This window comes from Taudactylus pleione, unplaced genomic scaffold, assembly GCF_031769625.1.
Source record: "Taudactylus pleione unplaced genomic scaffold, aTauple2 ptg000429l, whole genome shotgun sequence".
In the NCBI taxonomy this organism is placed as follows: Eukaryota; Metazoa; Chordata; class Amphibia; order Anura; family Myobatrachidae; genus Taudactylus; species Taudactylus pleione.
In genome coordinates this window covers 815,010-959,188 of record NW_028284831.1, presented here as the reverse complement: position 1 = coordinate 959,188, position 144,179 = coordinate 815,010, and positions in this window count along the sequence as shown.

Here is a 144,179-nt window from a genome sequence, read left to right as displayed (position 1 = left end):
ATGTCAGTGTAATGAATGGGGTTAACAAACATTACCCCAAGGCTTTGCTAAAATGTCAGTACTATTAGTGGGTATTACATACATTACCCCACGGCTATGCCACAATGTCAGTGCTGTGAGTAGGGATTACATACATTACCCCTAGGCTGTGCCATAATGTCAGTGCTATGAGTGGAGATTACATACATTACCCCAAGGCTATGCCACAATGTCAGTGCTATGAGCAAGGATTACATAAATTACCCAAAGGCTGTGTCATAATGTCAGTGCTATGAGTGGAGATTACATAAATTACCCAGGTTTGTGCCATAATGTTAGTGCTATGAGTGGGGATTACAAACTTTACAACAAAGCTGTGCCATAATGTTAGTGCTATGAGTGGGGATTATAAACATTACCCCAAGGCTGTGCCATTATGTCTGTGCTATTAGTGGGGATTACATACATTACCCCAAGGCTGTGCCATAATGTCAGTGTAATGAATGGGGTTAACAAACATTACCCCAAGGCTTTGCTAAAATGTCAGTACTATTAGTGGGGATTACATAAATTACATCAACGCTGTGCCATAATGTCAGTGCTGTGAGTGGGGATTACATACAATACCCAGGTCTGTGCCATAATGTCAATGCTATGAGTGGGGATTACAAACTTTACAACAAAGCTGTGCCAAAATGTCAGTGCTATCAGTGGGGATTACATACATTACCCCAAGGCTGTGCCATAATGTCAGTGCTATGAGCAGGGATTACATACATTACCCCAAGGCTGTGCCATAATGTAAGTGCTATGAGCGGGAATTACATACATGACCCAAAGGCTGTGCCATAGTGTCAGTGTAATGAGTGGGGATTACATTCAATACCCCAAGGCTGTGCCATAGTGTCACCTGTCTGAGCTGGGATTTCATACATTACCCCAAGGCTGTGCCATAATTTCAGTGCTATGAGCGGAAATTACATTCAAGATCCCAAGGCTGTGCCATAATGTCAGTGCTATGAGTGGGGAATACCTACATTACCCCAAGGCTGTGACATAATGTCAGTGCTATGAGTGGGGATTACATACATGACCCCAAGAATGTTCCATAATGTCAGTGCTATGAGTGAGGATTACATACATTACCCAAAGGCTGTGCCATGATGTCAGTGCTATGAGCGGGGATTTCATACATTACCCCAAGGCTGTGAAATAATGTCAGTGCTATGAGTGGGGATTACAGATATTACCCCAAAACTTTGACATAATGTCAGTGCTATGAGCGGGGATTACATACATTACCCCAAGGCTGTTACATAATGTCAGTGCTATGAGTGGGGATTACATACATTACCCCAAGGCTGTTCCATAATGTGATTGCTATGAGTGGGGATTACATACATTACCCCAAGGCTGTGATATAATGTCAGTGCTATGAGTGGGGATTACATACATTACCCCAAGGCTGTGCTATAATGTCAGTGCTATGAGTGGGGATTACATACATTACAAAATGGCTGTGCCATAATGTCAGTGCTATGAGTGGAGATTACATACATTACCCAAGCCTCTGCCATAATGTCAGTGCTATGAGTGGGGATTACATAAATTACACCAACGATGTGCCATAATGTCTGTTCTGTGAGTGTTGATTACATACATGACCCCAAGGCTGTGTCATAATGTCAGTGCTATGAGTGGGTATTACATACATTACCCCAAGGCTGTTCCATAATGTCAGTGCTATGAGTGGGGATTACATACATTAACCCAAGACTGTTCCATAATGTCAGTGCTATGAGTGGGGATTACATACATTAAACCAAGGCTGTGCCATTATGTCAGTGCTGTGAGTGGGGATTAAATACATTAAACCAAGGCTGTGCCATAATGTCAGTGCTATGAGCGGCGATTACATACCTTAACCCATGGCTGTGTCATAATGTCAGTGCAAATAGTGGGGTTTACATACATTACCCCAATGCTGAGACATAAAGTAAATGCTATGAGTGGGGATTACATACATTACCCTAAGGCTGTGCCATAATGTCATTGCTATAAACTGGGATTACATACTTTACCCCAAGGCTGTGCCATAGTGTCAATACTCTAAGCGGGGATTACATACATTACCCCAAGGCTGTGCCATAATTTCAGTGCTATGAGCGGCAATTACATACATTACCCCAAGGCTGTGCCATAATGTCAGTGCTATGAGTGGGGAGTACGTACATTACCCCAATGCTGAGACATAATGTAAATGCTATGAGTGGGGATTACATACATTACAATAAGGCTGTGCCATAACGTCAGTGCTATTAGTGGGGATTACATATATTACCCCAATGCTGTTCCATAATGTCAGTGTAATGAATGGGGTTAACATACATTACCCCAAGGCTGTGCCAAAATGTCAGTACTATTATTGGGGATTATATACATTACCCCAATGCTGTGTCATAATGTCATTGCTATGAGCAGGCATTACATACATTACCCGAAGGTAGTGCCATAATGTCAGTTCTGTGAGTTGTAATTACATACATTACCCTAAGTCTGTGCCATAATGTCAGTGCTATGAGTGGGAATTACATACATTAACCCAATACAGTGCCATAATGTCAGTGCTATTAGTGGGGATTACATACATTAAACCAAGGCTGTGCCATAATGTCAGTGCTGTGAGTGGGGATTACATACTTTAAACCAAGGCAGTGTCATAATGTCAGTGCTATTAGTGGGAATTACATACCTAAACCCAAGGCTGTGCCATAATGTCAGTGCAATGAGTGCAGTTTACATACATTACCCCAAGGCTGTGCCATAGTGTCAGTGTAATGAGTGTGGATTACATGCACTACCCCTAGGCTGTGCCATAATGTCATTGCTATAAACTGGGATTACACACATTGCCCCAAGGCTGTGCCATAATGTCAGTGCTACGTGTGGAGATTACATACATTACACCAAGGATGTGCCATAATGTCAGTGCTATGAGTGTGCATTACATACATTACCCAAAGCTGAGCCATAAAGTCAGTGCTATGAGTGGGGATAACATACAATACACCAAAGCTGTGCCATAATGTCAGTTCTATGAGTGGGGATTACATACATTACCCCATGGCTGTGCCATAATGTCAGTGCTTTGAGCGGGCATTACATACATTACCCCAAGGTAGTGACATAATGTTAGTTCTATTATTGGGAATTTCATACATTACCCCAAGGCTGTGCCATAGTGTTAGTGCTATGTGTGGGAGTGCATACATTACCCCAAGGCTTTGCCATAATGTCTGTGCTTTGAGTGGGGATTACATACATTATCCAAAGGATGTGCCATAATGTCAGTGCTATGAGTGGGGATTACATACATTACCCCAAGGCTTTGGCATAATGTCAGATCTATGAGTGGGGATTACATACATTACCCCAAGGCAGTGTCATAATTTCAGTGCTATGAGTGGGGATTACATACATTACACCAAGGCTGTTGCAATATTGTCAGTGGTATGAGTGGGGATTACATACATTACCCCAAGGCAGTGTCATAATTTCAGTGCTATGAGTGGGAATTACATTCTTTACCCCAAGGCTGTGCCATAATTTCAGTGCTATGAGTGGGGATTACATACATTACACCAAGGCAGTGTCATAATTTCAGTGCTATGAGTGGGGATTACATACATTACACCAAGGCTGTTGCAATATTGTCAGTGGTATGAGTGGGGATTACATACATTACCCCAAGGCTATGCCACAATGTCAGTGCTGTGAGTAGGGATTACATACATTACCCCAAGGCTGTGCCATAATGTCAGTGCTATGAGCGGGGATTACATAAATTACCCAAAGGCTGTGCAATAATGTTAGTGCTATGAGTGGGGATTACATACATTACCCCAAGGCTGTGCCATAATGTCAGAGCAATGAGTGCAGATTACATACATTACCCCAAGGCTGTGCCATAGTGTCAGTGTAATGAGTGTGGATTACATACACTACCCCAAGGCTGTGCCATAATGTCAGTGTAATGAATGGGGTTAACAAACATTACCCCAAGGCTTTGCTAAAATGTCAGTACTATTAGTGGGTATTACATACATTACCCCAAGGTAGTGCCATAATGTAAGTGCTATGAGCGGGGATTACATACATTAAACCAAGGCTGTGTCATAATGTCAGTGCTGTGAGTGGGGATTGCATACATTAAACAAAGGCTGTGCCTTAATGTCAGTGCTATTAGTGGGGATTACAAATCTTAAACCAAGGCTGTGTCATAATTTCAGTGCTATGAGTGGGGATTACATACATTACACCAAGGCTGTTGCAATAATGTCAGTGGTATGAGTGGGGATTACATGCATGAACTCAAGGCTGTGCCATAATGTCAGTGCTGTGAGTGGGAATTACATTCATTACCCCAAGGCTGTGCCATAATGTTAGTGCAATGAGTGGGGATTACATACATTACCCCAAGGCTGTGTCATAATTTCAGTTTTATGAGTGGGGATTACATACATTACACCAAGTCTGTTGCAATAATGTCAGTGGTATGATTGGGTATTACATACATTACCCCAAGGCTGTGCCACAATGTCAGTGCTATGAGTAGGGATTACATACATTACCCAAAGGCTGTACCATAATGTCACTGCGATGAGTGGGGATTACATCCATTACCCCAAGGCTGTGCCATAATGTCAGTGCTATGAGCGCGGATTACATAAATTACATCAACACTGTGCCATAATGTCAGAGCTGTGAGTGGGGATTACATACATAACCCAAAGTCTGTGTCATAATGTCAGTGCTATGAGTGAAGATTACATACATTACCCAGGTCTGTGCCATAATGTCAATGCTATGAGTGGGGATTACAAACTTTACAACAAAGCTGTGCCATAATGCCAGTGCTATTAGTGGGGATTACATACATTACCCCAAGGCTGTGCCATAATGTCAGTGCTATGAGCAGGGACTACATACATTACCCCAAGGCTGTGCCATAATGTAAGTGCTATGAGCGGGAAATACATACATGACCCCAAGGCTGTGCCATAGTGTCAGTGTAATGAGTGGGGTTTACATACATTACCCCAAGGCTGTGCCATAGTGTCACCTGTCTGAGCTAAGATTACATACATTACCCCAAGGCTGTGCCATAATTTCAGTGCTATGAGCCAGAATTACATTCATGATCCCAAGGCTGTGCCATAATGTCAGTGCTATGATTGGGGATTACATACATTACCCCAAGGCTGTGACATAATGTCAGTGCTATGAGGGGAGATTACATACATTACCCAGGTTTGTGCCATAATTTCAATGCTATGAGTGGGGATAACAAACTTTACAACAAAGCTGTGCCATAATGTCAGTGCTATTAGTGGGGATTACATACATGACCCCAAGGCTGTGCCATAATGTCAGTGGTATGAGTGGGGATTACATACATGACCCCAAGGCTGTGCCATAATGTCAGTGCTATGAGTGGGGAATACATACATTACCCCAATGTTGTGCCATAATGTCAGTGCTATGAGTAGGGATTACATACATGACCCCACGGCTGTGCCATAATGTCAGAGCTATGAGTGGAGATTACATACATTACCCAGGTCTGTGCCATAATGTCAGTGCTATTAGTGGGGATTACATACATTACCCCAATGTTGTGCCATAATTTCAGTACTATGAGCTGGAATTACATTCATGATCCCAAGGCTGTGCCATAATGTCAGTGCTATGAGTGAGGATTACATACATTACCCATGGCTGTGCCATACTGTCAGTGCTATGAGTGGGGAGTACGTACATTACCCCAATGCTGAGACATAATGTAAATGCTATGAGTGGGGATTACATACATTACAATAAGGCTGTGCCATAACGTCAGTGCTATTAGTGGGGATTACATATATTACCCCAATGCTGTTCCATAATGTCAGTGTAATGAATGGGGTTAACATACATTAACCCAAGGCTGTGCCAAAATGTCAGTACTATTATTGGGGATTACATACATTACCCCAAGGCTGTGTCATAATGTCATTGCTATGAGCAGGCATTACATACATTACCCGAAGGTAGTGCCATAATGTCAGTTCTGTGAGTTGTAATTACATACATTACCCTAAGTCTGTGCAATAATGTCAGTGCTATGAGTGGGAATTACATACATTAACCCAATACAGTGCCATAATGTCAGTGCTATTAGTGGGGATTACATACATTAAACCAAGGCTGTGCCATAATGTCAGTGCTGTGAGTGAGGATTACATATTTTAAACCAAGGCTGTGCCATAATGTCAGTGCTATTAGTGGGAATTACATACCTAAACCCAAGGCTGTGCCATAATATCAGTGCAATGAGTGCAGTTTACATACATTACCCCAAGGCTGTGCCATAGTGTCAGTGTAATGAGTGTGGATTACATGCACTACCCCTAGGCTGTGCCATAAAGTCACTACTATGAGCGTGAATTACATACATTACCCAAAGGCTGTGCCATAATGTCATTGCTATAAACTGGGATTACACACATTGCCCCAAGGTTGTGCCATAATGTCAGTGCTACGAGTGGAGATTACATACATTACACCAAGGATGTGACATAATGTTAGTTCTATTAGTGGGAATTTCATACATTACCCCAAGGCTGTGCCATAGTGTTAGTGCTATGTGAGGGAGTACATACATTACCCCAAGGCTTTGCCATAATGTCAGTGCTATGAGTGGGGATTACATACATTATCCAAAGGATGTGCCATAATGTCAGTGCTATGAGTGTGGATTACATACATTACCCCAAGGCTTTGGCATAATGTCAGATCTATGAGTGGGGATTACATACATTATCCCATGGCTGTGCCATAATGTCAGTGCTATGAGGGGAGATTACATACATTACCCAGGTTTGTGCCATAATGTCAATGCTATGAGTGGGGATTACAAACTTTACAACAAAGCTGTGCCATAATGTCAGTGCTATTAGTGGGGATTACATACATGACCCCAAGGCTGTGCCATAATGTCAGTGCTATGAGTAGGGATTACATACATGAACCCACGGCTGTGCCATAATGTCAGTGCTATGAGTGGGCATTACATACATTACCACAAGGCTGTGCCATAATGACAGTGCTATGAGCGGGGATTACATAAATTACATCAAAGCTGTTCCATAATGTCAGTTTTGTGAGAGGGGATTACATACATCACCCGAAGGCTGTGCCATAAAGTCAGTGGTATGAGTTGGGATTACATACATTACCACAAGGTTGTGCCATAATGACAGTGCTATGAGTGGGGATTACATACATGACCCAAAGACTTTCCATAATGTCAGTGCTATGAGTGGGGATTACATACATTTAGCAAAGGTTGTGAAATAATGTCAGTGCTATGAGTGGAGATTACATACATTACCCAGGTCTGTGCCATAATGTCAATGCTATGAGTGGGGATTACAAACTTTACAACAAAGCTGTGCCATAATGCCAGTGCTATTAGTGGGGATTACATACATTACCCCAAGGCTTTGCCATAATGTCAGTGCTATGAGCAGGGATTACATACATGACCCCAAGGCTGTGCCATAATGAAAGTGCTATGAGCGGAAATTACATACATGACCCCAAGGCTGTGCCATAGTGTCAGTGTAATGAGTGGGGATTACATACATTACCCCAAGGCTGTGCCACAGTGTCACCTGTCTGAGCTGGGATTACATACATTACCCCAAGGCTGTGCCATAATGAAAGTGCTATGAGCGGAAATTACATACATCACCCCAAGGCTGTGCCATAGTGTCAGTGTAATGAGTGGGGATTACATACATTACCCAAAGGCTGTGCCACAGTGTCACCTGTCTGAGCTGGGCTTACATACATTACCCCAAGGCCGTGCCATAATTTCAGTGCTATGAGCGGGAATTACATTCATTACCCCAAGGCTGTGCCATAATTTCAGTGCTATGAGTGGGGATTACATACATTATCCCAAGGCTGTGTCATAATTTCAGTGCTATGAGTGGGGATTACATACATTACACCAAGGCTGTTGCAATATTGTCAGTGGTATGAGTGGGGATTACATACATTACCCCAAGGCTATGCCACAATGTCAGTGCTGTGAGTAGGGATTACATACATTACCCCAAGGCTGTGCCATAATGTCAGTGCTATGAGCGGGGATTACATAAATTACCCAAAGGCTGTGTCATAATGTCAGTGCTATGAGCGGGGATTACATAAATTACCCCAAGGCTGTGCCATAATTTCAGTGCTATGAGCCGGAATTACATTCATGATTCCAAGGCTGTGCCATAATGTCAGTGCTATGAGTGGGGATTACATACATTACCCCAAGGCTGTGACATAATGTCAGTGCTATGAGGGGAGATTACATACATTACCCAGGTTTGTGCCATAATGTCAATGCTATGAGTGGGGATTACAAACTTTACAACAAAGCTGTGCCATAATGTCAGTGCTATTAGTGGGGATTTCATACATGACCCCAAGGCTGTGCCATAATGTCAGTGGTATGAGTGGGGATTACATACATGACCCCAAGGCTGTGCCATAATGTCAGTGGTATGAGTGGGGATTACATACATTACCACTAGGTTGTGCAATAATTACAGTGCGATGAGTGGGGATTACATACATGACCCCAAAACTTTTCCATAATGTCAGTGCTATGAGTGGGGATTACATACATTTAGCCAAGGCTGTGAAATAATGTCAGAGCTATGAGTGGAGATTACATACATTACCCAGGTCTGTGCCATAATGTCAGTGCTATGAGTGGGGAATACATACATTACCCCAATGTTGTGCCATAATGTCAGTGCTATGAGTAGGGATTACATACATGACCCCATGGCTGTGCCATAATGTCAGTGCTATGAGAGGGCATTACATACATTACCACAAGGCTGTGCCATAATGACAGTGCTATGAGCGGGGATTACATAAATTAAATCAACGCTGTGCCATAATGTCAGTGTTGTGAGTGGGAATTACATACATCACCCAAAGGCTGTGTCATAATGTCAGTGCTATGAGTGGAGATTACATACATTACCCAGGTCTGTGCCATAATGTCAATACTATGAGTGGGGATTACAAACTTTACAACAAAGCTGTGCCATAATGCCAGTGCTATTAGTGGGGATTACATACATTACCCCAAGGCTGTGCAATAATGTAAGTGCTATGAGCGGGAATTACATACATGACCCCAAGGCTGTGAAATAGTGTCAGTGTAATGAGTGGGGATTACATACATTACCCCAAGGCTGTGCCATAGTGTCACCTGTCTGAGCTGGGATTACATACATTACCCCAAGGCTGTGCCTTAATTTCTGTGCTATGAGCGGGAATTACATTCATTACCCCAAGGCTGTGCCATAATTTCAGTGCTATGAGTGGGGATTACATACATTACCCCAAGGCTGTGTCATAATTTCAGTGCTATGAGTGGGGATTACATACATTACACCAAGGCTGTTGCAATATTGTCAGTGGTATGAGTGGGGATTGCTTACATTACCCCAAGGCTGTGCCACAATGTCAGTGCTGTGAGTAGGGATTACATACATTACCCAAAGGCTGTGTCATAATGTCAGTGCTATGAGTGGAGATTACATAAATTACCCAGGTTTGTGCCATAATGTCAATGCTATGAGTGGGGATTACAAACTTTACAACAAAGCTGTGCCATAATGTTAGTGCTATGAGTGGGGATCACATACATTACCCCAAGGCTGTGCCATAATGTCAGTGCTAAGAGCGGGGATTGCATACATGACCCCAAGGCTGTGACATAATGTCAGTGCTATGAGTGGGGATTTCAAACATTACCCCAAGGCTGTGACATAATGTCAGTGCTATGAGTGGAGATTACATACATTACCCAGGTCTGTGCCATAATGCCAGTGCTATTAGTGGGGATTACATACATTACCCCAAGGCTGTGCCATAATGTCAGTGCTATGAGCAGGGACTACATACATTACCCCAAGGCTGTGCCATAATGTAAGTGCTATGAGCGGGAAATACATACATGACCCCAAGGCTGTGCCATAGTGTCAGTGTAATGAGTGGGGATTACATACATTACCCCAAGGCTGTTCCATAGTGTCACCTGTCTGAGCTAGGATTACATACATTACCCCAAGGCTGTGCCATAATTTCAGTGCTATGAGCCGGAATTACATTCATGATCCCAAGGCTGTGCCATAATGTCAGTGCTATGAGTGGGGATTACATACATTACCCCAAGGCTGTGACGTAATGTCAGTGCTATGAGGGGAGATTACATACATTACCCAGGTTTGTGCCATAATGTCAAAGCTTTGAGTGGGGAATACAAACTTTACAACAAAGCTGTGCCATAATGTCAGTGCTATTAGTGGGGATTACATACATGACCCCAAGGCTGTGCCATAATGTCAGTGGTATGAGTGGGGATTACATACATGACCCCAAGGCTGTGCCATAATGTCAGTGGTATGAGTGGGGATTACATACAATACCACTAGGTTGTGCCATAATGACAGTGCTATGAGTGGGGATTACATACATGACCCCAAAACTTTTCCATAATGTCAGTGCTATGAGTGGGGATTACATACATTTAGCCAAGGCTGTGAAATAATGTCAGAGCTATGAGTGGAGATTACATACATTACCCAGGTCTGTGCCATAATGTCAGTGCTATGAGTGGGGAATACATACATTACCCCAATGTTGTGCCATAATGTCAGTGCTATGAGTAGGGATTACATACATTACCCCATGGCTGTGTCATAATGTCAGTGCTATGAGTGGGCATTACATACATTACCACAAGGCTGTGCCATAATGACAGTGCTATGAGCGGGGATTACATAAATTAAATCAACGCTGTGCCATAATGTCAGTGTTGTGAGTGGGGATTACATACATCACCCAAAGGCTGTGTCATAATGTCAGTGCTATGAGTAGAGATTACATACATTACCCAGGTCTGTGCCATAATGTCAATACTATGAGTGGGGATTACAAACTTTACAACAAAGCTGTGCCATAATGCCAGTACTATTAGTGGGGATTACATACATTACCCCAAGGCTTTGCCATAATGTCAGTGCTATGAGCAGGGATTACATACATTACCCCAAGGCTGTGCAATAATGTAAGTGCTATGAGCGGGAATTACATACATGACCCCAAGGCTGTGAAATAGTGTCAGTGTAATGAGTGGGGATTACATACATTACCCCAAGGCTGTGCCATAGTGTCACCTGTCTGAGCTTGGATTACATACATTACCCCAAGGCTGTGCCATAATTTCAGTGCTATGAGCGGGGATTACATTCATTACCCCAAGGCTGTGCCATAATTTCAGTGCTATGAGTGGGGATTACATACATTACCCCAAGGCTGTGTCATAATTTCAGTGCTATGAGTGGGGATTACATACATTACACCAAGGCTGTTGCAATATTGTCAGTGGTATGACTGGGGATTGCTTACATTACCCCAAGGCTGTGCCACAATGTCAGTGCTGTGAGTAGGGATTGCATACATTACCCAAAGGCTGTGTCATAATGTCAGTGCTATGAGTGGAGATTACATAAATTACCCAGGTTTGTGCCATAATGTCAATGCTATGAGTGGGGATTACAAACTTTACAACAAAGCTGTGCCATATTGTTAGTGCTATGAGTGGGGATTACATACATTACCCCAAGGCTGTGCCATAATGTCAGTGCTAAGAGCGGGGATTGCATACATGACCCCAAGGCTGTGACATAATGTCAGTGCTATGAGTGGGGATTTCAAACATTTCCCCAAGGCTGTGACATAATGTCAGTGCTATGAATGGGGATTACATACATTACCCCAAGGCTGTGATATAATGTAAATGCTATGAGTGGGGATTACATACATTAACCCAAGGCTGTGCCATTATGTCTGTGCTATTAGTAGGGATTACATACATTACCCCAAGGCTGTGCCATAATGTCAGTGTAATGAATGGGGTTAACAAACATTACCCCAAGGCTTTGCTAAAATGTCAGTACTATTAGTGGGTATTACATACATTACCCCAAGGCAATGCAACAATGTCAGTGCTATGAGCGGGCATTACATACATTACCCCAAGGTAGTGCCATAATGTCAGTGCTATGAGCGGGGATTACATACATTAAACCAAGGCTGTGTCATAATGTCAGTGCTGTGAGTGGGGATTACATACATTAAACCAAGGCTGTGCCATAATGTCAGTGCTATGAGCGGGAATTACATTCATTACCCCAAGGCTGTGCCATAATGTTAGTGCAATGAGTGGGGATTACATACATTACCCCAAGGCTGTGTCATAATTTCAGTTCTATGAGTGGGGATTACATACATTACACCAAGTCTGTTGGAATAATGTCAGTGGTATGATTGGGTATTACATACATTACCCCAAGGCTGTACCATAATGTCACTGCGATGAGTGGGGATTACATCCATTACCCCAAGGCTGTGCCATAATGTCAGTGCTATGAGCGGGGATTACATAAATTACATTAACACTGTGCCATAATGTCAGAGCTGTGAGTGGGGATTACATACATTACCCAAAGTCTGTGTCAGAATGTCAGTGCTATGAGTGGAGATTACATACATTACCCAGGTCTGTGCCATAATGTCAATGCTATGAGTGGGGATTACAAACTTTACAACAAAGCTGTGCCATAATGCCAGTGCTATTAGTGGGGATTACATACATTACCCCAAGGCTGTACCATAATGTCAGTGCTATGAGCAGGGACTACATACATTAAACCAAGGCTGTGCCATAATGTAAGTGCTATGAGCGGGAATTACATACATGACCCCAAGGCTGTGCCATAGTGTCAGTGTAATGAGTGGGGATTACATACATTACCCCAAGGCTGTGCCATAGTGTCACCTGTCTGAGCTAGGATTACATACATTACCCCAAGGCTGTGCCATAATTTCAGTGCTATGAGCCAGAATTACATTCATGATCCCAAGGCTGTGCCATAATGTCAGTGCTATGAGTGGGGATTACATACATTACCCCAAGGCTGTGACATAATGTCAGTGCTATGAGGGGAGATTACATACATTACCCAGGTTTGTGCCATAATGTCAATGCTATGAGTGGGGATTACAAACTTTACAACAAAGCTGTGCCATAATGTCAGTGCTATTAGTGGGGATTACATACATGACCCCAAGGCTGTGCCATAATGTCAGTGGTATGAGTGGGGATTACATACATGACCCCAAGGCTGTGCCATAATGTCAGTGCTATGAGTGGGGAATACATACATTACCCCAATGTTGTGCAATAATGTCAATGCTATGAGTAGGGATTACATACATGACCCAGGTCTGTGCAATAATGTCAATGCTATGAGTGGGGATTACAAACTTTACAACAAAGCTGTGCCATAATGCCAGTGCTATGAGTGGAGATTACATACATTACCCAGGTCTGTGCAATAATGTCAATGCTATGAGTGGGGATTACAAACTTTACAACAAAGCTGTGCCATAATGCCAGTGCTATTAGTGGGGATTACATACATTACCCCAAGGCTTTGCCATAATGTCAGTGCTATGAGCAGGGATTACATACATTACCCCAAGGCTGTGCCATAGTGTCACCTGTCTGAGCTGGGATTACATACATTACCCCAAGGCTGTGCCATAATTTCAGTGCTATGAGTGGGGATTACATACATTACCCCAAGGCTGTGTCATAATTTCAGTGCTATGAGTGGGGATTACATACATTACACCAAGGCTGTTGCAATATTGTCAGTGGTATGAGTGGGGATTGCTTACATTACCCCAAGGCTGTGCCACAATGTCAGTGCTGTGAGTAGGGATTGCATACATTACCCAAAGGCTGTGTCATAATGTCAGTGCTATGAGTGGGGATTACAAACTTTACAACAAAGCTGTGCCATATTGTTAGTGCTATGAGTGGGGATTACATATATTACCCCAAGGCTGTGCCATAATGTCAGTGCTAAGAGCGGGGATTGCATACATGACCCCAAGGCTGTGACATAATGTCAATGCTATGAGTGGGGATTTCAAACATTTCCCCAATGCTGTGACATAATGTCAGTGCTATGAATGGGGATTACATACATTACCCCAAGGCTGTGTTATAATGTAAATGCTATGAGTGGGGATTACATACATTAACCCATGGCTGTGCCATTATGTCTGTGCTATTAGTAGGGATTACATACATTACCCCAAGGCTGTGCCATAATGTCAGTGTAATGAATGGGGTTAACAAACATTACCCCAAGGCTTTGCTAAAATGTCAGTACTATTAGTGGGTATTACATACATTACCCCAAGGCAATGCAACAATGTCAGTGCTATGAGCGGGCATTACATACATTACCCCAAGGCTGTGTCATAATGTCAGTGCTATGAGCGGGGATTACATACATTAAACCAAGGCTGTGTCATAATGTCAGTGCTGTGAGTGGGGATTACATACATTAAACAAAGGCTGTGCCATAATGTCAGTGCTATTAGTGGGGATTACAAATCTTAAACCAAGGCTGTGTCATAATTTCAGTGCTATGAGTGGGGATTACATACATTACACCAAAGCTGTTGCAATAATGTCAGTGGTATGAGTGGGGATTACATACATTACCCAAAGACTGTGCCATAAATTCAGTGCTATGAGCGGGAATTACATTCATTACCCCAAGGCTGTGCCATAATGTTAGTGCAATGAGTGGAGATTACATACATTACCCCAAGGCTGTGTCATAATTTCAGTTCTATGAGTGGGGATTACATACATTACACCAAGTCTGTTGGAATAATGTCAGTGGTATGATTGGGTATTACATACATTACCCCAAGGCTGTACCATAATGTCACTGCGATGAGTGGGGATTACATCCATTACCCCAAGGCTGTGCCATAATGTCAGTGCTATGAGCTGGGATTACATAAATTACATCAACACTGTGCCATAATGTCAGAGCTGTGAGTGGGGATTACATACATTACCCAAAGTCTGTGCCATAATGTCAGAGCTATGAGTGGAGATTACATACATTACCCAGGTCTGTGCCATAATGTCAATGCTATGAGTGGGGATTACAAACTTTACATCAAAGCTGTGCCATAATGCCAGTGCTATTAGTGGGGATTACATACATTACCCCAAGGCTGTGCCATAATGTCAATGCTATGAGCAGGGACTACATACATTAAACCAAGGCTGTGCCATAATGTAAGTGCTATGAGCAGGAATTACATACATGACCCCAAGGCTGTGCCATAGTGTCAGTGCTATGAGTGGGGATTACATACATTACCCCAAGGCTGTGACATAATGTCAGTGCTATGAGGGGAGATTACATACATTACCCCAAGGCTGTGCCATAGTGTCACCTGTTTGAGCTAGGATTACATACATTACCCCAAGGCTGTGCCATAATTTCAGTGCTATGAGCCAGAATTACATTCATGATCCCAAGGCTGTGCCATAATGTCAGTGCTATGAGTGGGGATTACATACATTACCCCAAGGCTGTGACATAATGTCAGTGCTATGAGGGGAGATTACATACATTACCCAGGTTTGTGCCATAATGTCAATGCTATGAGTGGGGATTACAAACTTTACAACAAAGCTGTGCCATAATGTCAGTGCTATTAGTGGGGATTACATACATGACCCCAAGGCTGTGCCATAATGTCAGTGCTATGAGTGGGGAATACATACATTACCCCAATGTTGTGCCATAATGTCAGTGCTATGAGTAGGGATTACATACATGACCCCACGGCTGTGCCATAATGTCAGAGCTATGAGTGGAGATTACATACATTACCCAGGTCTGTGCCATAATGTCAGTGCTATTAGTGGGGATTACATACATTACCCCAATGTTGTGCCATAATGTCAGTGCTATGAGTAGGGATTACATGCATGACGCCAAGGCTGTGCAATAATGTCAGAGCTATGAGTGGAGATTACATACATTACCCAGGTCTGTGCCATAATGTCAGTGCTATGAGTGGGGATTACATACATTACCCCAATGTTATGCCATAATGTCAGTGCTATGAGTGGGCATTACATACATTACCACATGGCTGTGCCATAATGTCAGTGCTATGAGTGGGGATTACATACATTACCCCAAGGCTGTGACATAATGTCAGTGCTATGAGGGGAGATTACATACATTACCCAGGTTTGTGCCATAATGTCAATGCTATGAGTGGGGATTACAAACTTTACAACAAAGCTGTGCCATAATGTCAGTGCTATTAGTGGGGATTACATACATGACCCCAAGGCTGTGCCATAATGTCAGTGCTATGAGTGGGGAATACATACATTACCCCAATGTTGTGCCATAATGTCAGTGCTATGAGTAGGGATTACATACATGACCCCACGGCTGTGCCATAATGTCAGAGCTATGAGTGGAGATTACATACATTACCCAGGTCTGTGCCATAATGTCAGTGCTATTAGTGGGGATTACATACATTACCCCAATGTTGTGCCATAATGTCAGTGCTATGAGTAGGGATTACATGCATGACGCCAAGGCTGTGCAATAATGTCAGAGCTATGAGTGGAGATTACATACATTACCCAGGTCTGTGCCATAATGTCAGTGCTATGAGTGGGGATTACATACATTACCCCAATGTTATGCCATAATGTCAGTGCTATGAGTGGGCATTACATACATTACCACATGGCTGTGCCATAATGACAGTGCTATGAGCGGGGATTACATAAATTAAATCAACGCTGTGCCATAATGTCAGTGTTGTGAGTGGGGATTACATACATCACCCAAAGGCTGTGTCATAATGTCAGTGCTATGAGTGGAGATTACATACATTACCCAGGTCTGTGCAATAATGTCAATGCTATGAGTGGGGATTACAAACTTTACAACAAAGCTGTGCCATAATGCCAGTGCTATTAGTGGGGATTACATACATTACCCCAAGGCTTTGCCATAATGTCAGTGCTATGAGCAGGGATTACATACATTACCCCAAGGCTGTGCAATAATGTAAGTGCTATGAGCGGGAATTACATACATGACCCCAAGGCTGTGCCATAGTGTCAGTGTAATGAGTGGGGATTACATACATTACCCCAAGGCTGTGCCATAGTGTCACCTGTCTGAGCTGGGATTACATACATTACCCCAAGGCTGTGCCATAATTTCAGTGCTATGAGCGGAATTACATTCATTACCCCAAGGCTGTGCCATAATTTCAGTGCTATGAGTGGGGATTACATACATTACCCCAAGGCTGTGTCATAATTTCAGTGCTATGAGTGGGGATTACATACATTACACCAAGGCTGTTGCAATATTGTCAGTGGTATGAGTGGGGATTGCTTACATTACCCCAAGGCTGTGCCACAATGTCAGTGCTGTGAGTAGGGATTACATACATTACCCAAACGCTGTGTCATAATGTCAGTGCTATGAGTGGAGATTACATAAATTACCCAGGTTTGTGCCATAATGTCAATGCTATAAGTGGGGATTACAAACTTTACAACAAAGCTGTGCCATAATGTTAGTGCTATGAGTGGGGATTACATACATTACCCCAAGGCTGTGCCATAATGTCAGTGCTAAGAGCGGGGATTGCATACATGACCCCAAGGCTGTGACATAATGTCAGTGCTATGAGTGGGGATTACAAACATTACCCCAAGGCTGTGACATAATGTAAATGCTATGAGTGGGGATTACATACATTAACCCAAGGCTGTGCCATTATGTCTGTGCTATTAGTGGGGATTACATACATTACCCCAAGGCTCTGCCATAATGTCAGTGTAATGAATGGGGTTAACAAACATTACCCCAAGGCTTTGCTAAAATGTCAGTACTATTAGTGGGTATTACATACATTACCCCAAGGCAATGCAATAATGTCAGTGCTATGAGCGGGCATTACATACATTGCCCCAAGGTAGTACCATAATGTCAGTGCTATGAGCGGGGATTACATACATTAAACCAAGGCTGTGTCATAATGTCAGTGCTGTGAGTGGGGATTACATACATTAAACAAAGGCTGTGCCATAATGTCAGTGCTATTAGTGGGGATTACAAATCTTAAACCAAGGCTGTTGCAATAATTTCAGTGGTATGAGTGGGGATTACATGCATGAACCCAAGGCTGTGCCATAATGTCAGTGCTATGAGTGTGGATTACATACATTACCCCAAGGCTGTGCCATAATGTAAGTGCTATGAGCGGGAATTACATACATGACCCCAAGGCTGTGCCATAGTGTCAGTGTAATGAGTGGGGATTACATACATTACCCCAAGGCTGTGCCATAGTGTCACCTGTCTGAGCTAGGATTACATACATTACCCCAAGGCTGTGCCATAATTTCAGTGCTATGAGCCGGAATTACATTCATGATCCCAAGGCTGTGCCATAATGTCAGTGCTATGAGGGTGGATTACATACATTACCCCAAGGCTGTGACATAATGTCAGTGCTATGAGGGGAGATTACATACATTACCCAGGTTTGTGCCATAATGTCAATGCTATGAGTGGGGATTACAAACTTTACAACAAAGCTGTGCCATAATGTCAGTGCTATTAGTGGGGATTACATACATGACCCCAAGGCTGTGCCATAATGTCAGTGGTATGAGTGGGATTACATACATGACCCCAAGGCTGTGCCATAATGTCAGTGGTACGAGTGGGGATTACATACATTACCACAAGGTTGTGCCATAATGACAGTGCTATGAGTGGGGATTACATACATGACCCCAAGACTTTTCCATAATGTCAGTGCTATGAGTGGGGATTACATACATTACCCAGGTCTGTGCCATAATGTCAGTGCTATGAGCGGGAATTACATACCTGACCCCAAGGCTGTGCCATAGTGTCAGTGTAATGAGTGGGGATTACATACATTACCCCAAGGCTGTGCCATAGTGTCACCTGTCTGAGCTGGGATTACATACATTACCCCAAGGCTGTGCCATAATTTCAGTGCTATGAGTGGGGATTACATACATTACCCCAAGGCTGTGTCATAATTTCAGTGCAATGAGTGGGGATTACATACATTACAGCAAGGCTGTTTCAAAATTGTCAGTGGTATGAGTGGGGATTGCGTACATTACCCCAAGGCTGTGCCATAGTGTCAGTGTAATGAGTGTGGATTACATACACTACCCCAAGGCTGTGCCATAATGTCACTACTATGAGCGGAAATTACATACATTACCCCAAGGCTGTGCCATAATGTCAGTGCTATGAGCAAGGATTACATAAATTACCCAAAGGCTGTGTCATAATGTCAGTGCTATGAGTGGAGATTACATAAATTACCCAGGTTTGTGCCATAATGTCAATGCTATGAGTGGGGATTACAAACTTTACAACAAGGCTGTGCCATAATGTTAGTGCTATGAGTGGGGATTACATACATTACCCCAAGGCTGTGCCATAATGTCAGAGCAATGAGTGCAGATTACATACATTACCCCAAGGCTGTGCCATAGTGTCAGTGTAATGAGTGTGGATTACATACACTACCCCAAGGCTGTGCCATAATGTCAGTGCTATGAGCGGGGATTACATACATTACCCCAAGGCTGTGCCATAATGTCAGAGCAATGAGTGCAGATTACATACATTACCCAAGGCTGTGCCATAGTGTCAGTGTAATGAGTGTGGATTAAATACACTACCCCAAGGCTGTGCCATAATCTCACTACTATGAGCGGAAATTACATACATTACCCAAAGGCTGTGCCATAATTTCAGTGCTATGAGTGGGGATTACATACATTACCCCAAGGCTGTGTCATAATTTCAGTGCTATGAGTGGGGATTACATACATTACACCAAGGCTGTTGCAATATTGTCAGTGGTATGAGTGGGGATTGCATACATTACCCCAAGGCTGTGCCACAATGTCAGTGCTGTGAGTAGGGATTACATACATTACCCAAAGGCTGTGTCATAATGTCAGTGCTATGAGTGGAGATTACATAAATTACCCAGGTTTGTGCCATAATGTCAATGCTATGAGTGGGGATTACAAACTTTACAACAAAGCCTTGCCATAATGCCAGTGCTATTAGTGGGGATTACATACATTACCCCAAGGCTTTGCCATAATGTCAGTGCTATGAGCAGGGATTACATACATTACCCCAAGGCTGTGCAATAATGTAAGTGCTATGAGCGGGAATTACATACATGACCCCAAGGCTGTGCCATAGTGTCAGTGTAATGAGTGGGGATTACATACATTACCCCAAGGCTGTGCCATAGTGTCACCTGTCTGAGCTGGGATTACATACATTACCCCAAGGCTGTGCCATAATTTCAGTGCTATGAGCGGAATTACATTCATTACCCCAAGGCTGTGCCATAATTTCAGTGCTATGAGTGGGGATTACATACATTACCCCAAGGCTGTGTCATAATTTCAGTGCTATGAGTGGGGATTACATACATTACACCAAGGCTGTTGCAATATTGTCAGTGGTATGAGTGGGGATTGCTTACATTACCCCAAGGCTGTGCCACAATGTCAGTGCTGTGAGTGGGGATTACAAACTTTACAACAAAGCTGTGCCATAATGTTAGTGCTATGAGTGGGGATTACATACATTACCCCAAGGCTGTGCCATAATGTCAGTGCTAAGAGCGGGGATTGCATACATGACCCCAAGGCTGTGACATAATGTCAGTGCTATGAGTGGGGATTACAAACATTACCCCAAGGCTGTGACATAATGTAAATGCTATGAGTGGGGATTACATACATTAACCCAAGGCTGTGCCATTATGTCTGTGCTATTAGTGGGGATTACATACATTACCCCAAGGCTCTGCCATAATGTCAGTGTAATGAATGGGGTTAACAAACATTACCCCAAGGCTTTGCTAAAATGTCAGTACTATTAGTGGGTATTACATACATTACCCCAAGGCAATGCAATAATGTCAGTGCTATGAGCGGGCATTACATACATTGCCCCAAGGTAGTACCATAATGTCAGTGCTATGAGCGGGGATTACATACATTAAACCAAGGCTGTGTCATAATGTCAGTGCTGTGAGTGGGGATTACATACATTAAACAAAGGCTGTGCCATAATGTCAGTGCTATTAGTGGGGATTACAAATCTTAAACCAAGGCTGTTGCAATAATTTCAGTGGTATGAGTGGGGATTACATGCATGAACCCAAGGCTGTGCCATAATGTCAGTGCTATGAGTGTGGATTACATACATTACCCCAAGGCTGTGCCATAATGTAAGTGCTATGAGCGGGAATTACATACATGACCCCAAGGCTGTGCCATAGTGTCAGTGTAATGAGTGGGGATTACATACATTACCCCAAGGCTGTGCCATAGTGTCACCTGTCTGAGCTAGGATTACATACATTACCCCAAGGCTGTGCCATAATTTCAGTGCTATGAGCCGGAATTACATTCATGATCCCAAGGCTGTGCCATAATGTCAGTGCTATGAGGGTGGATTACATACATTACCCCAAGGCTGTGACATAATGTCAGTGCTATGAGGGGAGATTACATACATTACCCAGGTTTGTGCCATAATGTCAATGCTATGAGTGGGGATTACAAACTTTACAACAAAGCTGTGCCATAATGTCAGTGCTATTAGTGGGGATTACATACATGACCCCAAGGCTGTGCCATAATGTCAGTGGTATGAGTGGGATTACATACATGACCCCAAGGCTGTGCCATAATGTCAGTGGTACGAGTGGGGATTACATACATTACCACAAGGTTGTGCCATAATGACAGTGCTATGAGTGGGGATTACATACATGACCCCAAGACTTTTCCATAATGTCAGTGCTATGAGTGGGGATTACATACATTACCCAGGTCTGTGCCATAATGTCAGTGCTATGAGCGGGAATTACATACCTGACCCCAAGGCTGTGCCATAGTGTCAGTGTAATGAGTGGGGATTACATACATTACCCCAAGGCTGTGCCATAGTGTCACCTGTCTGAGCTGGGATTACATACATTACCCCAAGGCTGTGCCATAATTTCAGTGCTATGAGTGGGGATTACATACATTACCCCAAGGCTGTGTCATAATTTCAGTGCAATGAGTGGGGATTACATACATTACAGCAAGGCTGTTTCAAAATTGTCAGTGGTATGAGTGGGGATTGCGTACATTACCCCAAGGCTGTGCCATAGTGTCAGTGTAATCAGTGTGGATTACATACACTACCCCAAGGCTGTGCCATAATGTCACTACTATGAGCGGAAATTACATACATTACCCCAAGGCTGTGCCATAATGTCAGTGCTATGAGCAAGGATTACATAAATTACCCAAAGGCTGTGTCATAATGTCAGTGCTATGAGTGGAGATTACATAAATTACCCAGGTTTGTGCCATAATGTCAATGCTATGAGTGGGGATTACAAATTTTACAACAAGGCTGTGCCATAATGTTAGTGCTATGAGTGGGGATTACATACATTACCCCAAGGCTGTGCCATAATGTCAGAGCAATGAGTGCAGATTACATACATTACCCCAAGGCTGTGCCATAGTGTCAGTGTAATGAGTGTGGATTACATACACTACCCCAAGGCTGTGCCATAATGTCAGTGCTATGAGCGGGGATTACATACATTACCCCAAGGCTGTGCCATAATGTCAGAGCAATGAGTGCAGATTACATACATTACCCAAGGCTGTGCCATAGTGTCAGTGTAATGAGTGTGGATTAAATACACTACCCCAAGGCTGTGCCATAATCTCACTACTATGAGCGGAAATTACATACATTACCCAAAGGCTGTGCCATAATTTCAGTGCTATGAGTGGGGATTACATACATTACCCCAAGGCTGTGTCATAATTTCAGTGCTATGAGTGGGGATTACATACATTACACCAAGGCTGTTGCAATATTGTCAGTGGTATGAGTGGGGATTGCATACATTACCCCAAGGCTGTGCCACAATGTCAGTGCTGTGAGTAGGGATTACATACATTACCCAAAGGCTGTGTCATAATGTCAGTGCTATGAGTGGAGATTACATAAATTACCCAGGTTTGTGCCATAATGTCAATGCTATGAGTGGGGATTACAAACTTTACAACAAAGCTGTGCCATAATGCCAGTGCTATTAGTGGGGATTACATACATTACCCCAAGGCTTTGCCATAATGTCAGTGCTATGAGCAGGGATTACATACATTACCCCAAGGCTGTGCAATAATGTAAGTGCTATGAGCGGGAATTACATACATGACCCCAAGGCTGTGCCATAGTGTCAGTGTAATGAGTGGGGATTACATACATTACCCCAAGGCTGTGCCATAGTGTCACCTGTCTGAGCTGGGATTACATACATTACCCCAAGGCTGTGCCATAATTTCAGTGCTATGAGCGGAATTACATTCATTACCCCAAGGCTGTGCCATAATTTCAGTGCTATGAGTGGGGATTACATACATTACCCCAAGGCTGTGTCATAATTTCAGTGCTATGAGTGGGGATTACATACATTACACCAAGGCTGTTGCAATATTGTCAGTGGTATGAGTGGGGATTGCTTACATTACCCCAAGGCTGTGCCACAATGTCAGTGCTGTGAGTGGGGATTACAAACTTTACAACAAAGCTGTGCCATAATGTTAGTGCTATGAGTGGGGATTACATACATTACCCCAAGGCTGTGCCATAATGTCAGTGCTAAGAGCGGGGATTGCATACATGACCCCAAGGCTGTGACATAATGTCAGTGCTATGAGTGGGGATTACAAACATTACCCCAAGGCTGTGACATAATGTAAATGCTATGAGTGGGGATTACATACATTAACCCAAGGCTGTGCCATTATGTCTGTGCTATTAGTGGGGATTACATACATTACCCCAAGGCTCTGCCATAATGTCAGTGTAATGAATGGGGTTAACAAACATTACCCCAAGGCTTTGCTAAAATGTCAGTACTATTAGTGGGTATTACATACATTACCCCAAGGCAATGCAATAATGTCAGTGCTATGAGCGGGCATTACATACATTGCCCCAAGGTAGTACCATAATGTCAGTGCTATGAGCGGGGATTACATACATTAAACCAAGGCTGTGTCATAATGTCAGTGCTGTGAGTGGGGATTACATACATTAAACAAAGGCTGTGCCATAATGTCAGTGCTATTAGTGGGGATTACAAATCTTAAACCAAGGCTGTTGCAATAATTTCAGTGGTATGAGTGGGGATTACATGCATGAACCCAAGGCTGTGCCATAATGTCAGTGCTATGAGTGTGGATTACATACATTACCCCAAGGCTGTGCCATAATGTAAGTGCTATGAGCGGGAATTACATACATGACCCCAAGGCTGTGCCATAGTGTCAGTGTAATGAGTGGGGATTACATACATTACCCCAAGGCTGTGCCATAGTGTCACCTGTCTGAGCTAGGATTACATACATTACCCCAAGGCTGTGCCATAATTTCAGTGCTATGAGCCGGAATTACATTCATGATCCCAAGGCTGTGCCATAATGTCAGTGCTATGAGGGTGGATTACATACATTACCCCAAGGCTGTGACATAATGTCAGTGCTATGAGGGGAGATTACATACATTACCCAGGTTTGTGCCATAATGTCAATGCTATGAGTGGGGATTACAAACTTTACAACAAAGCTGTGCCATAATGTCAGTGCTATTAGTGGGGATTACATACATGACCCCAAGGCTGTGCCATAATGTCAGTGGTATGAGTGGGATTACATACATGACCCCAAGGCTGTGCCATAATGTCAGTGGTACGAGTGGGGATTACATACATTACCACAAGGTTGTGCCATAATGACAGTGCTATGAGTGGGGATTACATACATGACCCCAAGACTTTTCCATAATGTCAGTGCTATGAGTGGGGATTACATACATTACCCAGGTCTGTGCCATAATGTCAGTGCTATGAGCGGGAATTACATACCTGACCCCAAGGCTGTGCCATAGTGTCAGTGTAATGAGTGGGGATTACATACATTACCCCAAGGCTGTGCCATAGTGTCACCTGTCTGAGCTGGGATTACATACATTACCCCAAGGCTGTGCCATAATTTCAGTGCTATGAGTGGGGATTACATACATTACCCCAAGGCTGTGTCATAATTTCAGTGCAATGAGTGGGGATTACATACATTACAGCAAGGCTGTTTCAAAATTGTCAGTGGTATGAGTGGGGATTGCGTACATTACCCCAAGGCTGTGCCATAGTGTCAGTGTAATGAGTGTGGATTACATACACTACCCCAAGGCTGTGCCATAATGTCACTACTATGAGCGGAAATTACATACATTACCCCAAGGCTGTGCCATAATGTCAGTGCTATGAGCAAGGATTACATAAATTACCCAAAGGCTGTGTCATAATGTCAGTGCTATGAGTGGAGATTACATAAATTACCCAGGTTTGTGCCATAATGTCAATGCTATGAGTGGGGATTACAAACTTTACAACAAGGCTGTGCCATAATGTTAGTGCTATGAGTGGGGATTACATACATTACCCCAAGGCTGTGCCATAATGTCAGAGCAATGAGTGCAGATTACATACATTACCCCAAGGCTGTGCCATAGTGTCAGTGTAATGAGTGTGGATTACATACACTACCCCAAGGCTGTGCCATAATGTCAGTGCTATGAGCGGGGATTACATACATTACCCCAAGGCTGTGCCATAATGTCAGAGCAATGAGTGCAGATTACATACATTACCCAAGGCTGTGCCATAGTGTCAGTGTAATGAGTGTGGATTAAATACACTACCCCAAGGCTGTGCCATAATCTCACTACTATGAGCGGAAATTACATACATTACCCAAAGGCTGTGCCATAATTTCAGTGCTATGAGTGGGGATTACATACATTACCCCAAGGCTGTGTCATAATTTCAGTGCTATGAGTGGGGATTACATACATTACACCAAGGCTGTTGCAATATTGTCAGTGGTATGAGTGGGGATTGCATACATTACCCCAAGGCTGTGCCACAATGTCAGTGCTGTGAGTAGGGATTACATACATTACCCAAAGGCTGTGTCATAATGTCAGTGCTATGAGTGGAGATTACATAAATTACCCAGGTTTGTGCCATAATGTCAATGCTATGAGTGGGGATTACAAACTTTACAACAAAGCTGTGCCATAATGCCAGTGCTATTAGTGGGGATTACATACATTACCCCAAGGCTTTGCCATAATGTCAGTGCTATGAGCAGGGATTACATACATTACCCCAAGGCTGTGCAATAATGTAAGTGCTATGAGCGGGAATTACATACATGACCCCAAGGCTGTGCCATAGTGTCAGTGTAATGAGTGGGGATTACATACATTACCCCAAGGCTGTGCCATAGTGTCACCTGTCTGAGCTGGGATTACATACATTACCCCAAGGCTGTGCCATAATTTCAGTGCTATGAGCGGAATTACATTCATTACCCCAAGGCTGTGCCATAATTTCAGTGCTATGAGTGGGGATTACATACATTACCCCAAGGCTGTGTCATAATTTCAGTGCTATGAGTGGGGATTACATACATTACACCAAGGCTGTTGCAATATTGTCAGTGGTATGAGTGGGGATTGCTTACATTACCCCAAGGCTGTGCCACAATGTCAGTGCTGTGAGTGGGGATTACAAACTTTACAACAAAGCTGTGCCATAATGTTAGTGCTATGAGTGGGGATTACATACATTACCCCAAGGCTGTGCCATAATGTCAGTGCTAAGAGCGGGGATTGCATACATGACCCCAAGGCTGTGACATAATGTCAGTGCTATGAGTGGGGATTACAAACATTACCCCAAGGCTGTGACATAATGTAAATGCTATGAGTGGGGATTACATACATTAACCCAAGGCTGTGCCATTATGTCTGTGCTATTAGTGGGGATTACATACATTACCCCAAGGCTCTGCCATAATGTCAGTGTAATGAATGGGGTTAACAAACATTACCCCAAGGCTTTGCTAAAATGTCAGTACTATTAGTGGGTATTACATACATTACCCCAAGGCAATGCAATAATGTCAGTGCTATGAGCGGGCATTACATACATTGCCCCAAGGTAGTACCATAATGTCAGTGCTATGAGCGGGGATTACATACATTAAACCAATGCTGTGTCATAATGTCAGTGCTGTGAGTGGGGATTACATACATTAAACAAAGGCTGTGCCATAATGTCAGTGCTATTAGTGGGGATTACAAATCTTAAACCAAGGCTGTTGCAATAATTTCAGTGGTATGAGTGGGGATTACATGCATGAACCCAAGGCTGTGCCATAATGTCAGTGCTATGAGTGTGGATTACATACATTACCCCAAGGCTGTGCCATAATGTAAGTGCTATGAGCGGGAATTACATACATGACCCCAAGGCTGTGCCATAGTGTCAGTGTAATGAGTGGGGATTACATACATTACCCTAAGGCTGTGCCATAGTGTCACCTGTCTGAGCTAGGATTACATACATTACCCCAAGGCTGTGCCATAATTTCAGTGCTATGAGCCGGAATTACATTCATGATCCCAAGGCTGTGCCATAATGTCAGTGCTATGAGGGTGGATTACATACATTACCCCAAGGCTGTGACATAATGTCAGTGCTATGAGGGGAGATTACATACATTACCCAGGTTTGTGCCATAATGTCAATGCTATGAGTGGGGATTACAAACTTTACAACAAAGCTGTGCCATAATGTCAGTGCTATTAGTGGGGATTACATACATGACCCCAAGGCTGTGCCATAATGTCAGTGGTATGAGTGGGATTACATACATGACCCCAAGGCTGTGCCATAATGTCAGTGGTACGAGTGGGGATTACATACATTACCACAAGGTTGTGCCATAATGACAGTGCTATGAGTGGGGATTACATACATGACCCCAAGACTTTTCCATAATGTCAGTGCTATGAGTGGGGATTACATACATTACCCAGGTCTGTGCCATAATGTCAGTGCTATGAGCGGGAATTACATACCTGACCCCAAGGCTGTGCCATAGTGTCAGTGTAATGAGTGGGGATTACATACATTACCCCAAGGCTGTGCCATAGTGTCACCTGTCTGAGCTGGGATTACATACATTACCCCAAGGCTGTGCCATAATTTCAGTGCTATGAGTGGGGATTACATACATTACCCCAAGGCTGTGTCATAATTTCAGTGCAATGAGTGGGGATTACATACATTACAGCAAGGCTGTTTCAAAATTGTCAGTGGTATGAGTGGGGATTGCGTACATTACCCCAAGGCTGTGCCATAGTGTCAGTGTAATGAGTGTGGATTACATACACTACCCCAAGGCTGTGCCATAATGTCACTACTATGAGCGGAAATTACATACATTACCCCAAGGCTGTGCCATAATGTCAGTGCTATGAGCAAGGATTACATAAATTACCCAAAGGCTGTGTCATAATGTCAGTGCTATGAGTGGAGATTACATAAATTACCCAGGTTTGTGCCATAATGTCAATGCTATGAGTGGGGATTACAAACTTTACCCCAAGGCTGTGCCATAATGTCAGAGCAATGAGTGCAGATTACATACATTACCCCAAGGCTGTGCCATAGTGTCAGTGTAATGAGTGTGGATTACATACACTACCCCAAGGCTGTGCCATAATGTCAGTGCTATGAGCGGGGATTACATACATTACCCCAAGGCTGTGCCATAATGTCAGAGCAATGAGTGCAGATTACATACATTACCCAAGGCTGTGCCATAGTGTCAGTGTAATGAGTGTGGATTAAATACACTACCCCAAGGCTGTGCCATAATCTCACTACTATGAGCGGAAATTACATACATTACCCAAAGGCTGTGCCATAATTTCAGTGCTATGAGTGGGGATTACATACATTACCCCAAGGCTGTGTCATAATTTCAGTGCTATGAGTGGGGATTACATACATTACACCAAGGCTGTTGCAATATTGTCAGTGGTATGAGTGGGGATTGCATACATTACCCCAAGGCTGTGCCACAATGTCAGTGCTGTGAGTAGGGATTACATACATTACCCAAAGGCTGTGTCATAATGTCAGTGCTATGAGTGGAGATTACATAAATTACCCAGGTTTGTGCCATAATGTCAATGCTATGAGTGGGGATTACAAACTTTACAACAAAGCTGTGCCATAATGCCAGTGCTATTAGTGGGGATTACATACATTACCCCAAGGCTTTGCCATAATGTCAGTGCTATGAGCAGGGATTACATACATTACCCCAAGGCTGTGCAATAATGTAAGTGCTATGAGCGGGAATTACATACATGACCCCAAGGCTGTGCCATAGTGTCAGTGTAATGAGTGGGGATTACATACATTACCCCAAGGCTGTGCCATAGTGTCACCTGTCTGAGCTGGGATTACATACATTACCCCAAGGCTGTGCCATAATTTCAGTGCTATGAGCGGAATTACATTCATTACCCCAAGGCTGTGCCATAATTTCAGTGCTATGAGTGGGGATTACATACATTACCCCAAGGCTGTGTCATAATTTCAGTGCTATGAGTGGGGATTACATACATTACACCAAGGCTGTTGCAATATTGTCAGTGGTATGAGTGGGGATTGCTTACATTACCCCAAGGCTGTGCCACAATGTCAGTGCTGTGAGTGGGGATTACAAACTTTACAACAAAGCTGTGCCATAATGTTAGTGCTATGAGTGGGGATTACATACATTACCCCAAGGCTGTGCCATAATGTCAGTGCTAAGAGCGGGGATTGCATACATGACCCCAAGGCTGTGACATAATGTCAGTGCTATGAGTGGGGATTACAAACATTACCCCAAGGCTGTGACATAATGTAAATGCTATGAGTGGGGATTACATACATTAACCCAAGGCTGTGCCATTATGTCTGTGCTATTAGTGGGGATTACATACATTACCCCAAGGCTCTGCCATAATGTCAGTGTAATGAATGGGGTTAACAAACATTACCCCAAGGCTTTGCTAAAATGTCAGTACTATTAGTGGGTATTACATACATTACCCCAAGGCAATGCAATAATGTCAGTGCTATGAGCGGGCATTACATACATTGCCCCAAGGTAGTACCATAATGTCAGTGCTATGAGCGGGGATTACATACATTAAACCAAGGCTGTGTCATAATGTCAGTGCTGTGAGTGGGGATTACATACATTAAACAAAGGCTGTGCCATAATGTCAGTGCTATTAGTGGGGATTACAAATCTTAAACCAAGGCTGTTGCAATAATTTCAGTGGTATGAGTGGGGATTACATGCATGAACCCAAGGCTGTGCCATAATGTCAGTGCTATGAGTGTGGATTACATACATTACCCCAAGGCTGTGCCATAATGTAAGTGCTATGAGCGGGAATTACATACATGACCCCAAGGCTGTGCCATAGTGTCAGTGTAATGAGTGGGGATTACATACATTACCCCAAGGCTGTGCCATAGTGTCACCTGTCTGAGCTAGGATTACATACATTACCCCAAGGCTGTGCCATAATTTCAGTGCTATGAGCCGGAATTACATTCATGATCCCAAGGCTGTGCAATAATGTCAGTGCTATGAGGGTGGATTACATACATTACCCCAAGGCTGTGACATAATGTCAGTGCTATGAGGGGAGATTACATACATTACCCAGGTTTGTGCCATAATGTCAATGCTATGAGTGGGGATTACAAACTTTACAACAAAGCTGTGCCATAATGTCAGTGCTATTAGTGGGGATTACATACATGACCCCAAGGCTGTGCCATAATGACAGTGCTATGAGTGGGGATTACATACATGACCCCAAGGCTGTGCCATAATGTCAGTGGTACGAGTGGGGATTACATACATGACCACAAGGTTGTGCCATAATGACAGTGCTATGAGTGGGGATTACATACATGACCTCAAGACTTTTCCATAATGTCAGTGCTATGAGTGGGGATTACATACATTACCCAGGTCTGTGCCATAATGTCAATGCTATGAGCGGGAATTACATACCTGACCCCAAGGCTGTGCCATAGTGTCAGTGTAATGAGTGGGGATTACATACATTACCCCAAGGCTGTGCCATAGTGTCACCTGTCTGAGCTGGGATTACATACATTACCCCAAGGCTGTGCCATAATTTCAGTGCTATGAGTGGGGATTACATACATTACCCCAAGGCTGTGTCATAATTTCAGTGCTATGAGTGGGGATTACATACATTACAGCAAGGCTGTTTCAAAATTGTCAGTGGTATGAGTGGGGATTGCGTACATTACCCCAAGGCTGTGCCATAGTGTCAGTGTAATGAGTGTGGATTACATACACTACCCCAAGGCTGTGCCATAATGTCACTACTATGAGCGGAAATTACATACATTACCCCAAGGCTGTGCCATAATGTCAGTGCTATGAGCAAGGATTACATAAATTACCCAAAGGCTGTGTCATAATGTCAGTGCTATGAGTGGAGATTACATAAATTACCCAGGTTTGTGCCATAATGTCAATGCTATGAGTGGGGATTACAAACTTTACAACAAGGCTGTGCCATAATGTTAGTGCTAAGAGTGGGGATTACATACATTACCCCAAGGCTGTGCCATAATGTCAGAGCAATGAGTGCAGATTACATACATTACCCCAAGGCTGTGCCATAGTGTCAGTGTAATGAGTGTGGATTACATACACTACCCCAAGGCTGTGCCATAATGTCAGTGCTATGAGCGGGGATTACATACATTACCCCAAGGCTGTGCCATAATGTCAGAGCAATGAGTGCAGATTACATACATTACCCCAAGGCTGTGCCATAGTGTCAGTGTAATGAGTGTGGATTAAATACACTACCCCAAGGCTGTGCCATAATCTCACTACTATGAGCGGAAATTACATACATTACCCAAAGGCTGTGCCATAATTTCAGTGCTATGAGTGGGGATTACATACATTACCCCAAGGCTGTGTCATAATTTCAGTGCTATGAGTGGGGATTACATACATTACACCAAGGCTGTTGCAATATTGTCAGTGGTATGAGTGGGGATTGCATACATTACCCCAAGGCTGTGCCACAATGTCAGTGCTGTGAGTAGGGATTACATACATTACCCAAAGGCTGTGTCATAATGTCAGTGCTATGAGTGGAGATTACATAAATTACCCAGGTTTGTGCCATAATGTCAATGCTATGAGTGGGGATTACAAACTTTACAACAAAGCTGTGCCAAAATGTCAGTGCTATGAGTGGGGATTACATACATTACCCCAAGGCTGTGCCATAATGTCAGTTCTAAGAGCGGGGATTGCATACATGACCCCAAGGCTGTGACATAATGTCAGTGCTATGAGTGGGGATTATAAACATTACCCCAAGGCTGTGATATAATGTAAATGCTATGAGTGGGGATTACATACATTAACCCAAGGCTGTGCCATTATGTCTGTGCTATTAGAGGGGATTACATACATTACCCCAAGGCTGTGCCATAATGTCAGTGTAATGAATGGGGTTAACAAACATTACCCCAAGGCTTTGCTAAAATGTCAGTACTATTAGTGGGTATTACATACATTACCCCAAGGCAATGCAATAATGTCAGTGCTATGAGCGGGCATTACATACATTACCCCAAGGTAGTACCATAATGTCAGTGCTATGAGCGGGGATTACATACATTAAACCAAGGCTTTGTCATAATGTCAGTGCTGTGAGTGGGGATTACATACATTAAACAAAGGCTGTGCCATAATGTCAGTGCTATTAGTGGGGATTACAAATCTTAAACCAAGGCTGTGTCATAATTTCAGTGCTATGAGTGGGGATTACATACATTACACCAAGGCTGTTGCAATAATTTCAGTGGTATGAGTGGGGATTACATGCATGAACCCAAGGCTGTGCCATAATGTCAGTGCTATGAGTGTGGATTACATACATTACCCCAAGGCTGTGCCATAATGTAAGTGCTATGAGCGGGAATTACATACATGAAACCAAGGCTGTGCCATAATGTCAGTGCTATGAGTAGGGATTACATACATGACCCCACGGCTGTGCCATAATGTCAGAGCTATGAGTGGAGATTACATACATTACCCAGGTCTGTGCCATAATGTCAGTGCTATTAGTGGGGATTACATACATTACCCCAATGTTGTGCCATAATGTCAGTGCTATGAGTAGGGATTACATGCATGACGCCAAGGCTGTGCAATAATGTCAGAGCTATGAGTGGAGATTACATACATTACCCAGGTCTGTGCCATAATTTCAGTGCTATGAGTGGGGATTACATACATTACCCCAATGTTATGCCATAATGTCAGTGCTATGAGTAGGGATTACATACATGACCCCACGGCTGTGCCATAATGTCAGTGCTATGAGTGGGCATTACATACATTACCACATGGCTGTGCCATAATGACAGTGCTATGAGGGGGGATTACATAAATTAAATCAACGCTGTGCCATAATGTCAGTGTTGTGAGTGGGGATTACATACATCACCCAAAGGCTGTGTCATAATGTCAGTGCTATGAGTGGAGATTACATACATTACCCAGGTCTGTGCAATAATGTCAATGCTATGAGTGGGGATTACAAACTTTACAACAAGGCTGTGCCATAATGTTAGTGCTATGAGTGGGGATTACATACATTACCCCAAGGCTGTGCCATAATGTCAGAGCAATGAGTGCAGATTACATACATTACCCCAAGGCTGTGCCATAGTGTCAGTGTAATGAGTGGGGATTACATACATTACCCCAAGGCTGTGCCATAGTGTCACCTGTCTGAGCTGGGATTACATACATTACCCCAAGGCTGTGCCATAATTTCAGTGCTATGAGCGGAATTACATTCATTACCCCAAGGCTGTGCCATAATTTCTTTGCTATGAGTGGGGATTACATACATTACCCAAAGGCTGTGTCATAATGTCAGTGCTATGAGTGGAGATTACATAAATTACCCAGATTTGTGCCATAATGTCAATGCTATGAGTGGGGATTACAAACTTTCCAACAAAGCTGTGCCATAATTGTTAGTGCTATGAGTGGGGATTACATACATTACCCCAAGGCTGTGCCATAATGTCAGTGTTAAGAGCGGGGATTGCATACATGACCCCAAGGCTGTGACATAATGTCAGTGCTATGAGTGGGGATTACAAACATTACCCCAAGGCTGTGACATAATGTAAATGCTATGAGTGGGGATTACATACATTAACCCAAGGCTGTGCCATTATGTCTGTGCTATTATTGGGGATTACATACATTACCCCAAGGCTGTGCCATAATGTCAGTGTAATGAATGGGGTTAACTAACATTACCCCAAGGCTTTGCTAAAATGTCTGTACTATTAGTGGGTATTACATACATTACCCCAAGGCAATGCAATAATGTTAGTGCTATGAGCGGGCATTACATACATTGCCCCAAGTTAGTACCATAATGTCAGTGCTATGAGCGGGGATTACATACATTAAACCAAGGCTGTGTCATAATGTCAGTGCTGTGAGTGGGGATTACATACATTAAACAAAGGCTGTGCCATAATGTCAGTGCTATTAGTGGGGATTACAAATCTTAAACCAAGGCTGTGTCATAATTTCAGTGCTATGAGTGGGGATTACATACATTACACCAAAGCTGTTGCAATAATTTCAGTGGTATGAGTGGGGATTACATGCATGAACCCAAGGCTGTGCCATAATGTCAGTGCTATGAGTGTGGATTACATACATTACCCCAAGGCTGTGCCATAATGTAAGTGCTATGAGCGGGAATTACATACATTACCCCAAGGCTGTGCCATAGTGTCACCTGTCTGAGCTAGGATTTCATACATTACCCCAAGGCTGTGCCATAATTTCAGTGCTATGAGCCAGAATTACATTCATGATCCCAAGGCTGTGCCATAATGTCAGTGCTATGAGTGGGGATTACATACATTACCCCAAGGCTGTGACTTAATGTCAGTGCTATGAGGGGAGATTACATACATTACCCAGGTTTGTGCCATAATGTCAATGCTATGAGTGGGGATTACAAACTTTACAACAAAGCTGTGCCATAATGTCAGTGCTATTAGTGGGGATTACATACATGACCCCAAGGCTGTGCCATAATGTCAGTGGTATGAGTGGGGATTACATACATGACCCCAAGGCTGTGCCATAATGTCAGTGGTATGAGTGGGGATTACATACATTACCACAAGGTTGTGCCATAATGACAGTGCTATGAGTGGGGATTACATACATGACCCCAAGACTTTTCCATAATGTCAGTGCTATGAGTGGGGATTACATACATTTAGCAAAGGCTGTGAAATAATGTCAGAGCTATGAGTGGAGATTACATACATTACCCAGGTCTGAGCCATAATGTCAGTGCTATGAGCGGGAATTACATACCTGACCCCAAGGCTGTGCCATAGTGTCAGTGTAATGAGTGGAGATTACATACATTACCCCAAGGCTGTGCCATAGTGTCACCTGTCTGAGCTGAGATTACATACATTACCCCAAGGCTGTGCCATAATTTCAGTGCTATGAGTGGGGATTACATACATTACACAAAGGCTGTGTAATAATTTCAGTGCTATGAGTGGGGATTACATACATTACAGCAAGGCTGTTTCAAAATTGTCAGAGGTATGAGTGGGGATTGCATACATTACCCCAAGGCTGTGCCATAGTGTCAGTGTAATGAGTGTGGATTACATACACTACCCCAAGGCTGTGCCATAATGTCACTACTATGAGCGGAAATTACATACATTACCCCAAGGCTGTGCCATAATGTCAGTGCTATGAGCAAGGATTACATAAATTACCCAAAGGCTGTGTCATAATGTCAGTGCTATGAGTGGAGATTACATAAATTACCCAGGTTTGTGCCATAATGTCAATGCTATGAGTGGGGATTACAAACTTTACAACAAAGCTGTGCCATAATGTTAGTGCTATGAGTGGGGATTACATACATTACCCCAAGGCTGTGCCATAATGTCAGAGCAATGAGTGCAGATTACATACATTACCCCAAGGCTGTGCCATAGTGTCAGTGTAATGAGTGTGGATTACATACACTACCCCAAGGCTGTGCCATAATGTCAGTGCTATGAGCGGGGATTACATACATTACCCCATGGCTGTGCCATAATGTCAGAGCAATGAGTGCAGATTACATACAGTACCCCAAGGCTGTGCCATAGTGTCAGTGTAATGAGTGTGGATTAAATACACTACCCCAAGCCTGTGCCATAATGTCACTACTATGAGCGGAAATTACATACATTACCCAAAGGCTGTGCCATAATTTCAGTGCTATGAGTGGGGATTACATACATTACACCAAGGCTGTTGCAATATAGTCAGTGGTATGAGTGGAGATTACATAAATTACCCAGGTTTGTGCCATAATGTCAATGCTATGAGTGGGGATTACAAACTTTACAACAAAGCTGTGCCATAATGTTAGTGCTATGAGTGGGGATTACATACATTACCCCAAGGCTGTGACATAATGTCAGAGCAATGAGTGCAGATTACATACATTACCCCAAGGCTGTGCCATAGTGTCAGTGTAATGAGTGTGGATTACATACACTACCCCAAGGCTGTGCCATAATGTCAGTGCTATGAGCGGGGATTACATACATTACCCCAAGGCTGTGCCATAATGTCAGAGCAATGAGTGCAGATTACATACATTACCCCAAGGCTGTGCCATAGTGTCAGTGAAATGAGTGTGGATTAAATACACTACCCCAAGGCTGTGCCATAATTTCAGTACTATGAGCGGAAATTACATACATTACCCAAAGGCTGTGCCATAATTTCAGTGCTATGAGTGGGGATTACATACATTACCCCAAGGCTGTGTCATAATTTCAGTGCTATGAGTGGGGATTACATACATTACACCAAGGCTGTTGCAATATTGTCAGTGGTATGAGTGGGGATTGCATACATTACCCCAAGGCTGTGCCACAATGTCAGTGCTGTGAGTAGGGATTACATACATCACCCCAAGGCTGTGACATAATGTCAGAGCAATGAGTGCAGATTACATACATTACCCCAAGGCTGTGCCATAGTGTCAGTGTAATGAGTGTGGATTACATACACTACCCCAAGGCTGTGCCATAATGTCAGTGCTATGAGCGGGGATTACATACATTACCCCAAGGCTGTGCCATAATGTCAGAGCAATGAGTGCAGATTACATACATTACCCCAAGGCTGTGCCATAGTGTCAGTGAAATGAGTGTGGATTAAATACACTACCCCAAGGCTGTGCCATAATTTCAGTACTATGAGCGGAAATTACATACATTACCCAAAGGCTGTGCCATAATTTCAGTGCTATGAGTGGGGATTACATACATTACCCCAAGGCTGTGTCATAATTTCAGTGCTATGAGTGGGGATTACATACATTACACCAAGGCTGTTGCAATATTGTCAGTGGTATGAGTGGGGATTGCATACATTACCCCAAGGCTGTGCCACAATGTCAGTGCTGTGAGTAGGGATTACATACATTACCCCAAGGCTGTGACATAATGTCAGTGCTATGAGTGCAGATTACATACATTACCCCAAGGCTGTGCCATAGTGTCAGTGTAATGAGTGTGGATTACATACACTACCCCAAGGCTGTGCCATAATGTCAGTGCTATGAGCGGGGATTACATACATTACCCCATGGCTGTGCCATAATGTCAGAGCAATGAGTGCAGATTACATACAGTACCCCAAGGCTGTGCCATAGTGTCAGTGTAATGAGTGTGGATTAAATACACTACCCCAAGCCTGTGCCATAATGTCACTACTATGAGCGGAAATTACATACATTACCCAAAGGCTGTGCCATAATTTCAGTGCTATGAGTGGGGATTACATACATTACACCAAGGCTGTTGCAATATAGTCAGTGGTATGAGTGGAGATTACATAAATTACCCAGGTTTGTGCCATAATGTCAATGCTATGAGTGGGGATTACAAACTTTACAACAAAGCTGTGCCATAATGTTAGTGCTATGAGTGGGGATTACATACATTACCCCAAGGCTGTGACATAATGTCAGAGCAATGAGTGCAGATTACATACATTACCCCAAGGCTGTGCCATAGTGTCAGTGTAATGAGTGTGGATTACATACACTACCCCAAGGCTGTGCCATAATGTCAGTGCTATGAGCGGGGATTACATACATTACCCCAAGGCTGTGCCATAATGTCAGAGCAATGAGTGCAGATTACATACATTACCCCAAGGCTGTGCCATAGTGTCAGTGAAATGAGTGTGGATTAAATACACTACCCCAAGGCTGTGCCATAATTTCAGTACTATGAGCGGAAATTACATACATTACCCAAAGGCTGTGCCATAATTTCAGTGCTATGAGTGGGGATTACATACATTACCCCAAGGCTGTGTCATAATTTCAGTGCTATGAGTGGGGATTACATACATTACACCAAGGCTGTTGCAATATTGTCAGTGGTATGAGTGGGGATTGCATACATTACCCCAAGGCTGTGCCACAATGTCAGTGCTGTGAGTAGGGATTACATACATCACCCCAAGGCTGTGACATAATGTCAGAGCAATGAGTGCAGATTACATACATTACCCCAAGGCTGTGCCATAGTGTCAGTGTAATGAGTGTGGATTACATACACTACCCCAAGGCTGTGCCATAATGTCAGTGCTATGAGCGGGGATTACATACATTACCCCAAGGCTGTGCCATAATGTCAGAGCAATGAGTGCAGATTACATACATTACCCCAAGGCTGTGCCATAGTGTCAGTGAAATGAGTGTGGATTAAATACACTACCCCAAAGCTGTGCCATAATTTCAGTACTATGAGCGGAAATTACATACATTACCCAAAGGCTGTGCCATAATTTCAGTGCTATGAGTGGGGATTACATACATTACCCCAAGGCTGTGTCATAATTTCAGTGCTATGAGTGGGGATTACATACATTACACCAAGGCTGTTGCAATATTGTCAGTGGTATGAGTGGGGATTGCATACATTACCCCAAGGCTGTGCCACAATGTCAGTGCTGTGAGTAGGGATTACATACATTACCCCAAGGCTGTGACATAATGTCAGTGCTATGAGGGGAGATTACATACATTACCCAGGTTTGTGCCATAATGTCAATGCTATGAGTGGGGATTACAAACTTTACAACAAAGCTGTGCCATAATGAAATGCTATTAGTGGGGATTACATACATGACCCCAAGGCTGTGCCATAATGTCAGTGGTATGAGTGGGGATTACATACATGACCCCAAGGCTGTGCCATAATGTCAGTGGTATGAGTGGGGATTACATACATTACCACAAGGTTGTGCCATAATGACAGTGCTATGAGTGGCGATTACATACATGACCCCAAGACTTTTCCATAATGTCAGTGCTATGAGTGGGGATTACATACATTTAGCCAAGGCTGTGAAATAATGTCAGAGCTATGAGTGGAGATTACATACATTACCCAGGTCTGTGCCATAATGTCAGTGCTATGAGCGGGAATTACATACCTGACCCCAAGGCTGTGCCATAGTGTCAGTGTAATGAGTGGGGATTACATACATTACCCTAAGGCTGTGCCATAGTGTCACCTGTCTGAGCTGGGATTACATACATTACCCCAAGGCTGTGCCATAATTTCAGTGCTATGAGTGGGGATTACATACATTACCCAAAGGCTGTTGCAATATTGTCAGTGGTATGAGTGGGGATTGCATACATTACCCCAAGGCTGTGTCATAATTTCAGTGCTATGAGTGGGGATTACATACATTACACCAAGGCTGTTGCAATATTGTCAGTGGTATGAGTGGGGATTGCATACATTACCCCAAGGCTGTGCCACAATGTCAGTGCTGTGAGTAGGGATTACATACATTACCCAAAGGCTGTGTCATAATGTCAGTGCTATGAGTGGAGATTACATAAATTACCCAGGTTTGTGCCACAATGTCAGTGCTGTGAGTAGGGATTACATACACTACCCCAAGGCTGTGCCATAATGTCACTACTATGAGCGGAAATTACATACATTACCCCAAGGCTGTGCCATAATGTCAGTGCTATGAGCAAGGATTACATAAATTACCCAAAGGCTGTGTCATAATGTCAGTGCTATGAGTGGAGATTACATAAATTACCCAGGTTTGTGCCATAATGTCAATGCTATGAGTGGGGATTACAAACTTTACAACAAGGCTGTGCCATAATGTTAGTGCTATGAGTGGGGATTACATACATTACCCCAAGGCTGTGCCATAATGTCAGAGCAATGAGTGCAGATTACATACATTACCCCAAGGCTGTGCCATAGTGTCAGTGTAATGAGTGTGGATTACATACACTACCCCAAGGCTGTGCCATAATGTCAGTGCTATGAGCGGGGATTACATACATTACCCCAAGGCTGTGCCATAATGTCAGAGCAATGAGTGCAGATTACATACATTACCCAAGGCTGTGCCGTAGTGTCAGTGTAATGAGTGTGGATTAAATACACTACCCCAAGGCTGTGCCATAATCTCACTACTATGAGCGGAAATTACATACATTACCCAAAGGCTGTGCCATAATTTCAGTGCTATGAGTGGGGATTACATACATTACCCCAAGGCTGTGTCATAATTTCAGTGCTATGAGTGGGGATTACATACATTACACCAAGGCTGTTGCAATATTGTCAGTGGTATGAGTGGGGATTGCATACATTACCCCAAGGCTGTGCCACAATGTCAGTGCTGTGAGTAGGGATTACATACATTACCCAAAGGCTGTGTCATAATGTCAGTGCTATGAGTGGAGATTACATAAATTACCCAGGTTTGTGCCATAATGTCAATGCTATGAGTGGGGATTACAAACTTTACAACAAAGCTGTGCCATAATGCCAGTGCTATTAGTGGGGATTACATACATTACCCCAAGGCTTTGCCATAATGTCAGTGCTATGAGCAGGGATTACATACATTACCCCAAGGCTGTGCAATAATGTAAGTGCTATGAGCGGGAATTACATACATGACCCCAAGGCTGTGCCATAGTGTCAGTGTAATGAGTGGGGATTACATACATTACCCCAAGGCTGTGCCATAGTGTCACCTGTCTGAGCTGGGATTACATACATTACCCCAAGGCTGTGCCATAATTTCAGTGCTATGAGCGGAATTACATTCATTACCCCAAGGCTGTGCCATAATTTCAGTGCTATGAGTGGGGATTACATACATTACCCCAAGGCTGTGTCATAATTTCAGTGCTATGAGTGGGGATTACATACATTACACCAAGGCTGTTGCAATATTGTCAGTGGTATGAGTGGGGATTGCTTACATTACCCCAAGGCTGTGCCACAATGTCAGTGCTGTGAGTGGGGATTACAAACTTTACAACAAAGCTGTGCCATAATGTTAGTGCTATGAGTGGGGATTACATACATTACCCCAAGGCTGTGCCATAATGTCAGTGCTAAGAGCGGGGATTGCATACATGACCCCAAGGCTGTGACATAATGTCAGTGCTATGAGTGGGGATTACAAACATTACCCCAAGGCTGTGACATAATGTAAATGCTATGAGTGGGGATTACATACATTAACCCAAGGCTGTGCCATTATGTCTGTGCTATTAGTGGGGATTACATACATTACCCCAAGGCTCTGCCATAATGTCAGTGTAATGAATGGGGTTAACAAACATTACCCCAAGGCTTTGCTAAAATGTCAGTACTATTAGTGGGTATTACATACATTACCCCAAGGCAATGCAATAATGTCAGTGCTATGAGCGGGCATTACATACATTGCCCCAAGGTAGTACCATAATGTCAGTGCTATGAGCGGGGATTACATACATTAAACCAAGGCTGTGTCATAATGTCAGTGCTGTGAGTGGGGATTACATACATTAAACAAAGGCTGTGCCATAATGTCAGTGCTATTAGTGGGGATTACAAATCTTAAACCAAGGCTGTTGCAATAATTTCAGTGGTATGAGTGGGGATTACATGCATGAACCCAAGGCTGTGCCATAATGTCAGTGCTATGAGTGTGGATTACATACATTACCCCAAGGCTGTGCCATAATGTAAGTGCTATGAGCGGGAATTACATACATGACCCCAAGGCTGTGCCATAGTGTCAGTGTAATGAGTGGGGATTACATACATTACCCCAAGGCTGTGCCATAGTGTCACCTGTCTGAGCTAGGATTACATACATTACCCCAAGGCTGTGCCATAATTTCAGTGCTATGAGCCGGAATTACATTCATGATCCCAAGGCTGTGCCATAATGTCAGTGCTATGAGGGTGGATTACATACATTACCCCAAGGCTGTGACATAATGTCAGTGCTATGAGGGGAGATTACATACATTACCCAGGTTTGTGCCATAATGTCAATGCTATGAGTGGGGATTACAAACTTTACAACAAAGCTGTGCCATAATGTCAGTGCTATTAGTGGGGATTACATACATGACCCCAAGGCTGTGCCATAATGACAGTGCTATGAGTGGGGATTACATACATGACCCCAAGGCTGTGCCATAATGTCAGTGGTACGAGTGGGGATTACATACATGACCACAAGGTTGTGCCATAATGACAGTGCTATGAGTGGGGATTACATACATGACCTCAAGACTTTTCCATAATGTCAGTGCTATGAGTGGGGATTACATACATTACCCAGGTCTGTGCCATAATGTCAGTGCTATGAGCGGGAATTACATACCTGACCCCAAGGCTGTGCCATAGTGTCAGTGTAATGAGTGGGGATTACATACATTACCCCAAGGCTGTGCCATAGTGTCACCTGTCTGAGCTGGGATTACATACATTACCCCAAGGCTGTGCCATAATTTCAGTGCTATGAGTGGGGATTACATACATTACCCCAAGGCTGTGTCATAATTTCAGTGCTATGAGTGGGGATTACATACATTACAGCAAGGCTGTTTCAAAATTGTCAGTGGTATGAGTGGGGATTGCGTACATTACCCCAAGGCTGTGCCATAGTGTCAGTGTAATGAGTGTGGATTACATACACTACCCCAAGGCTGTGCCATAATGTCACTACTATGAGCGGAAATTACATACATTACCCCAAGGCTGTGCCATAATGTCAGTGCTATGAGCAAGGATTACATAAATTACCCAAAGGCTGTGTCATAATGTCAGTGCTATGAGTGGAGATTACATAAATTACCCAGGTTTGTGCCATAATGTCAATGCTATGAGTGGGGATTACAAACTTTACAACAAGGCTGTGCCATAATGTTAGTGCTATGAGTGGGGATTACATACATTACCCCAAGGCTGTGCCATAATGTCAGAGCAATGAGTGCAGATTACATACATTACCCCAAGGCTGTGCCATAGTGTCAGTGTAATGAGTGTGGATTACATACACTACCCCAAGGCTGTGCCATAATGTCAGTGCTATGAGCGGGGATTACATACATTACCCCAAGGCTGTGCCATAATGTCAGAGCAATGAGTGCAGATTACATACATTACCCCAAGGCTGTGCCATAGTGTCAGTGTAATGAGTGTGGATTAAATACACTACCCCAAGGCTGTGCCATAATCTCACTACTATGAGCGGAAATTACATACATTACCCAAAGGCTGTGCCATAATTTCAGTGCTATGAGTGGGGATTACATACATTACCCCAAGGCTGTGTCATAATTTCAGTGCTATGAGTGGGGATTACATACATTACACCAAGGCTGTTGCAATATTGTCAGTGGTATGAGTGGGGATTGCATACATTACCCCAAGGCTGTGCCACAATGTCAGTGCTGTGAGTAGGGATTACATACATTACCCAAAGGCTGTGTCATAATGTCAGTGCTATGAGTGGAGATTACATAAATTACCCAGGTTTGTGCCATAATGTCAATGCTATGAGTGGGGATTACAAACTTTACAACAAAGCTGTGCCAAAATGTCAGTGCTATGAGTGGGGATTACATACATTACCCCAAGGCTGTGCCATAATGTCAGTTCTAAGAGCGGGGATTGCATACATGACCCCAAGGCTGTGACATAATGTCAGTGCTATGAGTGGGGATTATAAACATTACCCCAAGGCTGTGATATAATGTAAATGCTATGAGTGGGGATTACATACATTAACCCAAGGCTGTGCCATTATGTCTGTGCTATTAGAGGGGATTACATACATTACCCCAAGGCTGTGCCATAATGTCAGTGTAATGAATGGGGTTAACAAACATTACCCCAAGGCTTTGCTAAAATGTCAGTACTATTAGTGGGTATTACATACATTACCCCAAGGCAATGCAATAATGTCAGTGCTATGAGCGGGCATTACATACATTACCCCAAGGTAGTACCATAATGTCAGTGCTATGAGCGGGGATTACATACATTAAACCAAGGCTTTGTCATAATGTCAGTGCTGTGAGTGGGGATTACATACATTAAACAAAGGCTGTGCCATAATGTCAGTGCTATTAGTGGGGATTACAAATCTTAAACCAAGGCTGTGTCATAATTTCAGTGCTATGAGTGGGGATTACATACATTACACCAAGGCTGTTGCAATAATTTCAGTGGTATGAGTGGGGATTACATGCATGAACCCAAGGCTGTGCCATAATGTCAGTGCTATGAGTGTGGATTACATACATTACCCCAAGGCTGTGCCATAATGTAAGTGCTATGAGCGGGAATTACATACATGAAACCAAGGCTGTGCCATAATGTCAGTGCTATGAGTAGGGATTACATACATGACCCCACGGCTGTGCCATAATGTCAGAGCTATGAGTGGAGATTACATACATTACCCAGGTCTGTGCCATAATGTCAGTGCTATTAGTGGGGATTACATACATTACCCCAATGTTGTGCCATAATGTCAGTGCTATGAGTAGGGATTACATGCATGACGCCAAGGCTGTGCAATAATGTCAGAGCTATGAGTGGAGATTACATACATTACCCAGGTCTGTGCCATAATTTCAGTGCTATGAGTGGGGATTACATACATTACCCCAATGTTATGCCATAATGTCAGTGCTATGAGTAGGGATTACATACATGACCCCACGGCTGTGCCATAATGTCAGTGCTATGAGTGGGCATTACATACATTACCACATGGCTGTGCCATAATGACAGTGCTATGAGGGGGGATTACATAAATTAAATCAACGCTGTGCCATAATGTCAGTGTTGTGAGTGGGGATTACATACATCACCCAAAGGCTGTGTCATAATGTCAGTGCTATGAGTGGAGATTACATACATTACCCAGGTCTGTGCAATAATGTCAATGCTATGAGTGGGGATTACAAACTTTACAACAAGGCTGTGCCATAATGTTAGTGCTATGAGTGGGGATTACATACATTACCCCAAGGCTGTGCCATAATGTCAGAGCAATGAGTGCAGATTACATACATTACCCCAAGGCTGTGCCATAGTGTCAGTGCTATGAGCAGGGATTACATACATTACCCCAAGGCTGTGCAATAATGTAAGTGCTATGAGCGGGAATTACATACATGACCCCAAGGCTGTGCCATAGTGTCAGTGTAATGAGTGGGGATTACATACATTACCCCAAGGCTGTGCCATAGTGTCACCTGTCTGAGCTGGGATTACATACATTACCCCAAGGCTGTGCCATAATTTCAGTGCTATGAGCGGAATTACATTCATTACCCCAAGGCTGTGCCATAATTTCTTTGCTATGAGTGGGGATTACATACATTAACCCAAGGCTGTGTCATAATTTCAGTGCTATGAGTGGGGATTACATACATTACACCAAGGCTGTTGCAATATTGTCAGTGGTATGAGTGGGGATTGCTTACATTACCCCAAGGCTGTGCCACAATGTCAGTGCTGTGAGAAGGGATTACATACATTACCCAAAGGCTGTGTCATAATGTCAGTGCTATGAGTGGAGATTACATAAATTACCCAGATTTGTGCCATAATGTCAATGCTATGAGTGGGGATTACAAACTTTCCAACAAAGCTGTGCCATAATTGTTAGTGCTATGAGTGGGGATTACATACATTACCCCAAGGCTGTGCCATAATGTCAGTGTTAAGAGCGGGGATTGCATACATGACCCCAAGGCTGTGACATAATGTCAGTGCTATGAGTGGGGATTACAAACATTACCCCAAGGCTGTGACATAATGTAAATGCTATGAGTGGGGATTACATACATTAACCCAAGGCTGTGCCATTATGTCTGTGCTATTATTGGGGATTACATACATTACCCCAAGGCTGTGCCATAATGTCAGTGTAATGAATGGGGTTAACTAACATTACCCCAAGGCTTTGCTAAAATGTCTGTACTATTAGTGGGTATTACATACATTACCCCAAGGCAATGCAATAATGTTAGTGCTATGAGCGGGCATTACATACATTGCCCCAAGTTAGTACCATAATGTCAGTGCTATGAGCGGGGATTACATACATTAAACCAAGGCTGTGTCATAATGTCAGTGCTGTGAGTGGGGATTACATACATTAAACAAAGGCTGTGCCATAATGTCAGTGCTATTAGTGGGGATTACAAATCTTAAACCAAGGCTGTGTCATAATTTCAGTGCTATGAGTGGGGATTACATACATTACACCAAGGCTGTTGCAATAATTTCAGTGGTATGAGTGGGGATTACATGCATGAACCCAAGGCTGTGCCATAATGTCAGTGCTATGAGTGTGGATTACATACATTACCCCAAGGCTGTGCCATAATGTAAGTGCTATGAGCGGGAATTACATACATTACCCCAAGGCTGTGCCATAGTGTCACCTGTCTGAGCTAGGATTTCATACATTACCCCAAGGCTGTGCCATAATTTCAGTGCTATGAGCCAGAATTACATTCATGATCCCAAGGCTGTGCCATAATGTCAGTGCTATGAGTGGGGATTACATACATTACCCCAAGGCTGTGACTTAATGTCAGTGCTATGAGGGGAGATTACATACATTACCCAGGTTTGTGCCATAATGTCAATGCTATGAGTGGGGATTACAAACTTTACAACAAAGCTGTGCCATAATGTCAGTGCTATTAGTGGGGATTACATACATGACCCCAAGGCTGTGCCATAATGTCAGTGGTATGAGTGGGGATTACATACATGACCCCAAGGCTGTGCCATAATGTCAGTGGTATGAGTGGGGATTACATACATTACCACAAGGTTGTGCCATAATGACAGTGCTATGAGTGGGGATTACATACATGACCCCAAGACTTTTCCATAATGTCAGTGCTATGAGTGGGGATTACATACATTTAGCAAAGGCTGTGAAATAATGTCAGAGCTATGAGTGGAGATTACATACATTACCCAGGTCTGAGCCATAATGTCAGTGCTATGAGCGGGAATTACATACCTGACCCCAAGGCTGTGCCATAGTGTCAGTGTAATGAGTGGAGATTACATACATTACCCCAAGGCTGTGCCATAGTGTCACCTGTCTGAGCTGAGATTACATACATTACCCCAAGGCTGTGCCATAATTTCAGTGCTATGAGTGGGGATTACATACATTACACAAAGGCTGTGTAATAATTTCAGTGCTATGAGTGGGGATTACATACATTACAGCAAGGCTGTTTCAAAATTGTCAGAGGTATGAGTGGGGATTGCATACATTACCCCAAGGCTGTGCCATAGTGTCAGTGTAATGAGTGTGGATTACATACACTACCCCAAGGCTGTGCCATAATGTCACTACTATGAGCGGAAATTACATACATTACCCCAAGGCTGTGCCATAATGTCAGTGCTATGAGCAAGGATTACATAAATTACCCAAAGGCTGTGTCATAATGTCAGTGCTATGAGTGGAGATTACATAAATTACCCAGGTTTGTGCCATAATGTCAATGCTATGAGTGGGGATTACAAACTTTACAACAAAGCTGTGCCATAATGTTAGTGCTATGAGTGGGGATTACATACATTACCCCAAGGCTGTGCCATAATGTCAGAGCAATGAGTGCAGATTACATACATTACCCCAAGGCTGTGCCATAGTGTCAGTGTAATGAGTGTGGATTACATACACTACCCCAAGGCTGTGCCATAATGTCAGTGCTATGAGCGGGGATTACATACATTACCCCATGGCTGTGCCATAATGTCAGAGCAATGAGTGCAGATTACATACAGTACCCCAAGGCTGTGCCATAGTGTCAGTGTAATGAGTGTGGATTAAATACACTACCCCAAGCCTGTGCCATAATGTCACTACTATGAGCGGAAATTACATACATTACCCAAAGGCTGTGCCATAATTTCAGTGCTATGAGTGGGGATTACATACATTACACCAAGGCTGTTGCAATATAGTCAGTGGTATGAGTGGAGATTACATAAATTACCCAGGTTTGTGCCATAATGTCAATGCTATGAGTGGGGATTACAAACTTTACAACAAAGCTGTGCCATAATGTTAGTGCTATGAGTGGGGATTACATACATTACCCCAAGGCTGTGACATAATGTCAGAGCAATGAGTGCAGATTACATACATTACCCCAAGGCTGTGCCATAGTGTCAGTGTAATGAGTGTGGATTACATACACTACCCCAAGGCTGTGCCATAATGTCAGTGCTATGAGCGGGGATTACATACATTACCCCAAGGCTGTGCCATAATGTCAGAGCAATGAGTGCAGATTACATACATTACCCCAAGGCTGTGCCATAGTGTCAGTGAAATGAGTGTGGATTAAATACACTACCCCAAGGCTGTGCCATAATTTCAGTACTATGAGCGGAAATTACATACATTACCCAAAGGCTGTGCCATAATTTCAGTGCTATGAGTGGGGATTACATACATTACCCCAAGGCTGTGTCATAATTTCAGTGCTATGAGTGGGGATTACATACATTACACCAAGGCTGTTGCAATATTGTCAGTGGTATGAGTGGGGATTGCATACATTACCCCAAGGCTGTGCCACAATGTCAGTGCTGTGAGTAGGGATTACATACATCACCCCAAGGCTGTGACATAATGTCAGAGCAATGAGTGCAGATTACATACATTACCCCAAGGCTGTGCCATAGTGTCAGTGTAATGAGTGTGGATTACATACACTACCCCAAGGCTGTGCCATAATGTCAGTGCTATGAGCAGGGATTACATACATTACCCCAAGGCTGTGCCATAATGTCAGAGCAATGAGTGCAGATTACATACATTACCCCAAGGCTGTGCCATAGTGTCAGTGAAATGAGTGTGGATTAAATACACTACCCCAAGGCTGTGCCATAATTTCAGTACTATGAGCGGAAATTACATACATTACCCAAAGGCTGTGCCATAATTTCAGTGCTATGAGTGGGGATTACATACATTACCCCAAGGCTGTGTCATAATTTCAGTGCTATGAGTGGGGATTACATACATTACACCAAGGCTGTTGCAATATTGTCAGTGGTATGAGTGGGGATTGCATACATTACCCCAAGGCTGTGCCACAATGTCAGTGCTGTGAGTAGGGATTACATACATTACCCCAAGGCTGTGACATAATGTCAGTGCTATGAGTGCAGATTACATACATTACCCCAAGGCTGTGCCATAGTGTCAGTGTAATGAGTGTGGATTACATACACTACCCCAAGGCTGTGCCATAATGTCAGTGCTATGAGCGGGGATTACATACATTACCCCATGGCTGTGCCATAATGTCAGAGCAATGAGTGCAGATTACATACAGTACCCCAAGGCTGTGCCATAGTGTCAGTGTAATGAGTGTGGATTAAATACACTACCCCAAGCCTGTGCCATAATGTCACTACTATGAGCGGAAATTACATACATTACCCAAAGGCTGTGCCATAATTTCAGTGCTATGAGTGGGGATTACATACATTACACCAAGGCTGTTGCAATATAGTCAGTGGTATGAGTGGAGATTACATAAATTACCCAGGTTTGTGCCATAATGTCAATGCTATGAGTGGGGATTACAAACTTTACAACAAAGCTGTGCCATAATGTTAGTGCTATGAGTGGGGATTACATACATTACCCCAAGGCTGTGACATAATGTCAGAGCAATGAGTGCAGATTACATACATTACCCCAAGGCTGTGCCATAGTGTCAGTGTAATGAGTGTGGATTACATACACTACCCCAAGGCTGTGCCATAATGTCAGTGCTATGAGCGGGGATTACATACATTACCCCAAGGCTGTGCCATAATGTCAGAGCAATGAGTGCAGATTACATACATTACCCCAAGGCTGTGCCATAGTGTCAGTGAAATGAGTGTGGATTAAATACACTACCCCAAGGCTGTGCCATAATTTCAGTACTATGAGCGGAAATTACATACATTACCCAAAGGCTGTGCCATAATTTCAGTGCTATGAGTGGGGATTACATACATTACCCCAAGGCTGTGTCATAATTTCAGTGCTATGAGTGGGGATTACATACATTACACCAAGGCTGTTGCAATATTGTCAGTGGTATGAGTGGGGATTGCATACATTACCCCAAGGCTGTGCCACAATGTCAGTGCTGTGAGTAGGGATTACATACATCACCCCAAGGCTGTGACATAATGTCAGAGCAATGAGTGCAGATTACATACATTACCCCAAGGCTGTGCCATAGTGTCAGTGTAATGAGTGTGGATTACATACACTACCCCAAGGCTGTGCCATAATGTCAGTGCTATGAGCGGGGATTACATACATTACCCCAAGGCTGTGCCATAATGTCAGAGCAATGAGTGCAGATTACATACATTACCCCAAGGCTGTGCCATAGTGTCAGTGAAATGAGTGTGGATTAAATACACTACCCCAAAGCTGTGCCATAATTTCAGTACTATGAGCGGAAATTACATACATTACCCAAAGGCTGTGCCATAATTTCAGTGCTATGAGTGGGGATTACATACATTACCCCAAGGCTGTGTCATAATTTCAGTGCTATGAGTGGGGATTACATACATTACACCAAGGCTGTTGCAATATTGTCAGTGGTATGAGTGGGGATTGCATACATTACCCCAAGGCTGTGCCACAATGTCAGTGCTGTGAGTAGGGATTACATACATTACCCCAAGGCTGTGACATAATGTCAGTGCTATGAGGGGAGATTACATACATTACCCAGGTTTGTGCCATAATGTCAATGCTATGAGTGGGGATTACAAACTTTACAACAAAGCTGTGCCATAATGAAATGCTATTAGTGGGGATTACATACATGACCCCAAGGCTGTGCCATAATGTCAGTGGTATGAGTGGGGATTACATACATGACCCCAAGGCTGTGCCATAATGTCAGTGGTATGAGTGGGGATTACATACATTACCACAAGCTTGTGCCATAATGACAGTGCTATGAGTGGGGATTACATACATGACCCCAAGACTTTTCCATAATGTCAGTGCTATGAGTGGGGATTACATACATTTAGCCAAGGCTGTGAAATAATGTCAGAGCTATGAGTGGAGATTACATACATTACCCAGGTCTGTGCCATAATGTCAGTGCTATGAGCGGGAATTACATACCTGACCCCAAGGCTGTGCCATAGTGTCAGTGTAATGAGTGGGGATTACATACATTACCCTAAGGCTGTGCCATAGTGTCACCTGTCTGAGCTGGGATTACATACATTACCCCAAGGCTGTGCCATAATTTCAGTGCTATGAGTGGGGATTACATACATTACCCAAAGGCTGTTGCAATATTGTCAGTGGTATGAGTGGGGATTGCATACATTACCCCAAGGCTGTGTCATAATTTCAGTGCTATGAGTGGGGATTACATACATTACACCAAGGCTGTTGCAATATTGTCAGTGGTATGAGTGGGGATTGCATACATTACCCCAAGGCTGTGCCACAATGTCAGTGCTGTGAGTAGGGATTACATACATTACCCAAAGGCTGTGTCATAATGTCAGTGCTATGAGTGGAGATTACATAAATTACCCAGGTTTGTGCCACAATGTCAGTGCTGTGAGTAGGGATTACATACACTACCCCAAGGCTGTGCCATAATGTCACTACTATGAGCGGAAATTACATACATTACCCCAAGGCTGTGCCATAATGTCAGTGCTATGAGCAAGGATTACATAAATTACCCAAAGGCTGTGTCATAATGTCAGTGCTATGAGTGGAGATTACATAAATTACCCAGGTTTGTGCCATAATGTCAATGCTATGAGTGGGGATTACAAACTTTACAACAAAGCTGTACCATAATGTTAGTGCTATGTGTGGGGATTACCTACATTACCCCAAGGCTGTGCCATAATGTCAGAGCAATGAGTGCAGATTACATACATTACCCCAAGGCTGTGCCATAGTGTCAGTGTAATGAGTGTGGATTACATACACTACCCCAAGGCTGTGCCATAATGTCAGTGCTATGAGCGGGGATTACATACATTACCCCAAGGCTGTGCCATAATGTCAGAGCAATGAGTGCAGGTTACATACATTACCCCAAGGCTGTGCCATAGTGTCAGTGTAATGAGTGTGGATTAAATACACTACCCCAAGGCTGTGCCATAATGTCACTACTATGAGCGGAAATTACATACATTACCCAAAGGCTGTGCCATAATTTCAGTGCTATGAGTGGGGATTACATACATTACCCCAAGGCTGTGCCACAATGTCAGTGCTGTGAGTAGGGATTACATACATTACCCAAAGGCTGTGTCATAATGTCAGTGCTATGAGTGGAGATTACATAAATTACCCAGGTTTGTGCCATAATGTCAATGCTATGAGTGGGGATTACAAACTTTACAACAAAGCTGTGCCATAATGTTAGTGCTATGAGTGGGGATTACATACATTACCCCAAGGCTGTGCCATAATGTCAGTGCTAAGAGCGGGGATTGCATACATTACCCCTAGGTAGTACCATAATGTCAGTGCTATGAGCGGGGATTACATACATTAAACCAAGGCTTTGTCATAATGTCAGTGCTGTGAGTGGGGATTACATACATTAAACAAAGGCTGTGCCATAATGTCAGTGCTATTAGTGGGGATTACAAATCTTAAACCAAGGCTGTGTCATAATTTCAGTGCTATGAGTGGGGATTACATACATTACACCAAGGCTGTTGCAATAATTTCAGTGGTATGAGTGGGGATTACATGCATGAACCCAAGGCTGTGCCATAATGTCATTGCTATGAGTGTGGATTACATACATTACCCCAAGGCTGTGCCATAATGTAAGTGCTATGAGCGGGAATTACATACATGACCCCAAGGCTGTGCCATAGTGTCAGTGTAATGAGTGGGGATTACATACATTACCCCAAGGCTGTGCCATAGTGTCACCTGTCTGAGCTAGGATTACATACATTACCCCAAGGCTGTGCCATAATTTCAGTGCTATGAGCTGGAATTACATTCATGATCCCAAGGCTGTGCCATAATGTCAGTGCTATGAGCAAGGATTACATACATTACCCCAAGGCTGTGACATAATGTCAGTGCTATGAGGGGAGATTACATACATTACCCAGGTTTGTGCCATAATGTCAATGCTATGAGTGGGGATTACAAACTTTACAACAAAACTGTGCCATAATGTCAGTGATATTAGTGTGGATTACATACATGACCCCAAGGCTGTGCCATAATGTCAGTGGTATGAGTGGGGATTACATACATGACCCCAAGGCTGTGCCATAATGTCAGTGGTACGAGTGGGGATTACATACATTACCACAAGGTTGTGCCATAATGACAGTGCTATGAGTGGGGATTACATACATGACCCCAAGACTTTTCCATAATGTCAGTGCTATGAGTGGGGATTACATACATTACCTAGGTCTGTGCCATAATGTCAGTGCTATGAGCGGGAATTACATACATTTAGCCAAGGCTTTGAAATAATGTCAGTGCTATGAGTGGGGATTACATACATTTAGCCAAGGCTTTGAAATAATGTCAGAGCTATGAGTGGAGATTACATACATTACCCAGGTCTGTGCCATAATGTCAGTGCTATGAGCGGGAATTACATACCTGACCCCAAGGCTGTGCCATAGTGTCAGTGTAATGAGTGGGGATTACATACATTACCCCAAGGCTGTGCCATAGTGTCACCTGTCTGAGCTGGGATTACATACATTACCCCAAGGCTGTGCCATAATTTCAGTGCTATGAGTGGGGATTACATACATTACCCCAAGGCTGTGTCATAATTTCAGTGCTATGAGTGGGGATTACATACATTACCCCAAGGCTGTGTCATAATGTCAGTGCTATGAGTGGGGATTGCATACATTACCCAAAGGCTGTGCCATAGTGTCAGTGTAATGAGTGTGGATTACATACACTACCCCAAGGCTGTGCCATAATGTCACTACTATGAGCAAAAATTACATACATTACCCCAAGGCTGTGCCATAATGTCAGTGCTATGAGCAAGGATTACATAAATTAACCAAAGGCTGTGTCATAATGTCAGTGCTATGAGTGGAGATTACATAAATTACCCAGGTTTGTGCCATAAGGTCAATGCTATGAGTGGGGATTACAAACTTTACAACAAAGCTGTGCCATAATGTTAGTGCTATGAGTGGGGATTACATACATTACCCCAAGGCTGTGCCATAATGTCAGAGCAATGAGTGCAGATTACATACATTACCCCAAGGCTGTGCCATAGTGTCAGTGTAATGAGTGTGGATTACATACACTACCCCAAGGCTGTGTCATAATGTCAGTGCTATGAGCGGGGATTACATACATTACCCCAAGGCTGTGCCATAATGTCAGAGCAATGAGTGCAGATTACATACATTACCCCAAGGCTGTGCCATAGTGTCAGTGTAATGAGTGTGGATTAAATACACTACCCCAAGGCTGTGACATAATGTCACTACTATGAGCGGAAATTACATACATTACCCAAAGGCTGTGCCATAATTTCAGTGCTATGAGTGGGGATTACATACATTACCCCAAGGCTGTGTCATAATTTCAGTGCTATGAGTGGGGATTACATAGATTACACCAAGGCTGTTGCAATATTGTCAGTGGTATGAGTGGGGATTGCATACATTACCCCAAGACTGTGCCACAATGTCAGTGCTGTGAGTAGGGATTACATACATTACCCAAAGGCTGTGTCATATTGTCAGTGCTATAAGTGGGGATTACATACATTACCCCAAGGCTGTGACATAATGTAAATGCTATGAGTGGGGATTACATACATTACCCCAAGGCTGTGCCATAATGTCAGTGCTAAGAGCGGGGATTACATACATTACCCCAAGGCTGTGCCATAATGTCAGTGCTAAGAGCGGGGATTACATACATGACCCCAAGACTGTGACACAATGTCAGTGCTATGAGTGGGGATTACATACATTACCCCAAGGCTGTGACATAATGTCAGTGCTATAAATGGGGATTACATACATTACCCCAAGGCTGTGACATAATGTAAATGCTATGAGTGGGGATTACATACATTACCCCAAGGCTGTGCCATAATGTCAGTGCTAAGAGCGGGGATTACATACATTACCCCAAGGCTGTGCCATAATGTCAGTGCTAAGAGCGGGGATTACATACATGACCCCAAGACTGTGACACAATGTCAGTGCTATGAGTGGGGATTACATACATTACCCCAAGGCTGTGACATAATGTCAGTGCTATAAGTGGGGATTACATACATTACCCCAAGGCTGTGACATAATGTAAATGCTATGAGTGGGGATTACATACATTAACCTAAGGCTGTGCCATTATGTCTGTGCTATTAGTGGGGATTACATACACTACCCCAAGGCAGTGCCATAATGTCAGTGTAATGAATGGGGTTAACAACCATTACACCAAGGCTTTGCTAAAATGTCAGTACTATTAGTGGGTATTACATACATTACCCCAAGGCAATGCAATAATGTCAGTGCTATGAGCGGGCATTACATACATTACCACAAGGTAGTGCCATAATGTCAGTGCTATGAGCGGGAATTACATACATTAAACCAAGACTGTGTCATAATGTCAGTGCTGTGAGAGGGGATTACATACATTAAACAAAGGCTGTGCCATAATGTCAGTGCAATGAATGGGGATTACATACATTACCCCAAGGCTGTGCCATAGTGTCAGTGTAATGAGGGTGGATTACATACATTATCCTAAGGCTGTGCCTTAGTGTCACTACTATGAGCAGGGATTACATACATTTCCCCAAGACTGTGCCATAATGTCAGTGCTATGAGCGGGAATTACATTCATTACCCCAAGGCTGTGCCATAATATCAGAGCTTTGAGTGGGGATTACATACAATACCCCAAGGCTGTGCCATAATGTTAATGCAATGAGTGGGGATTATATACATTGCTCCAAGTCTGTGCCATAATGTCAGTGCTACGAGTGGGGATTACATTCATTACCCAAAGCCTTTGCCATAATGTCAGTGCTGTGAGCAGGGATTACATACTTTAGCCCAAGGCTGTGCTGTATTGTCAGTGCTATGATCAGGGATTACATACATTGCACCAAGGCTGTGCCATAATATCAGTGCTTTGAGTAGGGATTTCATGGATTTCCCCATGGCTGTGCCATAATGTCAGTGCTATGAGTGGGGATTACATACATTACCCCATGGCTGTGCCATAATGTCAGTGCTAAGAGCGGGGATTACATATATTACCCCAGGTCTGTACCAAAATGTCAGTACTATGAGTGGGGATTACATAAATTACCCCATTGCTGTGGCATAATATCAGTGCTATGAGTGGGGATTACATACATTACCCCAAGGCTGTGCCATAATGTCAGTGCTAAGAGCGGGGATTACATACATGACCCCAAGACTGTGACATAATGTCAGTGCTATGAGTGGGGATTACATACATTACCCCAAGGCTGTGACATAATGTCAGTGCTATAAGTGGGGATTACATACATTACCCCAAGGCTGTGACATAATGTAAATGCTATGAGTGGGGATTACATACATTAACCCAAGACTGTGTCATAATGTCAGTGCTGTGAGTGGGGATTACATACATTAAACAAAGGCTGTGCCATAATGTCTGTGTAATGAATGGGGATTACATACATTACCCCAAGGCTGTGCCATAGTGTCAGTGTAATGAGTGTGGATTACATACATTACCCTAAAGCTGTGCCTTAGTGTCACTACTATGAGCAGGGATTACATACATTTCCCCAAGACTGTGCCATAATGTCAGTGCTATGAGCGGGAATTACATTCATTACCCCAAGGCTGTGCCATAATATCAGAGCTTTGAGTGGGGATTACATACAATACCCCAAGGCTGTGCCATAATGTTAATGCAATGAGTGGGGATTATATACATTGCTCCAAGTCTGTGCCATAATGTCAGTGCTACGAGTGGGGATTACATTCATTACCCAAAGCCTGTGCCATAGTGTCAGTGCTATGAGCAGGGATTACTTACATTACCGCAAGGCTATGCCATAATGTCAGTGCTGTGAGCAGGGATTACATACTTTAGCCCAAGGCTTTGCTGTATTGTCAGTGCTATGATCAGGGATTACATACATTGCACCAAGGCTGTGCCATAATGTCAGTGCTTTGATTAGGGATTTCATGCATTTCCCCATGGCTGTGCCATAATGTCAGTGCTATGAGTAGGGATTACATACATTACCCCATGGCTGTGCCATAATGTCAGTGCTAAGAGCGGGGATTACATATATTACCCCAGGTCTGTACCAAAATGTCAGTACTATGAGTGGGGATTACATAAATTACCCCATTGCTGTGCCATAATGTCAGTGCTATGAGTGGGGATTACATACATTACACCAAGGCTGTGCCATAATGTCAGTGCTATGAGTGGGGATTACATACATTACCCAAAGGCTGTGCCATAATGTCAGTGCTATTAGTGGGGATTACATACATTACCCCAATGCTTTGCCATAATGTCAGTGTAATGTATGGGGTTAACTTACATTACCCCAAGGCTGTTCCAAATTAGCAGTACTGTTATTGGGGATTACATACATTAACCCAAGGCTATGAACTAATGTCAGTGCTATGAGTGGGGATTACAGATATTACCACAAAACTTTGACATAATGTCAGTGCTATGAGCGGGGATTACATGCATTACCCCAAGGCTGTGACATAATGTCAGTGCTATGAGTGGGGAATACATACATTACCCCAAGGCTGTGCCATAATGTCAGTGCTATGAGTGGGGATTACATACATTACCCCAAGGCTGTAACATAATGTAAATGCTATGAGTGGGGATTACATACATTACCCTAAGGCTGTGCCATAATGTCAGTGCTATTAGTGGGGATTACATACATTACCTCAATGCTGTTCCATAATGTCAGTGTAATGAATGAGGTTAACATACATTACCCCAAGGCTGTGTCAAAATGTCAGTACTATTATTGGGTATTACATACATTACCCCAAGGCTGTGTCATAATGTCAGTGCTATGAGTGGGGATTACATACATTACACCAAGTCTGTTGCAATAATGTCAGTGGTATGATTGGGTATTACATACATTACCCCAAGGCTGTGCCACAATGTCAGTGCTATGAGTAGGGATTACATACATTACCCAAAGGCTGTACCATAATGTCACTGCGATGAGTGGGGATTACATCCATTACCCCAAGGCTGTGCCATAATGTCAGTGCTATGAGCGGGGATTACATAAATTACATCAACACTGTGCCATAATATCAGTTCTGTGTGTGGTAATTACATACATTACCCTAAGTCTGTGCCATAATGTCAGTGCTATGAGTGGGGATTACATATATTACACCAAGGCTGTGCCATAATGTCAGTGCTATGAGTGGGGATTACATAAATTACACCAAGGCTGTGCGATAATGTTAGAGCTATGAGTAGGGATTACATACATTACCCAAGGCTGTGCCATAATGTCAGTGCTATGAGTGGGGATTACATACATTATCCAAAGGCTGTGCCATAATGTCAGTGCTATGAGTGGGGATTACATACATTACCCCAAGGCTGTGCCATAATGTCAGTGCTATAAGCGGGGATTACATAAATTACTCCAAGGCAGTGCCGTAATGTCAGGGCTTTGAGTGGGGATTACATAAATTACCCAAAGGCTGTGTCATAATGTCAGTGCTATGAGGGGAGATTACATACATTCCCCAGGTTTGTGCCATAATGTCAATGCTATGAGTGGGGATTACAAACTTTACAACAAAGCTGTGCCATAATGTCAGTGCTATTAGTGGGGATTACATACATGACCCCAAGGCTGTGCCATAATGTCAGTGCTAAGAGTGGGGATTACATACAATACCCCAAGGCTGTGTCATAATTTCAGTTCTATGAGTGGGGATTACATACATTACACCAAGTCTGTTGCAATAATGTCAGTGGTATGAGTGGGTATTACATACATTACCCCAAGGCTGTGCAACAATGTCAGTGCTATGAGTAGGGATTACATACATTACCCCAAGGCTGTGCCATACTGTCAGTGTAATGAGTGGGGATTACATACTTTACCCCAAGGCTGTGCAATAGTGTCAATACTCTAAGCGGGGATTACATACATTACCCCAAGGCTGTGCCATAATTTCAGTGCTATGATCGGGAAATACATACATTACCCAAAGGCTGTGCCATAATGTCAGTGCTATGAGTGAGGATTACATACATTACCCCAAGGCTGTGCCATACTGTCAGTTCTATGAGTGGGGATTGCGTACATTACCCCAATGCTGAGACATAATGTAAATGCTATGAGAGGGGATTACATACATTACCCTAAGGCTGTGCCATAATGTCAGTGCTATTAGTGGGGATTACATACATTACCTCAATGCTGTTCCATAATGTCAGTGTAATGAATGGGGTTAACATACATTACCCCAAGGGTGTGTCAAAATGTCAGTACTATTATTGGGGATTACATACATTACCCCAAGGCTGTGTCATAATGTCAGTGCTATGAGGGTGTATTACGTACATTACCCCAGGGCTGTGCAATAATGTCATTGCTATGAGCGGGCATTACATACATTACCCCAAGGTAGTGCCATAATGTCAGTTGTGTGTGTGGTAATTACATACATTACCCTAAGTCTGTGCCATAATGTCAGTGCTATGAGTGGGAATTACATACATTATCCCAAGACTGTGCCTTAATGTCAGTGCTATTAGTGGGAATTACATACCTTAACCCAAGGCTGTGCCATAATGTCAGAGCAATGAGTGCAGATTACATACATTACCCCAAGGCTGTGCCATAGTGTCAGTGTAATGAGTGTGGATTACATACACTACCCCAAGGCTGTGCCATAATGTCACTACTATGAGCTGAAATTACATACATTACCCAAAGGCTGTGCCATAATGTCAGTGCTATGAGTGGGGATGACACACATTACCCCAAGGCTGTGCCATAATGTCAGAGCAGTGAGTGCAGATTACATACAGTACCCCAAGGCTGTGCCATAGTGTCAGTGCTATGAGAGGGGATTACTTACAATACCCCAAGGCTGAGCCATAATGTCAGTGCTATGAGAGGGGATTACATACATTACCCCAAGGCTGTGCCATAATGTCAGTGCTATGAGTGTAATTTACATACATTTCGCAAGGCTGAGCCATATAGTCAGGGCTATGAGTGGGGATTACATACATTACACCAAGGCTGTGACATAATGTCAGTGCTATGAGTGGGGATTACATAAATTTAAACAAGGCTGTGCCATAATGTTAGTGCTATGATTGGGGATTACATACATTACCCCAAGGCTGCGCCATAATGCCAGTGCAATTAGTGGGGATTACATACATTAACCCAAGGCTGTGCCATAATGTCAGTGCTATGAGCAGGGACTACATATATTACCCCATGGCTGTGCCATAATGTAAGTGCTATGAGCGTGAATTACATACATGACCCCAAGGCCATGCCATAGAGTCAGTGTAATGAGTGGGGATTACATACATTACCTCAAGGCTGTGCCATAGTGTCACCTGTTTGAGCTGGGATTACATACATTACCTCAAGGCTGTGTCATAATGTCAGTGCTGTGAGTGGGGATTACATACATTAAACAAAGGCTGTGACATAATGTCAGTGCTATTAGTGGGGATTACAAATCTTAAACCAAGGCTGTGCCATAATGTCAGTGCAATGAGTGCGGATTACAAACATTACCCCAAGGCTGTGCCATAATGTCAGTGTAATGAGTGTGGATTACATACATTACCCCAAGGCTGTGCCTTAGTGTCACTACTATGAGCAGGGATTACATACATTTCCCCAAGGCTGTGCCATAATGTCAGTGCTATGAGCAGGAATTACATTCATAACCCCAAGGCTGTGCCATAATATCAGAGCTTTGAGTGGGGATTACATACAATACACCAAGGCTGTGCCATAATGTTAATGCAATGAGTGGGGATTATATACATTGCTCCAAGTCTGTGCCATAATGTCAGTGCTACGAGTGGGGATTACATTCATTACCCCAAGGCTGTGCCATAATGTCAGTGCTATGAGCAGGGATTACTTACATTACCGTAAGGCTATGCCATAATGTCTGTGCTGTGAGCAGGGATTACATAGTTTAGCCAAAGGCTGTGCTGTAGTGTCAGTGCTATGATCGGAGATTACATACATTGCACCAAGGCTGTGCCATAATGTCAGTGCTTTGAGTAGGGATTTCATGCATTTCCCCATGGCTGTGCCATAATGTCAGTGCTATGAGTAGGGATTACATACTTTACCCCATGGCTGTGCCATAATGTCAGTGCTAAGAGCTGGGATTACATATATTACCCCAGGTCTGAACCAAAACGTCAGTACTATGACTGGGGATTACATACATTACCCCATTGCTGTGCCATAATGTCAGTGCTATGAGTGGGGATTACATACATTACACCAAGGCTGTGCCATAATGTCAGTGCTATGAGTGGGGATTACATACATTACCCAAAGGCTGTGCCATAATGTCAGTGCTATGACTGGGGATTATGTACATTACCCCAATGCTGTGCCATAATGTCAGTGCTATTAGTGGGGATTACATACATTACCCCAATGCTGTGCCATAAAGTCAGTGTAATGAATGGGGTTAACTTACATTACCACAAGGCTGTGCCAAAATGTCAGTACTATCATTGGGGATTACATACATTACCCCAAGGCTGTGTCATAATATCAGTGCTTTGAGCGGGCATTACATACATTACCCCAAGGTAATGACATAATGTTAGTTCTATTAGAGGGAATTACATACATTACCCCAAGGCTGTGCCATAGTATTATTGCTGTGAGTTGGAGTACATACATTACCCCAAGTCTGTTCCATAATGTCAGTGCGATGAGCGGGGATTACATACATTAACCCAAGGCTGTGCCATAATGTCAGTGCTATGAGCAGGGACTACATATATTACCCCATGGCTGTGCCATAATGTAAGTGCTATGAGCGTGAATTACATACATGACCCCAAGGCCTTGCCATAGAGTCAGTGTAATGAGTGGGGATTACATACATTACCTCAAGGCTGTGCCATAGTGTCACCTGTTTGAGCTGGGATGACATACATTACCTCAAGGCTGTGTCATAATGTCAGTGCTGTGAGTGGGGATTACATACATTAAACAAAGGCTGTGACATAATGTCAGTGCTATTAGTGGGGATTACAAATCTTAAACCAAGGCTGTGCCATAATGTCAGTGCAATGAGTGCGGATTACAAACATTACCCCAAGGCTGTGCCATAATGTCAGTGTAATGAGTGTGGATTACATACATTACCCCAAGGCTGTGCCTTAGTGTCACTACTATGAGCAGGGATTACATACATTTCCCCAAGGCTGTGCCATAATGTCAGTGCTATGAGCAGGAATTACATTCATAACCCCAAGGCTGTGCCATAATATCAGAGCTTTGAGTGGGGATTACATACAATACACCAAGGCTGTGCCATAATGTTAATGCAATGAGTGGGGATTATATACATTGCTCCAAGTCTGTGCCATAATGTCAGTGCTACGAGTGGGGATTACATTCATTACCCCAAGGCTGTGCCATAATGTCAGTGCTATGAGCAGGGATTACTTACATTACCGTAAGGCTATGCCATAATGTCTGTGCTGTGAGCAGGGATTACATAGTTTAGCCAAAGGCTGTGCTGTAGTGTCAGTGCTATGATCGGAGATTACATACATTGCACCAAGGCTGTGCCATAATGTCAGTGCTTTGAGTAGGGATTTCATGCATTTCCCCATGGCTGTGCCATAATGTCAGTGCTATGAGTAGGGATTACATACTTTACCCCATGGCTGTGCCATAATGTCAGTGCTAAGAGCGGGGATTACATATATTACCCCAGGTCTGAACCAAAACGTCAGTACTATGACTGGGGATTACATACATTACCCCATTGCTGTGCCATAATGTCAGTGCTATGAGTGGGGATTACATACATTACACCAAGGCTGTGCCATAATGTCAGTGCTATGAGTGGGGATTACATACATTACCCAAAGGCTGCGCCATAATGTCAGTGCTATGACTGGGGATTATGTACATTACCCCAATGCTGTGCCATAATGTCAGTGCTATTAGTGGGGATTACATACATTACCCCAATGCTGTGCCATAAAGTCAGTGTAATGAATGGGGCTAACTTACATTACCACAAGGCTGTGCCAAAATGTCAGTACTATCATTGGGGATTACATACATTACCCCAAGGCTGTGTCATAATATCAGTGCTTTGAGCGGGCATTACATACATTACCCCAAGGTAATGACATAATGTTAGTTCTATTAGAGGGAATTACATACATTTCCCCAAGGCTGTGCCATAGTATTATTGCTGTGAGTTGGAGTACATACATTACCCCAAGTCTGTTCCATAATGTCAGTGCGATGAGCGGGGATTACATACATTAACCCAAGGCTGTGCCATAATGTCAGTGCTATGAGCAGGGACTACATATATTACCCCATGGCTGTGCCATAATGTAAGTGCTATGAGCGTGAATTACATACATGACCCCAAGGCCATGCCATAGAGTCAGTGTAATGAGTGGGGATTACATACATTACCTCAAGGCTGTGCCATAGTGTCACCTGTTTGAGCTGGGATGACATACATTACCTCAAGGCTGTGTCATAATGTCAGTGCTGTGAGTGGGGATTACATACATTAAACAAAGGCTGTGACATAATGTCAGTGCTATTAGTGGGGATTACAAATCTTAAACCAAGGCTGTGCCATAATGTCAGTGCAATGAGTGCGGATTACAAACATTACCCCAAGGCTGTGCCATAATGTCAGTGTAATGAGTGTGGATTACATACATTACCCCAAGGCTGTGCCTTAGTGTCACTACTATGAGCAGGGATTACATACATTTCCCCAAGGCTGTGCCATAATGTCAGTGCTATGAGCAGGAATTACATTCATAACCCCAAGGCTGTGCCATAATATCAGAGCTTTGAGTGGGGATTACATACAATACACCAAGGCTGTGCCATAATGTTAATGCAATGAGTGGGGATTATATACATTGCTCCAAGTCTGTGCCATAATGTCAGTGCTACGAGTGGGGATTACATTCATTACCCCAAGGCTGTGCCATAATGTCAGTGCTATGAGCAGGGATTACTTACATTACCGTAAGGCTATGCCATAATGTCTGTGCTGTGAGCAGGGATTACATAGTTTAGCCAAAGGCTGTGCTGTAGTGTCAGTGCTATGATCGGAGATTACATACATTGCACCAAGGCTGTGCCATAATGTCAGTGCTTTGAGTAGGGATTTCATGCATTTCCCCATGGCTGTGCCATAATGTCAGTGCTATGAGTAGGGATTACATACTTTACCCCATGGCTGTGCCATAATGTCAGTGCTAAGAGCGGGGATTACATATATTACCCCAGGTCTGAACCAAAACGTCAGTACTATGACTGGGGATTACATACATTACCCCATTGCTGTGCCATAATGTCAGTGCTATGACTGGGGATTATGTACATTACCCCAATGCTGTGCCATAATGTCAGTGCTATTAGTGGGGATTACATACATTACCCCAATGCTGTGCCATAAAGTCAGTGTAATGAATGGGGTTAACTTACATTACCACAAGGCTGTGCCAAAATGTCAGTACTATCATTGGGGATTACATACATTACCCCAAGGCTGTGTCATAATATCAGTGCTTTGAGCGGGCATTACATACATTACCCCAAGGTAATGACATAATGTTAGTTCTATTAGAGGGAATTACATACATTACCCCAAGGCTGTGCCATAGTATTATTGCTGTGAGTTGGAGTACATACATTACCCCAAGTCTGTTCCATAATGTCAGTGCGATGAGCGGGGATTACATACATTACCCCAAGGCTGTGCCATAATGTCAGTGCTATGAGTGGGGATTACATAAATTACACCAACGCTGTGCCATAATGTCAGTTCTATGAGTGTTGATAACATACATGACCCCAAGGCTGTTCCATAATGTCTGTTCTATGAGCGGGGATTACAAACAGAAACCCAAGACTGTGCCATAATGTCAGTGCTATCAATGGGGATTTCATACATTAAAGCAAGGCTGTGCCATTATGTCAGTGCTGTGAGTGGGGATTACATACATTAAACCAAAGCTGTGCCATAAAGTCAGTGCTATGAGCAGGGATTACATACCTTAACCCAAGGCTGTGTCATAATGTCAGTGCAATGATTGGGGATTACATACATTACCCCAAGGCTATGCCATAGTGTCAGTGTAATGAGTGGGAATTACATTCATTACCCCAAGGCTGTGCCATAATGTTAGTGCAATTAGTGGGGATTACATACATTACCCCAAGGCTGTGTCATAATTTCAGTGCTATGAGTGGGGATTACATACATTACACCAAGGCTGTTGCAATAATGTCAGTGGTATGAGTGGGGATTACATGCATGAACCCAAGGCTGTACCATAATGTCAGTGCTATGAGTGGGGATTACATACATTACCCCAAGGCTGTGCCATAATGTCAGTGCTATGAGTGGGAAATACATTCATTACCCCAAGGCTGTGCCATAATGTTAGTGCAATGAGTGGGGAATACATACATTACCCCATGGCTGTGTCATAATTTCAGTTCTATGAGAGAGGATTACATACATTACACCAAGTCTGTTGCAATAATGTCAGTGGTATGAGTGGGTATTACATACATTACCCCAAGGCTGTGCCACAATGTCAGTGCTATGAGTAGGGATTACATACATTACCCAAAGGCTGTACCATAATGTCAGTGCGATGAGTGGGGATTACATCCATTACCCCAAGGCAGTGCCATAATGTCAGTGCTATGAGCGGGGATTACATAAATTACATCAACGCTGTGCCATAATGTCAGTGCTGTGAGTGGGGATTACATACATTACCCAAAGTAAGTGTCATAATGTCTGTGCTATGAGTGGAGATTACATACATTACCCAGGTCTGTGCCATAATGTCAATGCTATGAGTGGGGATTACAAACTTTACAACAAAGCTGTGCCATAATGCCAGTGCTATTAGTGCGGATTACATACATTACCCCAAGGCTGTGCCATAATGTCAGTGCTATGAGCAGGGACTACATACTTTACCCCAAGGCTGTGCCATAATGTAAGTGCTATGAGCGGGAATTAAATACATGACCCCAAAGCTTTGCCAAAGTGTCAGTGTAATGAGTGGGGATTACATACATTACCACAAGGCTGTGCCATAGTGTCACCTGTCTGAGCTGGGATTACATACATTACCCCAAGGCTGTGCCTTAATTTCAGTGCTATAAGCGGGAATTACATTCATGACCCCAAGGCTGTGCCATAATGTTAGTGCAATGAGCAGGGATTACATACATTGCCCCATGGCTGTGTCATAATTTCATTGCTATGAGTGGGGATTACATACATTACACCAAGGCTGTGCCACAATGTCAGTGCTATGAGTAGGGACTACATACATTACCCAAAGGCTGTGCAATAATGTCAGTGCTATGACTGGGGATTACATAAATTAACCCAAAGCTGTGCCATAATGTCAAAGCTGTGAGTGGGGATTACATACAATACCCAAAGGCTGTGTCATAATGTCAGTGCTATTGAGTGGAGATTACATACATTACCCAGGTCTGTGCCATAATGTCAATGCTATGAGTGGGGATTACAAACTTTACAACAAAGCTGTGCCAAAATGTCAGTGCTATGAGCAGGGATTACATACATTACCCCAAGGCTGTATCATAATTTCAGTTCTATGAGTGGGAATTACATACATTACACCAAGTCTGTTGCAATAATGTCAGTGGTATGAGTGGGTATTACATACATTACCCCAAGGCTGTGCCACAATGTCAGTGCTATGATTGGGGATTACATACATTACCCAAAGGCTGTACCATAATGTCAGTGCGATGAGTGGGGATTACATCCATTACCCCAAGGCTGTGCCATAACGTCAGTGCTATGAGTGGGGATTACATAAATTACATCAACGCTGTGCCATAATTTCAGTGCTGTGAGTGGGGATTACATACATTACCCAAAGTCTCTGTCATAATGCCAGTGCTATTAGTGGGAATTACATACATTACCCCAAGGCTGTGCCATAATGTAAGTGCTATGAGCGGGATTTACATACATGACCCCAAGGCTGTGCCATAGTGTCAGTGTAATGAGTGGGGATTACATACATTACCCCAAGGCTGTGCCATAATTTCACTGCTATGAGTGGGGATTACATACATTACACCAAGGCTGTTGTAATAATGTCAGTGGTATGAGTGGGGATTACATACATTACCCAAGGCTGTGCCACAATGTCAGTGCTATGAGTAGGGATTACATACATTACCCAAAGGCTGTGCAATAATGTCAATGCTATGACTGGGGATTACATAAATTAGCCCAAGGCAGTGCCATAATATCAGTGCTATGAGCGGGGATTACATAAATTACATCAATGCTGTGCCATAATGTCAGTGCTGTGAGTGGGGACTACATACAATACCCAAAGGCTGTGTCATAATGTCAGTGCTATGAGTGGAGATTACATACATTACACCAAGGCTGTGTGATAATGTCAGTGCTATGAGCAGGGATTACATACATTACCCCAAGGCTCTGCCATAATGTAAGTGCTATGAGCGGGAATTACATACATGACCCCAAGGCTGTGCCATAGAGTCAGTGTAATGAGTGGGGATTACATACATTACCCCAAGGCTGTGAATTAATTTCAGTGCTATGAGCAATAATTACATTCATTACCCCAAGTCTGTGCCATAATGTTAGTGCAATTAGTGGGGATTACATACATTACCCCAAGGCTGTGTCATAATTTCAGTGCTATGAGTGGGGATTACATACATTACACCAAATCTGTTGCAATAATGTCAGTGGTATGAGTGGGGATTACATGCATGAACCCAAGGCTGTGCCATAATGTCAGTGCTATGAGTGGGGATTACATACATTACCCAAAGGCTGTGCCATAATTTCAGTGCTATGAGCGGGAAATATATTAATTACCCCAAGGCTGTGCCATAATGTTAGTGCAATGAGTGGGGATTACATACATTACCCCAAGGCTGTGTCATAATTTCAGTTCTATGAGTGGGGATTACATACATTACACCAAGTCTGTTGCAATAATGTCAGTGGTATGAGTGGGTATTACATACATTACCCAAAGGCTGTGCCACAATGTCAGTGCTATGAGTAGGGATTACATACATTACCCAAAGGCTGTACCATAATGTCAGTGCGATGAGTGGGGATTACATCCATTACCCCAAGGCTGTGCCATAATGTCAGTGCTATGAGCGGGGATTACATAAATTACATCAACGCTGTGCCATAATGTCAGTGCTGTGAGTGGGGATTACATACATTACCCAAAGTCTGTGTCATAATGTCTGTGCTATGAGTGGGGATTACATACACGACCCCAAGAATGTTCCATAATGTCAGTGCTATGAGTGAGGATTACATACATTACCCAAAGGCTGTGCCATGATGTCAGTGCTATGAGCGGGGATTACATACATTACCCCAAGGCTGTGAACTAATGTCAGTGCTATGAGTGGGGATTACAGATATTACCCAAAAACTTTGACATAATGTCAGTGCTATGAGTGGGGATTACATACATTACCCCAAGGCTGTGACATAATGTCAGTGCTATGAGTGGGGATTACATACATTACCCCAAGGCTGTGCCATAATGTCAGTGCTATGAGTGGGGATTACATACATTACCCCAAGGCTGTGCCATAATGTCAGTGTTATGAGTGGGGATTACATACATTACAAAAAGGCTGTCCCATAATGTCAGTGCTTAGAGCGGAGATTACATACATTACCCCAAGCATCTGACATGATGTCAGTGATATGAGCGGGGATTACATACATGACCCGAAGGCTGTGCCATAATGTCAGTGCTATGATTGGGGATTACATAAATTACACCAACGCTGTTCCATAATGTCAGTTCTGTGAGTGTTGATTACATACATGACCCCAAGGCTTTGTCATAATGTCAGTGCTATGAGGGGGCATTACATACATTACCCCAAGGCTGTTCCATAATGTCAGTGCTATGAGCGGGGATTACATACATTAACCCAAGACAGCCATAATGTCAGTGCTATGAGTGGGGATTACATACATTAAACCAAGGCTGTGCCATTATGTCAGTGCTGTGAGTGTGGATTAAATACATTAAACCAAGGCTGTGCCATAATGTCAGTGCTATGAGCAGGGATTACATACCTTAACCCATGGCTGTGTCATAATGTCAGTGCAAAGAGTGGGGATTACATACATTCCCCCAAGGCTGTGCCATACTGTCAGTGTAATGAGTGGGGATTACATACTTTACCCCAAGGCTGTGCAATAGTGTCAATACTCTAAGCGGGGATTACATACATTACCCCAAGGCTGTGCCATAATTTCAGTGCTATGAGTGGGAATTACATACATTTCCCCAAGGCTGTGCCATACTGTGAGTGCTATGAGTGGGGATTACGTACATTTCCCCAATGCTGAGACATAATGTAAATGCTATGAGTGGGGATTACATACATTACCCTAAGGCTGTGCCATAATGTCAGTGCTATTAGTGGGGATTACATACATTACCTCAATGCTGTTCCATAATGTCAGTGTTATGAATGGGGTTAACATACATTACCCAAAGGCTGTGTCAAAATATCAGTACTATTATTGGGGATTACATACATTACCCCAAGGCTGTGTCATAATGTCAGTGCTATGAGGGGGTATTACGTACATTACCCCAAGGCTGTATCATAATTTCAGTTCTATGAGTGGGAATTACATACATTACACCAAGTCTTTTGCAATAATGTCAGTGGTATGAGTGGGTATTACATACATTACCCCAAGGCTGTGCCACAATGTCAGTGCTATGATTGGGGATTACATACATTACCCCAAGGCTGTATCATAATTTCAGTTCTATGAGTGGGAATTACATACATTACACCAAGTCTGTTGCAATAATGTCAGTGGTATGAGTGGGTATTACATACATTACCCCAAGGCTGTGCCACAATGTCAGTGCTATGATTGGGGATTACATACATTACCCAAAGGCTGTACCATAATGTCAGTGCGATGAGTGGGGATTACATCCATTACCCCAAGGCTGTGCCATAACGTCAGTGCTATGAGTGGGGATTACATAAATTACATCAACGCTGTGCCATAATTTCAGTGCTGTGAGTGGGGATTACATACATTACCCAAAGTCTCTGTCATAATGCCAGTGCTATTAGTGGTAATTACATACATTACCCCAAGGCTGTGCCATAATGTAAGTGCTATGAGCGGGATTTACATACATGACCCCAAGGCTGTGCCATAGTGTCAGTGTAATGAGTGGGGATTACATACATTACCCCAAGGCTGTGCCATAATTTCACTGCTATGAGTGGGGATTACATACATTACACCAAGGCTGTTGTAATAATGTCAGTGGTATGAGTGGGGATTACATACATTACCCAAGGCTGTGCCACAATGTCAGTGCTATGAGTAGGGATTACATACATTACCCAAAGGCTGTGCAATAATGTCAATGCTATGACTGGGGATTACATAAATTAGCCCAAGGCAGTGCCATAATATCAGTGCTATGAGCGGGGATTACATAAATTACATCAATGCTGTGCCATAATGTCAGTGCTGTGAGTGGGGACTACATACAATACCCAAAGGCTGTGTCATAATGTCAGTGCTATGAGTGGAGATTACATACATTACACCAAGGCTGTGTGATAATGTCAGTGCTATGAGCAGGGATTACATACATTACCCCAAGGCTCTGCCATAATGTAAGTGCTATGAGCGGGAATTACATACATGACCCCAAGGCTGTGCCATAGAGTCAGTGTAATGAGTGGGGATTACATACATTACCCCAAGGCTGTGAATTAATTTCAGTGCTATGAGCAATAATTACATTCATTACCCCAAGTCTGTGCCATAATGTTAGTGCAATTAGTGGGGATTACATACATTACCCCAAGGCTGTGTCATAATTTCAGTGCTATGAGTGGGGATTACATACATTACACCAAATCTGTTGCAATAATGTCAGTGGTATGAGTGGGGATTACATGCATGAACCCAAGGCTGTGCCATAATGTCAGTGCTATGAGTGGGGATTACATACATTACCCAAAGGCTGTGCCATAATTTCAGTGCTATGAGCGGGAAATATATTAATTACCCCAAGGCTGTGCCATAATGTTAGTGCAATGAGTGGGGATTACATACATTACCCCAAGGCTGTGTCATAATTTCAGTTCTATGAGTGGGGATTACATACATTACACCAAGTCTGTTGCAATAATGTCAGTGGTATGAGTGGGTATTACATACATTACCCAAAGGCTGTGCCACAATGTCAGTGCTATGAGTAGGGATTACATACATTACCCAAAGGCTGTACCATAATGTCAGTGCGATGAGTGGGGATTACATCCATTACCCCAAGGCTGTGCCATAATGTCAGTGCTATGAGCGGGGATTACATAAATTACATCAACGCTGTGCCATAATGTCAGTGCTGTGAGTGGGGATTACATACATTACCCAAAGTCTGTGTCATAATGTCTGTGCTATGAGTGGGGATTACATACACGACCCCAAGAATGTTCCATAATGTCAGTGCTATGAGTGAGGATTACATACATTACCCAAAGGCTGTGCCATGATGTCAGTGCTATGAGCGGGGATTACATACATTACCCCAAGGCTGTGAACTAATGTCAGTGCTATGAGTGGGGATTACAGATATTACCCAAAAACTTTGACATAATGTCAGTGCTATGAGTGGGGATTACATACATTACCCCAAGGCTGTGACATAATGTCAGTGCTATGAGTGGGGATTACATACATTACCCCAAGGCTGTGCCATAATGTCAGTGCTATGAGTGGGGATTACATACATTACCCCAAGGCTGTGCCATAATGTCAGTGTTATGAGTGGGGATTACATACATTACAAAAAGGCTGTCCCATAATGTCAGTGCTTAGAGCGGAGATTACATACATTACCCCAAGCATCTGACATGATGTCAGTGATATGAGCGGGGATTACATACATGACCCGAAGGCTGTGCCATAATGTCAGTGCTATGATTGGGGATTACATAAATTACACCAACGCTGTTCCATAATGTCAGTTCTGTGAGTGTTGATTACATACATGACCCCAAGGCTTTGTCATAATGTCAGTGCTATGAGGGGGCATTACATACATTACCCCAAGGCTGTTCCATAATGTCAGTGCTATGAGCGGGGATTACATACATTAACCCAAGACAGCCATAATGTCAGTGCTATGAGTGGGGATTACATACATTAAACCAAGGCTGTGCCATTATGTCAGTGCTGTGAGTGTGGATTAAATACATTAAACCAAGGCTGTGCCATAATGTCAGTGCTATGAGCAGGGATTACATACCTTAACCCATGGCTGTGTCATAATGTCAGTGCAAAGAGTGGGGATTACATACATTCCCCCAAGGCTGTGCCATACTGTCAGTGTAATGAGTGGGGATTACATACTTTACCCCAAGGCTGTGCAATAGTGTCAATACTCTAAGCGGGGATTACATACATTACCCCAAGGCTGTGCCATAATTTCAGTGCTATGAGTGGGAATTACATACATTTCCCCAAGGCTGTGCCATACTGTGAGTGCTATGAGTGGGGATTACGTACATTTCCCCAATGCTGAGACATAATGTAAATGCTATGAGTGGGGATTACATACATTACCCTAAGGCTGTGCCATAATGTCAGTGCTATTAGTGGGGATTACATACATTACCTCAATGCTGTTCCATAATGTCAGTGTTATGAATGGGGTTAACATACATTACCCAAAGGCTGTGTCAAAATATCAGTACTATTATTGGGGATTACATACATTACCCCAAGGCTGTGTCATAATGTCAGTGCTATGAGGGGGTATTACGTACATTACCCCAAGGCTGTGCAATAATGTCATTGCTATGAGCGGGCATTACATACATTACCCCTAGGTAGTGTCATAATGTCAGTTCTGTGTGTGGTAATTACATACATTACCCTAAATCTGTGCCATAATGTCAGTGCTATGAGTGGGAATTACATACATTAACCCAAGACTGTGCCTTAATGTCAGTGCTGTGAGTGGGGATTACATACTTTAAACCAAGGCTGTGCCATAATGTCAGTGCTATTAGTGGGAATTACATACCGTATACCAAGGCTGTGCCATAATGTCAGTGCAATGAGTGCAGATTACATACATTACCCAAAGGCTGTGCCATAGTGTCAGTGTAATGAGTGAGGATTACATACACTACCCCAAGGCTGTGCCATAATGTCACAACTATGAGCGGAAATTACATACATTACCCAAAGGCTGTGCCATAATGTCAGTGCTATAAACTGGGATTACACATATTGCCCCAAGGCTGTGCCATAATGTCAGTGCTACGAGTGGGGATGACATACATTACCCCATGGCTGGGCCATAATGTCAGTGCTATGAGAGGGGATTACTTACAATACCCCAAGGCTGTGCCATAATGTCAGTGCAATGAGAGGGGATTACATACATTACACAAAGGCTGTGCCATAATGTCAGTGCTATGAGCGGGGATTACATAAATTACACAAAGGCTGTGCCATAATGTTAGTGCTATGAGTGGGGATTACATACATTACCCCAAGGCTGTGCCACAATGTCAGTGCTATGAGTGGGGATTACATACATTATCCAACGGCTGTGCCATAATGTCAGTGCTATAAGCGGGGATTACATAAATTACTCCATGGCAGTGCCGTAATGTCTGGGCTATGAGATGAGATTACATACATTACCCAGGTGTGTGTCATAATGTCAATGCTATGAGTGTGGATTACAAACTTTACAACAAAGCTGTGCCATAATGTCAGTGCTATTAGAGGGGATTACATACATGACCCCAAGGCTGTGCCATAATGTCAGTGGTATGAGTGAGGATTACATGCATTACCACAAGGTTGTGCAATAATGACAGTGCTATGAGTGGGGATTACATACATGACCCCAATACTTTTCCATAATGTCAGTGCTATGAGTGGGGATACACACATTTAGCCAAGGCTGTGAAATATTGTCAGTGCTATGAGTGGAGATTACATACATTACCCTGGTCTGTGCCATAATGTCAGTGCTATGAGTGGGGAATACATACATAACCCCAAGGTTGTGCCATTATGTCAGTGCTATGAGTAGGGATTACATATATGACCCCATGGCTGTGCCATAATGTCAGTGCTATGAGTGGGCATTACATACATTACCACAAGGCTGTGCCATAATGACAGTGCTTTGAGCGGGGATTACATAATTTACATCAACGCTGTGCCATAATGTCAGTGCTGTGAGTGGGGATTACATACATCACCCAAAGGCTGTGTCATAATGTCAGTGCTATGAGTGGAGATTACATACATTACCAAGGTCTGTGCCATAATGTCAATGCTATGAGTGGGGATTACATACATTACACCAAGGCTGTGCCATAATGTCAGTGCAATGAGTGGGGATTACATACAATACCCCAAGGCTGTGTCATAATTTCAGATCTATGAGAGGGGATTACATACATTACACCAAGTCTGTTGCAATAATGTCAGTGGTATGAGTGGGTATTACATACATTACCCCAAGGCTGTGCCACAATATCAGTGCTATGAGTAGGGATTACATACATTACCCAATGGCTGTACCATAATGTCAGTGCGATAAGTGGGGATTACATCCATTACCCCAAGGCTGTGCCATAATGTCAGTGCTATGAGCGGGGATTACATAAATTACATCAAAGCTGTGCCATAATGTCAGTGCTGTGAGTGGGGATTACAAATATTACCCAAAGTCTGTGTCATAATGTCAGTGCTATGAGTGGAGATTGCATACATTACCCAGGTCTGTGCCATAATGTCAATGCTATGAGTGGGGATTACAAACTTTACAACAATGCTGTGCCATAATGCCAGTGCTATTAGTGGGGACTACGTACATTACCCCAAGGCTGTGCCATAATGTAAGTGCTATGAGCGGGAATTACATACATGACCCCAAGGCTGTGCCATAGTGTCAGTGAAATTAGTTGGGATTACATACTATGGCACAGCACTGGGGTAATGTATGTAATCCCCACTCATAGCACTCACTTTATGGCTGAGCCTTGGGTAATGTATGTAATGCACACTCATAGCACTGACATTATGGCACACCCTTGGGGTAATGTATGTAATCCCCTCTCATAGCACTGACATTATGGCACAGCCTTGGGGTATTGTAAGTAATCCCCTCTCATAGTACTGACATTATGGCACAGCCATGGGGTAATGTATGTCATCCCCACTCGTAGCACTGACATTATGGCACAGCCTTGGGGCAATGTGTGTAATCCGAGTTTATAGCACTGACATTATGGCACAGCCTTTGGGTAATGTATGTAATTTCTGCTCATAGTAGTGACATTATGGCACAGCCTTGGGGTAGTGTATGTAATCCCCACTCATAGCACTGACATTATGGCACAGCCTTGGGGTAATGTATGTAATCCCAGCTCAGACAGGTGACACTATGGCACAGCCTTGGGGTAATGTGTCACCTGTCTGAGCTGGGATTACATACATTACCCCAAGGCTGTGCCATAATTTCAGTGCTATGAGCGGGAATTACATTCATGATCCCAAGGCTGTGCCATACTGTCTGTGCTATGAGTGGGGATTACATACATTACCCCAAGGTTGTGACATAATGTCAGTGTTATGAGTGGGGATTACATACATGACCCCTAGAATGTTCCATAATGTCAGTGTTATGAGTGAGGATTACATACTTTACCCAAAGGCTGTGCCATGATGTCAGTGCTATGAGCGGGGATTACATACATTACCCCAATGCTGTGAACTAATGTCAGTGCTATGAGTGGGGATTACAGATATTACCCCAAAACTTTCACTTAATGTCAGTACTATGAGCGGGGATTATATACATTACCCCAATGCTGTGACATAATGTCAGTGCTATGAGTGGGGATTACATACATTACCCAAAGGCTGTGCCATAATGTCCGTGCTATGAGTGGGGATTACATTCATTACCCCAAGGCTGTCCCATAATGTCAGTGCGATGAGTGGGGATTACATACATTACCCCAAGGCTGTAACATAATGTCAGTGCTATGAGTGTGGATTACATACTTTACAAAAAGGCTGTGTCATAATGTCAGTGCTATGAGTGGTGATTACATACATTACCCCAAGGCTGTGCCATACTGTCAATGCTATGAGTGGGGATTACGTACATTACCCCAATGCTGAGACATAATGTAAATGCTATGAGTGGGGATAACATACATTACCCTAAGGCTGTGCCATAATGTCAATGCTATTAGTGGGGATTACATACATTACCTCAATGCTGTTCCATAATGTCTGTGTAATGAATGGGGTTAACATACATTACCCCAAGGCTGTGTCAAAATGTCAGTACTATTATTGGGGATAACATACATTACCCCAAGGCTGTGTCATAATGTCAGTGCTATGAGGGGGTATTACGTACATTACCACAAGGCTGTGCAATAATGTCATTGCTATGAGCGGGCATTACATCCATTACCCCAAGGTAGTGCCATAATGTCAGTTCTGTGTGTGGTAATTACATACATTACCCTAAGTCTGTGCCATAATGTCAGTGCTATGAGTGGGAATTACATACATTAACCCAAGACTGTGCCATAATGTCAGTGCAATTAGTGGGGATTACATACATTAAACCAAAGCTGTGCCATAATGTCAGTGCTGTGAGTGGGAATTACAAACCTTAACCCAAGGCTGTGTCATAATGTCAGTGCTATGAGGGGGTATTACGTACATTACCCCAAGGCTGTGCAATAATGTCATTGCTATGAGCGGGCATTACATACATTACCCCAAGGTAGTGCCATAATGTCAGTTCTGTGTGTGGTAATTACATACATTACCCTAAGTCTGTGCCATAATGTCAGTGCTATGAGTGGGCATTACATACATTACCACAAGGCTGTGCCATAATGACAGTGCTTTGAGCGGGGATTAAATAATTTACATCAACGCTGTGCCATAATGTCAGTGCTGTGAGTGGGGATTACATACATCACCCAAAGGTTGTGTCATAATGTCAGTGCTATGAGTGGAGATTACATACATCACCCAAAGGCTGTATCATAATGTCAGTGCTATGAGTGGAGATTACATACATTACCCAGGTCTGTGCCATCATGTCAATGCTATGAGTGGGGATTACAAACTTTACAATAAATCTGTGCCATAATGCCAGTGCTATTAGTGCGGATTACATACATTACCCCAATGCTGTGACATAATGTAAATGCTATGAGTGGGGATTACATACAATACCGTAAAGCTGTGCCATAATGTCAGTGCTTTTAGTGGGGATTACATACATTACCTCAATGCTGTTCCATAATGTCAGTGTAATGAATGGGGTTAACATACATTACCCCAAGGCTGTGTCAAAATGTCAGTACTATTATTGGGGTTTACATACATTACCCCAAGGCTGTGTCATAATGTCAGTGCTATGAGGGGGTATTACGTACATTACCCCAAGGCTGTGCTATAATGTCATTGCTATGAGCGGGCATTACATACATTACCCCAAGGTTGTGCCATAATGTCAGTTCTGTGTGTGTTAATTACATACATTACCCTAAGTCTGTGCCATAATGTCAGTGCTATGAGTGGGGATTACATACATTAAACCAAGGCTGTGCCATAATGTCAGTGCTGTGAGTGGGAAATACAAACCTTAAACCAAAGCTGTGCCATAATGTCAGTGCAATGAGTGCAGATTACATACATTACCCCAAGGCTGTGCCATAGTGTCAGTGTAATGAGTGTGGATTACATACACTACCCCAAGGCTGTGCCATAATGTCACTACTATGAGCGGAAATTACATACATTACCCAAAGGCTGTGCCATAATGTCAGTGCTATAAACTGGGATTACACACATTGCCCCAAGGCTGTGCCATAATGTCAGTACTATGAGAGGGGATTACTTACAATAACTCAAGGCTGTGCCATAATGTCAGTGCTATGAGTGGGGATTACATACATTACCCCAAGGCTGTGTCATAATGTCAGTGCTATGAGTGGAGATTACATACATTACCCAGGTTTGTGCCATAATGTCAATGCTATGAGTGGGGATTACAAACTTTACAACAAAGCTGTGCCATAATGTCAGTGCTATTAGTGGGGATTACATACATGACCCCAAGGCTGTGCCATAATGTCAGTGGTATGAGTTAGGATTACATACATTGCCACAAGTTTGTGCCATAATGACAGTGCTATGAGTGGGGATTACATACATGACCACAAGACTTTTCCATAATGTCAGTGCTATGAGTGGGGATTACATACAATTAGCCAAGGCTGTGAAATATTGTCAGTGCTATGAGTGGAGATTACATACATTACCCTGGTCTGTGCCATAATGTCAGTGCTATGAGTGAGGATTACATACATTACCCAAAGGCTGTGCCATGATGTCAGTGCTATGAGAGGGGATTACATACATTACCCCAAGGCTGTGAAATAATGTCAGTGCTATGAGTGGGGATCACAGACATTACCCCAAAACTGTAACATAATGTCAATGCTATGAGCAGGGATTACATACATTACCCCAAGGCTGTGCCATAATGTAAGTGCTATAACCGGCAATTACATACATGACCCCAAGGCTGTGCCATAATGTCAGTGCTATGAGTGGGGATTACATACATTACAAAAAGGCTGTGCCATAATGTCAGTGCTGTGAGCGGGGATTACATACATTACCCCAAGTCTCTGCCATGATGTCAGTGCTATGAGTGGGGATTACATAAATTACACCAACGCTGTGCCATAATGTCAGTTCTGTGAGTGTTGATTACATACATGACCCCAAAGCTGTGTCATAATGTCAGTGCTATGAGGGGGTATTACATACATTACCCCAAGGCTTTTCCATATTGTCAGTGCTATGAGCGGGGATTACATACATTAACCAAAGACTGTGCCATAATGTCAGTGCTATGAGTAGGGATTACATACAATAAACCAAGGCAGTGCCATTATGTCTGTGCTGTGAGTGGGGATTAAATACATTAAACCAAGGCTGTGCCATAATGTTAGTGCTATGAGCGGGGATTACATACCTTAACCAATTGCTGTGTCATAATGTCAGTGCAAAGAGTGGGGTTTACATACATTCCCCCAAGGCTGTGCCATACTGTCAGTGTAATGAGTGGGGATTACATACATTACCCCAAGGCTGTGCCATAGTGTCACTACTCTGAGCAGGGATTACATACATTAACCCAAGGCTGTGCCATAATTTCAGTGCTATGAGCGGGAATTACATACATTACCCCAAGGCTGTGCCATAATGTCAGTGCTATGAATGAGGATTAAATACATTATCCCAAGGCTGTGCCATAATTTCAGTGCTATGAGTGTGGATTACTTACATTACCCCAAGGCTGTGCCATTCAGTCAGTGCTATGAGTGAGGATTACATACATTACCCCAAGGCTGTGCCATACTGTCAGAGCTATGAGTGAGGATTACATACATTACCCCAATGCTGAGACATAATGTAAATGCTATGAGTGGGGAATGCATACATTACCCCAAGTCTGTGCCATAATGTCAGTGCTATGAGTGGGGATCACATACATTACCCCATGGCTGTGCCATAATGTCAGTGCTATGAGTGGGGATTACATACATTACACTAAGGCTGTGCCATAATGTCAGTGCAATGAGCGGGGACTATGTACATTACCCGAAAGGCTATGCCATAATGTCAGTGCTATGAGTAGGGATAACATACATTACAAAAAGGCTGTGCCATAATGTCAGTGCTATGAGCAGGGATTAAATACATTACCCCAAGCCTGTGCCATGATGTCAGTGCTATGAGCGAGGATTACATACATTAACCCAAGACAGTGCCAATATGTCATGGCAATTAGTGGGGATTACATACATTAAACCAAGGCTGTGCTATAATGTCAGTTCTATGAGTGGGGAATACATACATTACCACAAGTCCGTGCCATAATGTCAGTGCTATAAGTGTTGATTACATACATGACCCCAAGGCTGTATCATAATGTCAGTGCTATGAGGGGGTATTACATACATTACCCCAAGGCTGTTCCATAATGTCAGTGCTATGAGCGGGGATTACATACATTATCCCAAGACAGTGCCAATATGTCATGGCAATTAGTGGGGATTACATACATTAAACCAAGGCTGTGCCATAATGTCAGTGCTGTGAGTGCAGATTACATACATTAAAACAAGGCTGTGCCATAATGTCAGTGCTATGAGCGGGGATTACATACCTTTACCCAAGGCTATGCCATAATGTCAGTGCAATTAGTGGGGATTACATTCATTACCCCATGGCTGTGCCATAGTGTCAGTGTAATGAGTGGGCATTACATATATTACCCCAAGGCTGTGCCATAGTGTCACTACTATGAGCGGGATTACAAACATTACCCAAGGCTGTGCCATAATTTCATTGCTATGAGCGGGAATTACATTCATTACCCCAAGGCTGTGCCATAATGTCAGTGCTATGAGTGGGGATTACTTAGAATACCCCAAGGTTGTGCCATAATGTTAGTGCAATGAGTGGGGATTATATACATTGCTCCAAGGCTGTGCCATAATGTCAGTGCTATGAATGAGGATTAAATATATTATTCTCAAGGCTGTGCCATAATGTCAGTGCTATGAGTGAGGATTACATACATTACCGATGGCTGTGCCATTCAGTCAGTGCTATGAGCGGGGATTACATGCATTACTCCAAGGCTGTGCCATAATGTCCGTGCTATGAATGGGGATTACATACATGACACCAAGACTGTGCCATAATGTCAGTGCTATGTGTGGGGATTACATACATTATCCAAAGGCTGTGCCATAATGTCAGTGCTATGAGTGGTGATTACATACATTACCCCAAGGCTGTGCCATAATGTCAGTGCTATAAACTGGGATTACATAAATTACTCCAAGGCTGTGCCGTAATGTCAGGGCTACGAGTGGGGATTACATAAATGACCCAAAGTCTGTGTCATAATGTCAGTGCTATGAGTGGAGATTACATACATTACCAAGGTTTGTGCCATAATGTCAATGCTATGAGTGGGGAATACAAACTTTACAACAAAGCTGTGCCATAATGTCAGTGCTATTAGTGGGGATTACATACATTACCCCAAGGCTGTGCCATAATGTCAGTGCTATAAGCCGGGATTATATACATTACCCCAAGGTTGTGCCATAATGTCAGTGCTATGAGTAGGGATTACATACATGACCCTACGGCTGTGCCATGATGTCAGTGCTATGAGTGGGGATTACATACATTACCACAATGCTGTGCCTCAATGACAGTGCTATGAGTGGGGATTACATACATTACCCCAAGTCTGTGCCATAATGTCAGTGCTATGATTGGGGAATACAGACATTACCCCAAAGCTGTGACATAATGTCAATGCTATGAGTGGGGAATACATACATTACCCCATGGCTGTGCCATAATGTCTGTGCTATGAGTGGGGATTACATACATTACCCTAAGGCTGTGCCATAATGTCAGTGATATTAGCGGGGACTATGTACATTACCCGAAAGGCTGTGCCATAATGTCAGTGCTATGAGTAGGGATTACATACATTACAAAAAGGCTGTGCCATAATGTCAGTGCTATGAACAGGGATTAATTATATTACCCCAAGCCTGTGCCATGATGTCAGTGCTATGAGCGGGGGTTACTTAAATTACACCAAGGCTGTGCCATAATGTCAGTTCTATGAGTGGGGATTACATACATTACCACAAGTCCGTGCCATAATGACAGTGCTATAAGTGTTGATTACATACATGACCCCAAGGCTGTGTCATAATGTCATTGCTATGAGGGGGTATTACATACATTACCCCAAGGCGGTTCCATAATGTCAGTGCTATGAGCGGGGATTACATACATTAATCCAAGACTGTGCCATAATGTCAGTGCTATTAGTGGGGATTACATACATTAAACCAAGGCTGTGCCATAATGTCAGTGCTGTGAGTGCGGATTACATACATTAAACCAAGGCTGTGCCATAATGTCAGTGCTATGAGCGGGGATTACATACCTTTGCCCATGGCTGTGCCATAATGTCAGTGCTATGAGTGGGGATTACATACATTACCCTAAGGCTGTGCCATAATGTCAGTGCAATGAGCGGGGACTATGTACATTACCCGAAAGGCTATGCCATAATGTCAGTGCTATGAGTAGGGATAACATACATTACAAAAAGGCTGTGCCATAATGTCAGTGCTATGAGCAGGGATTAATTACATTACCTCAAGCCTGTGCCATGATGTCAGTGCTATGAGCGAGGATTACTTAAATTACACCAAGGCTGTGCTATAATGTCAGTTCTATGAGTGGGGATTACATACATTAACACAAGTCCGTGCCATAATGTCAGTGCTATAAGTGTTGATTACATACATGACCCCAAGGCTGTATCATAATGTCAGTGCTATGAGGGGGTATTACATACATTACCCCAAGGCTGTTCCATAATGTCAGTGCTATGAGCGGGGATTACATACATTAACCCAAGACAGTGCCATTATGTCAGGGCAATTAGTGGGGATTACATACATTAAACCAAGGCTGTGCCATAATGTCAGTGCTGTGAGTGCAGATTACATACATTAAAACAAGGCTGTGCCATAATGTCAGTGCTATGAGCGGGGATTACATACCTTTACCCAAGGCTATGCCATAATGTCAGTGCAATTAGTGGGGATTACATTCATTACCCCATGGCTGTGCCATAGTGTCAGTGTAATGAGTGGGCATTACATATATTACCCCAAGGCTGTGCCATAGTGTCACTACTATGAGCGGGATTACAAACATTACCCCAAGGCTGTGCCATAATTTCATTGCTATGAGCGGGAATTACATTCATTACCCCAAGGCTGTGCCATAATGTCAGTGCTATGAGTGGGGATTACTTAGAATACCCCAAGGTTGTACCATAATGTAAATGCTATGAGTGGGGATTACATACATTACCCTAAGGCTGTGCCATAATGTCAGTGCTATTAGTGGGGATTACATACATTACCTCAATGCTGTTCCATAATGTCAGTGTTATGAATGGGGTTAACATACATTACCCAAAGGCTGTGTCAAAATATCAGTACTATTATTGGGGATTACATACATTACCCCAAGGCTGTGTCATAATGTCAGTGCTATGAGGGGGTATTACGTACATTACCCCAAGGCTGTGCAATAATGTCATTGCTATGAGCGGGCATTACATACATTACCCCTAGGTAGTGTCATAATGTCAGTTCTGTGTGTGGTAATTACATACATTACCCTAAATCTGTGCCATAATGTCAGTGCTATGAGTGGGAATTACATACATTAACCCAAGACTGTGCCTTAATGTCAGTGCTGTGAGTGGGGATTACATACTTTAAACCAAGGCTGTGCCATAATGTCAGTGCTATTAGTGGGAATTACATACCGTATACCAAGGCTGTGCCATAATGTCAGTGCAATGAGTGCAGATTACATACATTACCCAAAGGCTGTGCCATAGTGTCAGTGTAATGAGTGAGGATTACATACACTACCCCAAGGCTGTGCCATAATGTCACAACTATGAGCGGAAATTACATACATTACCCAAAGGCTGTGCCATAATGTCAGTGCTATAAACTGGGATTACACATATTGCCCCAAGGCTGTGCCATAATGTCAGTGCTACGAGTGGGGATGACATACATTACCCCATGGCTGGGCCATAATGTCAGTGCTATGAGAGGGGATTACTTACAATACCCCAAGGCTGTGCCATAATGTCAGTGCAATGAGAGGGGATTACATACATTACACAAAGGCTGTGCCATAATGTCAGTGCTATGAGCGGGGATTACATAAATTACACAAAGGCTGTGCCATAATGTTAGTGCTATGAGTGGGGATTACATACATTACCCCAAGGCTGTGCCACAATGTCAGTGCTATGAGTGGGGATTACATACATTATCCAACGGCTGTGCCATAATGTCAGTGCTATAAGCGGGGATTACATAAATTACTCCAAGGCAGTGCCGTAATGTCTGGGCTATGAGATGAGATTACATACATTACCCAGGTGTGTGTCATAATGTCAATGCTATGAGTGTGGATTACAAACTTTACAACAAAGCTGTGCCATAATGTCAGTGCTATTAGAGGGGATTACATGCATTACCACAAGGTTGTGCAATAATGACAGTGCTATGAGTGGGGATTACATACATGACCCCAATACTTTTCCATAATGTCAGTGCTATGAGTGGGGATTACATACATTTAGCCAAGGCTGTGAAATATTGTCAGTGCTATGAGTGGAGATTACATACATTACCCTGCTCTGTGCCATAATGTCAGTGCTATGAGTGGGGAATACATACATAACCCCAAGGTTGTGCCATAATGTCAGTGCTATGAGTAGGGATTACATATATGACCCCATGGCTGTGCCATAATGTCAGTGCTATGAGTGGGCATTACATACATTACCACAAGGCTGTGCCATAATGACAGTGCTTTGAGCGGGGATTACATAATTTACATCAACGCTGTGCCATAATGTCAGTGCTGTGAGTGGGGATTACATACATCACCCAAAGGCTGTGTCATAATGTCAGTGCTATGAGTGGAGATTACATACATTACCAAGGTCTGTGCCATAATGTCAATGCTATGAGTGGGGATTACATACATTACACCAAGGCTGTGCCATAATGTCAGTGCAATGAGTGGGGATTACATACAATACCCCAAGGCTGTGTCATAATTTCAGATCTATGAGAGGGGATTACATACATTACACCAAGTCTGTTGCAATAATGTCAGTGGTATGAGTGGGTATTACATACATTACCCCAAGGCTGTGCCACAATATCAGTGCTATGAGTAGGGATTACATACATTACCCAATGGCTGTACCATAATGTCAGTGCGATAAGTGGGGATTACATCCATTACCCCAAGGCTGTGCCATAATATCAGTGCTATGAGCGGGGATTACATAAATTACATCAAAGCTGTGCCATAATGTCAGTGCTGTGAGTGGGGATTACAAATATTACCCAAAGTCTGTGTCATAATGTCAGTGCTATGAGTGGAGATTGCATACATTACCCAGGTCTGTGCCATAATGTCAATGCTATGAGTGGGGATTACAAACTTTACAACAATGCTGTGCCATAATGCCAGTGCTATTAGTGGGGACTACGTACATTACCCCAAGGCTGTGCCATAATGTAAGTGCTATGAGCGGGAATTACATACATGACCCCAAGGCTGTGCCATAGTGTCAGTGAAATTAGTTGGGATTACATACTATGGCACAGCACTGGGGTAATGTATGTAATCCCCACTCATAGCACTCACTTTATGGCTGAGCCTTGGGTAATGTATGTAATGCACACTCATAGCACTGACATTATGGCACACCCTTGGGGTAATGTATGTAATCCCCTCTCATAGCACTGACATTATGGCACAGCCTTGGGGTATTGTAAGTAATCCCCTCTCATAGTACTGACATTATGGCACAGCCATGGGGTAATGTATGTCATCCCCACTCGTAGCACTGACATTATGGCACAGCCTTGGGGCAATGTGTGTAATCCGAGTTTATAGCACTGACATTATGGCACAGCCTTTGGGTAATGTATGTAATTTCTGCTCATAGTAGTGACATTATGGCACAGCCTTGGGGTAGTGTATGTAATCCCCACTCATAGCACTGACATTATGGCACAGCCTTGGGGTAATGTATGTAATCCCAGCTCAGACAGGTGACACTATGGCACAGCCTTGGGGTAATGTGTCACCTGTCTGAGCTGGGATTACATACATTACCCCAAGGCTGTGCCATAATTTCAGTGCTATGAGCGGGAATTACATTCATGATCCCAAGGCTGTGCCATACTGTCTGTGCTATGAGTGGGGATTACATACATTACCCCAAGGTTGTGACATAATGTCAGTGTTATGAGTGGGGATTACATACATGACCCCTAGAATGTTCCATAATGTCAGTGCTATGAGTGAGGATTACATACTTTACCCAAAGGCTGTGCCATGATGTCAGTGCTATGAGCGGGGATTACATACATTACCCCAATGCTGTGAACTAATGTCAGTGCTATGAGTGGGGATTACAGATATTACCCCAAAACTTTCACTTAATGTCAGTACTATGAGCGGGGATTATATACATTACCCCAATGCTGTGACATAATGTCAGTGCTATGAGTGGGGATTACATACATTACCCAAAGGCTGTGCCATAATGTCCGTGCTATGAGTGGGGATTACATTCATTACCCCAAGGCTGTCCCATAATGTCAGTGCGATGAGTGGGGATTACATACATTACCCCAAGGCTGTAACATAATGTCAGTGCTATGAGTGTGGATTACATACTTTACAAAAAGGCTGTGTCATAATGTCAGTGCTATGAGTGGTGATTACATACATTACCCCAAGGCTGTGCCATACTGTCAATGCTATGAGTGGGGATTACGTACATTACCCCAATGCTGAGACATAATGTAAATGCTATGAGTGGGGATAACATACATTACCCTAAGGCTGTGCCATAATGTCAATGCTATTAGTGGGGATTACATACATTACCTCAATGCTGTTCCATAATGTCTGTGTAATGAATGGGGTTAACATACATTACCCCAAGGCTGTGTCAAAATGTCAGTACTATTATTGGGGATAACATACATTACCCCAAGGCTGTGTCATAATGTCAGTGCTATGAGGGGGTATTACGTACATTACCACAAGGCTGTGCAATAATGTCATTGCTATGAGCGGGCATTACATCCATTACCCCAAGGTAGTGCCATAATGTCAGTTCTGTGTGTGGTAATTACATACATTACCCTAAGTCTGTGCCATAATGTCAGTGCTATGAGTGGGAATTACATACATTAACCCAAGACTGTGCCATAATGTCAGTGCAATTAGTGGGGATTACATACATTAAACCAAAGCTGTGCCATAATGTCAGTGCTGTGAGTGGGAATTACAAACCTTAACCCAAGGCTGTGTCATAATGTCAGTGCTATGAGGGGGTATTATGTACATTACCCCAAGGCTGTGCAATAATGTCATTGCTATGAGCGGGCATTACATACATTACCCCAAGGTAGTGCCATAATGTCAGTTCTGTGTGTGGTAATTACATACATTACCCTAAGTCTGTGCCATAATGTCAGTGCTATGAGTGGGCATTACATACATTACCACAAGGCTGTGCCATAATGACAGTGCTTTGAGCGGGGATTAAATAATTTACATCAACGCTGTGCCATAATGTCAGTGCTGTGAGTGGGGATTACATACATCACCCAAAGGTTGTGTCATAATGTCAGTGCTATGAGTGGAGATTACATACATCACCCAAAGGCTGTATCATAATGTCAGTGCTATGAGTGGAGATTACATACATTACCCAGGTCTGTGCCATAATGTCAATGCTATGAGTGGGGATTACAAACTTTACAATAAATCTGTGCCATAATGCCAGTGCTATTAGTGGGGATTACATACATTACCCCAATGCTGTGACATAATGTAAATGCTATGAGTGGGGATTACATACAATACCCTAAAGCTGTGCCATAATGTCAGTGCTTTTAGTGGGGATTACATACATTACCTCAATGCTGTTCCATAATGTCAGTGTAATGAATGGGGTTAACATACATTACCCCAAGGCTGTGTCAAAATGTCAGTACTATTATTGGGGATTACATACATTACCCCAAGGCTGTGTCATAATGTCAGTGCTATGAGGGGGTATTACGTACATTACCCCAAGGCTGTGCTATAATGTCATTGCTATGAGCGGGCATTACATACATTACCCCAAGGTTGTGCCATAATGTCAGTTCTGTGTGTGTTAATTACATACATTACCCTAAGTCTGTGCCATAATGTCAGTGCTATGAGTGGGGATTACATACATTAAACCAAGGCTGTGCCATAATGTCAGTGCTGTGAGTGGGAAATACAAACCTTAAACCAAAGCTGTGCCATAATGTCAGTGCAATGAGTGCAGATTACATACATTACCCCAAGGCTGTGCCATAGTGTCAGTGTAATGAGTGTGGATTACATACACTACCCCAAGGCTGTGCCATAATGTCACTACTATGAGCGGAAATTACATACATTACCCAAAGGCTGTGCCATAATGTCAGTGCTATAAACTGGGATTACACACATTGCCCCAAGGCTGTGCCATAATGTCAGTACTATGAGAGGGGATTACTTACAATAACTCAAGGCTGTGCCATAATGTCAGTGCTATGAGAGGGAATTACATACATTACCCCAAGGCTGTGCCATAATGTCAGTGCTATGAGTGGGGATTACATACATTACCCCAAGGCTGTGTCATAATGTCAGTGCTATGAGTGGAGATTACATACATTACCCAGGTTTGTGCCATAATGTCAATGCTATGAGTGGGGATTACAAACTTTACAACAAAGCTGTGCCATAATGTCAGTGCTATTAGTGGGGATTACATACATGACCCCAAGGCTGTGCCATAATGTCAGTGGTATGAGTTAGGATTACATACATTGCCACAAGTTTGTGCCATAATGACAGTGCTATGAGTGGGGATTACATACATGACCACAAGACTTTTCCATAATGTCAGTGCTATGAGTGGGGATTACATACAATTAGCCAAGGCTGTGAAATATTGTCAGTGCTATGAGTGGAGATTACATACATTACCCTGGTCTGTGCCATAATGTCAGTGCTATGAGTGAGGATTACATACATTACCCAAAGGCTGTGCCATGATGTCAGTGCTATGAGAGGGGATTACATACATTACCCCAAGGCTGTGAAATAATGTCAGTGCTATGAGTGGGGATCACAGACATTACCCCAAAACTGTAACATAATGTCAATGCTATGAGCAGGGATTACATACATTACCCCAAGGCTGTGCCATAATGTAAGTGCTATAACCGGCAATTACATACATGACCCCAAGGCTGTGCCATAATGTCAGTGCTATGAGTGGGGATTACATACATTACAAAAAGGCTGTGCCATAATGTCAGTGCTGTGAGCGGGGATTACATACATTACCCCAAGTCTCTGCCATGATGTCAGTGCTATGAGTGGGGATTACATAAATTACACCAACGCTGTGCCATAATGTCAGTTCTGTGAGTGTTGATTACATACATGACCCCAAAGCTGTGTCATAATGTCAGTGCTATGAGGGGGTATTACATACATTACCCCAAGGCTTTTCCATATTGTCAGTGCTATGAGCGGGGATTACATACATTAACCAAAGACTGTGCCATAATGTCAGTGCTATGAGTAGGGATTACATACAATAAACCAAGGCAGTGCCATTATGTCTGTGCTGTGAGTGGGGATTAAATACATTAAACCAAGGCTGTGCCATAATGTTAGTGCTATGAGCGGGGATTACATACCTTAACCAATTGCTGTGTCATAATGTCAGTGCAAAGAGTGGGGTTTACATACATTCCCCCAAGGCTGTGCCATACTGTCAGTGTAATGAGTGGGGATTACATACATTACCCCAAGGCTGTGCCATAGTGTCACTACTCTGAGCAGGGATTACATACATTAACCCAAGGCTGTGCCATAATTTCAGTGCTATGAGCGGGAATTACATACATTACCCCAAGGCTGTGCCATAATGTCAGTGCTATGAATGAGGATTAAATACATTATCCCAAGGCTGTGCCATAATTTCAGTGCTATGAGTGTGGATTACTTACATTACCCCAAGGCTGTGCCATTCAGTCAGTGCTATGAGTGAGGATTACATACATTACCCCAAGGCTGTGCCATACTGTCAGAGCTATGAGTGAGGATTACATACACTACCCCAATGCTGAGACATAATGTAAATGCTATGAGTGGGGAATGCATACATTACCCCAAGTCTGTGCCATAATGTCAGTGCTATGAGTGGGGATCACATACATTACCCCATGGCTGTGCCATAATGTCAGTGCTATGAGTGGGGATTACATACATTACACTAAGGCTGTGCCATAATGTCAGTGCAATGAGCGGGGACTATGTACATTACCCGAAAGGCTATGCCATAATGTCAGTGCTATGAGTAGGGATAACATACATTACAAAAAGGCTGTGCCATAATGTCAGTGCTATGAGCAGGGATTAAATACATTACCCCAAGCCTGTGCCATGATGTCAGTGCTTTGAGCGAGGATTACATACATTAACCCAAGACAGTGCCAATATGTCATGGCAATTAGTGGGGATTACATACATTAAACCAAGGCTGTGCTATAATGTCAGTTCTATGAGTGGGGAATACATACATTACCACAAGTCCGTGCCATAATGTCAGTGCTATAAGTGTTGATTACATACATGACCCCAAGGCTGTATCATAATGTCAGTGCTATGAGGAGGTATTACATACATTACCCCAAGGCTGTTCCATAATGTCAGTGCTATGAGCGGGGATTACATACATTATCCCAAGACAGTGCCAATATGTCATGGCAATTAGTGGGGATTACATACATTAAACCAAGGCTGTGCCATAATGTCAGTGCTGTGAGTGCAGATTACATACATTAAAACAAGGCTGTGCCATAATGTCAGTGCTATGAGCGGGGATTACATACCTTTACCCAAGGCTATGCCATAATGTCAGTGCAATTAGTGGGGATTACATTCATTACCCCATGGCTGTGCCATAGTGTCAGTGTAATGAGTGGGCATTACATATATTACCCCAAGGCTGTGCCATAGTGTCACTACTATGAGCGGGATTACAAACATTACCCAAGGCTGTGCCATAATTTCATTGCTATGAGCGGGAATTACATTCATTACCCCAAGGCTGTGCCATAATGTCAGTGCTATGAGTGGGGATTACTTAGAATACCCCAAGGTTGTGCCATAATGTTAGTGCAATGAGTGGGGATTATATACATTGCTCCAAGGCTGTGCCATAATGTCAGTGCTATGAATGAGGATTAAATATATTATTCCCAAGGCTGTGCCATAATGTCAGTGCTATGAGTGAGGATTACATACATTACCGATGGCTGTGCCATTCAGTCAGTGCTATGAGCGGGGATTACATGCATTACTCCAAGGCTGTGCCATAATGTCCGTGCTATGAATGGGGATTACATACATGACACCAAGACTGTGCCATAATGTCAGTGCTATGTGTGGGGATTACATACATTATCCAAAGGCTGTGCCATAATGTCAGTGCTATGAGTGGTGATTACATACATTACCCCAAGGCTGTGCCATAATGTCAGTGCTATAAACTGGGATTACATAAATTACTCCAAGGCTGTGCCGTAATGTCAGGGCTACGAGTGGGGATTACATAAATGACCCAAAGTCTGTGTCATAATGTCAGTGCTATGAGTGGAGATTACATACATTACCAAGGTTTGTGCCATAATGTCAATGCTATGAGTGGGGAATACAAACTTTACAACAAAGCTGTGCCATAATGTCAGTGCTATTAGTGGGGATTACATACATTACCCCAAGGCTGTGCCATAATGTCAGTGCTATAAGCCGGGATTATATACATTACCCCAAGGTTGTGCCATAATGTCTGTGCTATGAGTGGGGATTACATACATTACCCTAAGGCTGTGCCATAATGTCAGTGATATTAGCGGGGACTATGTACATTACCCGAAAGGCTGTGCCATAATGTCAGTGCTATGAGTAGGGATTACATACATTACAAAAAGGCTGTGCCATAATGTCAGTGCTATGAACAGGGATTAATTATATTACCCCAAGCCTGTGCCATGATGTCAGTGCTATGAGCGGGGGTTACTTAAATTACACCAAGGCTGTGCCATAATGTCAGTTCTATGAGTGGGGATTACATACATTACCACAAGTCCGTGCCATAATGACAGTGCTATAAGTGTTGATTACATACATGACCCCAAGGCTGTGTCATAATGTCATTGCTATGAGGGGGTATTACATACATTACCCCAAGGCGGTTCCATAATGTCAGTGCTATGAGCGGGGATTACATACATTAATCCAAGACTGTGCCATAATGTCAGTGCTATTAGTGGGGATTACACACATTAAACCAAGGCTGTGCCATAATGTCAGTGCTGTGAGTGCGGATTACATACATTAAACCAAGGCTGTGCCATAATGTCAGTGCTATGAGCGGGGATTACATACCTTTGCCCATGGCTGTGCCATAATGTCAGTGCTATGAGTGGGGATTACATACATTACCCTAAGGCTGTGCCATAATGTCAGTGCAATGAGCGGGGACTATGTACATTACCCGAAAGGCTATGCCATAATGTCAGTGCTATGAGTAGGGATAACATACATTACAAAAAGGCTGTGCCATAATGTCAGTGCTATGAGCAGGGATTAATTACATTACCTCAAGCCTGTGCCATGATGTCAGTGCTATGAGCGAGGATTACTTAAATTACACCAAGGCTGTGCTATAATGTCAGTTCTATGAGTGGGGATTACATACATTAACACAAGTCCGTGCCATAATGTCAGTGCTATAAGTGTTGATTACATACATGACCCCAAGGCTGTATCATAATGTCAGTGCTATGAGGGGGTATTACATACATTACCCCAAGGCTGTTCCATAATGTCAGTGCTATGAGCGGGGATTACATACATTAACCCAAGACAGTGCCATTATGTCAGGGCAATTAGTGGGGATTACATACATTAAACCAAGGCTGTGCCATAATGTCAGTGCTGTGAGTGCAGATTACATACATTAAAACAAGGCTGTGCCATAATGTCAGTGCTATGAGCGGGGATTACATACCTTTACCCAAGGCTATGCCATAATGTCAGTGCAATTAGTGGGGATTACATTCATTACCCCATGGCTGTGCCATAGTGTCAGTGTAATGAGTGGGCATTACATATATTACCCCAAGGCTGTGCCATAGTGTCACTACTATGAGCGGGATTACAAACATTACCCCAAGGCTGTGCCATAATTTCATTGCTATGAGCGGGAATTACATTCATTACCCCAAGGCTGTGCCATAATGTCAGTGCTATGAGTGGGGATTACTTAGAATACCCCAAGGTTGTACCATAATGTTAGTGCAATGAGTGGGGATTATATACATTGCTCCAAGGCTGTGCCATAATGTCAGTGCTATGAGTGAGGATTAAATATATTATCCCCAAGGCTGTGCCATAATGTCAGTGCTATGAGTGAGGATTACATACATTACCGATGGCTGTGCCATTCAGTCAGTGCTATGAGCGGGGATGACATACATTACTCCAAGGCTGTGCCATAATGTCAGTGCTATGAATGGGGATTACATACATGACACCAAGGCTGTGCCATAATGTCAGTGCTATGTGTGGGGATTACATACATTATCCAAAGGCTGTGCCATAATGTCAGTGCTATGAGTGGTGATTACATACATTACCCCAAGGCTGTGCCATAATGTCAGTGCTATAAACTGGGATTACATAAATTTCTCCAAGGCTGTGCCGTAATGTCAGGGCTACGAGTGGGGATTACATAAATGACCCAAAGTCTGTGTCATAATGTCAGTGCTATGAGTGGAGATTACATACATTACCAAGGTTTGTGCCATAATGTCAATGCTATGAGTGGGGAATACAAACTTTACAACAAAGCTGTGCCATAATGTCAGTGCTATTAGTGGGGATTACATACATTACCCCAAGGCTGTGCCATAATGTCAGTGCTATAAGCGGGGATTATATACATTACCCCAAGGTTGTGCCATAATGTCAGTGCTATGAGTAGGGATTACATACATGACCCTACGGCTGTGCCATGATGTGAGTGCTATGAGTGGGGATTACATACATTACCACAATGCTGTGCCACAATGACAGTGCTATGAGTGGGGATTACATACATTACCCCAAGTCTGTGCCATAATGTCAGTGCTATGAGTGGGGAATACAGACATTACCCCAAAGCTGTGACATAATGTCAATGCTATGAGTGGGGAATACATACATTACCCAAATCTGTGCCATAATGTCAGTGCTATGAGTGGGGATCACATACATTACCCCATGGCTGTGCCATAATGTCTGTGCTATGAGTGGGGATTACATACATTACCCTATTGCTGTGCCATAATGTCAGTGATATTAGCGGGGACTATGTACATTACCCGAAAGGCTGTGCCATAATGTCAGTGCTATGAGTAGGGATTACATACATTACAAAAAGGCTGTGCCATAATGTCAGTGCTATGAACAGGGATTAATTATATTACCCCAAGCCTGTGCCATGATGTCAGTGCTATGAGCGGGGGTTACTTAAATTACACCAAGGCTGTGCCATAATGTCAGTTCTATGAGTGGGGATTACATACATTACCACAAGTCCATGCCATAATGACAGTGCTATAAGTGTTGATTACATACATGACCCCAAGGCTGTGTCATAATGTCAGTGCTATGAGGGGGTATTACATACATTACCCCAAGGCGGTTCCATAATGTCAGTGCTATGAGCGGGGATTACATACATTAATCCAAGACTGTGCCATAATGTCAGTGCTATTAGTGGGGATTACATACATTAAACAAAGGCCGTGCCATAATGTCAGTGCTGTGAGTGCGGATTACATACATTAAACCAAGGCTGTGCCATAATGTCAGTGCTATGAGCGGGGATTACATACCTTTGCCCAAGGCTATGCCATAATGTCAGTGCAATGAGTCGGGATTACATTCATTACCCCAAGGCTGAGCCATGGGGTCAGTGTAATGAGTGGGGATTACATACATTACCCCAAGGCAGTACCATAGTGTCACTACTATGAACTTGATTACAAACATTACCCCAAGGCTGTGCCATAATTTCATTGCTATGAGCGGGAATTACATTCATTACCCCATGGCTGTGCCATAATGTCAGTGCTATGAGTGGGGATTACTTAGAATACCCCAAGGTTGTGCCATAATGTTAGTGCAATGAGTGGGGATTATATACATTGCTCCAAGGCTGTGCCATAATGTCAGTGCTATGAGTGAGGATTAAATATATTATCCCATGGCTGTGCCATAATGTCAGTGCTATGAGTGAGAATTACATACATTACCAATGGCTGTGCCATTCAGTCAGTACTATGAGCGGGGATTACATACATTACTCAATGGCTGTGCCATAATGTCAGTGCTATGAATGGGGATTACATACATGACACCAAGGCTGTGCCATAATGTCAGTGCTTGGAGTGAGGATATCATACATTGCCCCAAGGCTGTGCCAAAATGTCAGTGCTATGAGTGGGGGTTACATACATTACCCCTTGGCTGTGCCATATTGTCAGTGCTATGAGTGGGGATTACATACATTACCCCAAGGCTGTGCCATAATGTCAGTACTATGAGTGAGGATTACATACATTACCCCAAGGCTGTGCCATAATATCAGTGCTATGATTGAGGATTACATACATTACCCCAAGGTTGTGCCATAATGTCAGAGCTATGAGTGGGGATTATATACATTACCCCAAGGCTGTGCAATAAGTCAGTGCTATGAGTGGGGATTACATACATTACCACAAGGCTGTACCGAAATGTCAGTGCTATGAGTGGGGAATACATACATTACCCAAAGGCTGTACCATAATGTCAGTGCTGTGAGAGGGGATTACATACATTACCCCAAGGCTGTGCCATAATGTCAGTGCTATGAGTGGGAATTACATACATTACCCCAAGGCTGTGCCATAATGTCAGTGCTATGAGTGGGAATTACATACATTACTTTAGGCTGAGTCATAATGTCATTGCTATGAGTGAGGATTACATACATTACCCCAAGGTTGTGCCATAATGTCAGTGCTATGAGCAGTGATTACATAATTTACACAAAGGCTGTGTCATAATGTCAGTGCTATGAGTGGGGATTACATACATTACCCAAAGGCTGTGCCATAATGTCAGTGCCATGAGCGTGGATTACATACATTACCCCAAGGCTGTGCCATAAAGTCAGTGCTATGATCGGGGATTACATACATGACCCCAAGGCTATGCCATAATGTCAGTGCTATGATTGGGGATTACATACATTACCCCAAGGCTGTACCATAATGTAAGTGCTATTAGTGGCGATTACATACATTACCCTAAGGCTGTGCCATAATGTAAGTGCTATTAGTGGGGATTACATACATTACCTCAAGGCTGTGCTATAATGTCAGTGTTATTAGTGGCGATTACATACATTACCCTAAGGCTGTGCCATAATGTCAGTGCTATTAGTGGGGATTACATACATTACCCTAAGGCTGTGCCATAATGTCAGTGCTATGAGCGGGTATTATATACATTACCCCAAGGCTGTGCCATAATGTCAGTGCTAAGAGTGGGGATTACATGTGTTACGTTGTAGCATCTACATACAGTACATCCAGATAAAAATGCATATATTATGGGACTGTCCTGCCATCCTTATACAGTAGTGAATACTTTAATCCCAGCTGCTGGGTGCTATGCCATGCTCCTGTGAGTAGGTGCATCTCACATGCTAGTCCCACCCTCAAATGGGTGCAGCCATACCCAACATGTTGACGTCCCGCAGGTTGTTGTTGTACCCAGGCCCAGAATTTGTCTTGGCAGCCCTGTAGGTGACAGGCAGAACCAGGAGGGCATAGGGATTAGTGGTGGGGTAACAAGGCCATGGAGGGAGGAAGGAGGTTGAGAGTGGAGGAACAAGAAAGGCTGGGGAAAGAAGTAGAGGGTTGGAAAACAGACTGATGAGAGAAAAAAGGGGGAACAGCAAGTGGAGAAGACAAGAGGGGGAGGATAGGGATGGATAAAGTAGAGGATTATGTGGACACTGAATAAGGGGTGTGTTATATCACCATTATACTTTATATTTTATTAATGTGGCCTCAAAGCAGTGCAGCACCTTTATATGAATGTGTACAGACCAAAAAAATGCAATGTGGATTCAGTAATATGACATAAAATAAAGAACTTACTAGTCCACTTAATAGAGAAGCTGCTGCCCTGTAAGATAAGAGAAGGGAGGATTAGAACGTATCATAACCCTCTGTTATCACTGTTATTACTACTAGTATTAATACCTCCATCATCATTACCTCCACTATTATATCCAAAACCACCATCATTGCCTCCACTATAACATCCAACACAACCATGAATACCAACACTATTACATCCAACACCACCTTCACTACCTCCACTATTACATCCAACACCACCATAATTACCTCCACTATAACATCCAACACAACCATGAATACCAACACTATTACATCCAACACCAGCATCATTACTTCCTCTATAACATCCAACCCCACCATCATTACCTACAGTATTACATCGATCACCACCATCATTACCTCCACTATTACATCCAACACCATCATCATTACCTTCACTATTACCTCCAACACCACCACGATTGCCTCTACTATTACATCCAACAACACCATCATTGCCTTCACTATTACATTCAATACCACCAACATTACCTCTACTATTACATCCAACACCACCATCATTGCCTCTACTATTACATCCAACACCACCATCATTGCCTTCACTATTACATTCAATACCACCATCATTACCTCCTTTACTATTACATCCAATACCACCATCATTACCTCCACAATTACATCCAACACCACCATCATTACCTCCACAATTACATCCAATACCACCATCATTACCTCCACTATTACATCCAACACTTCCATCACTACATCCACTATTACATCCAACACAACCATGAATACCAACACTATTACCTCCAACACCAGCATCATTACTTCCTCTATAACATCCAACCCCACCATCATTACTTCCACTATTACATCAAACACCATCATCATTACCTTCACTTTTACCTCCACCACCACCATGATTGCCTCTACTATTACATCCAACACCACCATCATTACCAACACTATTGCATCCAACACCACCAACATTACCTCCACTATTACATCCAACACCACCATCATTACCTCTACTATTACATCCAATACCACCATCATTACCTCTACTATTACATCCAACACCACCATCATTGCCTCTACTATTACATCCAACACCACCATCATTGCCTTCACTATTACATTCAATACCACCATCATTACCTCCTTTACTATTACATCCAATACCACCATCATTACCTCCACAATTACATCCAACACCACCATCATTACCTCCACAATTACATCCAATACCACCATCATTACCTCCACTATTACATCCAACACCTCCATCACTACATCCACTATTACATCCCACACCACCATCATTACCTCTACTATTACATCCAATACCACCATCATTACCTCTACTATTAAATCCAACACCACCATCATTACTTCCTCTATAACATCCAACAACATCATCGTTACCTACACTGCTACATCCAACACCACCATCATTACCTCCACTATTACATTCAATACCACTGTAATTACTAATATTACATTCAAGACCACCATCATTACCTCCACTATTACATCCAACACCACCATGATTACCAACACTATTACATAAAACACCAGAATCATTACTTCCTCTATAACATCCAACAACACCATCATTACCTACACTATTACATCAAACATCAGGATCATTACTTCCTCTATAAAATCCAACACCACCATCATTACCTACACTATTACATCCATCACCACCAACATTACCTCCACTATTACATCCAACACCACCAACATTACCACTACTATTACATCCTACACCACCATCAATGCCTCCACTATTACATCCAAAACCTACATCACCACCTCCACTGCTATATCCAACACCACCATCATTACCTCTACTATTACATCCAATACCACCATCATTACCTCTACTATTACATCCAACACCACCATCATTACCTCCACTATTACATCTAACACCACCATAATTACCTGCACTATAACATCCAACACCACCATAATTACTTCCACTATAACATCCAACACCACCATTGTTACCTACACTATTACATCCATCACCACCATCTTTACCTCTACTATTACATCCAACACCACAATCATTACCTACACTATTACATCCATTACCAACTTAATTACCTCTATCTATTACATTCAGCACCATCATCATTTTCTCCACTATTGCATCCAATACCACCATCATTACCTCCACTATTGCATCCAGCTCCACCATCATTACCTCCACTATTACATCCAACTCCACCATCATTACCTCTACTATTACATCCAACACCACCATCATTACCTCCACTATTTCATCCAACAACACCATCATTACCATCACTATTACATCGAATTCCACCATCATTATCTCCACTATTACATCAAATTCCACCATCATTACCTCCACTATTACATCCAAAATCACCATCATAACCTCCACTAATACATCCATCACCACTATCATTACCTCCACTATTACATCCAACACCACCATCATTACCTCCGCTATTACATCCAATACCACAATCATTACCACTACTATTACATCCAAAACCACCATCATTACCTCCACTATTACATCCAATACCACCATCATTACCTCTACTATTACATCCAACACCACCATCATTGCATCCACTGTTGCATCCAATACAACCATTATTACCTCCACTATTACATCCAACACCATCATCATTAGCTTCACAATTACATCCAACACCATCATCATAACCTTCACTATTACATCCAACACCATCATCATTACGTCCACTATTACATCTAACACCATCATCATTACCTCCACTATTACATCCAACACCACTATCATTACCTCTACTCTTACATCCAATTTCATCATTATTACCTCCACTATTACATCCAACACCACCATCATTACCTTCACTATTACATCCAACAACACCATCATTACCTACACTATTACATCCAACAGCACCATCATTACCTCCACTATTAAATCCAACACCACCATCATTACCTCCACTATTACATCCAATACCACCATAATTACCTCTACTATAACATCAACCACCATAATTACCTCCACTAATACATCCAACACCACCATCATTAATTCCTCTATAACATCCAATACCACCAAATTACCTCTAATATTTAATCCAACACCACCATGATTACCTACACTATTACATCCAACACCACCATCATTACCTCCACTATTACATCCAATACCACCATAATTACCTCTACTATAAAATCAAACACCACAATAAATACCTCCACTATTACATCCAATACCACCATCATTACCTCTACTATAACATCAACCACCATAATTACCTCCACTAATACATCCAACACCACCATCATTACTTCCTCTATAACATCCAATACCACCAAAATTACCTCTAATATTTCATCCAACACCACCATGATTACCTTCACTAATACATTCAACTCCATCATTACTACCTTTACTGTTTCATCCAATACTGCCATCATCTCCACTATTACATTCAACACCACCATCATTACCTCTTCTATTACATACACCACCATCATTACCACTACTATAATATCCAAAACTTCCATCATTACCTCCACTATCACATCCAACACCAGCATCATTACCTCAACAATAACTTCAATACCACCATCGTTACCTACACTATCACATTCAATATCACCAGAATTACCTCTACTATAACATCCACCACCACCATAAATACCTCCACTATTACATCCAACACCATCAACATTACCTTCACTAATACATCCAACACCATCTTCATTACCTTCACTATTTCATCCAATACCACCAACATTACCTCCACTATTACATCCAACACCACCATCATTACCCCCACTATTACATCCAATACCACCATCATTACCTCTACTATAACATCCAACACCACCACCAGTACCTACACTATTACACCCAACACCACCATCATTACCTCCATTATTACAGCCAACACCACCATCATTACCTCCACTATTACTTCCAATACCACCATCATTACCTCTACTATAACATCCAACACCACCACCAGTACCTACACTATTACACCCAACACCACCATCATTACCTCCATTATTACATCCAATACCACAATAATTACCTCCACTATAACATCCAACACCACCATCATTACTTCCTCTATAACATCCAACACCACCATCGTTACCTAAACTATTACATCCAACACCACCATCATTACCACCACTATTACATCCAACTCCACCATCATTATCTCCACTATTACATCCAACACCAGCATCATTCCTCCAATACCACCAAAATTACCTCTACTATATCTTGCAACAACACCATGATTACCTACACTATTACATCCAACACCACCATTACCTCCACTATTACATCCAATACTACCATAATTACCTTTACTATAACATCCAACACCACCATAAATACCTCCAATATTACATCCAACACCATCAACATTACCTTCACTAATACATCCAACACCATCATCACTACCTTTACTGTTTCATCCAATACTGCCATCATCATCTCCACTATTACATCCAACACCACCATCATTACCTCTTCTATTACATCCAATACCACCATAATTACCTCTACTATAACATCCAACACCACCATCATTACTTCCTCTATAACATCCAACACCACCATCGTTACCTTCACTATTACATCCAACAACACCATCATTACCTCCACTGTTACATCCAACACCACCATCATTACCTCCACTAATACATCCAATACCACCATCATTACCTCTACTATTACATCCAACACCACCATCATTACCATTACTATTACATACAATATCGCCATTATTACCTCTACTATTACATCCATCACCACTATCATTACTTCCACTATTACATCCAACACCACCATCATTACCATCACTATTACATCCAACTCCACCATCATTACCTCCACTATTACATCCAACACCACCATCATTACCTCAACTAATACATCCATCACCATTACCATTACCTCCACTGTTACATCCAACACCACCATCATTACCTGTACTATTATATCCAACACCACCATCATTACCACCACTATTGCATCCATTACCACAATCATTACCACTACTATTACATCCTACACCACCATCATTATCTCCACTTTTACATCAAATACCACCATCATTACCTCTAGTATTACATCCAAAACTACCATCATTACATCCACTATTGCATCCCATACAACCATCATTACCTCCACTATTACATACAACACCATCATCATTACCTTCACAATTACATCAAACATCATCATTACCTCCACTATAACATCCAACACCATCATCATTACCTCCACTATTACATCCAATACCACCATAATTATCTCTACTATAACAACCAACACCTCCTTCATTACCTCCACTGTTACATCCAATACCACCATAGTTACCTCTACTATAACATACAACACCACCACCATTACGTACACTATTACATCCATCACCACCACCATTACCTACACTATTACAGCCAACACCACCATCATTACCTCCACAATTACATCCAATACCACCATAATTGCCTCTACTATAACATCCAACACCACAATCTTTACTTCCTCTATGACATCCAACACCACCATCATTACCTACACTATTACATCCAATACCACCATAAATGCCTCTACTATAACATCCAACACCACCATCATTACTTCCGCTATAACATCCAAAACCACCACCATTACCTACACTATTACATCCAGCACCACCATCATTACCTCCACTATTACAGCCAACACCACCATCATTACCTCCACTTTTACATCCAATACCACCATAATTACCTCAACTATAACATCCAACACCACCATCATTACTTCCTCTATAACATCCAACTCCACCATCATTATCTCCACTATTACATCCATCATCCGCATCATTACCTCCACTAATACATCCAATACCACCATAATTACCTCCACTATAACATCCAATACTTCTTTCATTACCTCCACTATTACATCCAATACCACCATAATTACCTCTACTATAGCATCCAACACCACCACCATTCCCAACACTATTTCATCCAACACCACCACCATTACCTACACTATTACATCCAACACCACCATCATTATTTCGACTATTACATCCAACACCACCATTATTACCTCCACTAGTATATCCAATACCACCATATTTCCTTCTACTATAACATAAAACACCACCATCATTAACTACACTATTACATCCAACACCAATATCTTTAACTCCACTATTACATCCTACACCACCATAATTACCTGTACTATAACATCCAAAACCACCATCATTACCTTCAATATTACATCCAATACTAGCATCATCACCTCCACTATTAACTCCAACACCACCATAATTACCTCCACTATAACATCCAACACCACCATCATTACCTCCACAATTACATTCAATACCACCATAATTGCCTCTACTATAACATCCAACACCACCATCATTACTTCCTCTATAACATCCAACACCACCATCATTACCTACACTATTACATCCAATACCACCATAATTGCCTCTACTATAACATCCAACACCACCATCATTACTTCCTCTATAACATCCAACACCACCATCATTACCTCCACTATTACATCCAACACCACCATGATTACCAACACTATTACATAAAACACCAGAATCATTACTTCCTCTATAACATCCAACAACACCATCATTACCTACACTATTACATCAAACATCAGGATCATTACTTCCTCTATAAAATCCAACACCACCATCATTACCTACACTATTACATCCATCACCACCAACATTACCTCCACTATTACATCCAACACCACCAACATTACCACTACTATTACATCCAACACCACCATCAATGCCTCCACTATTACATCCAAAACCTACATCACCACCTCCACTGCTATATCCAACACCACCATCATTACCTCTACTATTACATCCAATACCACCATCATTACCTCTGCTATTACATCCAACACCAACATCATTACCTCCACTATTACATCTAACACCACCATAATTACCTGCACTATAACATCCAACACCACCATAATTACTTCCACTATAACATCCAACACCACCATTGTTACCTACACTATTACATCCATCACCACCATCTTTACCTCCACTATTACATCCAACACCATCATCATTACCTCCACTATTATATCAAAAACCTACATCACCATCTCCACTGTTATATCCAACACCACCATCATTACCTCTACTATTACATCCAAAACCACCATCATTACCTCTACTATTACATCCAACACCACCATCATTACCTCCACTATTACATCTAACACCACCATAATTACCTGCACTATAACATCCAACACCACCATTACTTCCTCTATAACATCCAACACCACCATTGTTACCTACACTATTACATCCATCACCACCATCATTACCTCCACTTATACATCCAACACCATCATCATTACCTTTACTATTACATCCAACACCACCATGATTACCTCTACTATTACATCCAACACCACAATCATTACCTACACTATTACATCCATTACCAACTTAATTACCTCTATCTATTACATTCAGCACCATCATCATTTTCTCCACTATTGCATCCAATACCACCATCATTACCTCCACTATTGCATCCAGCTCCACCATCATTACCTCCACTATTACATCCAACTCCACCATCATTACCTCTACTATTACATCCAACACCACCATCATTACCTCCACTATTTCATCCAACAACACCATCATTACCATCACTATTACATCGAATTCCACCATCATTATCTCCACTATTACATCAAATTCCACCATCATTACCTCCACTATTACATACAAAATCACCATCATAACCTCCACTAATACATCCATCACCACTATCATTACCTCCACTATTACATCCAACACCACCATCATTACCTCCGCTATTACATCCAATACCACAATCATTACCACTACTATTACATCCAAAACCACCATCATTACCTCCACTATTACATCCAATACCACCATCATTACCTCTACTATTACATCCAACACCACCATCATTGCATCCACTGTTGCATCCAATACAACCATTATTACCTCCACTATTACATCCAACACCATCATCATTAGCTTCACAATTACATCCAACACCACCAACATTACCTCCACTATTACATCCAACACCACCATCATTACCCCCACTATTACATCCAATACCACCATCATTACCTCTACTATAACATCCAACACCACCACCAGTACCTACACTATTACACCCAACACCACCATCATTACCTCCATTATTACAGCCAACACCACCATCATTACCTCCACTATTACTTCCAATACCACCATCATTACCTCTACTATAACATCCAACACCACCACCAGTACCTACACTATTACACCCAACACCACCATCATTATCTCCATTATTACATCCAATACCACAATAATTACCTCCACTATAACATCCAACACCACCATCATTACTTCCTCTATAACATCCAACACCACCATCGTTACCTAAACTATTACATCCAACACCACCATCATTACCACCACTATTACATCCAACTCCACCATCATTATCTCCACTATTACATCCAACACCAGCATCATTCCTCCAATACCACCAAAATTACCTCTACTATATCTTGCAACAACACCATGATTACCTACACTATTACATCCAACACCACCATTACCTCCACTATTACATCCAATACTACCATAATTACCTTTACTATAACATCCAACACCACCATAAATACCTCCAATATTACATCCAACACCATCAACATTACCTTCACTAATACATCCAACACCATCATCACTACCATTACTGTTTCATCCAATACTGCCATCATCATCTCCACTATTACATCCAACACCACCATCATTACCTCTTCTATTACATCCAATACCACCATAATTACCTCTACTATAACATCCAACACCACCATCATTACTTCCTCTATAACATCCAACACCACCATCGTTACCTTCACTATTACATCCAAAAACACCATCATTACCTCCACTGTTACATCCAACACCACCATCATTACCTCCACTAATACATCCAATACCACCATCATTACCTCTACTATTACATCCAACACCACCATCATTACCATTACTATTACATACAATATCGCCATTATTACCTCTACTATTACATCCATCACCACTATCATTACTTCCACTATTACATCCAACACCACCATCATTACCATCACTATTACATCCAACTCCACCATCATTACCTCCACTATTACATCCAACACCACCATCATTACCTCAACTAATACATCCATCACCATTACCATTACCTCCACTGTTACATCCAACACCACCATCATTACCTGTACTATTATATCCAACACCACCATCATTACCACCACTATTGCATCCATTACCACAATCATTACCGCTACTATTACATCCTACACCACCATCATTATCTCCACTTTTACATCAAATACCACCATCATTACCTCTAGTATTACATCCAAAACTACCATCATTACATCCACTATTGCATCCCATACAACCATCATTACCTCCACTATTACATACAACACCATCATCATTACCTTCACAATTACATGCAACATCATCATTACCTCCACTATAACATCCAACACCATCATCATTACCTCCACTATTACATCCAATACCACCATAATTATCTCTACTATAACAACCAACACCTCCTTCATTACCTCCACTGTTACATCCAATACCACCATAGTTACCTCTACTATAACATACAACACCACCACCATTACGTACACTATTACATCCAACACCACCACCATTACCTACACTATTACAGCCAACACCACCATCATTACCTCCACAATTACATCCAATACCACCATAATTGCCTCTACTATAACATCCAACACCACAATCTTTACTTCCTCTATGACATCCAACACCACCATCATTACCTACACTATTACATCCAATACCACCATAAATGCCTCTACTATAACATCCAACACCACCATCATTACTTCCGCTATAACATCCAAAACCACCACCATTACCTACACTATTACATCCAGCACCACCATCATTACCTCCACTATTACAGCCAACACCACCATCATTACCTCCACTTTTACATCCAATACCACCATAATTACCTCAACTATAACATCCAACACCACCATCATTACTTCCTCTATAACATCCAACTCCACCATCATTATCTCCACTATTACATCCATCATTCGCATCATTACCTCCACTAATACATCCAATACCACCATAATTACCTCCACTATAACATCCAATACTTCTTTCATTACCTCCACTATTACATTCAATACCACCATAATTACCTCTACTATAGCATCCAACACCACCACCATTCCCAACACTATTTCATCCAACACCACCACCATTACCTACACTATTACATCCAACACCACCATCATTATTTCGACTATTACATCCAACACCACCATTATTACCTCCACTAGTATATCCAATACCACCATATTTCCTTCTACTATAACATAAAACACCACCATCATTAACTACACTATTACATCCAACACCAATATCTTTAACTCCACTATTACATCCTACACCACCATAATTACCTGTACTATAACATCCAAAACCACCATCATTACCTTCAATATTACATCCAATACTAGCATCATCACCTCCACTATTAACTCCAACACCACCATAATTACCTCCACTATAACATCCAACACCACCATCATTACCTCCACAATTACATTCAATACCACCATAATTGCCTCTACTATAACATCCAACACCACCATCATTACTTCCTCTATAACATCCAACACCACCAACATTACCTACACTATTACATCCAATACCACCATAATTGCCTCTACTATAACATCCAACACCACCATCATTACTTCCTCTATAACATCCAACACCACCATCATTACCTCCACTATTACATCCAACACCACCATGATTACCAACACTATTACATAAAACACCAGAATCATTACTTCCTCTATAACATCCAACAACACCATCATTACCTACACTATTACATCAAACATCAGGATCATTACTTCCTCTATAAAATCCAACACCACCATCATTACCTACACTATTACATCCATCACCACCAACATTACCTCCACTAGTACATCCAACACCACCAACATTACCACTACTATTACATCCAACACCACCATCAATGCCTCCACTATTACATCCAAAACCTACATCACCACCTCCACTGCTATATCCAACACCACCATCATTACCTCTACTATTACATCCAATACCACCATCATTACCTCTGCTATTACATCCAACACCAACATCATTACCTCCACTATTACATCTAACACCACCATAATTACCTGCACTATAACATCCAACACCACCATAATTACTTCCACTATAACATCCAACACCACCATTGTTACCTACACTATTACATCCATCACCACCATCTTTACCTCCACTATTACATCCAACACCATCATCATTACCTCCACTATTATATCAAAAACCTACATCACCATCTCCACTGTTATATCCAACACCACCATCATTACCTCTACTATTACATCCAAAACCACCATCATTACCTCTACTATTACATCCAACACCACCATCATTACCTCCACTATTACATCTAACACCACCATAATTACCTGCACTATAACATCCAACACCACCAATACTTCCTCTATAACATCCAACACCACCATTGTTACCTACACTATTACATCCATCACCACCATCATTACCTCCACTTATACATCCAACACCATCATCATTACCTTTACTATTACATCCAACACCACCATGATTACCTCTACTATTACATCCAACACCACAATCATTACCTACACTATTACATCCATTACCAACTTAATTACCTCTATCTATTACATTCAGCACCATCATCATTTTCTCCACTATTGCATCCAATACCACCATCATTACCTCCACTATTGCATCCAGCTCCACCATCATTACCTCCACTATTACATCCAACTCCACCATCATTACCTCTACTATTACATCCAACACCACCATCATTACCTCCACTATTTCATCCAACAACACCATCATTACCATCACTATTACATCGAATTCCACCATCATTATCTCCACTATTACATCAAATTCCACCATCATTACCTCCACTATTACATCCAAAATCACCATCATAACCTCCACTAATACATCCATCACCACTATCATTACCTCCACTATTACATCCAACACCACCATCATTACCTCCGCTATTACATCCAATACCACAATCATTACCACTACTATTACATCCAAAACCACCATCATTACCTCCACTATTACATCCAATACCACCATCATTACCTCTACTATTACATCCAACACCACCATCATTGCATCCACTGTTGCATCCAATACAACCATTATTACCTCCACTATTACATCCAACACCATCATCATTAGCTTCACAATTACATCCAACACCATCATCATAACCTTCACTATTACATCCAACACCATCATCATTACGTCCACTATTACATCTAACACCATCATCATTACCTCCACTATTACATCCAACACCACTATCATTACCTCTACTCTTACATCCAATTTCATCATTATTACCTCCACTATTACATCCAACACCACCATCATTACCTTCACTATTACATCCAACAACACCATCATTACCTACACTATTACATCCAACAGCACCATCATTACCTCCACTATTACATCCAACACCACCATCATTACCTCCACTATTACATCCAATACCACCATAATTACCTCTACTATAACATCAACCACCATAATTACCTCCACTAATACATCCAACACCACCATCATTACTTCCTCTATAACATCCAATACCACCAAAATTACCTCTAATATTTAATCCAACACCACCATGATTACCTACACTATTACATCCAACACCACCATCATTACCTCCACTATTACATCCAATACCACCATAATTACCTCTACTATAAAATCAAACACCACAATAAATACCTCCACTATTACATCCAATACCACCATCATTACCTCTACTATAACATCAACCACCATAATTACCTCCACTAATACATCCAACACCACCATCATTACTTCCTCTATAACATCCAATACCACCAAAATTACCTCTAATATTTCATCCAACACCACCATGATTACCTTCACTAATACATTCAACTCCATCATTACTACCTTTACTGTTTCATCCAATACTGCCATAATCTCCACTATTACATTCAACACCACCATCATTACCTCTTCTATTACATACACCACCATCATTACCACTACTATAATATCCAAAACTTCCATCATTACCTCCACTATCACATCCAACACCAGCATCATTACCTCAACAATAACTTCAATACCACCATCGTTACCTACACTATCACATTCAATATCACCAGAATTACCTCTACTATAACATCCACCACCACCATAAATACCTCCACTATTACATCCAACACCATCAACATTACCTTCACTAATACATCCAACACCATCTTCATTACCTTCACTATTTCATCCAATACCACCAACATTACCTCCACTATTACATCCAACACCACCATCATTACCCCCACTATTACATCCAATACCACCATCATTACCTCTACTATAACATCCAACACCACCACCAGTACCTACACTATTACACCCAACACCACCATCATTACCTCCATTATTACAGCCAACACCACCATCATTACCTCCACTATTACTTCCAATACCACCATCATTACCTCTACTATAACATCCAACACCACCACCAGTACCTACACTATTACACCCAACACCACCATCATTACCTTCATTATTACATCCAATACCACAATAATTACCTCCACTATAACATCCAACACCACCATCATTACTTCCTCTATAACATCCAACACCACCATCGTTACCTAAACTATTACATCCAACACCACCATCATTACCACCACTATTACATCCAACTCCACCATCATTATCTCCACTATTACATCCAACACCAGCATCATTCCTCCAATACCACCAAAATTACCTCTACTATATCTTGCAACAACACCATGATTACCTACACTATTACATCCAACACCACCATTACCTCCACTATTACATCCAATACTACCATAATTACCTTTACTATAACATCCAACACCACCATAAATACCTCCAATATTACATCCAACACCATCAACATTACCTTCACTAATACATCCAACACCATCATCACTACCTTTACTGTTTCATCCAATACTGCCATCATCATCTCCACTATTACATCCAACACCACCATCATTACCTCTTCTATTACATCCAATACCACCATAATTACCTCTACTATAACATCCAACACCACCATCATTACTTTCTCTATAACATCCAACACCACCATCGTTACCTTCACTATTACATCCAACAACACCATCATTACCTCCACTGTTACATCCAACACCACCATCATTACCTCCACTAATACATCCAATACCACCATCATTACCTCTACTATTACATCCAACACCACCATCATTACCATTACTATTACATACAATATCGCCATTATTACCTCTACTATTACATCCATCACCACTATCATTACTTCCACTATTACATCCAACACCACCATCATTACCATCACTATTACATCCAACTCCACCATCATTACCTCCACTATTACATCCAACACCACCATCATTACCTCAACTAATACATCCATCACCATTACCATTACCTCCACTGTTACATCCAACACCACCATCATTACCTGTACTATTATATCCAACACCACCATCATTACCACCACTATTGCATCCATTACCACAATCATTACCACTACTATTACATCCTACACCACCATCATTATCTCCACTTTTACATCAAATACCACCATCATTACCTCTAGTATTACATCCAAAACTACCATCATTACATCCACTATTGCATCCCATACAACCATCATTACCTCCACTATTACATACAACACCATCATCATTACCTTCACAATTACATCCAACATCATCATTACCTCCACTATAACATCCAACACCATCATCATTACCTCCACTATTACATCCAATACCACCATAATTATCTCTACTATAACAACCAACACCTCCTTCATTACCTCCACTGTTACATCCAATACCACCATAGTTACCTCTACTATAACATACAACACCACCACCATTACGTACACTATTACATCCAACACCACCACCATTACCTACACTATTACAGCCAACACCACCATCATTACCTCCACAATTACATCCAATACCACCATAATTGCCTCTACTATAACATCCAACACCACAATCTTTACTTCCTCTATGACATCCAACACCACCATCATTACCTACACTATTACATCCAATACCACCATAAATGCCTCTACTATAACATCCAACACCACCATCATTACTTCCGCTATAACATCCAAAACCACCACCATTACCTACACTATTACATCCAGCACCACCATCATTACCTCCACTATTACAGCCAACACCACCATCATTACCTCCACTTTTACATCCAATACCACCATAATTACCTCAACTATAACATCCAACACCACCATCATTACTTCCTCTATAACATCCAACTCCACCATCATTATCTCCACTATTACATCCATCATCCGCATCATTACCTCCACTAATACATCCAATACCACCATAATTACCTCCACTATTACATCCAATACTTCTTTCATTACCTCCACTATTACATCCAATACCACCATAATTACCTCTACTATAGCATCCAACACCACCACCATTCCCAACACTATTTCATCCAACACCACCACCATTACCTACACTATTACATCCAACACCACCATCATTATTTCGACTATTACATCCAACACCACCATTATTACCTCCACTAGTATATCCAATACCACCATATTTCCTTCTACTATAACATAAAACACCACCATCATTAACTACACTATTACATCCAACACCAATATCTTTAACTCCACTATTACATCCTACACCACCATAATTACCTGTACTATAACATCCAAAACCACCATCATTACCTTCAATATTACATCCAATACTAGCATCATCACCTCCACTATTAACTCCAACACCACCATAATTACCTCCACTATAACATCCAACACCACCATCATTACCTCCACTATTTCATCCAACACCATCATTACCATCACTATTACATCAAATTCCACCATAATTACCTCCACTATAACATCCAATACCACAGTAATTACTTCTTCTATTACATTCAACACAACCATCATTACCTCCACTATTACATCCAACACCACCATAATTACCAACACTATTACATAAAACACCAGAATCATTACTTCCTCTATAACATCCAACACCACCATCGTTACCTACACTATTACATCTAACATCAGGATCATTACTTCCTCTATAACATCCAACACCACCATAGTTACCTACACTATTACATCCATCACCACCAACATTACCTCCACTATTACATCCAACACCACCAACATTACCTTCACTATTACTTCCAACACCACCATGATTACCTCTACTATTACATCCAACACCACCATCAATTCCTTCACTTTTACATTCAATACCACCATCATTACCTTTACTATTACATCCAAAACCACCATCATTACCTCCACTATTACATCTAACACCACCTTAATTACCTCCACTATAACATCCAACACCACCATCATTACCTCAACTAATACATCCAATACCCCCATCATTACCTTTACTATTACATCCAACATCATTGCATCCACTGTTGCATCCAATACATCCATCATTACCTCCACTATTACATCCAACACCATCATCATTAGCTTCACAATTACATCCAACACCATCATCATAACCTTCACTATTACATCCAACACCATCATCATTACATCCACTATTACATCTAACACCATCATCATTACCTCCATTATTACATCCAACACCACTATCATTATCTCTACTATTACATCCAACACCAATATCATTACCTCCACTCTTACATCCAATTCCATCATCATTACCTCCACTATTACATCCAACACCACCATCATTACCTACACTATTACATCCTACAGCACCATCGTTACCTCCACTATAACATCCAACACCACCATCATTACCTCCACTATTACATCCAATACCACCATCATTACCTCTACTATAACATCAACCACCATAATTACCTCCACTATAACATCCAACACCACCATCATTACTTCCTCTATAACATCCAATACCACCAAAATTACCTCTAATATTTCATCCTACACCACCATAAATACCTCCAATATTACATCCAAAACAATTAACATTACCTTCACTAATACATCCAACACTATCATCACTACCTTTACTGTTTCATCCAATATTGCCATCATCATGTCCACTATTACATCCAACACCACCATCATTACCACTACTATAACATCCAAAACTCCCATCATTACCTCCACTATTTCATCCAACACCACCATCATTAACTCAACTATTACTTCCAATACCACCATCGTTTACTACACTATCACATTCAATATCACCAGAATGACCTCTACAATAACGTCCAACACCACCATAAATACCTCCATTATTACATCAAACACCATCATCATTACCTTCACTATTTCATCCAATACCACCAACATTACCTCCAATATTACATCCAACACCACCATCATTACCTCCACTATTACATCCAATACCACCATCATTACCTCTACTATAACATCCAACACCTCCACCATTACCTACACTATTACATCCAACACCACCATCATTACCTCCATTATTACAGCCAACACCACCATCATTACCTCTCCTATAACATTCAACACCACCATCATTACTTCCTCTATAACATCCAACACCACCACCATTACCAACACTATTACTACAAATACCACCATCATTACCTACACTATTACATTCAATACCACCAGAATTACCTCTACAATAACGTCCAACACCACCATAAATACCTCCACTATTACATCCAACACCATCAACATTACCTTACTAATACATCCAACACCATCATCATTACTTTCACTATTTCATCCAATACCACCAACATTACCTCCACAATTACATCCAACACCACCATCATTACCTCCACTATTACATCCAATACCACCATCATTACCTCTTCTATAACATCCAACACCACCACCATTACCAACAATATTACATCCAACACCACCATCATTACCTCCACAATTACATCCAATACCACCATAATTGCCTCTCCTATAACATTCAACACCACCATCATTACTTCCTCTATAACATCCAACACCACCACCATTACCAACACTATTACTACAAATACCACCATCATTATCTACACTATTACATTCAATACCTCCAGAATTACCTCTAAAATAACGTCCAACACCACCATAAATACCTCCACTATTACATCCAACACCATCAACATTACCTTACTAATACATCCAACACCATCATCATTACCTTCACTATTTCATCCAATACCACCAACATTACCTCCACAATTACATCCAACACCACCATCATTACCTCTACTATAACATCCAACACCACCACCATTACCAACACTATTACTTCCAACACCACCATCATTACCTCCACAATTACATCCAATACCACCATAATTGCCTCTACTATAACATCCAACACCACCATCATTACTTCCTCTATAACATCCACCACCACCATTACCTACACTATTACATCCAACACCACCATCATTACCTCCACTATTACAGCCAACACCACCATCTTTACCTTCACTATTACATCCAATACCACAATAATTACCTCCACTATAACATCCAACACCACCATCGTTACCTACACTATTACATCCAACACCACCGTCATTACCACCACTATTACATCCAACTCCACCATCATTATCTCCACTATTACATCCAACACCAGCATCATTACATCCACTAATACATCCAACACCACCATCATTACTTCGTCTATAACATCCAATACCACCATCATTACCTACAATATTACATCCAATACCACCAAAATTACCTCTACAATAACTTCCAACACCACCATAAATACCTCCACTATTACATCCAACACCATCAACATTACCTTACTAATACATCCAACACCATCATCATTACCTTCACTATTTCATCCAATACCACCATCATTACCTCCACTATTACATCCAACACCACCATCATTACCTCCACTATTACATCCAATACCACTATCATTACCTCTACTATAACATCCAACACCACCACCATTAACTACACTATTACATCCAACACCACCATCATTACCTAAATTATTACAGCCAACACCTCCATCATTACCTCCACAATTACATTCAATACCACCATAATTGCCTCTACTATAACATCCAACACCACCATCATTACTTCCTCTATAACATCCAACACGACCATCATTACCTACACTATTACATCCAATACCACCATAATTGCCTCTACTATAACATCCAACACCACCATCATTACTTCCTCTATAACATCCAACACCACCACCATTACCTACACTATTACAACCTACACCACCATCATTACCTCCACTATTACAGCCAACTCCTCCATCATTACCTCCACTATTACATCCAATACCACCATAATTACCTCCACTATAACATCCAACAACACCATCATTACTTCCTCTATAACATCCAACACCACCATTGTTACCTACACTATTACATCCAACACCACCATCATTACCACCACTATTAACTCCAACTCCACCATCATTATCTCCACTATTACTTCCAACACCAGCATCATTACCTCCACTAATACCTAAAATACCACCATAATTACCTCCACTATAACATCCAACACTTCCACCAATACCTACACTATTTCATCCAACACCACCACCAATACCTGCACTATTACTTCTAACACCATCATTATTTCCACTATTACATCCAACACCACTATCATTACCTCCACTAATACATCCAATACCACCATCATTACCTCTTCTATAACATCCAACACCACCTTCATTACCTACATTATTACATCCAACACCAATATCTTTAACTCCACTATTACTTCCTACACCACCATAATTACCTGTACTATAACATCCAAAACCACCATCATTACCTTCAATATTACATCCAATACTACCATCATCACCTCCACTATTACATCCAACACCACCATCATTACCTCTCCTATTACATCCAACACCATCATTACCTTCACTATTACATTCAACACCACCATCATTACCTCCACTATTACATCCAATACCACCATCATTAACTCTACTATAAAATCCAACACCACCATCATTACCTCCACTATTACATCCAGCACCACAATCATTACATCCTCTATAACTTCAAAAACCACCAAAATTACCTCTACTATATCATGCAACACCACCATGATTACCTACACTAGTACATCCAACACCACCATCATTACCTCAAATATTACATCCAATACTACCATAATTACCTCTACTATAACATCCAACACCACCATAAATACTTCCACTATTACATCCAACACCATCAACACTGCCTTAACTAATACATCCAACTCCATCATTACCTTCTCTATTTCATCCAATACTATCATCATCCTCTCCATTATTACATTCAACACCACCATCATTACATCTTCTATTACATCCATTAACACCATAATTACCTCCACTATAACATCCAACACCACCACCATTACTTCCTCTATAACATCCAACACCACCATTGTTAACTACACTATTACATCCAACAACACCATCATTACCTCCACTGTTACATCCAACACCACCATCATTACCTCCACTAATACATCTAACACCACTATCATCACGTCTGCTATAACATCTAACACCACCATCATTACCTCTACTATTACATCCAACAACACCATCATTACCGCTACTATTACATCCAACACCACAATCGTGACCTCCACTATTACATGTAACACCAGAATCATTACCATCACTATTACATCCAACTCCACCATCATTACCTCCACTTGTACATCCAACACCACCATCATTACCTCAACTAATACATCCATCACCATTACCATTACCTCCACTGTTACATCCAACACCACCATCACTACCTGTATTATTATATCCAACACCACCATCATTACCTCCACTATTGCATCCATTACCACAATCATTACCACTACTATTACATCCTACACCACCATCATTATCTCCACTTTTACATCCAATACCACCATCATTACCTCTACTATTACATCCAAAACTACCATCATTACCACCATTATTGCATCCAGTACAACCATCATTTCCTCCACTATTACATCCAACACCATCATCATTACCTCCACAATTACATCCAACACCATCATTACCTCCACTATTACATCCAACACCATCATCATTACCTCCACTATTACATCCAACACCACCATCATTACCTCCACTATTACATCCAATACCACCATAATTATCTCTATTATAACAACCAACACCTCCTTCATTACCTCCACTGTTACATCCAATACCACCATAGTTACCTCTACTATAACATCCAACACCACCACCATTACCTACACTATTACATCCAACAACACCACCATTACCTACACTATTACAGCCAACACCACCATCATTACCTCCACAATTACATCCAATACCACCATAATTGCCTCTACTATAGCATCCAACACCACCATCATTACTTCCTCTAAGACAACCAACACCACCATCATTACCTACACTATTACATCCAATACCACCATAATTGCCTCTACTATATCATCCAACCCCCCATCTTTACTTCCTCTATAACATCCAACACCACCACCATTACCTTCTCTATTACAATCAACAATACAATCATTACCCACACTATTACATCCAACACCACCATCATTACCTACACTATTACATCCAATACCACCATAATTATCTCTATTATAACAACCAACACCTCCTTCATTACCTCCACTGTTACATCCAATACCACCATAGTTACCTCTACTATAACATCCAACACCACCACCATTACCTACACTATTACATCCAACCACACTACCATTACCTACACTATTACAGCCAACACCACCATCATTACCTCCACAATTACATCCAATACCACCATAATTGCCTCTACTATAGCATCCAACACCACCATCATTACTTCCTCTATGACAACCAACACCACCATCATTATCTACACTATTACATCCAATACCACCATAATTGCCTCTACTATATAATCCAACCCCCCATCTTTACTTCCTCTATAACATCCAACACCACCACCATTACCTTCACTATTACAATCAACAATACCATCATTACCCACACTATTACATCCAACACCACCATCATTACCTCCACTATTACATCCAACACCACAATCATTACGTCCTCTATAACTTCCCATACCACCAAAATTACCTCTACTACATCATGCAACTCCACTATGATTACCTACACTATTACATCCAACACCACCATCATTACCTCTACTTTTACATCCAATACTACCATAATTACCTCTACTATAACATCCAACACCACCATAAATAGCTCCACTATTACATCCAACACCATCAACATTGCCTTCACTAATACATCCAATTCCATCATTACCTTCTCAATTTCATCCAATACTATCATCATCATCTCCACTATTATATCCAACACCACCATCATTACCTCTTCTATTACTTCCAATACCACCATAATTACCTCCACTATAACATCCAACACCATCATTACTTCCTCTATAACATCGAACACCACCATCATTACCACCACTATTACATCCAACTCCACCATCATTAACTCCACTATTACATCCAAAACCACCATCATTACCTCCACTGATTCATCCATCACCATTACCATTACCTCCACTGTTACATACAACACCACCATCATTATCTCTACTATTATATCCAACACCACTGTCATTACCTCCTCTATTGCATCCAATACCACCATCATTACCTCTACTATTACATCCAACATCACCATAATTACCACCACTATTACATCCAACACCACCATCATTACCGCCACTATTTCATCCAACAACACCATCATTACCATCACTATTACATCAAATTCCACCATAATTACCTCCACTATAACATCCAACACCACCATCATTACTTCCACTATAACATCCAACAACACCATCGTTACCTACACTATTACATGCAACACCACCATCATTACCTCCACAATTACATCCAACACCACCATCATTACCACCACTATTACCTCCAACTCCACCATCATTATCTCCACTATTACTTCCAACACCACCATCATTACCACCACTATTACCTCCAACTCCACCATCATTATCTCCACTATTACTCCCAACACCAGCATCATTACCTCCACTAATACTTCAAATACCACCATAATTACCTCCACTATAACATCCAACACTTCCAACAATACCTACACTATTTCATCCAACACCAACACCATTACCTACACTATTACATCCAATACCACCATCATTATTTCCACTATTACATCCAACACCACCATCATTACCTCCACTAATACATCCAATAACACCATCATTACCTCTACTATAACATCCAACAACACCATCATTACCTACATTATTACATCCAACACCAATATCTTTAACTCCACTATTACATCCTACACCACCATAATTACCTGTACTATAACATCCAAAACCACCATCATTACCTTCAATATTACATCCAATACTACCATCATCACCTCCACTATTACATCCAACACCACCATCATTACCTCTCCTATTACATCCAACACCTTCATTACCTTCACTATTACATTCAACACAACCATCATTACCTCCACTATTACATCCAATACTACCATCATTACCTCTACTATAAAATCCAACACCACCATCATTACCTCCACTATTACATCCAGCACCACAATCATTACTTCCTCTATAACTTCCAATACCACCAAAATTACCTCTACTATATCATGCAACTCCATCATGACTACCTACACTATCACATCCAACACCACCATCATTACCTTCTCTATTTCATCCAATACTATCATCATCATCTCCATTATTACATCCAACACCACCATCATTACTTCCTCTATAACATCCAACACCACCATCGTTACCTACACTATTACATCCAACAACACCATCATTACCTCCACTGTTACATCCAACACCACCATCATTACCTCCAATAATACATAAAACACCACTATCATCACCTCTGCTATAACATCCAACACCACAATCGTGACCTCGACTATTACATGCAACACCAGAATCATTACCATCACTATTACATCCAACTCCACCATTATTACCACCACTATTACATCCAACACCACCATCATCACCTCAACTAATACATCCATCACCACTACCTCCACTGTTACATCCAACACCACCATCATTACCTGTATTATTATATCCAACACCACCATCATTACCTCCACTATTGCATCCATTACCACAATGATTACCACTACTATTACTTCCATCACCATCATCATTGCCTTCACAATTACATCCAACACCATCATTACCTCCACTATTACATCCAACACCATCATCATTACCTTCAATACTATATCTGACACCACCATCATCACCTCCACTGTCACATCCAACACCACTATCATTACCTCCATTATTACATTCGACACCACCATCATCACCTCCACCATTACACCATTATTCTCCAACACCACAATCATTACCTTCACTACTACATCCAACACAACCATCTTTACCTCCACCATTAAATCCAACACCACCATTATTACCTTCACTATTACATCCAACATCACCTTCATTACCTCCACTATTACATCCAATACATCCATAATTACATCCACTATTATATCCAACACCACTATAATTACTTCCACTATTAAATCCAACACCACCATCATTATTTCCTCTATAACATCCAACACCACCATCAATACCTACACTATTACATCCAATACCACCATAAATACCTCTACTATAACATCCAACACCACCGTCATTACCTACACTATTACATCCAAAACCATCATCATTACCTCAACTATTACATCCAACACCACCATAATTACCTCTACTATGACATCCAACACCACCATTACCTCCACTATTGCATCTAATACTACCATCATCACCTCCACTATTACATCCAACACCACCATCATTACCTCTACTTTTACATCCAAAACCACCATCATTACATCCACTATAACATCCATTACCACCATAATTACCTCCATTATTACATCCAACACCATCATCACTATCTCCTCTATTACATCCAACACCACCATCATTACCTTCACTGTTACATCCAACACCACCATCATTACCTCCACTATATCATCCAATACCACCATAATTACCTCCACTATTACATCCAACACCACCATCATTACTTCCTCTACAACATCCAACACCACCATCATTACCTCCACTGTTACATCCAACACCACCATCATTAACCTGCACTATTACATCCGACAATACCATCATTACCTCCACTATGACATCCAGTAACACCATCATTACCTCTACTATTGCATCCAACACCACGATCCAACACCACCATTATTACCTCTACTATTACATCCAATACCACAATCATTAACTCCACTATTACATTCACCACCATCATTACTTCCTCTATTACATCCAAAACCACCATAATTTCCTCCAATATTACATCCAACACCACCATGATTACTTCCTCTATAACATCCAACACCACCATCATTTCCTCCACTATTACATCAAATACTACCATCACTAACTCCACTATTACATCCAACACCACCATCATTACCTCCACTATTACATCCAATGCCACCATAATTACCTCTACTATAACATCCAACAACACCATCGTTACCTCTACTATAACATCCAACACCACCATAATTAGCTCCAATATTATATCCAACACCACCATAATTACCTCTGCTATTACATCCAATACCACCATTACCTCCACTATTAGATCCAACACCACCATCATTACTTCCACTATTACATCCAAAACCACCCTCATTATCTTCAAAATTACATCCGTCACCACCATCATTTCCTCCACTATTTCATCCAATACCACAATAATTACCTCCACTATTATATCCAACACCACCATCATTACTTCCTTTATAACATCCAACACCTCCACTATTACATCCAATACTACCATCTTCACCTCCACTGTTACATCCAACACTACCATCATTACCTTTACTATTACAACTAACACCACCATCATTACCTCCACTATTACATCCAATACCACCATAATTACCTCCACTATTTCATCCAACACCACCATCATTACCTCTACTATTACATCCAAAACCACCATCATTACCTCCACTATAACATCCATTACCACCATAATTACCTCCACTATTACATCCAACACCATCATCACTACCTCCTCTATTACATCCAACACCACCATCATTACCTTCACTGTTACATCCAACACCACCTTCATTACCTCGACTATATCATCCAATACCACCATAATTACCTCCACTATTACATCCAACACCACCATCATTACTTCCTTTACAATATCCAACACCACCATCATTACCTCCACTGTTACATCCAACACCACCATCATTAACCTACACTATTACATCCGACACTACCATCATTACCTCCACTATGACATCCAATAACACCATCATTACCTCTACCATTGCATCCAACACCACGATCCAACACCACCATTATTACCTCTACTATTACATCCAATACCACAATCATTAACTCCACTATTACATTCACCACCATCATTACCTCCTCTATTACATCCAAAACCACCATAATTTCCTTCAATATTACATCCAACACCACCATGATTACTTCCTCTATAACATCCAACACCACCATCATTTCCTCCACTATTACATCCAATACTACCATCACTAACTCCACTATTACATCCAACACCACCATCATTACCTCCACTATTACATCCAATACCACCATAATTACCTCTACTATAACATCCAACAACACCATCATTACCTCCACTATTACATCCAACACCACCATCGTTACCTCTACTATAACATCCAACACCACCATCATTACCTCCAATATTATATCCAACACCACCATAATTACCTCTGCTATTACATCCAATACCACCTTTACCTCCACTATTAGATCCAACACCACCATCATTACCTCCAATATTATATCCAACACCACCATTCTTACCGCCACTATTAGGTCCAACACCACCATCATTACTTCCACTATTACATCCAAAACCACCCTCATTATCTTCAATATTACATCCATCACCACCATCACTTCCTCCACTATTTCATCCAATATCACAATAATTACCTCCACTATTATATCCAACACCACCATCATTACTTCCTCTATAACATCCAACATCACCATCATTACCTCCACTATTACATCCAACATCAACATCGTTACATGCACTATTACATCCAATACCACCATAATTATCTCTACTATAACATCCAACACGTCCACTATTACTTCCAATACTACCATCTTCACCTCCACTGTTACATCCAACACCACCATCATTACCTTTACTATTACAACTAACACCACCATCATTACCTCCACTATTACATCCAATACCACGATAATTACCTCCACTATTTCATCCAACACCACCATCATTACTTACTCTATTATAACCAACACCACCATCATTACCTTCACTATTACATCCAATACCATCATAATTACCTCTACTATAACATCCAACACCACCATCATAACCTACACTATTACATCTAACACACCACCATCATTACCTCCACTATTACATCCAGTACCACCATAATAATGTCTACTATAACATCCAAAACCAGAATCAATAACTCCACTATTACATCCAACACCACCATCATTACCTTCACTATTACATCCATCACCACCATCATAACCTGCCCCATTACATACAACACCTTCATTACCTCAACTAAACCATCCAACACCACCATCATTACCTCCACTGTCTTTTCCAATGCCACCATCATTACCTCCACTATTACATCCGACACCACCATCTTTACCTCCACCATTACTTTCGACACCACCATAATTACCTCCACTGTCACATCCAACACAACCATCATTACCTACACTATTACATCCAACACCACCATCATTACCTCCACTATTACATCCATCACAAACATCATTACCTATACTATTACATCCAACACCATCATCATTACCTCCACTATTACATCCAATACATCCATAATTACATCGACTATTATATCCAACACCACTTTAATTACCTCCACTATTACATCCAACACAACCATCAATACTTCCTCTATAACATCCAACACCACCATCAATACCTCTACTATAACATCCAACACCACCGTCATTACCTACACTATTACATCCAAAACCATCATCTTTAGCTCATCTATTACATCCAACACCACCATTACCTCCACTATTGCATCTAATACTACCGTCATCACCTCCACTATTACATCCAACACCACCATCATTACCTCTACTATTACATCCAAAACCACCATCATTACCTCCACTATAACATCCATTACCACCATAATTACCTCCACTATTACTTCCAACACCATTATCACTACCTCCTCTATTACATCCAACACCACCATCATTACCTTCACTTTTACATCCAACACCACCATCATTACCTCCACTATATCATCCAATACCACCATAATTACCTCCACTATTACATCCAACACCACCATCATTACTTCCTCTACAACATCCAACACCACCATCATTACCTCCCCTGTTACATCCAACACCACCATCATTAACCTGCACTATTACATCCGACACTACCATCATTACCTCCACCATGACATCCAATAACACCATCATTACCTCTACTAATACATCCAACACCACGATCCAACACCACCATTATTTCTTTTACTATTACCTCCAACTCCACCATCATTATCTCCACTATTACTCCCAACACCAGCATCATTACCTCCACTAATACATAATACCACCATAATTACCTCCACTATAACATCCAACACTTCCACCAATACCTACACTATTTCATCCAACACCACCACCATTACCTACACTATTACATCCAATACCACCATCATTATTTCCACTATTACATCCAACACCACCATCATTACCTCCACTAATACATCCAATAACACCATCATTACCTCTACTATAACATCCAACAACACCATCATTTCCTACATTATTACATCCAACACCAATATCTTTAACTCCACTATTACATCCTACACCACCATAATTACCTGTACTATAACATCCAAAACCACCATCATTACCTTCAATATTACATCCAATACTACCATCATCACCTCCACTATTACATCCAAAACCAGCATCATTACCTCTCCTAATACATCCAACACCTTCATTACCTTCACTATTACATTCAACACAACCATCATTACCTCCACTATTACATCCATAACTACCATCATTACCTCTACTATAAAATCCAACACCACCATCATTACCTCCACTATTACATCCAGCACCACAATCATTACTTCCTCTATAACTTCCAATACCACCAAAATTACCTCTACTATATCATGCAACTCCACCATGACTACCTACACTATCACATCCAACACCACCATCATTACCTTCTCTATTTCATCCAATACTATCATCATCATCTCCATTATTACATCCAACACCACCATCATTACTTCCTCTATAACATCAAACACCACCATCGTTACCTACACTATTACATCCAACAACACCATCATTACCTCCACTGTTACATCCAACACCACCATCATTACCTCCACTAATACATAAAACACCACTATCATCACCTCTGCTATAACATCCAACACCACAATCGTGACCTCCACTATTACATGCAACACCAGAATCATTACCATCACTATTACATCCAACTCCACCATTATTACCACCACTATTACATCCAACACCACCATCATCACCTCAACTAATACATCCATCACCACTACCTCCACTGTTACATCCAACACCACCATCATTACCTGTATTATTATATCCAACACCACCATCATTACCTCCACTATTGCATCCATTACCACAATGATTACCACTACTATTACTTCCATCACCATCATCATTGCCTTCACAATTACATCCAACAACATCATTACCTCCACTATTACATCCAACACCATCATCATTACCTTCAATACTATACCTGACACCACCATCATCACCTCCACTGTCACATCCAACACCACTATCATTACCTCCATTATTACATTCGACACCACCATCATCACCTCCACCATTACACCATTATTCTCCAACACCACAATCATTACCTTCACTACTACATCCAACACAACCATCTTTACCTCCACCATTAAATCCAACACCACCATTATTACCGTCACTATTACATCCAACACCACCTTCATTACCTCCACTATTACATCCAATACATCCATAATTACATCCACTATTATATCCAACACCACTATAATTACTTCCACTATTAAATCCAACACCACCATCATTATTTCCTCTATAACATCCAACACCACCATCAATACCTACACTTTTACATCCAATACCACCATAAATACCTCTACTATAACATCCAACACCACCGTCATTACCTACACTATTACATCCAAAACCATCATCATTACCTCAACTATTACATCCAACACCACCATAATTACCTCTACTATGACATCCAACACCACCATTACCTCCACTATTGCATCTAATACTACCATCATCACCTCCACTATTACATCCAACACCACCATCATTACCTCTACTTTTACATCCAAAACCACCATCATTACATCCACTATAACATCCATTACCACCATAATTACCTCCATTATTACATCCAACACCATCATCACTATCTCCTCTATTACATCCAACACCACCATCATTACCTTCACTGTTACATCCAACACCACCATCATTACCTCCACTATATCATCCAATACCACCATAATTACCTCCACTATTACATCCAACACCACCATCATTACTTCCTCTACAACATCCAACACCACCATCATTACCTCCACTGTTACATCCAACACCACCATCATTAACCTGCACTATTACATCCGACACTACCTTCATTACCTCCACTATGACATCCAATAACACCATCATTACCTCTACTATTGCATCCAACACCACGATCCAACACCACCATTATTACCTCTACTATTACATCCAATACCACAATCATTAACTCCACTATTACATTCACCACCATCATTACTTCCTCTATTACATCCAAAACCACCATAATTTCCTCCAATATAACATCCAACAGCACCATGATTACTTCCACTATTAAATCCAACACCACCATCATTATTTCCTCTATAACATCCAACACCACCATCAATACCTACACTTTTACATCCAATACCACCATAAATACCTCTACTATAACATCCAACACCACCGTCATTACCTACACTATTACATCCAAAACCATCATCATTACCTCAACTATTACATCCAACACCACCATAATTACCTCTACTATGACATCCAACACCACCATTACCTCCACTATTGCATCTAATACTACCGTCATCACCTCCACTATTACATCCAACACCACCATCATTACCTCTACTATTACATCCAAAACCACCATCATTACCTCCACTATAACATCCATTACCACCATAATTACCTCCACTATTACTTCCAACACCATTATCACTACCTCCTCTATTACATCCAACACCACCATCATTACCTTCACTTTTACATCCAACACCACCATCATTACCTCCACTATATCATCCAATACCACCATAATTACCTCCACTATTACATCCAACACCACCATCATTACTTCCTCTGCAACATCCAACACCACCATCATTACCTCCCCTGTTACATCCAACACCACCATCATTAACCTGCACTATTACATCCGACACTACCATCATTACCTCCACCATGACATCCAATAACACCATCATTACCTCTACTAATACATCCAACACCACGATCCAACACCACCATTATTTCTTTTACTATTACCTCCAACTCCACCATCATTATCTCCACTATTACTCCCAACACCAGCATCATTACCTCCACTAATACATAATACCACCATAATTACCTCCACTATAACATCCAACACTTCCACCAATACCTACACTATTTCATCCAACACCACCACCATTACCTACACTATTACATCCAATACCACCATCATTATTTCCACTATTACATCCAACACCACCATCATTACCTCCACTAATACATCCAATAACACCATCATTACCTCTACTATAACATCCAACAACACCATCATTTCCTACATTATTACATCCAACACCAATATCTTTAACTCCACTATTACATCCTACACCACCATAATTACCTGTACTATAACATCCAAAACCACCATCATTACCTTCAATATTACATCCAATACTACCATCATCACCTCCACTATTACATCCAAAACCAGCATCATTACCTCTCCTAATACATCCAACACCTTCATTACCTTCACTATTACATTCAACACAACCATCATTACCTCCACTATTACATCCATAACTACCATCATTACCTCTACTATAAAATCCAACACCACCATCATTACCTCCACTATTACATCCAGCACCACAATCATTACTTCCTCTATAACTTCCAATACCACCAAAATTACCTCTACTATATCATGCAACTCCACCATGACTACCTACACTATCACATCCAACACCACCATCATTACCTTCTCTATTTCATCCAATACTATCATCATCATCTCCATTATTACATCCAACACCACCATCATTACTTCCTCTATAACATCAAACACCACCATCGTTACCTACACTATTACATCCAACAACACCATCATTACCTCCACTGTTACATCCAACACCACCATCATTACCTCCACTAATACATAAAACACCACTATCATCACCTCTGCTATAACATCCAACACCACAATCGTGACCTCCACTATTACATGCAACACCAGAATCATTACCATCACTATTACATCCAACTCCACCATTATTACCACCACTATTACATCCAACACCACCATCATCACCTCAACTAATACATCCATCACCACTACCTCCACTGTTACATCCAACACCACCATCATTACCTGTATTATTATATCCAACACCACCATCATTACCTCCACTATTGCATCCATTACCACAATGATTACCACTACTATTACTTCCATCACCATCATCATTGCCTTCACAATTACATCCAACAACATCATTACCTCCACTATTACATCCAACACCATCATCATTACCTTCAATACTATATCTGACACCACCATCATCACCTCCACTGTCACATCCAACACCACTATCATTACCTCCATTATTACATTCGACACCACCATCATCACCTCCACCATTACACCATTATTCTCCAACACCACAATCATTACCTTCACTACTACATCCAACACAACCATCTTTACCTCCACCATTAAATCCAACACCACCATTATTACCGTCACTATTACATCCAACACCACCTTCATTACCTCCACTATTACATCCAATACATCCATAATTACATCCACTATTATATCCAACACCACTATAATTACTTCCACTATTAAATCCAACACCACCATCATTATTTCCTCTATAACATCCAACACCACCATCAATACCTACACTTTTACATCCAATACCACCATAAATACCTCTACTATAACATCCAACACCACCGTCATTACCTACACTATTACATCCAAAACCATCATCATTACCTCAACTATTACATCCAACACCACCATAATTACCTCTACTATGACATCCAACACCACCATTACCTCCACTATTGCATCTAATACTACCATCATCACCTCCACTATTACATCCAACACCACCATCATTACCTCTACTTTTACATCCAAAACCACCATCATTACATCCACTATAACATCCATTACCACCATAATTACCTCCATTATTACATCCAACACCATCATCACTATCTCCTCTATTACATCCAACACCACCATCATTACCTTCACTGTTACATCCAACACCACCATCATTACCTCCACTATATCATCCAATACCACCATAATTACCTCCACTATTACATCCAACACCACCATCATTACTTCCTCTACAACATCCAACACCACCATCATTACCTCCACTGTTACATCCAACACCACCATCATTAACCTGCACTATTACATCCGACACTACCTTCATTACCTCCACTATGACATCCAATAACACCATCATTACCTCTACTATTGCATCCAACACCACGATCCAACACCACCATTATTACCTCTACTATTACATCCAATACCACAATCATTAACTCCACTATTACATTCACCACCATCATTACTTCCTCTATTACATCCAAAACCACCATAATTTCCTCCAATATAACATCCAACAGCACCATGATTACTTCCTCTATAACATCCAACACCACCATCATTTCCTCCACTATTACATCAAATACTACCATCACTAACTCCACTATTACATCCAACACCACCATCATTACCTCCACTATTACATCCAATGCCACCATAATTACCTCTACTATAACATCCAACAACACCATCGTTACCTCTACTATAACATCCAACACCACCATCATTACCTCCAATATTATATCCAACACCACCATAATTACCTCTGCTATTACATCCAATACCACCATTACCTCCACTATTAGATCCAACACCACCATCATTACTTCCACTATTACATCCAAAACCACCCTCATTATCTTCATTATTACATCCGTCACCACCATCATTTCCTCCACTATTTCATCCAATACCACAATAATTACCTCCACTATTATATCCAACACCACCATCATTACTTCCTTTATAACATCCAACACCTCCACTATTACATCCAATACTACCATCTTCACCTCCACTGTTACATCCAACACTACCATCATTACCTTTACTATTACAACTAACACCACCATCATTACCTCCACTATTACATCCTATACCACCATAATTACCTCCACTATTTCATCCAACACCACCATCATTACCTCTACTCTTACATCCAAAACCACCATCATTACCTCCACTATAACATCCATTACCACCATAATTACCTCCACTATTACATCCAACACCATCATCACTACCTCCTCTATTACATCCAACACCACCATCATTACCTTCACTGTTACATCCAACACCACCTTCATTACCTAGACTATATCATCCAATACCACCATAATTACCTCCACTATTACATCCAACACCACCATCATTACTTCCTCTACAACATCCAACACCACCATCATTACCTCCACTGTTACATCCAACACCACCATCATTAACCTGCACTATTACATCCGACACTACCATCATTACCTCCACTATGACATCCAATAACACCATCATTACCTCTACTATTGCATCCAACACCACGATCCAACACCACCATTATTACCTCTACTATTACATCCAATACCACAATCATTAACTCCACTATTACATTCACCACCATCATTACTTCCTCTATTACATCCAAAACCACCATAATTTCCTCCAATATAACATCCAACACCACCATGATTACTTCCTCTATAACATCCAACACCACCATCATTTCCTCCACTATTACATCCAATACTACCATCACTAACTCCACTATTACATCCAACACCACCATCATTACCTCTACTATAACATCCAACAACACCATCATTACCTCCACTATTACATCCAACACCACCATCGTTACCTCTACTATAACATCCAACACCACCATCATTACCTCCAATATTATATCCAACACCACCATAATTACCTCTGCTATTACATCCAATACCACCTTTAACTCCACTATTAGATCCAACACCACCATCATTACTTCCACTATTACATCCAAAACCACCCTCATTATCTTCAATATTACATCCGTCACCACCATCATTTCCTCCACTATTTCATCCAATACCACAATAATTACCTCCACTATTATATCCAACACCACCATAATTACTTCCTTTTATAACATCCAACACCTCCACTATTACATCCAATACTACAATCTTCACCTCCACTGTTACATCCAACACTACCATCATTACCTTTACTATTACAACTAACACCACCATCATTACCTCCACTATTACATCCAATACCACCATAATTACCTCCACTATTTCATCCAACACCACCATCATTACCTCTACTATTACATCCAAAACCACCAACATTACCTCCACTATCACATCCATTACCACCATAATTACCTCCACTATTACATCCAACACCATCATCACTACCTCCACTATTACATCCAACACCACCATCATTACCTTCACTGTTACATCCAACACCACCTTCATTACCTCGACTATATCATCCAATACCACCATAATTACCTCCACTATTACATCCAACACCACCATCATTACTTCCTCTACAACATCCAACACCACCATCATTACCTCCCCTGTTACATCCAACACCACCATCATTAACCTGCACTATTACATCCGACACTACCATCATTACCTCCACTATGACATCCAATAACACCATCATTACCTCTACTATTACATCCAACACCACGATCCAACACCACCATTGTTACCTCTACTATTACATCCAATACCACAATCATTAACTCCACAAATACATTCTCCACCATCATTACTTCCTCTATTGCATCCAAAACCCCCATAATTACCTCCACTATTACAACCAACACCACCATGAATACTTCCTCTATAACATCCAACACCACTATCATTTCCTCCACTATTACATCCAATACTACCATCATTAACTCCACTATTACATCCAACACCACCATCATTACCTCCACTATTACATCCAATACCACCATAATTACCTCTACTATAACATCCAACAACACCATCATTACCTCCACTATTACATCCAACACCACCATTGTTACCTCTACTATAACATCCAACACCACCATCATTACCTCCAATATTATATCCAACACCACCATTATTACCGCCACTATTAGATCCAACACCACCATCATTACTTCCACTATTACATCCAAAACCACCCTCATTATCTTCAATATTACATCCATCACCACCATCATTTCCTCCACTATTTCATCCAATATCACAATAATTACCTCCACTATTATATCCAACACCACCATCATTACTTCCTCTATAACATCCAACATCACCATCATTACCTCCACTATTACATCCAACATCAACATCGTTACATGCACTATTACATCCAATACCACCATAATTATCTCTACTATAACATCCAACACGTCCACTATTACTTCCAATACTACCATCTTCACCTCCACTGTTACATCCAACACCACCATCATTACCTTTACTATTACAACTAACACCACCATCATTACCTCCACTATTACATCCAATACCACGATAATTACCTCCACTATTTCATCCAACACCACCATCATTACTTACTCTACTATAACCAACACCACCATCATTACCTTCACTATTACATCCAATACCATCATAATTACCTCTACTATAACATCCAACACCACCATCATAACCTACACTATTACATCTAACACACCACCATCATTACCTCCACTATTACATCCAGTACTACCATAATAATGTCTACTATAACATCCAAAACCAGAATCAATAACTCCACTATTACATCCAACACCACCATCATTACCTTCACTATTACATCCATCACCACCATCATCACCTGCCCCATTACATACAACACTTTCATTACCTCAACTAAACCATCCAACACCACCATCATTACCTCCACTGTCTTTTCCAACGCCACCATCATTACCTCCACTATTACATCCGACACCACCATCTTTACCTCCACCATTACTTTCGACACCACCATAATTACCTCCACTGTCACATCCAACACCACCATCATTACCTCCACTATTACATCCATCACCAACATCATTACCTATACTATTACATCCAACACCACCATCATTACCTCCACTATTACATCCAATACATCCATAATTACATCCACTATTATATCCAACACCACTATAATTACCTCCACTATTACATCCAACACAACCATCAATACTTCCTCTATAACATCCAACACCACCATCAATACCTCTACTATAACATCCAACACCACCGTCATTACCTACACTATTACATCCAAAACCATCATCTTTAGCTCAACTATTACATCCAACACCACCATTACCTCCACTATTGCATCTAATACTACCGTCATCACCTCCACTATAACATCCAACACCACCATCATTACCTCTACTATTACATCCAAAACCACCATCATTACCTCCACTATTACTTCCAACACCATTATCACTACCTCCTCTATTACATCCAACACCACCATCATTACCTTCACTTTTACATCCAACACCACCATCATTACCTCCACTATATCATCCAATACCACCATAATTACCTCCACTATTACATCCAACACCACCATCATTACTTCCTCTACAACATCCAACACCACCATCATTACCTCCCCTGTTACATCCAACACCACCATCATTAACCTGCACTATTACATCCGACACTACCATCATTATATCCACCATGACATCCAATAACACCATCATTACCTCTACTAATACATCCAACACCACGATCCAACACCACCATTACTTCTTTTACTATTACATCCAATACCACAATCATTAACTCCACTATTACATTCACCACCATCATTTTTTCCTCTATTACATCCAAAACCACCATAATTACCTCCACTATTACATCCAACACCACCATGATTACTTCCTCTATAACATCCAACACCACCATCATTTCCTCCACTATTACATCCAATACTACCATAATTACCTCTACTATAACATCCAACAACACCATCATTACCCCTACTATTACATCCAACACCACTATTGTTACCTCTACTATAACATCCAACACCACCATCATTACCTCCACTATTACATCCAATACCACCATAATTACCTCTACTATAACATCCAACAACACCATCATTACCCCTACTATTACATCCAACACCACTATTGTTACCTCTACTATAACATCCAACACCACCATCATTACCTCCAATATTATATCCAACACCACCATAATTACCTCTACTATTACATCCAATACCACCATCATTACCTCTACTATAACATCCAACACCACCATCATTACCTCCAATTTTACATCCAATACCACCATTATTACCTCCACTATTAAATCCAACACCACCATCATTACTTCCTCTATTACATCCAAAACCACCCTCATTATCTTCAATATTAAATCCATCACCACCATCATTTTCTCCACTATTTCATCCAATACCACAATAATTACCTCCACTATTATATCAAACACCACCTTCATTACTTCCTCTATAACATCCAACATCACCATCATTACCTCCACTATTACATCCAACATCAACATCGTTACCTGCACTATTACATCCAATACCACCATAATTATCTCTACTATAACATCCAACACCTCCACTATTACATCCAACACTACCATCTTCACCTCCACTGTTACATCCAACACCACCATCATTACCTCCACTATTACATCCAATACCACCATAATTACCTCCACTATTTCATCCAACACCACCATCATTACTTCCTCTATTATATCCAACACCACCATCATTACCATCAGTATTACATCCAATACCATCATAATTACCTCCACTATTGCATCCAACACCACCATCATTATTTCCTTTATAACATCCAACACCACCATCATTACTTACACTTTTACATCCAACACTACCATCATTACCTCAACTATTACATCCATCACCTCCATCATTACCTCCTCTATAACATCCAACACCACCATCATTTCCTCCACTATTACATCCAACACCACCATCATAACATACACTATTACATCTAACACACCACCATCATTACCTCCACTATTACATCCAATACCATCATAATAACCTCTACTATAACATCCAAAACCAGAATCATTAACTCCACTATTACATCCAACACCACCATCATTACCTCCACTATTACATGCATCACCACCATCGTTACCTCCACTGTCTTTTCCAACGCCACCATCATTACCTCCACTATTACATCCAACACCACCATCATTACCTCCACTATTACATCCAGTACAACCTCATTACCTGAACTGTTACGTCCAATACCACCATAATAACCTCTGCTATAACATCCAGCGCCACCATCATACCTAAACTATTACATCCAACGCCACCATGATTACCTCAACTATTACATCCAACAGCACCATCATTACCTCCACTATAACATCGAACACCAACATCATTGCCTCTATTACATCCAGCTCCACCATCATTACCTCCACAAATACATCCAATACAACCATCATTACCTCCACTATCACAACCAACACCATCAACATTACCTTCACTACTACTTCCAACACCATCATAATTACCTTCACTATTACATGCAACACCACCATCATACCTCCACTATTACATCCAATACCACCATCTTTACCTCAACTATTACATCCAATACCGCAATCACTACCTCTACTATTACATCCAACACCACCAACATTACCTCTACTATAACATCCAACACCACCATCATTACCTCCACTATGACATCCAATTCTATCATAATCACCTCCAATATTACATGCAACACCAGCATCATTATCTTAACTATTACATCCAATCCCATCATCATTACCTCTACTATTACATCCAACACCACCATCATTACCTCCACTATTACATCCATTACCACCATCATTACCTCTACTATTACATCCAACACCACCATCATTACCTCTACTATTACATCCAATACAACCATCATTACCTCCACTATTACATCCAACGCCATCAACATTACCTACACTAATACATCCACCACCATCATCATTACCTAGACTATTACATCCAACACCACCATTATTACCTCCACTATTACATCCAATACTACCATCATCACCTCCACTATTATATCCAACACCACCATAATTACCTCCACTATTACATTTAACACCATCATCCAACACCACCATTATTACCACTACAATTACATCAAATACCACAATCATTACCTCCACTATTACATCCACCACCATCATTACTTCAGCTATTACATCAAGTACCACCATCATTACCTTCACTATAACATCCAAAACTACCATCGTTACCTCCACTATTACATCCAGCACCACCATCATTACCTCCACTAGAACATCCAACATCACCATCATTACCTCCACTATTACATCCAACACCACCATAATTACCTCTACTATAACTTCCAACACATCCATCAGTACCTCTATTATTACATCCAACACCACCATCATGACCTCCAATATTACATGCAACACCACCATCATTTCCTCTACTATTACATCCAACACCACCATCATCACCTCCACTATTACATCCAACACCACCATCATTACCTCCACTATTACAGCCAACACCACCATCAATACCTCAACTATTACATCCAATACCACCATCATTACCTCTACTATAACATCCAACAACACCATCATTACCTGCACTATTACATCCAACATGACCATCATTACCTTCACTATTACTTTCAAAAGCACCATCATTATCTCCACTATTAAATCTAACACCACCATTATCACTTCCACTATTACATTCAACACCACAATCATTACCTCCACTAATACAGCTAACACCTCCATCATTACCTTCACTACTATATCTGACACCACCATCATCACCTCCACTATTACATCCAACACCAGCATTACCTTCACTATTACATCAAAAACCACCATCATCACCTCCACTGTCACAGCCAACAGCACCATCATTACCTCCACTATTGTGTCCACCACCACCATCATTACCTCCATTTTTACATTCGACACCACCATCATTACCTCCACTGTCGCATCCAATTCCACCATCTTTGCCTCCACTATTACATCCGACACCACCTTCATTACTTCCATTATTACATTCGACACCACCATCATTACCTCCATTATTACATTCAACACCACCATCATCACCTCCACCATTACACCATTATTCTCCATCTCCACAATCATTACCTTCACTACTACATCCAACACCACCATCTTTACCTCCACCATTAAATCCAACACCACCATTATTACCTCCACTATTACATCCAATACCACCATCATTACCTCTACTATTACATCCAACACCACCTTCATTACCTCCACTATTACATGCAACTCAACCATCATTACCTCCACTATCACATCCAATACTAAATTCATCACCTTCACTATTACATCCAACACCACCATCATTACCTATACTATTACATCCAACACCACCATCATTACATCCACTATTACATCCAATACAACCATAATTACGTCCACTATTATATCCAACACCACTATAATTACCTCCACTATTACATCCAACACCACCATCATTACTTCCTCTATAACATCCAACACCACCATCAGTACCTCCACTATAACATCCAACACCACCGTCATTACCTACACTATTACATCCAAAACCATCATCATTACCTCTACTATGACATCCAACACCACCATTACCTAAACTATTCCATCTAATACTACCATCACCTCCACTATTACATCCAACACCACCATCATTACCTCTACTATTACATCCAAAACCACCATCTTTACCTCCACTATAACATCCAATACCACCATAATTACCTCCACTATTACATCCAACACCACCATCATTACTTCCTCTACAACATCCAAAACCACCATCATTACCTCCACTATTACATCCAACACCACCATCATTAACCTGCACTATTACATCCGACACCACCATCATTACCTCCACTATGACATCCAATACCACAATCATTACCTCTACTATTACATCCAACACCACCATCCAACACCACCATTATTACCTCTACTATTAAATCCAATACCACAATCATTACCTCCACTATTACATCCACCACCATCATTACTTCCACTATTCCATCCAAAACCACCATAATTACATCCACTATTACATCCAACACCACCATCATTACCTCCACTATTACATCCAATACCGCTTTAATTACCTCTACTATAACATCCAACACCACCATCATTACCTCCACTGTACATCCAACACCACCATCGTCTCCTCCACTATTACATCCAATACCACCATTACCTCCACTTTAACATCCAACACCACCATCGTTACCTCCACTATTACATCCATCACCACCATCGTTACCTCTACTATAACATCCAACACCACCATCATTACCTCCAATATTATATCCAATACTACCATCACCTCCATTATTACATCCAACACCATCGTTACCTCTACTATTACATCCAATACCACCATCATTACCTCTACTATTACATCCAATACCACCAGCATTACCTCCACTATTACATCCAATACCACGATTATTACCTCCACTATTAGATCCAACACCACCATCATTTCTTCCACTATTACATCCAAAACCACCCTCATTATTTTCACTATTACATCCAACACCACCATCATTTCCTCCACTATAACATCCAATACCATAATAATTACCTCCACTATTATATCCAACACCACCATCATTACTTCCTCTATAACATCCAACATCACCATCATTACCTCCACTATTACATCCAACATCACCATCGTTACCTGCACTATTACATCCAATACCACCATAATTACCTCTATTATAACATCCAATACCACCATCTTACCTACACAATTACATCCAACACCACCATAATTACCTCTACTATAACATCCAACACCACCATCATTACCTCCACTATACATCCAACACCACCATCGTCTCCTCCACTATTACCCACAATACCACCATTACCTCCACTTTAACATCCAACACCACCATCGTTACCTCCACGATTACATCCATCACCACCATCGTTACCTCTACTATAACATCCAACACCACCATCATTACCTCCAATATCATATCCAATACTACCATCACCTCCACTATTACATCCAACACCATCGTTTCCTCTACTATGACATCCAATACCACCATCATTACCTCTACTATAACATCCAACAGCACCATCATTACCTCCACTATAACATCGAACACCAACATCATTGCCTCTATTACATCCAGCACCACCATCATTACCTCCACAAATACATCCAATACAACCATCATTACCTCCACTATCACAACCAACACCATCAACATTACCTTCACTACTACTTCCAACACCATCATAATTACCTTCACTATTACATGCAACACCACCATCATACCTCCACTATTACATCCAATACCACCATCTTTACCTCAACTATTACATCCAATACCGCAATCACTACCTCTACTATTACATCCAACACCACCAACATTACCTCTACTATAACATCCAACACCACCATCATTACCTCCACTATGACATCCAATTCTATCATAATCACCTCCAATATTACATGCAACACCAGCATCATTATCTTAACTATTACATCCAATCCCGCCATCATTACCTCTACTATTACATCCAACACCACCATCATTACCTCCACTATTACATCCATTACCACCATCATTACCTCTACTATTACATCCAACACCACCATCATTACCTCTACTATTACATCCAATACAACCATCATTACCTCCACTATTACATCCAACGCCATCAACATTACCTACACTAATACATCCACCACCATCATCATTACCTAGACTATTACATCCAACACCACCATCATTACCTCCACTATTACATCCAACACCACCATTATTACCTCCACTATTACATCCAATAGTACCATCATCACCTCCACTATTATATCCAACACCACCATAATTACCTCCACTATTACATTTAACACCATCATCCAACACCACCATTATTACCACTACAATTACATCAAATACCACAATCATTACCTCCACTATTACATCCACCACCATCATTACTTCAGCTATTACATCAAGTACCACCATCATTACCTTCACTATAACATCCAAAACCACCATCGTTACCTCCACTATTACATCCAACACCACCATCATTACCTCCACTAGAACATCCAACATCACCATCATTACCTCCACTATTACATCCAACACCACCATCATCACCTCCACTATTACATCCAACACCACCATCATGACCTCCACTATTACAGCCAACACCACCATCATTTCCTCTATTATTACATCTAACACCACCGTTATCACCTCCACTATTACATCCAACACCACCATAATGACCTCCACTAATACACCTAACACCTACATCATTACCTTCACTACTATTTCTGACACCACCATCATCACCTCCACTATTACTTCCAACACCAGCATTACCTTCACTATTAAATCCAACACCACCATCATCACCTCCACTGTCACAGCCAACACCACCATCATTACCTCCACTATTACATCCACCACCACCATCATTAACTCCACTGTCGCATCCAACACCACCATCATTACCTCCACTATTACATCCGACACCACCATCATTACCTCCATTATTACATTCGACACCACCATCATTACCTCCAATATTACATCCAATTCCACCATAATTACCTCTACTATAACATCCAACACCACCATCATTACCTCCACTATACATCCAACACCACCATTATTACCTCCACTATTACATCCAACACCACTATTATTACCTCCACTATACATCCAACACCACCATCATTACCTCCACTATTACATCCAACACCACTATCATTACCTCCACTATTACATCCAATACCACAAGCATTACCTCCACTATTACATCCAATACCACGATTATTACCTCCACTATTAGATCCAACACCACGATCATTTCTTCCACTATTACATCCAAACCCACCCTCATTATTTTCACTATTACATCCAACACCACCATCATTTCCTCCACTATAACATCCAATACCATAATAATTACCTCCACTATTATATCCAACACCACCATCATTACTTCCTCTATAACATCCAACATCACCATCATTACCTCCACTATTACATCCAACATCACCATCGTTACCTGCACTATTACATCCAATACCACCATAATTACCTCTATTATA